Here is a 125,281-nt window from a genome sequence, read left to right on the forward strand (position 1 = left end):
TTAATTTATGTTTATAGATTCAACTTTTATGTTGTTGTATAGTTTAATTTTTTATTTTCTTCATTTTAAAAAAAATAAATTAAACTAAACATTTTTAATTTATTACTTTTTTATTTTTATTTTGTAAAAACTCATTTATTTATTCATTAATTATATTTATAATTATTTTAAACATTAAAAATATTTATTTTTAATGCATTCAAAATTAAAATTATTAAAAAAATAATAATTTATTATTTATTTATTTATTTTTAAAATAGTGCTAGATAGGGAAATAAAAAATAAAAGAGTGCTAGATAGGGAAATAAAAACAAAAGGGTGCTAGATAGGGAAATAAAAACAAAAGGGTGCTAGATAGGGAAATAAAAACAAAAGGGTGCTAGATAGATAAATAAAGATATAAATGGTGGTAGATAGGAAGCATTAATAATTTATATATCATGACATTTTTATATAATTATATAAATAAAATTGAATAATTTTATAAATTTGTATACCTGAAATGCAAAATGATACAATTGTTTTTAAGTCTTTAAAAAGATATACATAAATTAATTATTTTGTTGGTCCTTTCTTTATTAAATCTGGCTAAGAGAATATAACTTGTGTTGTGCACTTCTTATTCACGTAACCCATTTTATTTTGGGTTAATTTTTTTCCCGTAAAATTAATTTTTGTCTTTGCTTGATAAAAATTATTAAAATAAATTCTTATTAATTATATTATTTTTAACATAAATTATATTATAACATTATATTATTCATGTCGTTGAATCAGCATAAATATTTTAACTTTTTAATTCACAGTGGGATTTAAACTTTTATTTATATTTTTAGAGAAATGAAATCTACTGTGCTCACGCAATCTAGCAATCAGGAACATGTTTTTCACACTCCACTTCTAGTCATTTTCTCGTCAGAAGTAAAAATTTAGTAAGAATCTACAAAAAAAATAACATTAAAAGATAAGTATCTTATTTTAAATTACAAATTATAAAAAAACTAAATATAATCATATCAAAACGAATAACTAAAAATGTATATTTGGTATGTGTAAACTAATCAAACCATACACAATTACACACACTGCATACAAGAGTCTCTATTCCAAACTTAATTTGGGATGTCCACTCTGATAATAAATAATAAAAAATACATTACATTTTGTATTGGAATGAAAAATAGGTCTTGTTCTCTTGCAAAGCTTTTGACTATTTACCTTTATTGTTAAGCTCAATGTTGACACTTGTTTTTCATTGCATTTTCTTGGTTTGCAGGTGTCGAAAGTAGGGTTGATATTTGTATTGGAGGTGGAACTAGAATCTTCCACTTCTATGTCTACAATGCTTGTTGTCATAATGTTAGAGACGAAGTGGATGATAAAGTGTCAACCAAAGCATAAAACAATCATTTAGTCTATAGTTTATTCCTTATTTGCAACACCATTTTTTTTTAAACTTTTTTACTATAAAGAGATAAATAAATAAATAAATAAAATAGTAATGTAATAAATTTTAAATTTTTTATAAAAATGTCTTAGAATTGTAGTAAAAATAGCATTGTTCAATTTTTTTTTATATCTAATAAAGTTCATAACAATAACTAATCAATAAATTAAAATAAGCATAAAAGAATAAAATATGATAGTTTAAAATAATACGTTCAATTTGGAGAACGAGTGTAAATTTGACTACCATATTCTTATTTTTAAGTAAAAATTCATCTTCATTTTCATATATAATGGATATAATTTTTTTTCATTGAACAACAAATATATTTGTATTTCCATTATATCCACTTCTTTATTTCTTTACTGTTTTAAATATTAATTAAATAATTACTTATAAAAAAAATAGAGTTTATCTAATATTCAATATTAGTAGGATACATATATTGTTTTCTCCAATATCAAATATAAAAAAATTTATAATTATATAAATATAAAATAAAAATATCAAATAACAATTAAATAATTATAGAAAAAAGTAAAAATAATTAAATATACTACATAAATATAAGTTTCAAAATTAAGAAAATAATATTGGGATAAGTATGAGTATGAGGATGAGAATTTGCAAATATATATACATAGTCATTCCCATCTCAATATACCTAATTTATGAATTCGAGTACTATTCATACTATACCATATTTAATAAATACATATTTTTCGTTAAAATTAAGATAATTGAGACAATATCAATGAAGATGTTATTGCTAGGCTCAATTTCATCACATGTTCATGGTTATAGAAGGCTCTTCTCAAAATAACTCTTGTATAATATTAGTGAATAAAAATATAGAAATATTAACACAGTAACTGATTAAAAAAATAACAGTATATCTACAATGAAAAATATATTTAAAAAGACTAAAGTTTTAAAATTACAAAATTAAACACTACCAAAGGAAGAAGTATACTTTAAAATCAAACACTAACAGTACTCTTATAAAATAATTAAAACGTATAGGCTGATGAATTCAATCTTATAATTAGCAAAGTGTTTATCACTTAATTTATATTATAAGTGTTTGTTTGACCCAACTTTCCTTTTTCTGTTTCAGTAGGTCTTAATCTTTTTCTTATATATACACCATGTATTTTACTCTCTAATATACAAGTGAATAAAAGTTTCTTTTATATTTATTTTTCTCTACAATTAGGGTTCATCAAAACCTTTCTTTCTTCATTACAATTATGTGCGATTACGTACGCTACATTAAAGCATCACATCAGATAAGGAATATTCATCTTCATTTACTGTAATATGGTATCAGAGCTCTTCGAATGAAGAGTTCTGCTGCGCTTCTCTCTGATTTTTATTTCCCTCTTTGCTGTTCTTGGTTTTTTTTTTTTCTGTTCTCTTTCAAAATCTTGATTGGTTTTAAAAATCTTTTAGGCAATGTTTAATGAAAACCCTAGTCTTCATAGTCTTAATAGTAGTCACACTATTACATGCAATTTTTGTGGTAAATATGGTCATACTGAGGCTGTTTGTTTTCGCAAAGTGGGTTTTCCTTCTGGTAATGTTAAAACCTCAAAGTTTTCTTTTACTAGAAAAGTCTGCACTTTTTGTAATCGTCTTGGCCACACTGTTGACACCTGTTATAAAAAGCATGGGTTCCCTCCTGGCTACAAATTCACCAATTGGACATCCCAAGCCAATAATATGATTACTACTGACACTTTTTCTGAGCTTTTTCCTAAAGAAGAAGATGTAAAGGGGATTCAACTTACATCACAACAGTGCCAATTCCTTACCAACATTTTGTGTCAGCAAAACCTTGAGGATCCTGCCCCTCACACTCAAATTAATCAAGTCGGCACCATCTCTACGGATGAAATCCCCAATACTGAGCATTCTTCAACAGGTAAGTTTCTCTCTTCACTATCTTCTATAAAAGAATCTTGGATTATTGATTCTGGTGCCACTGATCATGTTTGTCACAATTTGAACATTTTTACTACTTATACTAAAATTAAACATGTCTTAATTAGTCTTCCAAATGGCCAAACTGTTTATGCCACATATTTTGATTTAGTACGTTTTTCTGATCAGTTTTATTTGTCTGATGTGTTATACGTGCCCCATTTTCAATTAAACTTAATATTTGTTTCTAAACTCACACATCAACTTAAATGCACTTTAACTTTCACTTCAACCCACTGCATTATACAAGACAATCTCACTCAAGAGAGGATTGGTACAGTTAAAGCCACCGCTGGCTTGTACCTTGTCACTACCTTGCCTGCTTCTAGTAATTCTAAACCGCATTGTTTTGCTCCTTTTATTAATTGTAATATCACAGACAAAACACTATGGCATTATAGACTAGGACACCCTTCACATGAAAGATTACATGTCTTAAGCAAACAATACTCTTTTATTACTGTTGATACTCATCATGTATGTGACACTTGTAGTCGTGCAAAACAGAGAAAACTTCCTTTCACTTTAAGTAATACTGTTACCTCTGCTATTTTTGATCTTGTACACTTTGATATTTGGGGACCATGTTCCATAACAAATCTAAAGTGCGTCAACACATCATTAACTTCACTGTTTTCGTTCAAAATCATTTCAAAACTAATATCAAAACGATTCGTACTGACAATGGTGTTGAGTTTGCTATGTCAAATTTTTATGCTTCAAAGGGAATTATACATCAAAAATCTTGTGTTGAAACACCACAACAAAATGGCATTGTAGAACGTAAACATCAACACATACTAAATGTAACCCGAGCTTTACTTTTTCAAGCAAATTTTCCTCCTATTTTTTGGGAATTTGTAAATCATGCTGTTTTTTTAATAAATGTTATTCCTACTCCATTACTTGATAACATCACTCCTCATGAAAAGTTGTTTGGAAAACCATATGACATTTCATTTCTAAAAGTGTTTGGTTGTCTCTGTTATGCTAGTACCATTACTGCACATAGGGAAAAATTAGATGATAGATCTATCAAAGGTATTTTTCTTGGCTTCCCGCAAAATACAAAAGGTTATATTATCTTAAATTTAAAGTTTCATAGCATAGAGATATCAAGACATGTAATCTTTCATGAAAACCACTTTCCATATAAATTGGACAGTGGCTTGCCTAAGGACCCTAACACTTTATCTCTCCCTATTTCTAATGCATATAATTCTGCTTTTGATTTTTTTTCTGATACTGCACCTCCTGTCGAGCCATGTGCCTCTACTCCTGCACCCAATACTGTTCCTCCACCAACCTCATTATCCTATGATCTTCCAACAAATAGTGCCTTTGCTCCTGCATCCAACATTGCACCTCCATCAGAATTATCACCGCCTGCATCTCCAGGAAGCATCTCACCCCAATTTCCAAGAAGATCAGCTCGTCCTCACCGACAACCTGCCTATCTTGCAGATTTCCACACTGCAACCAACACTGTAAGTAGTAGATATCCTATTCATAATTACTTGTCTTACAATTCCTTATCTTCCAATTTTAGAAATGTTATTTTCTCTATCAATTCGCATCCTGAACCTCAGACATATAACGAAGCCTCCAAACATGCTTCTTGGCAATCTGCCATGCAAGATGAGCTTCAAGCTCTTGCTGCTAACAATACTTGGCAACTTACCCCTCTCCCTCCAGGAAAGAAAACTATTGGTTGTAAATGGGTATATAAAATCAAATACCATTCTGATGGCACTGTTGAGCGCCACAAAGCTAGAGTTGTTGCCAAAGGGTTTACCCAACTTGAAGGACTTGATTTCTTAGACACTTTTGCACCTGTTGCTAAACTCACTACCCTCCGCCTTCTGCTTGCTATTGTCACTACCAAAAATTGGATTTTAAAACAACTTGATGTCAATAATGCATTTCTTCATGGTGATCTCCATGAAGAGATATACATGACCCCCCCACCTGGCCTCTCTCTTCCTTCTCCCCAGCATGTTTGCAAGCTTCAACGGTCTTTGTATGGCCTTCGTCAAGCTGGTCGCCAATGGTACGCCAAACTTTCTACTTTTCTTTTATCAAATAATTACTCTATTTCTGTTGCTGATCACTCTCTTTTTCTTAAATATAATAATGATAAACTCATTGTTATTCTTGTTTATGTTGATGACTTACTCTTAACTGGTGATGACACTGAGGAAATCAATACAATTACTGCATCCCTTCACCATCACTTCAAGATAAAAAATTTAGGTAATCTCACTTACTTTTTGGGACTGGAAATTGCTCGCAACAGTACTGGTCTTCATTTAAGTCAACGCAAGTATACTCTTGATCTCCTTCAAGAAACTGGCATGCTTGACTCTGCACCTGTGACCACTCCTATGACTCACACCTCCCGTCTCTCTCCCGACCAAGGCTCACCTCTCGATGCTGATGCCACTTCTCAATACAAAAGACTCCTTGGACGTCTAATTTACTTAACCAACACACGACCAGACATCGCCTTCGCTGTCCACAATTTAAGCCAATTCATATCTGCACCCACAACTCATCATCAGCAACTAGTGAAGGACTATATTTTTCTCACACTAGTTCACTTCACCTTTGTGGTTTTAGTGACTCTGACTGGGCAACGTGTCCTACCACATGCAAATCTGTCACTGGATATTCCATCTACTTAGGAGACTCCCTAATATCATGGAAATCAAAGAAGCAGTCAACTATCTCCCGCAGTTCCTCTGAAGCCGCCCTTGCCACCACCACATGTGAGTTACAATGGTTGTCTTACCTCCTTCAGGATTTACATCTTCCTCTCTCCCAGCCTGCAACCCTGTACTGTGACAACAAATATGCCCTTCAAATAGCTTCTAATCAAGTTTTTCATGAACGAACCAAGCATATCGAAATTGATTGCCACCTAGTTCGTGAAAAACTTAACTCTGGTCTCCTCAAACTACTACCCATTACTTCTGCAATGCAAGTTGCTGACATATTCACCAAGCCCCTTGCTTCCGCACGATTCTCTACTCTCAAATCCAAGCTGGGCCTGACAAATATCTACTCCCTAGCTTGAGGGGTGTTAATATATTTAATTTTCTATTTTAAATTATTGGGCTTTGTTTGTTTGACCCAACTTTCCTTTTTCTGTTTCAGCTAGGTCTTAATCTTTTTCTTATATATACACCATGTGTTTTACTCTCTAATATACAAGTGAATAAAAGTTTCTTTTATATTTATTTTTCTCTACAATTAGGGTTCATCAAAACCTCTCTTTCTTCATTACAATTATGTGCGATTACGTACGCTACATTAAAGCATCACATCAGACAAGGAATATTCATCTTCATTTACTGTAATAGTACTGAGTATAAAATAATTTTAAACAAGTCATTTAGGTACATAATTATCGTTCATATAACTCTTAAGATAATTATAATTATATATGTTAATAAAACTTATCATACTCATCTTTTGCATTTGAATGATAATGTAAAACTAGTTTTTGAGGCTCTAGTTTTTTTGCTGTCTATTAGTTTATTTAATATTTAAGCAAATATTAGTTTAAAATGTTAATAATTAGTAAACACGTAACTAAATCCAATAGCTATATTTTAAGTATTGAATATTTTTTTAACATAGCTTTAAATAATAATTATTTGGGTACAAGTGTTAATGAAGATAAAAAACTATAAGAAATTAAAATTTTAAATAACATTAAATGATATTTTTTATTTTGAATTCTTTAATAAGTGGTGTTGAATCACTATAAAGAAAATCCTTATTTGTAAAAAAAGAAAACACAACGTGAGAGTGAACGTTTTATTTTGTAATTTGCTGAAGCTTATAGTGGAGAAAAAGGTGGTAATTAAGGGCATCAAAGAATGAGTTAAAAATTAATCGAGAGATAAAGGTATATTGACACGTGGTTTTTGGTATGGCGGCAGATGCACTAAGTATGGTTGAGAATTTTTGTGCAATTAGAGGTACGACGCGTGGCCTTCAACTATATTCATAAAGGTAAGTAGAAATTAGTGGGAGTAGCCACATCATTAACATCTTATTCCAAACTCATGCTATAAATACACTCAAACTAACCCATTCATCTACAAGCTTTAATCAAACTGCATATTTTCTTTTCTCCCAACATACACAATCACTCGTATTTTCACCGTACAATGATGGCCATATTTTCACGTAAAGTTATAATGCATATTATTTTACTCGTTATGATAATCATTGGGAAAGTGCATGGGCGAAAACTTCAAAATTCCGGTGGGGAAGGAAATGGTGGAGTGGCAGATGGAGGTTTTGGAAGTGTAGCAGATGGGAAAGGTAGGATAGGTGGTGGTAAATGTGGAAGTGGTAATGTTGGTGGAAGTGGTAATATAGGTGCGACAAGTAACATAAGTGGTGGTGCAGGAGGTGAAAATGTTGGTGGAAAAGGTAACCTAGGTGGTGGTGTAGGAGGAGGTGGGAATGTTGGTACAGGTGGGAGAGGTAACATAGGTGGTGGTGCAAGTGGGGGAGGTAACATAGGTGGTGGTGGAGGTGTGGGTAGTAACATAGGTGGTGGTGCACGTGGGGGAGGTAACATAGGTGGTGGTGCAGGTGGGGGAGGAAACATAGGTGGTGGTGAAGGTGGCGGAGGTAACATAGGTGGTGGTGGAGGTGTGGGTAGTAACATAGGTGGTGGTGCAAGTGGAGAAGGTAACATAGGTGGTGGTGGAGGTGGGGGAGGAAACATAGGTGGTGGTGAAGGTGGCGGAAGTAACATAGGTGGTGGTGCAGGTGGGGGAGGTAACATAGGTGGTGGTGTAGGTGGCAAAGGTAACATAGGTGGTGGTGGTGGTGCAAGTGGGGGAGGTAACGTAGGTGGTGGTGGTGGTGCAGGTGAGGGAGGTAACATAGGTGGTGGTGCACGTGGGGGAGGTAACATAGGTGGTGGTGGGGGAGGTAACATTGGTGGTGGAGGTGGAAGAGGTAACATAGGTGGTGGTGCAGGTGGAAGAGGTGACATAGGTGGTGGTGGTGCAGGTGGCGGAGGTAACATAGGTGGTGGTATAGGTGGGGGAGGTAACATAGGTGGTGGTGGTGGTGTAGGTGGGGGAGGAAACGTAGGTGGTAATGGTGGTGCAAGTGGGGGAGGTAACATAGGTGGTGGTGCAAGTGCGGGAGGTAACATAGGTGGTAGTGTTGGGGGAGGAAACATAGGAGGTGATGGTGGTGCAAGTGGAGGAGGTAACATAGGTGGTGGTGGTGGTGCAAGTGGGGAAGGTAACATAGGTGGTGGTAGTGGTGCAAGTGGGAGAGGTGACATAGGTGGTAATGTTGGTGCAGGTGGGGGAGGTAACATAGGTGGTGCACGTGGAAGAGGTAACATAGGTGGTGGTGGTGGTGCAAGTGGGGGAGGAAACATAGGTGGTGGTGCACATGGGGGAGGTAACATAGGTGGTGGTGGTGGTGTAGGTGGGGGAGGAAACGTAGGTGGTAATGGTGGTGCAAGTGGGGGAGGAAACATAGGTGGTGATGGTGGTGCAAGTGGGGGAGGTAACATAGGTGGTGGTGCACATGGGGAAGGTAACATAGGTGGTGGTGCACGTGGTGGAGGTAACATAAGTGCTGGTGGTTGTGCAAGTGGGGGAGGAAACATAGGTGATGGTGCAAGTGGGAAAGGTGTCATAGGTGGTACTGCAGGTGGGGGAGGTAACATAGGTGGTGGTGCACGTGGGGAAGGTCACATAGGTGGTGGTGGTGGTGCAAATGTGGGAGGTCACATAGGTGGTGATGCAGGTGGGGGAGGTAGCATAGGTGGTGGTGCAGGAAGTGGGGGAGGTAACATAGGTGGTGGTGTAGAAGGAGGTGAAAATGTTGGTGGAGGTGGGAAAAGTAACATAGGTAATGGTGCAGGAAGAGGTTGAAATGTTGATGTGGTTGGAATGAAAATATATGTGGAGGTATCGGTGGTAGAAAAGGTAATGTAAGTGATGGTGTTGGTCTTAGCGGAGTAGGAGGTGTAGAAATAAATGTTAAGGTGGAAGAAATAGCATAAAGAAAAAAGTTATAACAAGAATAAGTTGTACTAGTATTATAATTCTAGTAATTAAAAGTAGAATATACTTTCTATGACTATTAGATGTAATAATAATGAAGCTTTCATGATTAAATTTTAATAGTTATGTAGAAAAATATTAAGATCATATTATTGTAGTAGAAATGTTATGTATTTTGTATCTATACGAATAATAAAAAATAAATTGAGTGTGATTTTATATACATGAGATATTATATATATATATATATATATATATATATTAGTTCGTTGATTGTATAATGTAGAAGTTCTTTCTTTCATGAATAAAAATTAAACTATATAACAAGATAAATATGTATGCATTGCTTGGTAAAATTAGCTTAATTTGATAAGTAATAAACTAGTTTTTAATTAATGAACTCTTAAATTATAGGTTTTAGGACGATAAGTTAGTTGATTGGATTAAAAATATTTTGATAAATCGATAAATGGAATATTAAGAATATAACTACATTAATTTTAGGATAAATATTAGTACAGTAATTACTAACACATTGTTTTTAATATTATAAGAAAAAGAAACTAAAGTCTAGTACAATAATTTTAATTTAATTTATTTTGTTTTGTTTGAACATTGTTTACGATTAAGTTAATTGAACTTGTGTTTAGGTTTTGGTCTTTAATAATTATTACATATATTTATTAAAGATAAAAATAATATTAATATACAATTAGATTTAACGGAACAAGAAACACTAATTTTTTTACCTATTTTACTAAAAATAAAATACGTCAAATACTTGTTATACTAACCTACTATTTAAGCTAAATTTTACTATATAAATAAAATTTGTATTTTTAAGGAAAATATATTATTATACAATTATAATTTTATATTTTTTTAAATAAGTAAATTCTTGTTAAATTGTTTAGTACTTTTTTATTTGCGTAAAATTAACTAAAGAAATCATCAAATACTGAGATAGTGCAATAAATAATTATTTCCTTAAGATTGAAATAGGTAAAATAAGTAAAAATGAATTAGAAATAATAAGAAAATATATTACAATATATGAAATAATATTAGAAAAAATTAAACAAGTTACAAGTTATAAACTATAAGCTATCTGACGTAACCTCTAATTGATAAATTAAAAGTTTCTAATACAAGTTCTTTTTATATATTTTAAAAATATATGTTAAATAGACTAATAGTTAACTTATTAGACTTATCAAACATATTTATAATATATTTATAAAATTAATAATAATAATAATAATAATAATAAACCAATTCTCTGAGGCAATTTAATTTGGAATTTAACACTCTTTTTTTTAGATAAAAGTTTTATGACATTAAATCGGTACATTACGACTCATAATTTTAAGATTTGAATCATTATTTTTGTTAATATTATTTAAATCATAAATACTTATTCGAATAATTTTATTATTATTAGGAAATATTTTTGGTTTTAAAATAATTTTAGGAATATCACACTGGGACAACTTAAGTCCTAAAAATTGGTAATGTAAACATGTATTGTCTAATTGACCCTCTTTAATAAAGAAGACTTTAAATTTGTTCTCATTATTTTGTAAATTTGTTCTCATTATTTTAAGTCATGGGTAAAGAGTTATACATTGGATGATTTTTTGTGTATTTATTGTACAATATATTGAAGTCCATGGGTTAGTCTTAGCCCATTAAACTTTATGGGTGTTTATGGTCCTATCACATTTTTTTCTCAACTGTTATGGGTCACCACAATTATTTTGGTTAAACGTTCATAATTATTAAAAGCTAACTACTAGTAAAAAAGCTAATTTATTGAAAGTATTTGATAAATCATCTTTGAAATAATTGATAAATTTAAAATAATAGAAATATATATATATGATATTTTTGAACAAAATTTATTTTTATTTTATTAATAAAATATATTTAAAATTATTTATATTATTATAAAATTATTAAATAAAAAATAATTTTAAAAAAATAATTAGTTATTATATTGATTAAATTAGATATATTTTATAGACTAAAAAATTATTGATTTATTAATAAAAAATTATAAATTAATTTTAAAATTTGTATCTAATTAGATATTAATTAATTTAATTTTAAAGTTGATAGTTAATTAAATACCAATTTAAAATATATATATATATATATATATAATTTTTTTTAATAATAAAGAATATTTTATATATCAATAATTTTTTAGTAGATAAAATAATTGTAACATCTCTATATTTTCTCACATCTAATAACCAAAATTATACAATGTTTCAAATTATATAACCCTCTTCATAGGGATTTTAAATATTTACATAAGATTAAAACAAAATATTCAAATTAAAATAAACATTTTCATCCTCCAACTTCTCATTTAGAAGTTCTATCACTTGTAACATCATATGCTCTCGTATAAATACATGATCATCACAAATTAAAGAAAACAAAGCAAAGGGTAAGCTAATTATTTTTAAAAACTTCTAATATAAATATAATTTTAAATATTCCCATAAAGCCATAAATTCTCATGCATTTCCACATAACCATCAAGTGTCTAAAATTTCACAATTCATCTTTCTCTTGTCATACTTCTACTGACTCACAACACATAGACATTTGACTCTACTTCCGGAAGACTCGTGTATTGAAATTAAAATCTTGAGACTTGCACCTACCATAATACTCGTTGTGAATCCACGTAGCCATGCACATAAACATCTCAATATCTCATCATCTAGTATGACATGGTAAATTCAAATGTTCTGAAAAACTAGATTATATTTCAAACCGTAGATAAATTCATATTAACCTTCATCGACTTTCACCAACTAAATAACTTCATCTATGTGATTCTATTATATCTTATATCAGTAGAGTAAGGATTGTCTCATTGGATCGGGACCTGACAGATCTATACATCCTAATAACCATCTCAACACGGTATTTCCTTTCCTGAAAATGTTATTGTTTGATCACACTTTCATATCATTCCATACCTCATGTAGCACATCAATACACCATTCAATCACATCATATAATAATTTAAATTTTCAAAACAAACCAAATATATCTAAAAATTTATTTAAACACATAACTAAGTTCCTTTAATTATATTTCTAAATAAAATTTAGAAGTTTCATTGAAAACAATAAGCAATAATAAACTAGGCTTTCAAAATCCAAAATAAAAATTTGAAGTTTTTTTTAAAGTCTAGCTAGAGCGAGAACTTGCTCACTTGAGCGAGATTAGGTCTCGCCCAAGAAAAATCTCTCGCTTGAGCGAGATTCAACCTGAGAGCACCTAGAATTTCACCCTAGACTTCGCCCGAACGAGATTCATTCTCGCTTGAGCGAGAAGGGACCCGAGAACACCTCATTTTTCCATTCTATTCTCACTTGAGTGAGAATTTGCTCACCTGAACGAGATATGCAGAGAAATTTGCATAAACTTGTCATATTGCTCATGTTATACTACTAAACCAAGAATGTATTCCACTCATAATAAAAACTGTCTTCACTACCAAGAGTCCAATGGCATACTCCGATCGTTAGACTGATGAGCGAGGATGTCAGAATCTTAGAAAGAAAACAAAAAAAAAAAAAAATTTTAAAGACACGATGATTCTTTTAAAATAAAACCTAAATAACTAAATTTATATTTATATACTCTTTTAAATTTAATAATAAAATATTTAAATATCATTTTAATTATATCAATTTTACTATAAAGTATTTTTCTGGTTCGGTCCTTAAGGTTGTTAAATGAAAATACAAAAGAGTGATATCTTCGAGAAAATAAATGGCCCCATGTCTAAGTGGAAAAGGATAAGGGAGAAAAATAAAGAAAACCGATAATCCACACATTCCAGTATTATTGAGTTTGAGACACTGCAAAATATATTCCCTGCAAAAGAAAAGTGCTACTAAAATATATTCCATGACTTCATCAGAACTATCTGCAACTCTACTAAAAAATCCTGTTATCAGGTAAGATACATGTTTTATCTGAAACTTTTCTCTTTTTTATAGCGGTGAACATAAATAATGCTATGAATGAAAGAGAGATAAGCACTTTGAACTCAAACTCAAACCACTCCACTTACACCTATTATTCTCTGCATCTACCTTTTATTGCTTAATTCATTCCCATTTTTGGCCTATATAATCATAACCCTCTTTCGGTGCCACACTTCAAATCAAACGTTTCTTACTGCACTGTGTACAAATCATATGTGTGTGACACTCTACATTCACCAACTTTCCATAATTACTCTCATCTTCTTCATATCTTATTCAATCTCTGAGCTTTATATACTTCTTCCACAGTTTAATCTAAACGCTAAAACTATCTTTCTCTTCTTTTCAAATCTTCCACACTTATGTTCTTCTTTCTGTCGTGCCATAAATATAACCGATCAAATGAATGAATGCTTGTAATCTCCCAACCATCATTTATTATTGAAGTACTGAGAATTTTTCTCTTTTTCATTCCTTTGAGAGTAGAATCATTTAACCAGATTGGTATATATATCCCACTAGTTAGCTAGCTTTCGTCACTAATTCTCAAAGTAAGGTTTGTTGTCTTTGTCTTTGTAGTTTTGAATCTTTTTGTCCTCTGTTGTTCTTTGTTCTTGTTGTTCGTTCTTCATTCTCCATGGCTGCTCCGAACGATCCAGAGAATGCCACGTTACGACCGGAGTCACTGGAAAAGGTTTTCGACTTATCTGACGGGAAATTCGCCGTGAGAGGTGTGCCGTTACTCTCTCACGTACCCGAGAACGTCACTTTCAGCTCCTTCTCCTCAATCTGTGAACCTCGTGACGCCCCACCTTCCATCCTTCAACGTGTCATTGCCGAGTCACGCAAAGGTGGCTTCCTCGGATTCTCCCATGTTTCACCCTCCGACAGATTGATAAACTCCTTGGGAAGTTTCAGTGGCAGAAACTTCGTTAGCATCTTCAGGTTCAAAACATGGTGGTCTACCCAGTGGGTCGGAAATTCCGGTTTAGACATACAAATGGAAACTCAGTGGGTTCTAATGGAAGTCCCCGAAACAGAATCCTATGTCGTGATCATTCCCATTATAGAAAAAAGTTTCAGGTCTGCTCTTCACCCTGGCTCTGATGACCATGTCATGATTTGCGCGGAGAGTGGTTCTACTCAGGTGAGAGCATCGAGTTTCGGTGCAATTGCATATGTCCACGTGGCTGAAAACCCTTACAACTTGATGAGAGAGGCCTATAGTGCTCTCAGGGTTCACCTTAACTCGTTTAGGTTGTTGGAGGAGAAAACGGTGCCAAGAATTGTTGATAAATTCGGGTGGTGCACTTGGGATGCCTTTTACTTAACCGTGAACCCTGTTGGGGTTTGGCATGGACTAAAGGATTTTAGTGAGGGTGGCGTGGCTCCGAGGTTTGTTGTCATCGATGATGGTTGGCAAAGTGTGAATTTTGATGATGGTGACCCCAACGAGGATGCTAAGAATCTTGTTCTTGGTGGGGAACAGATGACTACCAGGCTTCATAGGTTTGAAGAAGGCGACAAGTTTAGAAAATACCAAAAGGGACTTCTCTTGGGTCCTGATGCTCCTTCTTTCAACCCGGAGACGATTAAGGAGTTGATTTCGAAGGGGATTGAAGCTGAGCATTTGGGGAAGCAACGTGATGCGGCTGTTTCAGCTGGGGGTTCGGATTTGGCCGAGATAGAGTTGATGATTGTGAAGGTGAGAAAGGAAATTGATGATCTTTTTGGGGGGAAGGGAAAGCAGAGCAACGAAAGTGGAGGGTGTTGTTGCAAAGCACCGGAGTGTGGTGGGATGAAGGATTTCACAAGGGACTTGAGGACTGAATTCAAAGGTTTGGATGATGTTTATGTGTGGCATGCGCTCTGTGGCGGATGGGGTGGTGTGAGGCCAGGAGCTACACATCTGGATTCGAAAATAACACCATGCAAACTCTCTCCTTCCCTTGATGGAACCATGCAAGATCTAGCAGTACTTAAAATAGTGGAAGGTTCCATAGGGCTTGTTCATCCTCACCAAGCTAATGACCTCTACGATTCCATGCACTCTTATCTTGCCCAAGCCGGTGTTACTGGAGTCAAAATTGACGTCATTCATGTGATCTTTATTTTGCTTTGTTTTTTTTTCTATTTTTAGTATATTTTAGCTTTGGTGTCTATTTTAAGTTTCACTCTTTAGCTTTGGCTTATTAAGCAGTTACTCATTAACTTTGACTCAACATGCAGAGTCTTGAATACGTATGCGAGGAATATGGGGGCAGAGTGGAGATTGCCAAGGCTTATTACGATGGGTTGTCAAACTCCATTTACAAGAATTTCAATGGAAGTGGAATCATCGCTAGCATGCAGCAGTGCAACGATTTCTTCTTCCTTGGAACCAAGCAAATTGCCTTGGGAAGAGTTGGTAAGTACTATTCTATTCACTTCTGAGGAATTTTATTGTGCTATTCAAAAGATATGCAAGGAAAATGAAATTAACCAAGTTTTAAAAAAAATGATTACAGGGGATGATTTTTGGTTCCAAGATCCCAATGGGGACCCAATGGGAGTGTTCTGGCTACAGGGGGTGCACATGATTCACTGTTCCTACAACAGCTTGTGGATGGGACAGATAATTCAACCCGATTGGGACATGTTTCAATCGGATCATGAGTGTGCCAAATTTCATGCTGGTTCAAGGGCTATTTGTGGTGGTCCTGTCTATGTGAGTGATAGTGTTGGCTCTCATGATTTTGATCTCATTAAGAAGCTTGTCTTCCCTGATGGTACCGTGCCCAAATGTATATATTTTCCCCTTCCAACAAGAGACTGCCTTTTTAGGAACCCTCTCTTTGACCAAAAAACCGTTCTCAAAATTTGGAACTTCAATAAGGTATTAATGTCATTATACGTTTTTTACATAAATTTAAACACCACACAATTGGTATCAATCTAACAAGAATTTTGTTCATTTAATAGTATGGAGGAGTAATTGGTGCTTTCAACTGTCAAGGGGCTGGTTGGGACCCAAAGGAGAAGAAATTCAGGGGCTTCCCAGAGTGCTACAAACCAATATCATGCACTGTTCATGTAACTGAGGTTGAATGGGACCAAAAGAAAGAAGCAGCCCATATGGGTAAGGCAGAGGAGTATGTTGTGTACCTCAATCAGGCGGAGGTACTGCATTTCATGACCCCCAACTCTGAACCACTGCAATTAACTATTCAACCTTCCACTTTTGAAATCTGCAACTTTGCCCCAGTCCAAAAGCTAGATGGCAACATAAAATTTGTACCCATTGGGCTCACAAACATGTTCAACAGTGGAGGGACAATTCAAGAATTGAAGTATTTTGAGAAGGGTGTTAAGATTAAGGTTAAGGGTGGTGGGAGACTCCTTGCTTACTCAACTCAATCTCCAAAGAAGTTCCAACTCAATGGTTCTGATGCTGCTTTTGAGTGGCTGCCTGATGGCAAACTCACTCTCAACCTTCCTTGGATTGAAGAGAATGGCGGGGTTTCTGATCTGGCAATTTTCTTCTAGCTTTTATCTTGTAGTTCTTAGTTCATAGGCTTCAATGCTGTGTAACATAAACCGGTTGCTCTTAATATGTTGGAAACTTAGCTCGTTTTGTTTACCAAGAATGAACAAGTTTGTCTTAATGTAATAATAATTCTGTTGTTCATATCATTATAAACTACAAACTTGAATTGAAATCTCTTCACTGTGTACATTAATAATGTTACCTACCAAGAAAATAAACTTGTGATTTATATTTGTAGGAAACAAAATCGATTGATATAGCAAAGAAGAGTAGCAGCACATATGAGACAGTTTCATTGATTTTGTTGCCAAGTGTCGTGGTGATTGGTAACACGTGTTGCCCTGAGATACACTTAGAAGTGGCCCGCAAGTTAGAGAGAGGAAATTTCTTCTAACTGTGTAGTTTCTTGTAGTTCACGCAATTTGATATTTGAAGCAAGCAACAGCTGTGACTTAAGTAGTGATGAGGACACAAGTTTTATATTTGTCGGTGCATGTGTCTCAAATGCTGCTAATACAACCAAAGTGATATCAGAGGTGTTCAAAAGTTGCAAAATTATGTTATAAAAATATCTGTTTCCTTGTCGGTGTTATGTTACTATGATTTCCATTCCCAACTCCTACCACCAACTACTGAATATAAAAATAACCAATTGATTTGATCAAATACAATAGACTAATCCCAAACTAAATTTTTCTTTCTGTGTTTGTAAATGGAACAAGAACATGTAGTATTATCAGTGCCTTCAGACATATGTCTATCCGTTAATTTATATCCTTTAAACGTTATTTTATTAACATATTATGCCTATAAATAATTTAAATTTTGTATGCACATTTATTTGGATTTATGTATTTTTAATAATTTTACATTTTAAAATTGTGACAAATCACTTTTTTATGGGAGAAAAAAGTAAGTGGGTTTTCAAATTTTTATTTAGAAAACATGCCAAAATAATTTAAAATAGTTAACATGTTTGTTTAATAAAATAAAATTATAAATTTAATTTATTGTATTTAATAAAGTAACAAATTAAATGATAAATATAAAATAATATATCTACGTAAATTTTATTTTTATTGATTTGTGTCATGATTTTTTTAATGTTTATAATGATTATTTTTATTCTTGATATGGATGTTATTCTTGGTCATCAGTTTGTTTCGATTTTTTAAAATATTTGGTATGACATCTAAATAATTTTCAAATCGATTTTTTAAAATATTAACGGAAAAAATTCTACGTAAATTTTGCTATACGCCACCACCTCTACCAGGTGTCTCGTAAAGTATTCTACAAACATAAATACATAAAATGTGTCATCTGGTTGAGGAATTCCAAGTTTCCACAACTACATTTCTTCATATTCATTATGTTTAAACAAATTTGTTACTCTATTTTTTTACAATACTAAACAATGGTAAAGAATGTTGAGCTCTAATACGTGATTATTTGAATAGGGAATTTCAGTGGTAATGCATTGAATATGGTCAAATATTTAACATTTAACAAATAATTATTTAATTAAATATTTGTTTGTTTGTTGACAATAAGAAAATTATAATAAGCAAATTATAATAAGTAGGTGATCATTCAAACATGAGTTACGTTTCTCATACTTATTATAGTGTCATGTTGGTTCATTTATCAAAAGTACAAAAGCTTTACATAGTTTTCTTTTGGGGGTTGAGTACCATCTTTTTTCATGTTATTAATTTATTGTTATTGAACTTAGTAATAATATTATATTGGGTTCTTACATTGATTTTTTTTTTTGTCTTCATCTTCGATTCTTCTGCTATTTGATCTTTCGATTCTTCGATCTCTGTTAAGTGTTGGTGGAATAGCTACAAATATGTTCTGATACTTAAATTAGTTTGAATACAATTTCTAAAAAATATTAGATTAGATTATACTTATCGTTTGACTTTGGAGTGTTTCTCTATTTATACAATTATTTTAAACCCTTAAAGATATAAACATGCATGTTAGACCCAAGAGGAACCCAACTGCATTTTAATGATATTTTATGGATAATTTGTTGCAGTACTAGTTGATGACATTTTTAGATTGTTTGCAGTATCTAGTATGGAATGTGTTGAGTTGTCAAAATGTCGATATACGCTGAACTCGATAATCCAATAGTAAATATGTTATTATAAGTTGAATTCTTCTATTACAATTTTTTTTTTATAACAAATTGTTCAGTATTTTTATTTAAATAATGATATTTCTTTACTTCCTATTATACACAACAATAGATTAGATACTACATACAAAATTATACACTAAACAATAGATTATATGTCTTTGTTGTAATAATGTGTGTTGTATCACAACACATATTATAAAAAATATTTTTGTTTTTATTAGAAACGTGTTTTAATTGAGTAATACGAAAAAACTTAAAATTATGATTCTGTTGTGTATCGTAAACAACAAAAATCTATTTCTATTAAGGTATATTTTTTATATGTACTGTATATAGGCGTGAGCTTCGATAAAAAAAGGAGGTGGAACAACAAAAAAACTTGAGCCTGTCGAATACGGATTGGGCCTGATATAAGAGGCCTGGACCTTGATTTTCAGGTGACAAAAAGTTGGGGAATTTGGGCTTTACTCGTGTTGAAAGTCTTACCTCTCCCAGATAAAATAGATACACACTATAATATTTTCAGGAACCTATGCTATTCTTAGATTTTAATTTTAAAAATAATTTATATCACAATTTAATAATTTATTATAAACTAAGATGTAACGACATGAATATAATTTTATAAAAGAAATAACTAAAATTTACATGTTGAATGGGAGAAAGGAAGCAGGATACTACAAGTGCACGTGCATGCTTGTTAAAACCTGGAAAAAGATGGAAACAAAGACCATTCGCCTCAACTAATGTCAGAAGATATTAAGTTCGATGAGTTTCTTGTTGGAAAAGTTTTTGCTGACACTGTACGTACATTACAATGAAATGTTGATTTAAATTTAATATTATATAAAAATTACGTTTAAGTATATGTCGGACCATTATGTTTAGAATAATGTTATATGTTTCCACGAATTCTCCTACTTTTTTTTATAAAAAAACTATTAAACAAATGTAAAATATATTAATATCTTACAAGTATAAAATATACTCCATATTTGCCACTGTACAAAGAAAATAGAAAATAAATAAAATGTTACGAAAAAATTAATTAAAACTTTCTCACTGTCCCCTATATGACTGCATAAAACTGGTGTGTGGTCAAAGTTTGAAAAAGTTGTAAAACATGTTATTCTTTTTATTTCTTTTTCCGTGTGTTGTTTTGGTTGTTACCCCTTGTTACGCCTTTTAGATTGCACAAAATAAGCCAAAGTGATAGTGGGGCTGAAAAAATAAAGGTCATTCTGTGCAATTTTTTGTATTCGTGTATTCCTTTTTTTATTCATAGATTGTGTTCGATTCTATGGCACATCAAAAGAAAGAAGAAGAAGAAGAAGAAGAAGAAAAAATGGGACTCGCATCAAAAGAAAGAAGAAGAAGTGGGACCGAATCAATAGATGATTAAATTATCTACTTAAATATTTCAATTGTCAAAAATATTGGTTGGATATTTAAATCGACTTAAAAAAAAATAAATGAGGTACAAATTTTAATTAAAAGTGTATAAGATTGACTTAAATTTAAAATTTTATTTTTTATTTTAAAAATTAAATCAAATTTAAAAAATCATTTTTTAATAATATGTATTTTTTTTTTCAAAATTTAAGGTTATACATACACGAAGATACGTATAATCTTTAAAATGTAAAAACACGGAAATAAGGATCTATATATTATATTATGAGTTATATAAATTGACAATAAATATTTATGTGTACAAATATGTTTCAGATTTTGTTTGGAGCAGAAAGATGTTTTTCATGACTAGTTCAAAAGAATTTACTCTTTATTTTTATAATTATAATAAAAATTTATACAATAAATTTAAGTTTTTAGAAAATTATTATATTTATCCTTTTTAAAATTATGTTAAAATTTTTAAAAAAATTTAAAAATTTAATAAATATTTTTAGAACTAAACACTTGATTGATAAATGTTCTATGACTCGACACAATATATATGTTCGGACACATTATTTAAGAAAAGTATCCAACAACTTAAAAAAAAAAAATGTTTTTGCGGACCCTAATATTTTTATCTTTACCTCGGTGACCAATACTACTATTATTTAAGAAACATTTTTTTTTTAAAAAACATTCCACACAAAATGTAAAAATGAACATTTATCGATGGAATAAAATATTAATTCATTTCTGCGAATACTATTTTAGTTGTGTTTCTCTTTGAGATATGAATATTGTATTATCTATGGCATTTCTTATTACATATACTTTATTTATTTATGTTCAAATCTTTTTGAAACCAAATCAAGTTCATCATTAAAAACTATTTTATTTTCTCATGCATAACATGTGTCTTTAAGTTTCTTTTTATCGAATTCACATTGTTTACGTGGACACTTTATATTAGTAATTTTTTAATTCATATCGGACATGTTTTATTTTGTTGACATATGCTGTAATTGCTTTATACTAAAGTTCATAATATTCATATATGAGTAATACAATAGTGTTTGGTTTTCACTAAACATTTAAACTATTTTTCATTTTTATTAACATTATTAATAAATTTGACACTTTTTTTACATATAGAGTTCAAAACTTTAAACTCCAATTTACTTAAAACTTATCACTCTTTTTTTTAAACAATTGAATTCTTCTAAACTTAAATATCTAACTATAATATATATATAGAGAGAGAGGTATCAATGGTCAAATATCATCGCATGATATAACATGACAACATGGTTGAATGTTTTATAAGTTAAAAGATTGAATACCGCGTAAATAATATGATCGAATTTGATTGTTAAGAAATAACTAATATTTTATACGATATAATTAACTTCATCAAAAATATAAAATTTTATTTTAATATTAAAATTAGCTTCGTAACCTATCCACCTATAGTTATAGAATCGTTAATTCATTAAAATCCTATAACAATTTACACTTTATTAAACGATATTTATTACTTTCATCTATCATAAAATATAATTAAACAATAAATATTATTTTCTTTCAAAATAAGTGTAATAAAAAAAATAAGTATTATTTTTTTAATAAAATAAATAAATGAAAGCAAGAGAGAGAGGGGGTGACAATGTCACATGAATTTGTGTCGATCTCCATGATGAGTGTTAGACTGTTAGAATTGTCTAATCTGTCACTAAAAGCCATAGATACGGAACATTTCCAACGCCATTTCATATGTACCGCATGATTCAATCACAAGTCAAACCAATCACCTGAATCAAGTAACCATCTATAAATTACATTTTTTTTTTATCAAATAACAAATAACAACATTACATATAATTATACAGTTTTGGGGTTCGCATATTCATTCAGAAGTTAGTCAATAATTAAAAGATTAGTTAAGAGAGAAAAACTATTAAAAACTAAAAATTTAATTAATTGGTACATAATATAATGTTATTTGGTTGTACTGGCATATTGATAGCAAATAAAAATTATATAAAATTACTATATTTAGAAAAATAAAAAATGTTAAGTACATACCTATAGTTTATTAAAATCGAGGATGATAATTAAGAAATGATAAAAACGTTGTCGTCTTTTTATATTCACTAAGACAAATTTGGTAAAAATATGTGTATTTCCTAATAGGTTTTATATTGCTCTTTTTTTCATTCTATAGTCTATATGAGCTTGCAGCCTCTTTTTTAGAAAAGAAAACCAATGAAATACCAATTGTACCTTCCTATTATTAGTCAAATAGTGTGTGGTCTATATCATTTCTCTTGAAAATTATATTATAACTAATATTCAATATAAAAGTTTCGAATAAAAAATACTTATTTTAATTTCAAAGTTCCTTTTGGACTAGAGAATTTATAATACATAGTATTTAAAAAAAAAAATGTTTTCGTCTATTTAAATTGCTTCCTTTGTCTTCTTCTAACTTTTTATCTTTAATATTTTTTTACTTTTACAAAATGTCACCTTTATTTTTAGGATTTGATAATGTCATTAAAAATTGATGATATTATAAAAATGTATATCTAATATTTGTCACATAAATTTAATTGAGTCTTTGTATATATTCCGCAATACTAGAAACTATGGTGTTTCTTTATTTTCACACTACAATTACCCATATTATCCTGAAAAAAAAGTGGTTCCTTTAAAATGTGTGATATTATTAAATGAAATTTTTTTATTTATATATTGTTATCTATGAAGATAGAAATTAAATAAATAAAAATATTAAAAAAATAATTATTATTAAATTATACGTAATTATATACAATTAATTTAATAATAATAAGATTTTATTAGATATATTATATTTTTTATACATGATGAATAAAATAAAAAATTTCAATTTTTCTTAACATATTCTTATATATAATTTTCTTATAGAATGAGTTTGGTTTTCCACTAGAAGGTTGGTATAGGAGAGTGGATATGATGATGTTGTGGCTTATTCGAATTTGGTTTTAGTAAGATTTTGGAAGCCACGCGGAAGATAGGAATGGTGGTGGTGGCGTGTGATGATTCCATTTCAAATATTTAATAGGAAATTAAAAAATGATTATTAGGGAGAAATGATATATAATGTTGGGATGTTTGTTTTATTGTATTTGACTCTCACAAAGGACTCACCGTTTACAAAAAGAAATATATAGTATTTTTGAGGTATGTGTTTGTAGGTAGAAATTTGAACACGTACACACACCAAACAAATTCAACCAAAAATGCTTTTCTATGTATGTTTTTGCTGTCATCTCCATGTGCAGTTAGCGTCCTCATTTCAACTTTATAATTAACTTTTGAATATTAATTAATTCAATGGCCAATGGGGTGACCTAATCATTATTCACAAGAAACCCTAAAAAAAAAGAAAAAATTTCAAAATTCCAGCTTTCTCTCACTCTACACAACCACGACTTTGATTTACGCTAAGTGCCGTGGTTTTTGGTCCCTTAATTTGTGCCAATCTTCTAGAATGTCTTCCCACAGAGAACACCACGGAAGAGAGGATTCAAAATATTTGCTTATTCATGTTAATATTTTATTAATGAACACAAATCTAATCTTATAAATTATATTTACATCATAATTATTTTTAATCTGTTCTAACGATAATTTGTTGAATTTATTAGAATACTTTACACTTATTAGTTTTTTTCAGATTTAAATATATTTTTTATTATAACAAAAAATATTTTTTAATTCAAATTATAAATATTTAAGTTTATTATAATGAAAAAACTATTAAAATAAATAGTTGTATTTTAATTTTTAATGTAAGAAACAAATTTTTAACTTACACTATATTATAATATTTATTTAATTAATATGAAATATTTTAATATTATAATTTATACTAAAAATTATTTATCGTCTAAAATAAATTGTCAAGAACTCATCAAGAAGAATTATTAAGAACTCATCTAGAAGAATTATTAAAAACTTATTTTTATAGTTTTCTTCCAACAAATATTATTTAGAATAAGACAAAATTATCACTTAAAAACTATATTTAACCTTCTTAATTACTGAATACCAATACATGTGATGCTTTGTTTCATGATTAAGTAGGTCTTTAAAAAGAATAAATAGAAGCACAATTAAGTAGAAGAAAGGAAATATATTTTAAACCCTCCATGCTATAGTGTTTTAATATACGGGTATGCCATCGAACAATACTATTAAGAGAGACAATGAATAAATAAATGGAGCAAGAATTTTTTTTCCTAAATAAATATATTTTTTAAAATTACACAAAAACATATTTTCTTTAACTTTATTTATATAAATAGATTCATTTGTTATTTATAAGTCAAGATTTAGTTTCTGGAAAGCCGATATTTTAACTTGTAATAGTGACAATCTATATCGAAAAAATTAAAGTGACTATTATTCATATATCAATGTTCAGTTCTTCAAAACCTAATTTATAGTAAACAGGTCTATTTATATAAATGAAATTTTAAAAAGTTTATTTGTGTACTTTTTCTAAATATAAATTATTTATAAAAAAATTCAAAAGAGAGGAAGTGTGGGATAAAATAAAGCAACTCATATTTTTTAAATATTAGTTTTGTATTTACTTTACACTTTTTCTTCCTTTTTCATATTATTACTTGATCACAAACGATGCTTCTTTAAAAATAAATAAAAATAAATAAAAATTGACCTATCGTAAGAGGCAGAATAACGGATAAGGAGAGTGGACTCGAGGCAGGTCAATTCTTGGGGCGCGGGATTTGAATAGACATGACGACGACGTTTCATAGCAAGACAAAACAAACACAACTTTTCCATTTTTTAAGGGAGAAGCCTTGCCTGAAACTGTTATATTTTTAAGTGAGCACTTTTATTACACAATTTTAACAATTAAAACGAAAATATTTTTATTTAAAAACGTATTGTATTCAAATGTAAAGGCATAACAAACATTTATTTTTTAATAGAATTTAAAAATTTAATATTTAGCACCAACAGTAAAGATGAATACTAATGCAAAAAAATAAAAACTGATGCATTACCCGTGTAAAATTAATTATACTAGTAATTTATTTTAAATCATCAATGAAACTTTCAGCGTATGCTTTAAGAAATAGAGCAAAATTAAAGTTCCAACTATTCAAAAAGTTATGATCGTGTACAGGTCAAGTTTGAAAAACTCATCACCATATTCAATAAAAAAAATCTTATATTGAATTGAGTTTATTCCTATACTACTTTTATTAGATTTAATCTAACGCAACTGAAATTCAAGTGGAATTAAGTTAAATGAACTAGTCACAAGATTTTAAAACAATTGTTAATTGTAGTTTTAAGAAAATTATTAGATCTTTTATATATATAATTGTAGTTTGATTGGACCAGTTAGTCCCAAAACCCAAATAAAGTTGGGAAGATCTCACTGCTTTTAGTTTTGTCAAAAAGTTGCTACATGATGTGCATAATTAATGCCCAGGCTTATCTCATTCATGTTAAATAAACTAATAAAACAACGAGAATAACTCTTGTTTAACAGATTTAATTACGATTACAGCATGCAAGATTCTTAATTTCAAACTCAAAGAAAGTATTTATAACTGACATATATAAGTAAAGAATTTTAAAATCTGAGTTCAAATCATAATTAAGGAGATTTTCATTTGGTATGAATTGAAGTTTAACTAGATAAGTCAACCCTAATTAATATAATGAAGGCAAGTTAATTACAGTAATTTTAATGTTCTCATACTTAATTATCAAGTTCAGTCATTTTACTCTTTCAATGTTTTTTTTACCATGTCGTACACTTCTAGAACAAGTTGACCAGTTGGAATTATTTACTCCATAAATATTAATTGCGTTAGATGAAACAAGACACTTGGCATTCCTTTCATCTGACAGGATTTGTCCAACTTTTTTTTATGAAAAATAATAAGTAGTTAGTTTTTTCGAAGGAAAAAAAAAGAACACATTAACTTATTGGAGCTATATATTATATATAATTATAATAATATTGGTATTTGATTGTTCTTCCAATAAAATGAAAAGAGTAATTAATATGATTTAAAAGAAGTTAGGCAACCAAATCCTATTTACTACAGTTGAGGAAATTTCTTGTAAATTATAATAAATAAATATGATATCCTAAATGTGATATTTATGGTGGGTTAAAATATGCAATAAATTTTGATGCAGGATGATGAAGGCACCTTTAATAGCATAATTGTTTTTCCTTTTTCTTTTTCTTTTCTCTTTCAGCTGTCAATATCATTTTCAAATATTTTTAAAAAATGTTTGTAGGTGTGAACGTGCATGACCAGAGGGGGACCCATGAGGTTAATGAATTCGAAACACGGAAGCAGAGGGTGTGCCTATTTTTCCGGGCTTCTACAAAGCCCAGGTACCACTCTTGGTGCTATGTGAGATTACTTTCTTATTATATCAACCAATATTATTATTTTTAAATTATATATAAGTTAATTTTAACTATTTCAACTATTATAATAACATAAAAAAATTATTAAATAAAAACTAATTTTATAAAATAAAAATAATTAATTATTATATTAACTAAATTAAAGATCGTTTTAAAAATTAAAAAAAAAATTTAGTTTATACTGTTAAATAGTTTTTTAAATTTGTTATTTAGTTAACTATCAAGATTTTTTTACCAAATTTAAAATCTAAATAACTGATAGTTAAAGTAGTTAATTAAATATTATTTTAAAAATTATTTAATAATAATAAAAATTAATTTAGAAACCAATTTAGTTGTTATATAAGAATTAATTATTTTTAATCTTTAAAATCTTTTATTTCATGATTTTCCTGTAATGTAATATGACTAGAAAATAATAAAATTTGAATGTTTATTATTATTTAAATTTATTTTTAATTTATTGTTATTGATAAAAATTTTAAAAATATTCGAATCCGATTATAATACCACAATTTATAACATACGTAATTTTATATCGTAATTCAACACTTATTTATAAGTGAATAATTCTATGAAATGTTAAAATTAATTTGTTAAAACTCTCACATTCACTATACGTAACAGTTTTTCATTATATATAAATGTACAAAACTTATTTTAAAACCAATTTTATAATATTAGATTAAATTTAAAGTGAATTCCTTTTGTAACATAACCTAATTGAATTTGTATGACTTATTGAACCACCATAATCATATTTCAAACTACATGAAACTTCCACCGACTGCTAAAAAAAAAAGTGTTTGATGGAAAAGAGAAGTTAGATAGCCTAAAAAGTACAATAAAGAGAGAGAAAATAAAATACTCCTCGGGTTTTGAGATTCTTTTTTATTTTTTTTCATTTTGCATGTACATATGAGAAATGAAATATAGTATTCCATCATGATTTTTTTTGTTACGAAATTAGATACGTATTACTTGTGTATTTATACATGTATCCTGAAAGGGTATAGTGAGCAGTGCAGAATAATAAATTAGAAAGTAAATTATTGTAGGGTAGTAGCCAGTAGCAAAGTACCAGATCAAGTTTTGCACGGAACTACATATGTCAGCATGCATCACGTGGCTCGCTAAAAGCCACACGTGCATGAATGTGTCATTTCTTTTCCATCAAATTGCGGAAAGAGTAGCAGAGAACAGAACACTAACATTGTATGTTGTTTTCTCTCTTTTATTGTTGTGTTTTTTTGCAGTGTTAAAGGTTTTAATTACATAGTGATTTCACTGTTGTGATGTTTTGTTTGGTGGGTGGAATTGGCGAAGAAACGTACGTATCTAGGAATGTAATCTGACAGAGAAGTGATTAGAAAAGCAGACTCATTCACCGACTCAGATTGTGTTAGATTTGGTGTGTAATTCACGGTTTATAAAATAACTTTTTATACTGCTATTACTGTTGTTTCAAATTTATAAATTATTATATGTTTTAATAAAATAAATTATATTATATTTTATATAAATATTATACTAAATATTTTAAACTGATAAATTTATTTACAAACTTATATTTAGAAAAACACTGATCAAAATGTATTAAACAAATCCTTCTCACATTGTGGCCCTGTTTATTTGAAAGCTATGATTGATTAAAATAATAACATGAAATGAAAGCATGTTGAATGAATGATTAACTAAATTTGGAATTGGAATTACACAGTATTCGGTGTGAATTTAACATGTGAAATGAAAGAAGAAATAAGAAAAATGTGTTAGTAAAAATGCATCCCTGAGCAATGAATCTAAGATGTGGATGACGTAACTTTTCAATAATAACAATACTGGCTGCTTCAATACAATTTTTTTGTCCAACTGTCACTTCTAAAGCCCCTTTTTAGTAAAACCCATTTTCATCTATAGTGTGTATAATTTTAAGAATAGTTTTTACTTTAATAGCAAAAATCAATTTAACAGATCTCACACTCAATTTAATTTATACATTTTATGTTTTTATTGTAAAGTTTATATATATATATATATAAATTAATTCAAATATATATTAAAATTGAAACAATAAATAAATTATAATAATTTTAAAACTATTGAACAATAATAAAAACTAATTTAAAAATTAAAAAAAATTATCTCTAAAATAATTTTTAATTTAGTTATTATAACAATTAATTATTTTATCTTTAAAATTGATTTTTATTTTATGATTTTTTGTAGTGAGTTATTTATCTATTACATATAAGGATTAAAAAAAACTCTTAAATAATAAAAAAATAATTTAAAAAGTTGAGGATTATAATCTAAATTAATTCATCATTTTAAATTAGTATATCTATTTTAAAACTTTTGATTTGTAACTGTTTACCTTGACTATACTTATATAAAAGTTCTAGTTCATTTATTTCATTCAAAATTCAATTTTTTTTTTAAAAAAAATATAATCTAAAAGTCATACTTTTAAAAAAAAAAAATTAGATATATTGAATATTACATATCGATTAACATCTCACAATATATAACTCAATACAAACTAATGAGTTTGAGATATCAAAACACCCATAAATAAATATTTTAAAAAATTACACTTCCTTAATTAAACTTCACTTAAACAATCATGAAAACCGAAACCCGTTTCTTCCAATTTTTCTTTTTCAAAAGAATTGAAGGATTATCCTCAAAACCAGAACACTGTATGTGGCAAAACTTCCAAAAACAAATTCACATGATTTTATTCAGCAAGAATATTACTCCTTTTACCATTCATTATATATTAGCTTCATAAAAACATTACAAAAACAAAGGTTTGATATCACATTGGAATTTGGTTTTCAGTTTATGAAAGTTTACCATTAAGTATTGGATCCATTTTCTTTTATCAGCACAAAGCAAACACTGTATATATTGTGATAAAGAAGAAAGTATTAGCAAACCATTATTTCTTAAGCCTTAATTGGGTAAATTTGATTCAAAACAATCTTCATCTCTTCACTGAATTAGGATCTGTTAAGAAAGCCAAACTAAGTGTATGTTTTATTCTATCCTTCACTACTCTCATAGCATGTAATTCTAGAATTTATCTTACTTTCAACATTCCAACACACTTTAAGAGATTGATTGATTCCTTATTTATCTGAGTGGGAAAACTTTTCCAAACCGAAAAAACTTCCAAAACATTGTAACCTACCTCGGATTTGGTCGGTTTCAAAATAACAGAGGACCCCTTATTCAAAATTAACATCTCAAATAAGTGTGTGTTTGATTACCAATTATATTAATCATAAAAAATGTACTTCTCAAAATTCTAAATTTGAAGTTTAAAAACGTGAATCCCTGTTACGATAATAGAAACATATTTGCAGACACATTAAAAAGCAGAAAACCAGAAAACCAAAGACTTTCAATTTATTCTCTTGCTTCTAGATCGGTAAAAAGGTATAATCTCATTTACGTGTGAACCCTCGCTTTGGTATAAATTCTCGGTTTAACCAAAAACGAATCACTAAGTTTTATGTGATTGTCGTATTCCTTCTATGCATATCGTTCCAAGACTTGGTTTAAATTCTTCTTTTTCACAATTTTTTTCAAAATTATTTTTAAAATGTTTACGTGTAAATATGCATTTTATTCATTTTTAAATTTGAAATTTCGATTTTTCAAGAGCATGATAGGGTTGAGATCACCCATTTAGATATTGTGTTTTCGTTATTATTTTCAAGATGTATACACTAACCACAAATCATGAATTTGTAAGTGTTTTTTTTGTCACGTCATTGCAATATTTTAACTATCATAACGCACGTGCACCTTTCTTTTTCCCGTCCATTAATTTTGTACACTCATTTCTTCCTTTAAAGATCGTAAAGCTCAAAAGGAAAAAAGAATTCTAAAGAAATAGGAACTAGTTCACTTTATATACACACTAGGCCATAACATGGAAATTTTTTGTTTCACACCCACTGTTTACGTAAATTCATTTACTTTTCACAATAAAATATTTATTAAAATAACAATTATTATTATAATAGTAACTATTTAAAAAATATTATAATAAAATAATAATTTAGGAGTTGTAATTTGAATACAAGAAGGATGGTGTGAAAGCATCATCACCGTCAGATACGTGTGCGTGTGTACATTCTTTACTATACTTCGTATTATCCAATTTAATTAACTTCATCTCAACACTAATATCTTAATCTCACCATATAACCCAAATATAAAATAATGTTCTTTATATACATGTAAATGGTATTTTTATAGTTTAAAAGACAAAAGAAGAATACTTTCTCTATAACTTGCAAAAATTATCTAAGGCTCATATACTCTATTTTTGGCAAGGGGAGGCGTGAGGGAATACAAGAGTAACAACAAGCATTTTCGGAAAAAAAGTTGTGTGAATTTTTTAGTGTTATTGAATTAGAATTAAAATTTATCTTAACTAACGTAATAAAATTCGATATTAATTAGTATAAACATTATGCAAAAACATACTTTTGTTATTCTCGAAGAGCAAAACCAAAAAAATAAATTTTTTTGAGTATTTTGCACCGAAATTTTGAGTTACGTCCTTTCCCGTAAAATGGATTAGAATCCATAACGTGTTTTCTTCCGTAAGGGAAGGCCATAGCGTAACCCCGTTCACACAGAGAAACATAAACACGCCCACAATGAATCAATGAAAGGCTACGTATGAAAGCGTCGACCATGCATTGAATGCCACCGGCTGCCACGTTGTCCGTACCACCCACTAACCTACAATTGCCGGTGGCCTCTTTTGTGTCACTGTTTTTGGCTTTAACCATGTAACATATGTATGTTTGTATTCATTCATTCATTACTATACTTGCTTCTTTCACTTCCAACTCATTTCCACAATCACCTTTCACTTTCTTGCAACCCACAGAGCCGCGCTATCTATCTATCTATCTATCTTTCTTTCTTCTTTCATCCACCTAACCAGATCGATCAACCCCATCGTATATTCATCAAATCTATCTCACTACTCTCGCAGCTGTTTGAATGAAGGATTTGGAATTGGGCATTTGAGAGATAAATATATATGGATAATAATAAGGAGACGATGATGATGACGATGATGATGGGTGTGAAGAAGAAGGAGGATCATGCCATAGGGTCTTCGTCCTTCCATTGTAATTATCCATTCCTTGATTTCTCTGAGGAAAAGAGCTCTTTAGGGTTTATGGAGTTGTTGGGTGTGCAAGAATATAGTCCTCTGCTTGATTTGCCTTTAGGGTCCAACATGGCAGTGCCTCAAACCTCCGATCTTAAGGAACCACCTCAGACTAAGAAAGATTGGTCCGAGGTAACCAACCAGCAACCTGCGACTCCGAACTCTTCATCCATTTCCTCCTTGTCCAGTGAGGCTCTCAACGATGAGCAACAGAATAGAACTGTAGACCAAACACATGATGAACACCAAAAGACAAAGGAACAGTAGGTTTCTTTCTCTAATTTTCTCTCACTTTTTAAATTTTGTTTTTTACTCCATTTGGTGTAGTTATTTGGTTATTTAAGCCTGGGATTGATGTTTTTATTTTTTCATCTTTGGTGTTTGAATGGCTGATGGGACATCGGAGGAACAAAAACCTTGGGGCGGTTGAGTGTAAAATACGTATTTGATAATCCAATTAGGGGTAGGGAATGAATAAGACGGGGTGATGAGTATTTGTTTTTTATAATATTTTGTGATCGTTTGTTAAGCGAGAAATAGTGGTACGTTTGATTTATTTAATGTTTGGAAGATTCTAAGAAGATTTGATGGTGTTTTTCTGGGATGGGTTTAGGTTGAAGGCTAAGAAGACAAATCAGAAGAGACAGAGAGAACCGAGATTCGCGTTCATGACGAAAAGCGAGGTGGATCATCTGGAAGATGGGTACAGATGGAGAAAGTACGGTCAAAAAGCTGTGAAAAACAGCCCCTTTCCCAGGTAACAACACTTTAACTCATTCTGCAATACACGCTTTGCTTCCTTCCTTCCTTCACCTTTTCACTTTCGGTTCAATTTTAAAAGTGAATTAAACGCTCTTAACATTGGAACAGGAGCTACTATCGTTGCACCAGTGTTTCGTGCAATGTGAAGAAACGCGTGGAGCGATCTTTTACCGACCCAAGCATTGTGGTGACAACCTACGAAGGCCAACACACTCATCCAAGCCCAGTTTTGGGTCGCTCTAACAACTTTGGTTCGCTAATGTCTGGATCTGAGAACTACATGTCCCAGTATTATCAGCAGCACCATCAACAGCAACTCCATGTCGATGCATTGTCTTCTTTGGGTTTCCTCTCTCCAAAGAATGTCACTTTTCCTCAAGAGACTGCGTTGTTGAGTGACTATGGGCGTCTTCAAGATGCTGTTCCTTCACATATGTTTAAACAAGACTAGATGACAATTCCATGCTGTTACTATGTGATTTCTTGTATTACTTTTTGTAGGAGAATATAGATGAGGACTCCATTGCTACACTGGAATATATATTATATATATTTATTTAAGTTTTAGTTTTCCTTGATGGCTGGGATCAATCATGCTTGTAAAACCCACTATATCTTTATTCACGTATATGATATATAGATAGGGCCTTGGCATGATATATGAGCGTAACATGATGGATTTTGATCCGGTGCAGGGACTGCTATCTCGTTGACGTGTCTTGGGATATAGTTTCCTGTTTCCATCCAATATCTTATATTTAATAGATAGAAAATAAATACAAGGACAAATAAGAGGATCCGTTGGTGGATTGGACTGTGGGTGAAAATGATAACAAAACAAAATAAAAAGAAGGCAAATAGGTCTCTATCCTCCTTTTAATCGTGAGATTCTGACCCATCGTTTGTCTTGTGTTTTTGTTTCTTTTTGTTGAGGGAATGTGCGTTCGTATCACTGGCACCACATTGTAGATTTATTAGGCTTAGGTTTTCGATAGGGAATAATTGGGGTGCAAGTTTGCTTGCCATGTTTGGCCCTGTAGTCCACGGAAAAGGAAATTGTAGGGAAATTTTCTTGTATCTTGAAGGATACAGTGGTGAGAGGTCTGACCCAATATGTGACGAGGTAATAAATAGGAAGAGTAGTTCAACCATTGAGAATTCGATTTAACCTCATTGAGTAAGTTCTGCTTGCCATGTAATCCATTCATGGATTTGATTCCTTGCAGATGTAAAAGAGGGTGAAATTAAAAGCACGAGAAGTAAAGCAAAGAAAAAAATTGAACAAGGATTACATTAAAAGCGGGATCTGCTTTCTACGATGGAATAGATTTTCATAATGACTAGTTTTAGCTTAATCTGTGAGGGCACCATAATAACTGGTGTCGTATTCTTTCATAAGTTTGGTTGAGTAGAGCAGGTGAGGCACTGGTCTAAGAGAATAATTGTAAGTTAATATAGGCATAGACCAACGCGCACTAAGAGGATGCATATGATACGCCACCATCAAAGAGCCACTGGGCCCCCGCTATTCCTTCCCATTATACGCTCCCTCTCCATTATCTGACCAATACATTGCATCGAATTAGAACTCTTCAATTCAGAAAGAACAGGGAATAATTTACCAACCCACATTGAATTGCTCAGCCACTTATTGTGCCAAGATGGCCTTTTAATTTACCTATCTTCTATTACTTTACTCCCAGACAAATAAATTACTGGAAAACGATCCTGCCGGCTTCAGAACCATATCAAACTTTGATAAAAACACAATTTCAAGAGTTATCCATTTGACTTAAATGTCATTATTTCTGGGACTCCACGGGAACCTCTACAGTCACCAGAATCCAGGACAACGATGAAAGGTAACACGAAGTGAATGAGACGGGCAATTGGGTACACCATTTAGCACATGGCACCACTGCAGCAGAAAAGGCCATCATATTCATGTTCAATTACAATATCCAACAATAATTATTAGGACGCGTTGAAAACTTACAAGTAAACTATGTGGTACCCGTTCTGAATTTTGCAGTCCATACAGTGGCTGTGGAGCCACATTTCTTATCAAGCTCCCTACTAGGCTTTAATCAATCTCCCGTTCCTCTCACTCACAGGAAATATAGGGACATAAAACTCCGAAAATGAGACTCCATGGCATCCCCAAATCACAAAAGTCTGGCGGGTATCATTAACATTTCAAACTGTGGATTTCTCGTTCTGGTAGCGCGTTTTACAGTCATGAGATTTTCCTAGCTCCCAAAAGTTAAAATTTCAACCTACTTTGCCTCTCAACAAAACCAAAGACATTCTATAATCTAGATATATACTTAGAAGTACTTACCTAGATTGTATACCTTTCAGACTCACTCTATAATGAGCGGTTAGGAAATTAGCAAATTTCCCATTTACAGACTAGCAATAGCCATTGAAATAAATAAATGAGGCAATACGAATACGTAACCTCATGATTAAACGTTAGGCTGCTTTTAAAGCAATTTGAAGGTCATTATATAATAATTGTGAACAATATGTGATTTCAGTTGCCTAAGAACAATAAGATGAAATTTATGCAACAACAGGACTTGTATCTGACTGTCTGTGGTCATGATTTGTTTCCTGCAAAACTACAGAATGTTAGATTACTTTACAAACAATTAGGGGTTGAAATTTAACCATGTTTATTGGTCAGGATTTTATTTTATTTTGCTGAACTTGTTATAGGATAAATACATCTGAGAATGCACCTTTTGTTTTTCAGCAACTTGTTGAGAGGAACATGACGATAATTGTGAGAGACTGCAGCAATTATCTTCCTGCTCCGGAAGCTTCTGAGATTCTTTCTCGTCCAAGACATACTCTTCAGGCTTCTCCCACTGCTTCAAGAGTAACCATCACACACCAAAGTAACAGAAATCCAAAACAGATTGTATGAACAAAGATCAAACAGTTGAAACATTACTCTGCTTTCACAAGTGACACAGTTGTAGTAGTACTTAACACCATCGGGGCAGTAGTGCTCACTCCAGTCATACTCGGGAAAATCTTCATCTTGGGGACTTGAAGGCATATCAGGTGGGGTATTGCCAGCAGCTGTACTAGGGTTGCTTCCAGTCTGACTAGCCAGCTGGGAGAACAATAAAGTGAGAAAACTATTGCAGTCTTCCAATAAAGGTGCTTCAACAGTAATTTGCCACATTAAATAATGTATTTAATGGTCAGAGGTTCATAAAAATGCCGTACATAAAAAAATGAATGGCATGATCTGTATTTTGCCATTACTTATAACAAAGAAACAGACTCTCCTAATACCATTCTTCTAATATATAAATAACAACATAATTCTTATATGGGGATCCCAAATTTACTAGAAATATGATCAAATTATAATATAGAAGTGGATGCAAATCCACCTTACAAGCCTGTTTAATGAATTTGAATTAGACTTAAAGTTCCTTTTCAAAGATAGTATCAAAGTCTAATCTAACAAGATTGGTCATTGGTTGGACCAATCATGCCACCTGCTAAGTCCTCAGTGTGAAGGGTTGTGTAGGAGATCTCAAATATACTGAAGATATTAATCAAATTATAATATATAAGTGAATGTAATCTTCACCTAACAAGCCGATTTTGTAATGTTGAATTAGGATTAAAATTTACTTTCTAAGACTTATCTTCCTAGGTGAGGTTGGTAACATAGATTGCACGACATAATTGGGTTCAACTACAGATAAAATTTTCAGAGATATTATTGATCATGTGATCCCTCTTGAAAATTTTCTCTTATATCCTTAGTTTCCCTCTTGACCTTTTTACAAGACTAGAATCATCCTAAATTATAACAATGCATAATTCAATTGAAAGACACAAACAAAAAAGTTAATAATTTAAATACTTCAAATAGGAGGACAGAGAGGTACCCAAGAAATTCATGACTTCTCAAAGTATTAAATTTATAACAGAAAAAGATTGCAAATGTTTCTGGAAGAACTAAAAATACAATTTGAAGATGAAAGGCAGTTATGGTTAAGTACAAACATACACCCAAGAGTAAAATTTTCTCTTATATCCTTAGTTTCCCTCTTGACCTTTTTACAAGACTAAAACCATCCTAAATTATAACAATGCATAATTCAATTGAAAGACACAAACAAAAAAGTTAACAATTTAAATACTTCAAATAGGAGGACAGAGAAGCACCCAAGAAATTCATGACTTCTCAAAGTATTAAATTTATAACAGAAAAAGATTGCAAATGTTTCTGGGAGAACTAAAAATACAATTTGAAGATGAAAGGCAGTTATGGTTAAGTACAAACATACACCCAAGAGTAAAATTTTCTCTTATATCCTTAGTTTCCCTCTTGACCTTTTTACAAGACTAAAATCATCCTAAATTATAACAATGCATAATTCAATTGAAAGACACAAACAAAAAAGTTAACAATTTAAATACTTCAAATAGGAGGACAGAGAAGCACCCAAGAAATTCATGACTTCTCAAAGTATTAAATTTATAACAGCAAAAGATTGCAAATGTTTCTGGGAGAACTAAAAATATAATTTGAAGATGAAAGGTAGTTATGGTTAAGTACAAACATATACCCAAGAGTACAATAGATAATAATATCAATTCAACAACACCAATCCACCTCTACAATAACAGAAATTTACTTACGTCACAACCAAAATTTCCCTAAAAAAGAGACTTATAATGATCAATGCATTATTACCTGCTAGTAACTAACCTGTGAACTAAGGTGCTGCTCTATATTTTGAACTGATGAATCTGCGGGATGTGATTGTCTCTGCCCCTCAGTAATAAATGGCTGAGAAGGCAATTTTGGAGCTTGAATTGACCCGAAAGGCAACTGTGAATGCAATTGTTGGGGGGGGAATGCATGTTGTACCACAGCACCAGCTTCCCAGTTTTGCATATGAGTAGTAACTTGTGGGTGTGCAATTGAGGAATGATGCGGGGCAATAGGCAAAATATTTCCTCCGTAATTGGAATCACCAAAATTTGGTAGTGGCCTGTGAAAATACAATAATTTGCAATTTATTTAGCATGTCATGTGTTTGTAATTAATATAGATGAAGAGGGCAAATGAAGCGAAACAAACCATACTGCTGGTTCTTGAGAACAGGGTCCAAAATTCGCATTCACAGATGAAAAGTTGCTCCTGAAGAAATATGCACAGGAAAGGACATGAATACAATTCCTAAAATTTTCTCCTGGTTGAACAACAAAGGGAAACCAATTCATAGTTGAATGATCTGACTTGGGTTGAACAACAATAGAGTTCAAAACCACTTTTATAAAAGAACTTCTTTTCATAAATATGAATAATATATTAAAAGCATAACACTTCAATACCACTTAGTAAGGTTTGCACATAAGAACACTGTTAGAATCCAATTGCAAGGTATGTGGTTGAAATTTGAATCCCACGTTCTATGTATTATGGGATTCTAGATAGTGTCCAAAAAACCCTCGAGACCAGTTTCAAACCAGTTAAGAATTGATTAAGCCATCAAACATGTTTTAATTTGACCAGTTTAGACAAAACCAACCAATTCAGATTGTTATTGACTTGTTATAAGATATTAACCAGTTTACAGTTCATCTTGGCCACTTTACCAGTCTAATCTAGCCTGGCTTGCACAAGACAATATGCATCCTTAAACAGTTAGGACAACGCATGAATGCAACATTTTATTTTCAATTCAAATACTAAGTAAAGACTCATTGCCACTTAGCCAAGAAAATAAATTTGCTGAACTGAAAAGTCCCCTTCCCTCTAGAAAAAAAAATATATAAATAAAAATGAAAAATCGTACCATGTCAATCTACTTGCTAACTTGAGATGCATTATTAATTTATTAATAATAAATATTGTAATAAACATACTTATATAAAAGATAAATGGGTGAGAAAGTAAAACCTTGACTCTCCTGTCCTAGGTTTCTTAGGATCCGCAAAACGAACAATTAATGGATGATCACAACCCTAGGTGATTAAAAAATAAGACTTTAGTTAACAATTGAAAGTGGACAGAGTATGTATAAATTAAATAAATAAATTAGCTTTACTCTCATCGTGAAGGTTCTATTCAGTCCTTTGATTGCAGCTAATGCCATTTCTCTATTAGAAAACTTGACAAAAGCATATCCTAGAAAAATGCAACCACAAGACAAGTTAGGTGAAAATGAAAACCATGAATAATAAATTGGTGACATAAATTAAATACAAGACTGGGTGCTAAAAGCAATCATAGCTAAAAATCCAAATGGTCCATTGGGGATTGACATGGTCCTCTCTCTATATGTATAGATATCCAAATATTGAGTAATTTTATGATAGAACTGGTCTAGAAATATGAATAAAAAATATTTATGGCAACAGATAGTCTCTGCTCAGTATCAAGGACATACAAAACAAAGACCAAGAAAGACACAATGGTATTCTCCGCATCCCCAGTCTTCATATAGTTGAGACACCTGGACTCTACCCCCCCCCCCCCCCCCCCCAAAAAAAAAATTGCACTCCAAAATCCAAGGATTGCTCTTTTCTTTCCCTCCTATTATTAACATTTTTCTATTCCTCTCTAACTAATTTTCTCTTACGAAGCAATTAACTCGTATCTCCTAACATTTAAGATTTTAATTGTACGCTTCTTGAAGCAAATCCTGGTTCGGTGAGATTTGACAAAGATAGGAAGAGTTCAATTTCACCCACTGCCTCTCACTCTCTCTTAGTTTTTATTCTAGGTCAGTCTACAACTTCTTTTGTTGGCTAAGAAATAAAAGACAATCAAATACATGTCATTCCTCAAAATATATTGTAAGAAATACACTCCATGACAAGAGCATGGACCAACCACGACTGGTCGCAATGAAGATATCTTCTACATATCCATAAGGGGAAAATATCTGCACAGAATAAAATATGCAAGACTCAGAAACACAACATGAATATAATAGCCTGCAGATTATAAAGAATATTCCACAATACTATACCATAGCAAAATGCAAGGCTACCATAATAAATAAATAAAAATTATCATACCAACCCATTTAAACTAAATTAGGCTGCAAACAGTTACATAATGTACCTGTTGGTAACTAACAGTTTTTGCTAGCCATTTGCCACATACCAGCATCATGAGAAGTGTCCACATGATAACCAATATTTTTTTGTATCTAATATCTAGATCTGTTCAAATTTAATAGGAGCCACTAGGGCAATATTTCCATCCAGCCAACCTAGGGAGTGGATCTAGATACATTTCTACAAACAAACTACAATTAGCTTATCCTTCAGCAAAATACAAACCCATGGATGCAATCATTGGCATGAAAAAATGTAAAAAGTAATTTTCGGCAGATGCTAAAATATATATGGATGAAAAGAATATGAATGGCGAAACATACTTCTTCAATATCCTTTTTTGTAGCCTCTTTGTTGAAGCAACTAACAAAAACTTTATCTGCCACAACTGAAAACATAGAAACGAAACAAAAAATACAACAGGAAGTAGTCAGTTGGGCACTAAAGAATAAAATATTATATTAGACAATCATATATTGAAGTAGTAGGCCATGGATATCCTGTAAAAAAGCTCAGAGGTTTGCCTTCTAAAGGATCTTTCTTTTCCACGTTACGGGAGAACCCTCGAACCCCTAGAAAAAGAAAATAAAAAGGTTCACATAAATTAAACACAAAAGAGTGTAATTCTTTAAACTACTCATTACTTGCTGGAGAAAGCAAACCATGTTCTGTGCCACGTTCTCACCAACCAAACTTAAAATATTAACATAATAGAATGAACTCTTAGAAATATTAAATTAAAAATCACATACTAATAAGAAGGGCTTATCTAAAGCATCCAAATTAATTTCTGCATAATATTTAAACCTCATCTTTAAAGCTGCTCACACCACAAATACAAAAAATGGCAAAGTAGTTTATTCTCTCAAATAACCCCAGCAAAGAATTTTTCTTCTTAAACTAAAGATATGATTGGAAGAGATAGAGTACACTGCTCCCAACTTCCTTGAATTTTTTGTCATTATTTCTCAAAACTTCCCTCTATTTTGAAAAGCTGCAGAAACTTCGCCAAACATAGCACACGTCAGGGAAACTTGTGGGAAAATCAAGAAATTCAAAGAAGGTGAGAGCATTGCATAGTATACATAGTATATATGTGTAGTGTAGGTAGGAAAGATACAGGAAGATACAAACCGAGAAGAAATAAAGTATAAATATGCATTGTTTGAAAGGGCAGAAATACAAAGAAAAGAAACACACAAAAATCTATCCACTTGTTTGGATGGGTGGAAATAAATAAAATATATAAAAAATATATTATACAATAAAAAGAACAAACTTCTACCCAATTAATTTTTCTTGAAACAAAATTGCGTATTACTACACACACACACACACACACATATGTATATTAAAATAGAGCAGGATGTACCATAAATCATCTCCAAATCATGGCAAATAGGGAAAGAATCAAGGTTATCAAATTGAGATTTCAGTTGCTAATTGTTTGAGCAACTTTGCAACAAGAATCATAATTATGTATCAAATATTTAGGTACAATGAAAAATTACTTTGAAAATATCATGTGCTCAATGAAAACCATTTAATTTACAAATAGTTAAAATAACTTAAGCAGAAGTCCTACAAAACATAACCATTAGTTATATTATATCTAAGTCTGTGAAGTCTTTATTTTAGAATAATGGAAATGAAACAATTAAATAGCCAAATAAAGTATATTCATTGAATGAGTATCCCACAGGCTCTTTCTTTCAAATTCCTTTTCTTATAAAAAATTAAACTCACTAACTTCTTAATTTTTTTCATGAAAATTGGTGAAAAAAAAAGCATATGAATTGTTGAATCGATTTGAAATTACATAAATTTATTAATGTATCATAGCATGCAAAGTCATTTAAGATTCATTTTGTGATACAAATCGATAGATAGTCAAAACATATTGAATTGTAAGATTTGAATGTTGAATAGTAAGATTCTAATAACTAGAAAGATTTCTTAAATGGTGGGGTCCATAGAATTTAGTAACTTCTCTTCCCTATTTCTCCTCTAACCAAACAAGTTAAAGCTACACAGTCTCTCTCATTTCTCAACCTCATCCTAAATTAATCAATCCAAAAGACAGTGTTCAACTTCGAGAGTAAGAATACTATGTATTCTAGTATTCAAAATTTCGCCTTTCAAACTTACTCTTTGAAAGGAAACTGGCAGGAACAACCAAGAAAACAATACACACTTCCACATCAATCAGCACGTATTGGCAGGCAGCAATAAGTATAGCAGCTTAATATCACTTTTTATTGGTCACTGAGGATTTAGCAGCTTTAATTTAGATAATTTTATCATGATTTTAATAATCTTTTCAAGACCGGGAGTTGACAACTACATCATGGCGCACATACAGAATCCATAACATAATAAACTGTCAAACTGTCCTGATTACTAATTTTCAAAATTTCAAAAATTTAATTAGGATTTAGGGTATGCAAACAGCTAGATTCATAATCAGCTAAGGAACCTGACTAAGACATAGCAGTACAGAACTTAATAAACAGGTTCAAAAGGACAAAAATTACCAAGTCGTTCAAGTTCTCGATCAGCAAATTTGACAACAACGGGATATGATTCCTAGGAAATGTAAATATGTTAAATAATAAAGACAAGTTTAGATTGATGAAATGAATAGCAAAGAGGAGGTTTAACCCAACCATCATAGGTTGTTCTTACCCCAACAAATGTATATTGATTGTTTAAAGCCTTGATAGCCCTGTCAGCATCATCAAATGTTGAATATTTCACAAAACAACTTCCTGCATAGGTTTAACATATTTAGACTAGTGTTAATACTTGTAGATATAATATCGAACATATTATATATACGAATGCAAGACTCAAATTAAATTCACTACTCTTCACAGTCCTTGGAAGGCCAAACCGCACAAACTGTGTATGATACAAATAACAGTTACTACAGATACCTTGGCGTACACCTGTTCTCTTGTCTTTTAAAAGAACAACCTCAACAATAGTTCCATGTTCTTCAAATACAGGACGGATCTGGAATGGGATTACAAAAATGAGAAGTGATAGAAGAGTAAGAGCTACAATAAAAACAAAAAGAAAAAGAAGAAAAAATATTAAACAAATATAACATCACACATTCTGCTAAAATATGCATGATAAAAATGTCTAAAGATAACTCAATAAATAAAACCATCTCTTTTGATGAGGAGATGGAATACAAGGAGAACCACCTTAAACATCACAATATCTCTTACCAACTGACATCCTAATTACCCACCAAGAGTATCACTGTTGCTTACTCTTGGAACGTGGATTACACTAACAATTACAGCAAATTTGGTGTAGAAAATGGATTTTCAATGACATTTGTTATAATTTCAAATTACTATTATGCTTAGAGCATGAAATGGATTACAACTGTAACAAGCTGAAGATAAATAAGGTGATGAAACAAAATCAGTTTATTCACCGATTTCAGAAAATAGATACAGGGATAAAATGACCATTTCCATTACTAAGTAGTGTGAATTAACTACTAATGTACTACATGCATACTCTTCTATTATATCCACAAATTAAAACCCAACACGAGGGTGAGAGGATTAACGTTTCATGTGAAATAGACTTACCTCAGCCTCCGTGGCAGTTCTCGGAACAGGAGCAACATAAAGTTTTACATTACTCGGACTGTCCACTCGATCTGCGAGAACGAAATAGCGTAACTAAGGAAGCTAACGCCTAATAAACTAAAATGGAAACGCTATTGAGCGTGTAATTAAAGGAGTTGTGAGAAAAATCGTAGTACCTGGAGAAGTTCCTTGGTTGGAGTGGTGCCAGGGGCGTTTGCGGAGAGGGCGAGGAACGGGATGGTTGAGAGCGTATCCAGAATCGAGGGGTTGGGAGTGGTTGAAGCCGTTGCCATTGTCGTGAGAATGAGGGTTTGGAGGGTCTCCGTTGAAATTGAGCCTCTGCTCCATCTGCTCCTTCGGAATCTCCATCTTCGCACAATTAACTCCAGATTGAAGAAGAAGTAGCAGGCCTTCTATGCCCTTTTTCTTTGCTTCCTCTTCTTCTGCTTAACGTTATGTGCTTTGTTCTCCTTTCCAAGCAATTCTCAGATAATCAATGATCAGGGTTTAGCATTTTTTTTAATAAAGAAAATTTAAATTACTTTTATTTTGTTCAGGATTACTCTTGTTTTGTATTTATTTAAAAATAAATAAATTATTAATTTAAAAATTTGTATTTGTTAGTAACTAAAAATGTTTTGTCACAAGAAACTAATTTTCTTCAAAATTTGAAGGAACCACCCTAAATTAACCTCCAATTTCAAAATAAAAATATAATTAAACCATAAAATAATACCAAGATTAATAATTAATAATAATAATTTGTCCCTTTTTCCCAATACCTTATCTGCAATAAATTAATATATGTATTTATAGAATAAATAAAGATACTTATTTTAGGGTTTAGGGTTAATTGGAATAATAATTTATTGTAGATAAGGTATTGGAAAAAAAGGACAAATTATTATTATTAATTATTAATGTTAGTATTATTTTATGGTTTAATTATATTTTATTGTGAAATTCGAGGTTAATTTAGGGTTTTTCCTTCAAATCTTGAAGAAAAATAGTTTCTTATGACAAAACATTTTTAGTTACTAACAAATACAATATATAAATATATAAATAAATACATATATATATATATATGTATGTGTGAGAGAGAGTATAATACTTTACTTTTCTATTATTGAGAATACTTTAATTTTCATAATCTCTTGTTCTTGTAGTTATATATCTAAAAATAGGGAAGATCGATCCGGTAATTTCAGGATCAATTTTCATAACATTAAAAAAATAATTTTGTCAGAAATCGCATTTCACAAGATTATTCTTATTTTCAATATTTTATAATCCAGTTCCATGGAAAAAAAAAATAGCATATTGTGGTGTGTTTTTTGTTCTAGGTTTGTTATACATGACAAGTAAAATTAACATATAAGGTGAAAGTTTATATTGTTGAAAAACGTTTGTGGTTTAAGTTCAAAAAGTTAATTTTGCACACGAATGAAGTATATTAGGTACTGTGAGACTTTATGCTAAAAAAATCATCACATGTACTTTGGAATGTTACAAAAATAATAAGGCACGTTCCTTATTTAAAAAAATCTTAAAACAAACTAAAATAGTTGTTAGAAATTATTATATACATTTTTGTGTGTGGATATATACATATTTTTTTTGTCATTATTGATACTGTATAATAGGAACTTTCTCCTGCACCATATATTTTTTATATACACCCTACATAAATTTTTAATTCCAACATTGTTTTTTTGTTTTGTTTGTTTTGAAAAAAAAGTTGTAAAGAGTGTTTGTGCGTTTTGAACGAAGTTGGTGGTGGTGGAGTGGGTTGCTCCGGTGATAGAGGAAGTTTTCACTTTTAATTGCGGTACAAATTGTTTTCAGATTAAAAAACAGTCACCATGTTTGTGTTTTTTACATTTTTTTTAGCTTAGATGTCACTCGAATCCAATATTTGAAAACCTGCATCTATAGCTACAAATGCAAAAATTTGGAAGTCAATATCACGGCTTCCGAATATAAAAAGAAAGTGGTTTTTATTTTTCATTTAAGCTTCCAAGTGTACATATCCAAAAGTGAGTTTATGAGTTATTCAAAAGTGGATATTCATATCTGGAAGTGTTTTTTTAGTTCTGAATTTTCATATCCATAAATTAGTTATGAGTTTCATATTTTCATATCCGAATTTGTTTGATTAAGCTTACGGATATTAATATCCAAAAGATAAAGGTTCCTCGTTAAGAGTACAAAAGACTTTTCACATGGTGTTGTTGGGTGCATGTTAAAAATAGTATGGTGCATACAATAAAGAGTGTGAGAATTGATCATGTTGTGTGACAATAGGTTAATTATCCATTACGCGATAATGTTCGACTGTTAACAAAATCGAGAGTAAAACATGTTAAGTTTGGGATTCCCATCTTTTCCAAGTTAAAGCTAGCACCTCAAAGTCTCTCATGTAGCAATGTGTTTGACTTTCTTTATGCAACTCATCTTATACATGACACGAATTATCAATCTTAGACGTATAGGTTTTTTCTTGTCTTTTATGTAAATACAGGACTTGACACATACTACCTTCTAAAGACTATCATTCCACCTTTTTAATAAAAGTTATTTGCATGAAAAAACTTTAGACAAGATATATAAACATATACGCTTATTTGTGAGATATTCATGCAATACACTAAAGGATCTTTATAAACATATAATAGACATTTATAAGTCTTTGATGTGTAGGATAGATGATCAAACTACACATTAACTTTATTTGTTCAAACAAAAGTTTATCAGGCAACATATACTTATTGTCAGTCTGGAAAAAAAAACACACTAAAAAAAAGTATATAAATAAAATATTTATATTTATTTAACTAAACAAAATAATTACATTTGTCATTAGTCAATGTCAAAATCATGTTTTATACTTTTATGATTAACCATAATCATTGAACTTTAATCTAATATTTATTGCATTGGACAAGTTAACTTAAAAGTATAAAAATAATTAGTAAAAAATTGAAAATTTCACATATGATAAAAAAAATACAATAACTTATTCAAGAGTTTAAGGTTAATATACTGATGCAAGAAACATATATGGTGTGATAATGGACATCAAAATAATGTTAATATATCGTTTGGTAGTTCAATTTATAATCTGTTCGGGAATTATTATATATTATACATTGGATTTTTAAAGCTAGATAATATATCATTCTTTTAATATTTCAATTGCATTCCAAATGTTTGGTTTTGAAAAAATATTATAGTGTTAGAAAACAACTTCAAATTTGTATTTAGTTAGAGTACTAGTTGAGTTTTTTTATTCTTCATACAACTAGTTAAGTTGATTTGAAAAATGTTAGATTTTTAGGAGGAAATTTCAACATATAGTTAGGATAGTTTGTTTGGTATAAATGGTAATTTAAGCCTTTTTAAAATTTGTGGCAGTTTTTTACAATAAGATATAAATTGGACTTTATTAAAAACATAGATAATATGAGAGAATTTCTTAAGATAATTAATGTATTAAAGTTATCGACATAAAATTGATATTACTTTATTGATCTAAAGTGTTAGTATGTTAGAAACATCTTAAAACAATGATTTAAAATTTGTTTATTGATATTACTTTATTTTTTCCAAAAGTAATATATTTATCATTTTATTATTAATCCATATAGTTCAATCATTCAAATATTTACCTAAAAAATATAATACTGTTATATGATATTAAGTATTCTTAATTTAAATTTTTCAGTTGAAGCTCAGATTGCCCAATACTTTGTAATTAAGTTGAAAAATACACCAAAAATATTTATAATTTTTTATAGTACTGAAATTTTTTGAAAAATGCTCCAATAAAATTTGGATACATATCGACATATTATTAACAAATTTGTAAGAAATTCAAAAAGAAAAATTATGCTACTAAATTTTAACATATATCGAGAAAAAGGTTGAAGAACAATATACCCCTATACTATATTGATGATAATAAAAACGTATGTTTTATTTTTAATCATGTAAAAAATAATCATAAATGTTATTTTTTAATATTTAATTAATATCATTATTGATATGTTTTCAACTGATAAATATTCTTCTAATCAAATATCACATTATTTATAGTAATTTAATAAATACGTATAGCTAGTTAAGTCATATATGTGTATGTAATGGAAAACTACTAACTAGTTTATAAATAATAATAAAACTTATTTTTAAAAGAAAATTTATACCAGTGGGAATAAAATAATTCTGTAGGATCATTTAATAAAAAATTATTATATATGCTAAATTAATTGGTCTATATTATATATTTATTTTTTAAAATTTGTTGTGTTTGATCCGGAGTTTTTATTTTTTACAGTGTATTTTTTGAGTTACATTTTCTGTTTATAATTATTATACATTTTTTTTTAAATTCCAAATATTTTATTTATAGTTGTAGAAATGAAATCGGGTCGGGTTTGGGTATGCAACCCTAGGTAGAAAAAGAAAATGTAGATATGTGGTCATTTCAGTGATTTGTGGAAACGTAATCAACATTTTGCAGCGTGGAGGATCGTCTTCTTCATCCCACACCGTAAGTCTTCTTCTCTCCTCAAATCAAATATCTCAACAATATCACTTCATCTTATTAACTTCATAGCTTTTCTCCTTTTGTGCATTTTATTTCAATGCTCGCTTCTCAATCTCATTCGTTGTTGCTGTTTAAACGCTTATTATTTCCCCCCTCAATTTTGTTTTTCATATTCTGCGATTGAGCGTGTATTCGAATCAATAGTTCATCGAGGGACTGCTAATACTGGTTTACGCACTTCTTCATGAATTTATGTTTGTCGCGGCTTGTTTATCGAACTCATTCCTTTACCATAATCCGTGTTGATTTGTTATGCTCTAATAGTTAGTTTCATGTGTGCTAATTTATGGATAGAGTTTGTTAAAACCTATCTGTTCTATTACAGTCGCACTTAGTTGAAATTGATCCACAACGGTGCATAATTCATTGAAATTTACGGTAAAATTTATTCATGTTACGAGGACCTTTTTCTTTTAGTTTTCTTGTTTGCTTTTCTCTTTATTTTAGTGGATTTGAGTGTTTCTGCTTCATTTTTTGAAATGCAGGAGTTCAATTCAGCTAGCATTTATATTTTTTAATGGCAAATAGACCGGATCCAGATATTGATGATGACTTTCGTGAGCTTTATAAGGAGTACACTGGCCCCCCAGGTTCTGGTACTACGAACACGCAAGAGAGGGCAAAACCAAATAAGAGGTCTAATGCAGGGTCTGATGAGGAGGATGAAGCTCGGGACCCTAATGCTGTTCCGACCGATTTCACCAGCCGAGAAGCCAAGGTTTGGGAGGCTAAGTCGAAGGCTACTGAAAGGAATTGGAAGAAAAGGAAAGAGGAGGAAATGATATGCAAGCTTTGTGGAGAATCAGGGCATTTCACTCAGGTATGACAAGTTCCTCTACATCTTCATTATCGATTCTACCCTCTGCTGCCAACCATTTCTATTTTTATAAGTACTTAAATGTATATTACACTTCAGAACCTGCCCAGTGCTAACGTGGTTACTTTTTAGATATTTATATATTGTTACAATTACAAGTTCCAAGAGTATTTCAGTAGAGTGGAGGGGATAAGAGATATTAGTTGTCCCTATTTTTTCTTTTCTTTTCAATATCCCACTTCCACCTCCCGGGAAAGAAATTGTCTATGATTTTTAGTGGGGACTAGTATTCGCATTCACGGTTTCTTTTATTTCCTGTTGATGCTGTAGAAACTAAATCACATGCTAACTATTTATTGTTTTGAAGAGAATGGGGAGGCCATCTCTTCCTATTTTTGCATGATTGACTTTATTTATCATTTTTTTAGGGCCTCGCGGTATTTGAACATGATTCATGATTCGTATATAGAATTTTTAGTTAATTTGAAAAAACTATTATCACAACTTTCATTATTTGGTTAAATGATATTGTACTTCACAATGTAGGGCTGCCCGTCTACCCTTGGAGCAAATCGCAAGTCTCAAGATTTCTTTGAAAGGATACCTGCCAGAGACAAAAATGTACGGGCACTTTTCACAGAGAAAGTTTTAAGCAAGATTGAAAGGGATATTGGTTGCAAAATTAAGATGGATGAAAAGTTTATTATTGTCAGTGGTAAGGATAGATTAGTTATGGCAAAAGGTGTTGATGCGGTACACAAGATTCGAGAGGAGGGTGATCAAAGGGGATCATCTAGTTCTCAAATGACCCGATCAAGATCACCTGAGAGAAGTCCAGTTAATGCAAGGTTTCAACGCTCTGAGCCCCAAAGGTCTCATTCTGGACCACGAAATACATCTCAGTTTCAACAAAGGTTTGGTAGGCAGGAGAGGGCTGTTGAAGACCGAATCCGGGAGGATGTTCAAAAGTTTGCTAGAGGTTCTCCACAAGGTAGGGACAGCATAGGATATGTTTACAGCATCCTTAGAAAGCTGGTAATCTCATGTTCAGAGCTTGATAGAATTCTGTATAGTACTACTTTTATAGTATAATTTATCCTGGAAGGGCCCGCATTGTATTCATTTTGCTCTTGGTTGTCATTTACTTGCAGCAAGAGGTAAGTTCTTAGCCTTCAAGCATTATCTCCGTCCTGAAGCGTTTCCTCCATTACGAACATATTTACTGAAAGGATTGGCTCCCATGGTTTCAGTATGAGAATATAGAGATTGTTTTTGAATTAAAGCTATGTTAGCATCTTGAATCAAGTGCAATTTGTTGAATTAAAGCAAATCATCTATGTTGGCATCTTGACTCAAGTGCTTAACATACTCTTCATTTCATGAAGCTTATGGAAATAGTGGAGCTAGAGGTCGATCAAGCCAGTCAAGATCTCCAAGACATGCCCCTTTTACAGGAAACTCATATAGTTCTTTTGATGGTCGCAATCAAAACATGGGTGCTTATAGGAATGATGGGTGGGATTCTCATAGAAGAGAATCTGGTATCCAGCCTGGTCATCAGTTTGATTTCAATGCCTCTCCACAGACTTTGGAAGAATTAGAGTTGGAGTATAAGAATGAGGCAGCAGAGCTAATGAAAATTCGAGACAGAGAAGAAGATGAAGAAAATTTCAAGCATCGTGAGGTATGGTTACTTGATGCGTGTAATTTGGACATCTTAATAATAATTAACAATCCTTCATTCTTGCACGTGCCATGTTACTGAAAACGATTGAAACCGTTGGTATTATTGGGAATTAGGTTAACCAACTGCGTATTTTGTGTGATGATATTTTTATTTCAGTTATGTTAGTGGAGTCATAAATAATCATCTTCAGTGCTTTTGCTAGTATTTGTGCTTTGATTATGAGACTAATATTTGGTAAAAGGCTACTGGTTGTAACTAAGTTGAACTTGGGTTCTGTGATTTCTTGCCAATTAGCTTGTATAGCAAATTTTTATTATCTTTATACGTTGGTTTTGCAAGTGAGGAAAGGTAAAATTGGAAGATATGCTATTTCCTTAGTTCAGTGATTTTAATTTTCACTAAATATTATTCTTTTGCTCGTTTAATACTACCAATTCATGATTTTTAATGTTGATTTTATCGCTGGAAGGCTATTAGAGATTTGAGGGAGAAGTACATGAGCAAAGTTGGCTTGGTAAGGGCAACACATGCAAAACAGTGGGAAGATTTTCTTCAGCATGATGCGCAGAGGCGTCAACAACAGGCAGTTCAACAGATGTCATCTGGTTATCGAGGTTTTAAACAGCAGAGCTTTCCTGAATATGATGGGTCCTCTGTCAATCCTCCTCCCTATGCTGGGGCCAATTTACCATTGGATTCAAGGAACAGGTTCTCAGACAATATGGAAACTTATACTACTAGGCCTCATGATAATTTTGGTGAATTTCATAGGCGTGGAGATTTTGGAAAAGCTTACAACAGATATTAAAATTCTCTAGATATCAATCAAGTGGTGAGTTATTCTACTTAGTCTGTCAAACCTACCTAAAAATAGAATTTAATATTTTAGTCTAGATCTTTTGGTTTCTCTCAACTGTACAGTAAAATTTATTCTCATTTTAGTAAACACCACTAATCAGATTTGGTCATATGGATCTTGGCTCAGGGTTGCACTGCTATTCTGTTTAATTCATTTAGTAGTGAGTTATTCTACTTAGTCTGTCAAACCTACCTAAAAATAGAATCTAATATTTTAGTCTAGATCATTTGGTCCCTCTCAACTGTACAGTAAAACTTGTTGTCTAAACACCACTAATCAGATTTGGTCATATGGATCTTGGCTCAGGGTTGGATTGCTATTCTGTTTAATTTCATTTAGTAGTATATGGTTGTGTTAAGGACCCGCTGTGTGATATTGTCACACAGAAGGGGCTAATTTTGTAAAGACCATAGATTTTAGTTGGCAAAGATGTCATTGCAGTTTGTTAAAGTGGAAATTGCAGATTTTTTTTTGTTTTTCCGTCATAAGCTTTAATTTTACTTGAAAAAAATTTCAGGGTCCAGATTGCTCGAGTAGGCAGTTTAATGCACTGGAGGACATAAGGTAGGTAAGCATGTTGGTTAATCTTAGGACATTCGTTTCGGTTACGAATCCAGTTTTCGTTTGAAATATAGTTGCTCAGTCTTGTTAAGAACTTTGCTGTTAGCTGTGATGCGTTGGGTTATTATCCTTAACTGGTTACGTGCTACTGCAGCTTGGATTGTGTTACGAAAGATCCTTTGAAAGATTGATTGATTGATTTTAGTAGAATGGAATTTACGTTTTGTTACCACGCAGGTATTTGGTGTACCCTATAGGGTACTTATGGTGTGCTGGGATATTGAACTCTAGGTTTGTTTGTTCATAAATTTCTTAGTATCGAATGATTTTACCCACAACAAAATGGTTTTCTATAATAATTGGTATCGAGACGTGCTTATTTTTAGTCGCAAGCTTGGCATTAAAGTCGTGAATTTTGTAATTACAATTTAAGGCAAGTATTTTCGAAGAACGTGAATGAATAGAAAAAAAAATGGTGTAGAACGTTCAATTGCCTCAGGGGTCGTTGCCGACTTAATATTCAAATTCTGGCCATAAATGATTACTTCACGAGTATGAGGTGATTTAGATTTGAGTTTATTATAGTTCATTTGGAAAAACAAAAGTGTTGTAACTGCGATTAAATCTTGAAGTTAGATCATTGCCATCTGCAAATAGTCTTGCATGATTGGGATTTAGTTAATTGTTCATGCAGTGGTAAATTCTCCGAGATTTTATATTGTAAAGATTTCTAAAATCACGCTGCATTTTTTTTTCCTTTGAAAATCAGTTTCAAACATTAGTCTTTATTTTATTGCGTCTTCTTTTGTTCAAGTTTAGTATATTCTGAAAAGAATATATTAAAGCTGATTCTTATCAAATTTAACTGCTAAACAAAGGATAAATTTGGACTAAGGATTGAGCTACATTTATAAGGACTATAGATACCTTTAAACATTTCAAAATAAAGTTCGTTTTAGCAATTTTTACTAGGATTTTTCGTATTTTTTCTATCGTCTATTTGCACGATGCATGTGTTATCCACATTAATCTATCCAATTTCGGTTCTTATGCAAAGATATTGATTTTTGAAGTATTTTTTAAATTGTGAGGGAAAAGAAGTTAATAAAGAGGTTGCTTGTTCAAGCACCTCTATACATTATTGCGGGATTCCATAGGTTTTTATTCCAAAAATTTCTTTTGTAAAAATTTTAAAATGTATGAAATGTGGGTATCTTTCTGAAAATCCTTTTTGGATCCAGAATTAATTTTTAGATCGAATTTGGAAAAAACGTATGGATTATATAATTTAAAATATTATTTAAAAAAAAATATTTCATATTATATAATAAGAAAGTTATTTTTAGATTTATGAGAATGATAAATTTTTGGATTAAATAATGTAAACTATATTTTTTAAATTGTTTTTGAATTTTTCAAATCATGAAAACACTTATGGATCTCGAAATATTTTATGGATTATATAATTTCAAATGTTCTTAAAAAATAAAAAAAATTGGGACGTTCGAATCAATGACAAATTAATGGACTATTGTAGAATCACAAATGGACTATTAAACACTCCCAAATTGTGTAAAGAAAAAAAAAACCTCTCAATGAACATAATACTTGATACATAACTTTATGGGATTTATATATTATATAAAAAAAAATCCTTTAACAGATAATAATAAGTTATTTGTTTTATTTTCATTATAGTTTGAAGTTTAAATGGTCCATAAGTTGAGTCACATGTTAATAAAAAGTTATTCTATTATTTTTTTATTTTTCGAGTCTTAATTAATATTATCTATTTTTAAAACTTTGTATTTCAATAATTTTAATAAAATTCAACCAATTGGATTGATCAACAAAAAATTAAACCAATTGACCTAGGGTGCGGGTCATCAACAAAACAAAAAAATCATCTAGTCGATATGCGGTGTGATTGACCAGCAAAATCCAACCAACCAAGTTAGGAGTGTGATTGGTCAACAAAATTTCAATCAAGCGATAATAATGACAATCAAAGAATAACGACAAGTTTTACTGAAACAGTCATTCTCCAAAATTAAAGTTGATGTAAACAAAAAATAAAAAGTTCTACACCATTTCAATATTTGAACTGAAATAAAAGTCCAGATTTGTGACATTCCATGTCTATGGAATCAACCCTTAGTCCAACATTTTAAACTGGTAGGCACAATTGTCGAGCACTTGGTGAATCTTATAATGTTCAATCCATTCGGGTGATAACTTATTCTCCATTTGATCTAGTTGTACTTTTCGTAGAAATAACGTTGTATCTTGTGAAAGTAAAACAAGTTTTACCTAATTCCAATGTGAACATTATTGTTCTAGTTCAAAGTTTAAATAATATCAAACCTAATGACAATCAAAGAATAACAACAAGTTTTACTGAAACAGTCATTCTTTAAAATTAAAGTCATTCTCCAAAATTAAAATTGATGTAAACAAAAAATAAAAAGTTCCACACCATTTCAATATTTGAACTGAAATAAAAGTCCAGATTTGTGACATTCCATGTCTATGGAATCAACCCTTAGTTCAACATTTTAAACTGGTAGGCATAGTTGTCGAGCATTTGGTGAATCTTATAATGTCCAATCCATTTGGGTGATAACTTATTCTCCATTTGATCTAGTTGTACTTTTCGTAGAAATAACGTTTTATCTTGTGAAAGTAAAACAAGTTTTACCTAATTCCAATGTGAACATTATTTTTCTAGTTCAAAGTTTAAATAATATCAAATCAATAACTATACTCATTCCGAGATATATATTTTACAAGTCTTAATTAGTTGTCTGTAATCTTCTAAATTTTAACTAATATTATCTAATTTTTAAAGTTTGTATATTTCTAATTTAAAACACAACAAGTAGATATCTATTTACTATTGAATAAGATTAGATGATTTATTGAATCGTTCTCTTAATAATTAATAGAATTTACAACCAACTTTATATAAATTACATTATACTAGCTACCAATATAATTTTTATATTTATATCCATGTTTTTTACAAAAATAAGTGCGGTTAATGGAGATTTTTTAATATATTAGATGGAATTCGCTTTGAATTTTGCATTAAGTTTGTACTTTTCAAATGCAAAAGACAACAATCCCATTTTGTTTGGTCTGCTATTTGTTATGTAGAGTCTCATAAGGTAGAGAGGTAATTTTTTTCCGCATCACTTTCCAAAGCACTCTTTGTCAGTTTCATCCCCTAATTTAGAAGAAACTTTTAAATTACACAATTTTCAGAAATAACTTTCAAATTATACAGTCCAAAAGATTCTTGAATTACATAATTTGATTTTTTTCATGAAAAAAAAACTTTAAATTGCACAATCTGATAATAAAAAAGATTTCAGAGGATGGTACTATCTAAATATAAAAATTACGGTAAAAAAAGCTTTCAAAGTATATATCTAGAAGTAAAAGTGACTTTTGGAATATACGATACATAAAAAAATTTATAAAAAAAATTAACTTGCAAATTATAAAATCTAAAAGTCATTTTTTCATAAGGTAAAATTGAAATTTTATATATATGGAGATGCATAAAGAAATTACGGGAGTGCGAAAAGATATATCTGCTAAAGAGGACTATTTGATCCAAAAATGGTTGGGCCTGTGTAGGAAAGAATTAGACGTCTATTGGGCCGAGTGATAATAAAATAATGAAAAACCTTGGGCTGAATTGTAATTACAGAGATTTCATCTTCCTCGCTAGCCATTACCATTAGGTCTGATCGTTTTATAATTGCACACAAAAGCTAAGCCCTAGCAATCGCACCTTCGTTCCAACTCCATTTTGGACGGATCGAGGTTGGGAAATTAGGGTTTTCAATTTCATGGGTATGGAAAGAAAGAGGAAGGTGAGCTTGTTTGACGTTGTAGACGATTCAGTGGCGAAGATTGCGAAATACAATGGCGGCGCTAATAACAGCGTCGCCAATGCTCTCATCAATCACTGGAACGCGAGGCCTTACACGCAAAGGTACTTCGAGATTTTGGAGAAGAGAAAAACCCTTCCCGTTTGGCACCAGAAAGAAGAGTTCTTAAAGGTTCTCAAAGATAACCAGACTTTGATTCTTGTCGGTGAAACTGGTAGTGGAAAAACCACACAGGTTTGTTTCGTTCAACTTATATATTTTTGAAGATTGGTTATACATGGTGTCATAATGTTTTGTAGTGTGTTTTAGGGCATTTTTTAATGTAAGTTTTTGATAGACAAATGTTAGGACGATAATTGTCTTATCTAGGTTTTCCTATGTGTGTATGTCGTTAATTTGTGGAAGTTTTATTTTTTTGTTTCTTGGGGTTGCAGATTCCTCAGTTTGTTTTGGAGGCTGTCCAGTTAGAGACACCAGATAAGCGTAGGAAGATGATGATTGCGTGCACTCAGCCTCGGAGAGTGGCTGCGATGTCAGTTTCGCGTCGTGTGGCTGAAGAGATGGATGTAACCATTGGGGAAGAGGTTGGTTACAGCATCAGATTTGAAGACTGCAGTAGTGCGAGGACAGTTTTGAAGTATGTTTAGCTTGCTATTATATTGTTTTTTATTATTCTATTATTAACACGCCCCGTGGTCAAGGATCCTAGCTCTTTAGCTTGCTATTATATTGTTTTCTATTATTAACTCGCCCCCGTGAACAAGAACACACTAGCTCCTTGTGTCTGAAAAACATATTAGCCACTTAAAAGATATCCATGTCTTAAGGGTCTGTTTGGTTCGACACTGAGGACGCGAGGGATTTTAATTGGATATTATGTTTGATTGAGAGGAGGGAGAGGAAAGGTTTTAATTTTGAAGGGTGGGATATTTTAAAAATGAATTTACTTTAATACTTTTCCCCTTCCATATCCCCCACAAGAATATTGTGGGGGGGGCAGCCCTTCCCCATCATTTTCCTCCTACCAAAACTATGTATTGGATTGGTCTTTTGCTCTTGTTCTGGAAATATGAAGGGCACAATATTTTTTATTAATTCTATATGCCTTGTCTATATTTTTGTTTTCTTTCTGCATTGTTTCATCTAGTCTCACAAGTGGAGGTGTTTTGTTTTGCAGGTATCTAACCGATGGTATGCTCTTAAGGGAAGCAATGACTGATCCGCTTTTGGAGCGGTACAAGGTTATTATTCTTGACGAAGCTCACGAGAGGACATTGGCCACTGATGTGTTATTTGGCCTTCTGAAAGAAGTGCTTAAAAATAGACCTGACTTGAAGTTGGTTGTTATGAGTGCTACTCTTGAAGCTGAAAAGTTTCAGGGCTATTTTTTTGGTGCCCCTCTCATGAAAGTTCCTGGAAGGCTACATCCTGTTGAAATTTTCTATACTCAGGATCCTGAAAGGGATTACTTGGAGGCTGGCATTAGGACAGTGGTACAGATACACATGTGTGAACCACCTGGAGATATACTTGTATTTCTGACTGGAGAGGAAGAGATAGAAGATGCTTGCCGCAAAATAACAAAAGAAATTTCTAATCTGGGAGATCAGGTGGGCCCTGTCAAAGTGGTACCCCTGTATTCTACCCTTCCTCCAGCTATGCAGCAGAGGATTTTTGAGCCACCACCACCTCCACTGAAGGAGGGTGGACCTCCTGGAAGGAAGATTGTGGTCTCAACAAACATAGCAGAAACTTCCTTGACAATTGATGGTATTGTTTATGTCATTGACCCTGGTTTTGCTAAGCAGAAGGTTTATAACCCCCGAGTTCGTGTGGAGTCTTTATTAGTATCACCAATATCGAAAGCCAGTGCACATCAGAGATCTGGGCGTGCTGGAAGAACTCAACCAGGGAAATGCTTTAGACTTTACACAGAGAGAAGTTTCAATAACGATCTTCAGCCACAGACCTATCCAGAAATTTTAAGATCAAATCTTGCCAATACAGTTCTTACTTTGAAAAAACTGGGCATAGATGATTTAGTGCATTTTGATTTCATGGACCCGCCTGCTCCTGAGACCTTAATGCGTGCATTGGAGGTGTTGAATTACTTGGGTGCACTGGATGATGATGGTAACTTAACTAAGCTAGGTGAAATTATGAGTGAATTTCCTTTGGATCCACAGATGTCAAAGATGCTCGTTGTCAGTCCTGAATTCAACTGTTCAAATGAGATTCTGTCAGTTTCTGCCATGCTTTCAGGTATTCTTTTATTTAATTACTTTTTTAGTCTGTCCAGTATCCCCCATAATGCTAAGGCAATGTAGTTATGCTGGGATCCATTTTGAAATGGACTCCCTACTGTTGTGCTTGTGCAAGAGGATAATCTTGTGAATATGTTGGGGGATGTTTGACTGCTTACACACGTGCTTAGTTGCACTTGTATGTGGTCAGTTTAGTGTCCTTTTTAGGTTGTCATCAGCAACTGTCTTCTCTGGGTTCCATGCCCCCGGTTGGCATGCACCATAGGATTCTAAGTAAGTGCTGATGCATTAGTTGCAGTTTCTCAGTATTCTCATGAAGCAAATGGTGTGGTCTCGCCTCTATGCATCTGCTGACCTACCTTGGACCTCCTTCTGTGATAATCAATTTCTTTCTTTAGTACCCAATTGCTTTGTCCGGCCTAGGGAGGCACAAAAAGCTGCGGATGAAGCTAAAGCTAGGTTCGGGCACATTGATGGAGATCACCTCACGCTGTTGAATGTCTATCACGCATACAAGCAAAATAGTAAGTAGTTATTTTTGGTAACTCTTATTTTTATTCAAGAGGTTAAATTATAGATTTTTTTGTACTAACTCTGTTAATTGTAAATGTTTTCTCAGATGAGGATCCCTCTTGGTGCTATGATAACTTTGTAAATCATAGGGCATTAAAATCAGCTGATAATGTTAGACAACAATTAGTTCGTATCATGGCCCGGTTTAATCTGAAGCAATGCAGCACTGACTTTAATAGCCGCGACTACTATGTCAACATAAGAAAAGCTATGCTGGCTGGGTATTTCATGCAGGTAGCTCATTTGGAGCGTACAGGTCACTACTTGACGGTGAAAGACAACCAGGTTTGTTAAGATGAACTGCTTTTTGTCTTCGTCATATGTCTTTTCATTTATTATCATTGGAGCTAGACTGTCAGCTGTAGTATTGTACTTTTATGGTTTCTAATGTTTATGTTCTGTTCGTAGGTGGTGCATTTGCATCCATCAAATTGCCTGGACCACAAGCCTGAATGGGTAATTTATAATGAATATGTTCTTACCAGTCGGAACTTTATTCGGACTGTTACAGACATACGAGGGGAATGGTAAGATTCTTTGTTTATGGGTTGTTGATCGTTGTACCATCATAGATGCAAATTCTTTAATGCTTGTGGTGTTTTGTGATGTTAAGTGAAATTCTGATGAAAATGGGAAATTGTGTTCAATTAAAATGGAAACTGCACGATGTGAACATTTAAATATAGTATTCAGACAGATGCAATTTGTGACTCAAGTACATCATCAGAATTTATAGGGGAGGCAGTTGGATTTGTATAGCGTAGTGTTTTTTCTTAAAATGATTTTGGGTTGTGTAGTTTTTTCCCATTCCTGACATGCAACTCTCATTTAAACAGGTTGGTTGATATAGCACCACATTACTATGATTTGTCTAATTTCCCCCAATGTGAGGCAAAGCGTGTTCTAGAGAAACTTTACAAGAGCCGAGAAAAGGAGAAGGAGCAAACCAGGAGCCGCAGATAAAAGTCGTAGCCATCCACACTATTTTTGGATTTGGATTGGATATTATTTCCTCGTCTGTCTCTGAGTCTGAGATCATGATTCCTCGTAGCTCTTGCCTTTTACCACCCACCCTTTATTATTAATTCTGAAAGGAATACTGATTGTCAGTAGTAGTTTAGTTAAAAATGAGCTATAAGTTTCTTGTACCATTGCTAGAGTAATAGTGAACATTTTTTTGATCACCGTCCGTCTTCTGTTGTACCGTAAGTCCATATTTGTTTCTGGATTTTAGTGTCGTTAAAGGATAGATGCCCATCATAAATGCTTGGATCCTGCGTTCATTATTTCACTGATAGTATCATATAATACTTAGCCGGGAGTGTTTATTATCACTCTAATTTATCTTTTTGGCTGTTGTTCTTTATTATTTCTTATATTGTTACTTAGAGCATATACAATGGGATTCTTATAAGCAACTACACAAGATTCTTAATTTCTTTATGCTCCACAAGTTACTTGTCATTTTTCTATAAGTTTTGTTCTATCGCAAGGATTTTATGAATAGACAACATTTCAATATTTTTTGTTTGAACTTTACTTTTTGACAACTTAAAATAGCAATTTAGTTATTATATCGTTTTTTTTACTAGTTAAGAGCTTGGTCTTGTATAAGTGTTGGTTTTTAATTTTAAGAATTATTGAATGCCAAAGCGAACTCCAATGACATTAGAACAGGTTCTTTTCAGAGCTTGGTCTTTTAAGAACCTGTTTAGGAAAGCTATTGCAGCTGCTTTTAGCAGTTTGGTTGAAGAGTTTTCTTCTTCTTACGATTAGAAGGTAAAATGTGATTTACTAAACAGTTACTTTCAAAATAATGTTAGATTGACACTTCACGGACACAACGATGAACCTGACTGCCCTTCATCTTGGCATTTTTTTCGTGTGGCATGCATATTTGAATTTATAAACAGGATGTTATTAGGAAGTAAAGATTATAAACCCCTAAACTCATTCAGATCATTCAAAATGCAGAATCTAAAAGTTTTTTGAATCATTGCTCGACTATGTTGTATGGTGAAGAGAATTGTAGGTAGAAAAAGTTTTGTTAACACTGCATGCATACAGTAAATAATACTATTCAACAATCCTATTATAATAATATTATAATATTTTTAATTAAAAATTAAAATGAAAATAGGTAAAATATTATTTTATTTGTATGTTAAGAGTGCGTTTTTTACTGTGTGCAGTAAAGTATCAGGGTCCGTTGTAGGTTCAGTGGCTGGAAATGAAGAGTTCCGTTCAATGGGAATCATGACACCATATCCACATATTGATTACTTTGTATTGGATTGAATTATTATTCAGCAATGGACCACAATGGCATGCTTTCTCTATATTATAGGTGATAAATTTATATATTAAGAGAGGTGATTAATTTAAAGAGACATGTTTTCTCTATATTCTAGGTGATAAATTTATAGTGGCTCAGGGGTATTTTTGTCTTTCACTGTGAGACCAATCTCAATGGGCTTTTAGTATATGGGAGCAGGCCGGTTGGAAGGAGCCCGAAAGACCAAAAGCCCAAACCCAAACTCAGTTGGGCTAATAGGGGGGCACTTCTATCTTTCCTGTGATTGTTTCTCATTCTGCATTTATGGCTATGGCAGCTCCAACTCTAACTCCAATTCGTTCAACAACAACAACCTTGAATCATCAAATCCATGGCCTTCAACTAAAATTCTCAGTTTCCACTTTCAACCCTCCAAACCAAAATAGAAGAAGGAGCGTTCCAATCCGATTAACATCTTCCCCCAATCACAACCAGAATCAGTCCTCTCCCGGATTATACTCCGCAAAGAAATTCGAGCTCACCGTATCCAACGTCGACCTCGTTCTCGAAGATGTTCGCCCTTACCTCATCGCAGACGGTGGAAACGTCGACGTCGTCTCCGTGGAAGACGGCGTCGTATCTCTCCGTCTTCAAGGAGCGTGCGAGAGCTGCCCCAGCTCCACCACAACCATGACGATGGGGATCGAGCGCGTTCTTAAGGAAAAATTCGGAGATGCCGTTAAGGACATTCGCCAAGTCTACGATCAGCCACCCGAGTATACAACCGTTGAGGTCCGTTTTATTCATTTGCACCGTGAAACGAAGCATATAATAGAAAAATTAAGATTCATAATCTGATTTTCAAAAGCCTTATACGACATAATTTCTACCAATTAACTTATGTGGATTATTTTAGTTTACGAGTTTACTTCAGCGTAGTGTGTATCAGAATTTATTCAAACATGTGGTAGTCAGAATTGCATTTTTAAGCTATGAAGTGTGCCTATTCCTAAAATCATACAGTATTCGTGGGATTTTTTTTTTGGATACTCGAGTAAGTCTAGTACTATTTTATTACGTATTGCCCTCCAACCCAAATCAAATAAGTAAAAAATTTCTTGTAATGGAGAAGACTTGCTAAACTTGATTACTGGATCTTGAAACCAAAGTGACAGTGGGTTATGAATGGGATTGCAATTCCTGTATTTCAGTCAATTACATTACAACTCTTTTCACAATTATCATGGCTGAAAAAAATTAGAATACGTATTTTTGTTTATTTTATTAAAATAAATATACTTAATCCTAAAATCTCTAGATTTGAGTTATACCAACTGGGTGTTCATAGCAACTGGACAACTTTAGTCCTTGGAAATGAAAGCACTTTGACATGGCATTGAGTAAACTTTACACAATTATAATATACTTGATACTCAGGTGGGTTGTACTGTTGAAACTTGGAAATTTACTTAACATCTTTGCATTGTATGAGACCAAATTGACATAATTGACTGAAATACACAATTGCAATCATGAGGAACCAAAGTGTGTTTGCATTAAATTAAGTTGAAATGAGTTTGAAGGTTGTTGCCTTTGTGGTTTGCATTGCGTTTGAATAGGCTGTGAATAGTCATCTTGATATATTGAGACCGGCCATAAAGAATTATGGAGGCAGCGTAGAAGTGTTATCCGTTGAAGGTGAGGAGTGCCACGTTAAGTATGTTGGACCTGACTCCATTGGATCCGGAATCAAAGCAGCCATCAAGGAGAGGTTTCCAGACATTCTCAATGTTACCTTCTCTGCCTAGCTACCAATCTCATTCATTACCTTCTCTTCAACCATGCCTTAATCTGTCTTCCACTTATAAACGATCCTCCTCAAAAAAAATGTAGAGTTACCAATAATGGAGGGAATGTAGCAGTTCTTTTTATTGTTTGTATCTTAAAGTTTAGGGTGGAAACTTCTTCTGTGGTTAATGTACTAGACTTCTAATGTATGCCATTGTCTCTTCTTTTCTTTGGAATACTAAATTTTAATTGAATTGTGATTAGTTTTTATTTTTGTATGAATATAGTTGGATGAGGATCAGCTGCTTATTGCAGCTGGGTCTTGGGTAAAGCAATTAATTTGATAGATGTTAATTTTTAAGGGATAAATTATGTGATAAAAATAATTGAAAGACTAAAGAATTCCATGTTTATAATCTTCAGAGTTTCTTAAGTGATTTATGTCCTTTAAGAACTAAATTGGGCCTTAAATCTTATTATTTTTCTAAAATCTATCTTATAAAATTACAGATAAAAAGAGGTCCTGTTTTAAATCAAAATATATTGAATTATTAAAAAAATGGCCTTTTTTTATGTATTTCTTCTTTCTCACTCCGGTACTGTGAAGCACAGTGCCCACTCTTCAAGAATCACTAACGAGGTTTGATGTTTATTTTGTTCCCAATAAACAATTGTTACACACTTTAGTAGATCCCATATTTTTTTTTAAATATTAAATAAGTAAATATTCATTATAAAAACAATTGTCTCCGCTTTCCTTATTTTACTTCCTGACATTCTAGCATTAGTACTAATTCCCTCGAATCCGGGTATGCGAACTCAAAAAAATTAACTTACATTCAGAAAGCGATTATTTAAAATGCAGTTTCGTTTGCAATTGCATAATAAAAATTCAAATTACACAACCTGGAAGCCATTTTTTACTTCTAAAATATACAATTAAAAAAAAAAATCATGCAAAAAATTACTTTCATATTGTACATTCTGAAAATTATTTTTCCATAAACCAGAAGAGGAAATGAGAATTTTTATATTTATGGAAAAGTGCAGAAAAAATTTATGAAGGTATAAAAAGAAATCTTCCAGCTCAATGATGCAAGCAAACGAAACATTACTACACTGGTTAAGTTGTTAACCCACCAACAGGCTTGCAGGAAATACCTACGGAATAATCTTTTCCTAAACTGAAGAATACCCACCAATTATGAGGCAATCACTTATTTATTTGTCTGCGTATTTTAATTATCGCTTGTCATAAAATTTGTATTTCTCTTCATATTTTGGCAGCTTCGATAAGAGTTGTCTGCGGAGAAAAGGCGTCGAGCATATATATAGAACTAAGAAAATCATTAAAGAGAAAAATTCATCAATAAGTTACTCCTGGCCTTAGTTCCTGTGCTATTCCACGAATTTTCCAAGACAACAATAAATTTGAATAAACTATTTTCATTTAGTTTGAATTATCACAACAGCTTTTTCATTTGGTGTGCAAACGATTAGAAACATTTATGAAGCGAAGCAGTCGTTACATTCGCTCCCAATTTCAGCATTCAGAAGCCTTCAAGAACATCCGGAATTCCCATTCCTAAACTTATATACATGCATATCTAAATAAGAAGCCACTTTTGTACCTGGTATCCCTACAAAGCATTATCAGCATGAGAAATAAAGTCCAGCTTCTGAGAACATGCAAAAGATGGGAGATCTCACTCATCCAGGGATCTCACTTTTCTCTTTACATTGAAGACCAAGAGTGGCATTAGTCTAAAATTGCAGGCCGAAGTAAACAGAGCTTCAGTTAGACTAAATATACCACAATCAGAATTTCCAGGTGTTGAGTTAATAGCCAGTTTCCACATTCATAATTTTGTTTGAAACAATTCTCGGAATTTAAACACCTTTTTTTCTCGGTTGCCACCTGGTGAATAACATACAAAACATTTTTCAGTAAATACAATGCATCAACAAGCTTTGTTGTGCTAGTCAATTGTAGAAGAGAAAATTGAAGAAACAAGTACCATAAGATTGAAGCAAAAATATTAATTACAGAAGCACACAATGGTTAAGATGAATACTAAATTATAAAAGAACGATGCCAAACTACCAGTGTGAATCATCTGTGAAAAATATAAGCTCTCACCAGAGGAACTAGAGATCTGTGGCCTTTAGTTTTCTAGGTCTTTTATGAGCCGATGGAGCTCCAGGTGCCTGCAAAAATTATAATTTTCAAGATCAATAATAATACGCTAGGAAAATAGTCCACAGGTAAGTGAGAATCAAGCACTGAAGAAGAAAATAAATAGACAAATTTTGTAGTGTACCTTGCGCTTTTGGTCCTTTTTGCCAACCCTTTCCACTGAAGCCACAGTTATAAGCACAGTTTTAATAATAAATAAACAAAAATGCCATCAATTACAGGAAATTAGGTAGAGCAGGTGCAGACAAAATATATTACCTCCGAAATTCATTGCATCTGGAACGAACGTCCGATCCTGATCCCCAGCACGATGTAAATGCTGTCAGTAGTTTCCAAATCACAGATTCATGGTTAATGCTAGGACAGGCCAAAAATAAGGAAAGAAATAGAGGGGGAAATAGAAAAATAAAAAGCCAGATTTCTAACCTTAGGTGTGCCAGGTGTTTCACCATATGACCCATCACGAAAAGAGGAACCTTCTGCCTCTTTATATTGAACCTGAAACAAATATTTTAGCAAGTAATTAAATTAAACAATTTGGGGAAAAGCAAGCCAATATTGATGTTGCAACTCCGATAGAAAAATAAAGCTAAGAAAGGCATACAAGCATATGGACATTCTAACTAGTGTAATCCCCAAAACCACAGTAGCAAGTATACCTGTTTCTGGAGATTAAGCCAAGTTAGTATTTCTTTTCTTAATTCAAGATGCTCCGCACAAACAGCTTTTGTTGGAACTCTTGGTTTCAAATTGACCTGCAATCAAAGTAGAACTAACTAATTAAAAAGGAAGTGAGCATGTGTGTATGTGTGCTGTGCACAGCTCACTTCACAACAATTAAGAAATTTATTTCATTTAGTTAGTCATTAAATTCGTCGACAATTTGCATTATTTTTCAGAATACCCTTAAAATTATTGGGATCACATTCTCTTAGTCTCTAAATTCCACTTAAGTAATGAATATTTGCATCCTATACAAAGGTAAAGGGAATGAAAGAGGCAGCTCTGACTAGTGATATACTCTTTCGTGATGAGTGTAAGAAATTAATTTACTGCATTTATTATCTATTGACTAGATAAAATTGCTGAGTAATAGGGCATTTTTTGAAAAAAAAACCGTTAATTCAGTAAAATAGTTTGGAAGGGGCCTTTAGCATCCTAAACGGTTCACTTGAGAGAGAAAATATGGAAAAAGTGCTAAGAGGTTATTTCATCTCTTAGCTAATTCATTCATTTATAGGAACCCTTACATCAAAGATATATGAAAAGTAATGATCAACCTACACATAGGTAATACAATGCATATGTGAACCTATACCTATTCTAACAAGTTAACCCATTCAATTATGTTAATCAATTCTGATAGATTCCTAGAGAAAAACAAAGGGAGAACTAATTAGTGCCCAAAGGGTACTTGTTAAGGAATAAAAAAGTATTTAATGAAAAGTACAACAATTAATACAAAGGACTTAAAAGCGATTATTTTCATTAAATAATTTTCATTTTTTAATCCTTAACAGGTGTCTCGCTCATTCACATTTGCCTTTATATATTGTTACAAATACATATCAGTGAATACTATATGAATATCAGGGACAAACAAACAAATGAAATATCTTAACTGTATTAAAAGTTCAAGTGAGTAAAGACAAACCCCAAGGTCTTGCAAGGTTTGCTCAACACGTTTGATAGTCCGAAGTCCAGCAGATGAGTTTGCAGCTTGCACCATTTGCTCAAGTGCATATGTTCTCAAATATACACGTAGCTGAAATATTTCTAGTTATTAGACTGTGTTTAATATATTAGCATTAAAAATTTATGAAAATGGTCTCTACAAAATAGTCATTTGAAATAGTACGATCAGCTAAGATCAAATTTTTTAATTATTATATCAGTCTTAACATTCCCGATGAGCATGGCAGAGAATGAGCTTTGGGAAATGGGAGGTGTTTAGAGCAGAAGTGTCAATGAAGAGAAGGTATAGGCTGCATCACCGGGAACCTACTATAGAACTTACCATACGAAGAGAAGCTACTGTAGATGCATTATCTGATAATATGGAAGGCGCAACCATTGATGGAAGTTGCACATTCGATGGAGATACAGTTTCACCAGGGACAGCCCTCTCTGTAGCTTCTGCACCAGCATTAGAAGCAGCCAACTGAGACTCTTCAGCAACCTAAAACACAAGATAAAACGCATGTCATCTGAATACACAATCCAAACTTGGCCTCAGTTAAAGTCTATTTCTAGAGTATTCCATGAGTAAACAAAGAGTGAAGTGTATCCTACACTGGCGTGGGGACATGCTCGTATCTACAAAGGCATCATTCAGTACATGGTTCAATATAGGGCAATGTGGGTTATGGTGGTTTTGGTCCCATTTCATTAATAGCACCAAAAGAAATCCCTTATAAATGAATTGGGTCACAACCAGAGGTGGAGCTTGGTGCACAATAAATATTCTCGGCTGGAGCTAGCAACTAGATTGATTCATAATGACATACACACACAGGTGCTTGTGCATCTTAAAGTGAAAACGTTTTATAAATTCCATGAATATTGCTGTCTCAAATTGGTAATTGTGAACTGGGAACAAGCAATTCAAGGACAGCCTTTCAACATGTATATTAATGTCAGTAAAACTAAAAACTAATGAGGTTATGAGTACACAGCTCTAGTTACCTCCAAGCGCAAAAGAAATGATAAACAGCAGGAAAATTTTGTGTGAAACAAAAATAAATAAGAACACCATACTAGTCAAAAGGTTGTATCACAAGTAACCAAGAAATAAGAATTAGATCATCTGAAATTGATTCTTGATAACAATTCCCCCCTCCACAAGTAATTAATGACATTATAGAAAAGCATTCTTTAAAAAAAATTACCTTGGGAGGAATGCGAGATTCAGCTATTCTTTTTGCTTCAACAAGAACCTGCATAAAACAGAAGTAGGTAATATACCTTATTTTCTATGAAGGTACACAGATTGCAGAAACTGATGACTATAATCTAAAAAACAATTCAAAACCTCTTCATCTCTTCGTTCTTGTTGCCTTGTTTGGGAGAGGACCATGGACAGTGCTCTCTTTCGCTCCATTTCTTGTGAAACATTATACAATTCCTACAATGGGGAAGGACAAGTTACTACTATGATAAGGTGCAATGTCCCAAGGCAGATTCATGTTTTTAAAATGCACCTTAACAAGAGGATGTGCTGCAACATCCCCAGAAGATGGAGCTCTAGCAACCAATATAGCCCGCGAAACTATATGACAAGAGGCATGAGATGAAAAATCACGTTAAACATATTACCCTAAAATCAAAATAAAGTATAATAAAAAGAAACATGAAAAATATAATAATTTGTTGAACAAATACATACCACTATAATATCTATCCTTTAATTCCTCTACAGTCCGGGATGATGGAAACCTATCAGCTATTACAACAAATCGGAGATCAAATCTCTCGCACAAGTCAAATAGTTGATCCGTCTCCTCTTTGGTCCACATCTACATATGTAAAGTACAATGGAATAGAGCAATGCACTTAAGATATGATCAAGATTGATCTAAAAAACATTAACATGAAATATTACATGTGTTGACTTTAAATTATGAAAAGCACACAGCACAGGTGCAGTTAAGGGTAAGCAATCTTACAGATGAAAAGCACAATTTAGTGTGTACTAACAAAGCATATGTGAAGTTAAACTAGGCTCATAGATACAGATCCTTCCAAATTGATCACAAATATGTCCCTTGGAACCAATAATCATTTTATGTTCTTGGAACCAACCATCGTGATAAAGTGTAAGGAAAAATATATGAACCCAAATACCCATCCGTATAGTTAGCTATCAAATTCAAAAGACAGGTTCTTTTGATTGAAAAAACCTAAGGGTAACAATGATTCAAATTCTGACCCTACTCTTACTAGCATTATCCAATTCAAAGGCTTCAAAAAATATCCAACATTTTACTGTATCATTCTACCAAAACCACCAACTCCATCGCGAACTATTGATGTGGAAATAAATCTTCCTAAATCCTCTTACATTAATGTATAGATAAGCTCAGGCAAGACCAAGAGTCAAACAAATTTTGTCACATCAAACCAAAAGGTATTTCTCACAAGAGACACCCTCAGAAAAAGTAAATGAGAAATTTGGCCAAGACTCAGTTGCCAAAACTAAACAAAGTACCGTTATGTATGGTTCAGAATTCTGATGATCAAATTAATATAATCTTACTGTTGTTATCCATAGAAAAAAAAAAGGCACACTAATTCATCCAATTTCACACTAAACTTGAGGTTCAAGGATTTGAAATGGAAACCCGGGAACAGATATGTGTAGTTGCATAATTGAATACAGATAAATAAGATAACTATGACCTCCGCCAACAGCGTAAGTGCTCCACTAGAAAAATCATCCCTGCCCAAGCTAGAATCCCAGAGTAATTACAGAAAAAGAAATCCATGAATACATGCAGCTCACTCCTTCCCTATCTCCCACTATTGGTGGTCTCACAAGCCAAAACAGAAAACATAACAAACCAAACTAAATATTGCTGTTTTTCTTTTATGTTTCTCCTACCATAAATCCTCCAGGTCCTAGGCACGCTTGCTTATCTCACCATTAAAAGTTGTCTACCAATCCATCAATATTGTAAGACAAAATTTTGTTAAACTAATGACTGAAGAAACCACAGAGAAATAACATGATATCCTTCTCTTCCAGGAAAAAAAAATATGCAATACTATGATTTATAAATACCAACATATGTAAAAAGCAAGTAACACCTAATGGTGTTAACCAAGGTAGTTGAATTGGGATACAAAGTGTGAATTGGAAAGCCTATTTTTTGAATATTATCTAGGGGATCGTAAGATTCATGATCAATAACAAAACCATGTGTTTATGTATGGGTATAAAGAAACAAATGAGAAATAAAAACAAATATCATAACTCTAACCTATCTATTGCGCTTTTCCGTTTAAAATGTCAACCCAGATATAGAATAGTGGAGAGGGATGACATCAAGTGATACTTGAAGGTTGTATAACATTGATATAAAAGGATAATGTGGACTTATTTTAAAAGTAAGAAAATCAAGTCAGTCAGTGAAAAGTGAAAATCTAGATAGAATAAAAATATATAACGAGACAGCACATATACTCTTAAGTCTTCTATTTAAATAGTCCCGTAAGAATTTTTAACGACAACAGTGAGATTTTAAGGGTTAGGATATTTTAACATCTCCGGGTAATAATGGCCCACCACCAGCAAACTTACCTTCCTTGTCATTTTTTTTTTGGTTCATATGTGAACCCTAAACCCCCACCCAACCAACTAAACAATTTGCATCACCAGACTTCCAAATCATATCAAAGTGGTAGTATTGCATTATGTCCTGTGTGATACTACCATGGTGTTAACACAAATAAATTTAAAGGGTAAAACATTATAGTTTGAGAAAATCATTCATAAATTTCTATAAAAATATATATTTAGACATGATACCTACAGGATTTGTCAAAAACTTGTCATACTCCTCATCTGTGTATTTGATCACATCAACTGCCTGTACCACAGCATGTAAACTAACATTCAATTATACAAATATTGACCAAAACCAAATTCAAAAGCAAAGCAGCGCAAAGCATTTACCTTATTATACTTGGCAAAAGAATAGTCGCCCGTAGGAGGAACACCATTGACAACTCGTACCTGATTTATAAGACAAATTGCAATTACTCGTATGCTCATAATCACGAATAGGGTTGAGTTTTTTGTTTGGCCCGTGTACTTGTCTCAATTTTATGTGTTAATCCATATACAAGATAACTAGATGCCTAGTTCCTAGACAAACTTTTGTAGCAGATTATCACCACCACGAAAGATTTTTTGTAACAGTATTATACCACCTAAAAGATTTCTCCAGTGTTAACACCAGTAACATAGCTCAACTTTTATGCATGTGTGCCATTCAGGAACTAAAACTTAAAATGGAAACAACTATAGGAAATAATTCAACATTTTAACCCACAGAATATATAAAATTATACTAAGACTATTTCTGACCCAGTGGTAAAGTTGGAGATTATCTTTACGAGCAGAGTTGGTGAAAGGAAGCCACTGCCAGGTGATCTGAAGAAGCAAGAAAAATATGAAAATACTCAATAAATTAAATCACTGAAGTAATTGAGCATTGCCAAAACAAAATAAAAAGAAGAAACAACCTTTTCGAGAGGAGGAGTCTTTTTCTTCAATTGAGAAGCTTCAATTGCAGGCATAAGAGGGGCCAATCCACCAGTAAGCGCGTACACCTACAGATAAAAATCAATTGAATTGAATGCAGTGACCATAAACAAAATCTTTAACATAACATTTTTATTGTTGAAATTGAGAAAGATAGGTACCTCGCGCGAAATGCCATCTGGTTTTCTTTGAGACTCTTTGGGAGGCCGAGACTTCTTCTCGAGAGGGGGAAATGAATTTTTGGGCAATCCCAGAATATCTTTGGCATCCATAATTCACAATTATACACACAGTTATGGACTAGTTAGGGTTTCAGGATCAAGTATGGAATTTGGGGGAATTAAACAGCTTTGTTCTTCCCGTTTCAGTTTTCCCTCTCACTTTCTTCACTGTCATATTAAAATTTTAGAATGGACATGGCAACGACGTCGTATTACTTTCCTTGTCCTTACTAGGTTTCTCCATTTTCCAATGAAAAATACTATGCCATTTTTTCTTCACCAAGCATGTTATGTTATATTACTATAATTCCTGGGAGTAAAAAATATACATCTATTAATTATTAATTCAACAACTTTGAAATAATTTATGTGATAAAAAATTTGAAAAGTAAAGCATATATATGAGACTTAAGACACTTTTCTGAAATGGAGTATCCATGTCTCGAACATACGTATTAGTGTCAACATTTATACGACACTCGTAAGACACTTATCAGTGAAGTGTTCAATTCAAAAAATATTTGTTGGATTTTTGAAAATTCTAACATGGTTCTAACACAATTTTAAAATATATAAATACAATAATATTTTAAAAACTCGAATTTATTGTATAAATTTTTATTATAATTATAAAAATAATGAACAAATTTTTTTGAACTAGTCATGATATCTTTCTGCTCCCAACAGAATCTGAAACATACTTTTGCACATAAATATTTATTTTCAATTTATATAATTTAAAATTATATAATATATAGATTTGTGTCCACATATACTACATTTTAAAGATTATACGTATCTTTGTGTCCGTATCCGTGTTCGCGTCAGTGTCCATATCCGTATCTATGTTATATAGAGTATAAGTATCGTAAATTATTGAACATATAAATAAAACAATGATATACCTACTATGAAATTATGAAAAATAAAATGGTTTTTATCTACTCGTCACAAATTCTGAGAAGAAATTATTGAACTCAACATTTAGTTATTGTTATTCACTGTTTCATAATCATGAATCGGTTTTTTCTTGTCTTTACGACACAATTATTCTTTATATGTTTTAATAAAAAATATTAAATTTACAATTTCATCATCTTTAAGTGGATATATTTCATTTATTAATAAATTTTGTTAAAATGTTATATTATCTCCTACGCCTACCTCCTTCACACTAGGTAGCTTTTAATAAACGAACCAAAATTGTTTTGTTTGCTATTATTAATCCGCGAGTGTTAGTTAAAATAATATAAGATTAAATTTTATGTCTTATCATCTTTAAATTTGTCTTTAACAATATCATAACAAGATTGTACTACAATGGTAAAAAAATCAAAGACGTGTATATTTAAGACTAAAATGCATACTACATTGTCATCAATTAGTTTTTAATGCTTATCTATCTTTTCTGACAGCATGTTATTTAAACCTTTTCATCTTAAGATTCAATATTGGTTGATTGTATAATATTGGAAATTTACCAGTTGAATATCAAAGTATTTTTATATTATAATTCATTATTGGGAATTTTCATATGGTTAACAATCTACCGACATGATATTTAAGTATTTTTATCTTATAATTCAAGGCTAAGAAAATGTTTACCACTTAGAAAATTGTAGATGAGATTATTATTCTACTATAAAAGTTTGAATGAATTGAATTTAGAGCATTAAAGTTGAGCTTTTTTTTTTCACCACGAGATATGTATTTTATAAGTGGTTAGTGTCTCTTATCATTTGAATCTTAACTAATATTATTTAATTTTTAAAGTTTGTATCTTCTCAACTAATTTTAATTATCACTAGTAGATATTAGGAATACATACATTTTTTGTAATGTTCAATTTATTATAGTGGTTTTTTTAAAAAAAAAAAATTGGTCCCAAAGTATTTTAAAGGTATAATTTGGTCATTTATGTTAAACTCGCATGAACGACATTAATTGATGATAATATGACAAGTGTGCGTGACACTCTTGTGCACACATGTTTTAACGTCAGAGTCTCGTCATCACTCGCAATCAAACCTTATCTCTCATTTCTATCTCAATCCTAATCATCTTCCTCCACAAATGTGACATTTCAAAGGTCTCACACCATCTTAGGTTTTTTGTCAATCACCTTAATACGTTTCAACTTTTCCTAAAACAAAATTTATCACTAACCATAATGGTAGCTAAGTTTGGTTGTCGGAGGCTTGGGAGTGGAGCACATGATTGCGAGAAGGTGACCATTGACATAAATGGTTGAGAAGACAAATAGAGGAGGAGTTGTCGACACTCTTTATGTACATTACAGATAGTACAAGAGTATCCCTAAGTTGGGTAACATAAATCATGATAGTTTGAGAAAGTTTAGTACTATGATTGATTAATCCCTAAGTTGGGTAGCATAAATCATGATAATTTGAGGAAGTTTAGAATTAGAATTGATTAAATGTTGAAATTTATAAAACTTTAATAACATGGATGTTGAGATATTAAAGGAAAGTCCTGTTCACATTTTTGTTGTAATTGATTGAATTTGATACTATTGGTGTAGAGTGCTTAACTTATAGCTTAATAGTATCCAACAAGTAACAATAATAAAATCGATCAACTCACAACAACAGTTTTTAAAATCTTAGTAACTTTACTTTTATAATGAAGAGTGTTTAATAAGAAAAATAAGAGAAAGTGTTAATAAAAGTTCATAAAAATGTAGATGCTTATGAAAACTATTAATTAGAATAAAGCTTCAAAACTTTTAGCATGACTTATTTAAAAACGATAAAAAAATAAAAACTCCAATGTATCGTGAAATGTAATTACTAGATTCCCCCCCTAAAATCAATGAAAAAATAATTTAGAATTTAAATTTTTTGAAAGTTGAATTTGAATAATTTTCCACCACAAGATACGAGAGTTTTTGATGTTGAGAAATTAGTTTTCATTGAAATTTCCAACATGTTATATCTTAAACCCTATATGAATTTAATTTAAAAAAAAAATAAAAATTCGTTAGCCCTCCCCATCAAGATATGGGTATTGCATACTAAAAAAGTAAACCAAAAATATGGGTCCTTATATTTATTTATTTCTTTTTCAGTGAATGTTTGAATCTAAGAAGGTCCACAATATCTGCAACTTTTTTTTACCTGTGTTTGATGAGGACGATGGAAGCGAAGGCAATGGATCGTGTTCAATGTTTCCAGTTCACTCACTCCATTATTTCAGTTTCCCTCCCAACTATTTTCAACAACTCATTCTTCATAAATTATCAACGTCCTTTCCCTCTGGGTCGACAGTGACACAAACAACAGAACAAATCAATTTCAAATATAATAAACACAACGCTCATCTCATAAAAAAAAAATAAAAAAATGTTAAATATAAGAATGTTAATATTTTTCTCTTCCCTCATATGTCAAATCACCTATCATCATCCACTTTTCTCATGTTTCAAGATTTCGACAACCAAAGGCTGTCCAAAAGCATCGTCCACCGCTACGAATGCTGTGGTACGTTATCAACCAAAAGTGTCGCAAAAATATGAAAAAGAAAAATGTTTTATTATTCCCGTAAAAAGTGAATCAGCTTTTATTATTCCGATTCATTTTCAAAACCATACACACAAACACAAAATAAAAGATAAATAAAATAAATAATAATATATAATGTCAATTATATCATAATTAAAAAACTTATAAGATGAGACTTAAAGAACTATTGAAGTCTTTTTCTACTTCCTTCAGTCGGTTAAGTGAGCAGGGATATCGTTCATTGGGATGCGTATTATTTATATTATTCTAATGTGTCTATCTTGTTGGACCCGTTTATCGAGGTAGATACCGCTTATGGTTGCATTATCTAATTCTTAATGATGAATTAACTTCGATGACCTTGATTTGAGTATTAATGATAATCAGGGTTGGCCGTCAGCCAGATCCTCAAGTATGAGTCGACCATCGACTAGATTTCCCTGATTTCGGTCATCTCGGGCGGATTTTCTGATTTCAGCCGGTTCTCTTTTGATCTGAGTCAGTTTGACCAGGTCTCACTCAGATTGTCTAGGTCTCGGCTTTGCCCCTACAATTAATTTTAACATTATGATTTCTGTTAGTAGAGTTATCAGTTATAAAAAAACAATGGTAGAATCCAAAAGGCATGATATATATATATATATATATATATATATATATATATATATATAAAACATATGACGCTGAGTTATGTTCTTCCTTGGGTATTTAGAAAAGAAAATGAAGAGAAAATCCATAAAAGAGTTGAAGAAGGTTGGTTTATTCACATAAATGTGACGTATCTTAATTATTTGACATAAATGTGTTCCGTACGCGTAATTTAGTTATTGAAATTAGAATTGATTTAATTAAAGTTTGATGATGAGTGTGGTTGGATAAAATATATATAGAGACACATAAGAGGAGGTTTTGTGTAAACAAGAGGTACACTATAGTCTATACCCTGCAAAGATAGGTGTTGTGCATCGATCAAATAAAAGGAGATATTTTCTCTTATATAGAGTGAGAGGAATGGTTGTTCCTTCTTCTCCAACAGCCACAAAGGCAATGAGAATCCCTACCATTGACCTATCCATGGAAAGGTCACAGTTATCGCAAAGTGTGGTGAAAGCCTGCGAGGAATACGGTTTCTTCAGAGTGGTTAACCACAGTGTGCCGAAGGAGGTTATTGCAAGATTGGAAGAAGAAGGTGGAGAGTTTTTCTCAAAACCCAGCCACCAGAAGCGTCGGGCTGGGCCCGCAAGCCCTTTCGGTTACGGCTTCACCAACATTGGGCCCAATGGAGATATGGGTGACCTCGAGTATCTTCTACTTCATGCTAACCCTCTCTCCATAGCCCAGAGATCCAAAACCATCGCTAACGACTCCACCAAGTTCAGGTTCCTTCCACTTCATTCACCTTTCTTTCTCATTCCTTCATTAATTATTTTTTTTCATATAACAACTCAAATCTCATCAAATAGTTATAATAGAGGATAGTAAAAAAATGTTAATTACACCTGTTTTTCAATTGGTATGTATGACGTTTTTCTTATATATTAGCTATTAATCGCTATCACTATTTTTAACAACTCTACTTACCAATAGTTTAACAAAAAAAAAAAAACTTGATTCTATCTACAGTGGATTAAACAAACAACTTAATTAAAAAAATATAACTTTTAAGTTTTGTGTCTTTTTTAATATACCTTTCGTTAAATGGCAGTCAACTTAGTTCAATTCCCTTATCGCTAAGTTTAGAAAGTTCATTCACTTAAACCAACTAACTAACTTAATTTAAAAAAAAAAAAAACTTTTAGTTTTATGTTTTTTTCCTAACTGAAATTAAATTTAAAATTATTGTATTAATATGTGTATAATATATTAATATATATATATATATATAAAATAATACTTATAAATTATAATTATAGATATTATATTAATATGTATATCATACACAAATAGTTATAAAGTGGTGTGTGTGGCGGCTGAGGGTAAAAAATCGAAAACAGTATAGTAGGAAAAAAGAGCGTGAATTAATAGATTTTCATTTTCAAAAAAAGTAAATAAGAAAAAAGAAGAGTGGAAAAGAAGAAGAAGAAGCGTGAACAATGTAGTTTATTATTATTATTATTATTATTATTATTGTATTAGAGTTTGTTTTTGTTTCTTTATCATAGGTTGGTTAGCTAATCCAATTTACTACAAGTTAAACTTAAATGCATATAGTTTTTAGTAAGTGAGATTAATTTTAGTCTATACCAGAATTTGCAATCTTTGCTTAATAAACAAAATTCATTCTTGGATAAGGAAACAATCATATTAGCTCTTTAAATTAATTTATTTATTAAAACTTTTATATTACTAACAGATAATTTGTTATATTAACCAATGTAGACCAAATAGAAATATAAGCAAAGGATTGTACATTGTATATGTAATTAGTCTAACATGTGACAGAGATAACTGGCAGTAGGCAAAATAAAAATTGAAAATGATTTTGATTGAATAGGGCTAACTTGGAGAGTAAGGATGGGCCCAATGGCCCATCACATTAAAGAAAAGTAAATTGTACGACAACCATGTTACTCGTTCACAGTTCATGAACCTTCCGTAGAAAGGACAACAAATTCAAGTTATTTGTGCTACCATAACTTGCATCGGTTTCTCTTCGTACAATCTTGCGAGCGTGACCATGTTGTCCTTTTGTTTCCCCATAATAGACCAAATCTTAGATCACTAACAAGTTAGTAACTGACAAAACCCAAACAAATATATCATTTTCAAAACCATTTTTCTTGTATACCAAATAAGATGTTGTTATTGTTAGTCCTAAACCATGTTACTCTGTTTGTGTGTTTGGTAGTGTTGTTGTGAAGGAATATGTGGAAGTAGTGAAAGAAGTAACGTGCGATATTCTAGATCTGGTGGTTGAGGGGTTGGGGGTCCCAGACAAGTTAGCTCTTAGCAGTCTCATCAGAGATTTTCACAGCGATTCTGTTCTGAGGATTAATCACTACCCTCCATTGAAGGTGAAGACGAAGGGTAACAAGAACAGCATTGGTTTCGGGGCGCATTCTGACCCTCAGATGTTGACCATCATGCGGTCCAACGATGTGGGTGGCCTCCAGATTTACACCCGTGAGGGGCTGTGGCTTCCTGTTCCTCCTGACCCCACAAATTTCTTTGTCATGGTTGGCGATGTCTTGCAGGTTCCTCCCTTTCTCACTTTCACTTTTACTAGTAACTTGTTATCTAACACAATCTACACCACTTTAACATTCCAAAGTGCATCAAACACTGATAAATTTTGTTTGACATGAATGAAGGTTATGACAAATGGAAAGTTCATGAGCGTGAGGCACAGGGCATTGACCAACACGTTGGAGGCAAGGATGTCAATGATGTACTTTGCAGCACCACCACTTGATTGGTGGATTGCTCCTCTACCCGAGATGCTGTCACCGCCACAGAATCGAAGTTTATATAAGCCCTTCACATGGGCCCAGTACAAGCAAGCAGCATATTCTTCACGCCTTGGAGATTCCCGACTTGATCTCTTCAAGGCCCAGCTAGATACCCATCTTCTCTCTTCCTCTCCATCACACTTTCAATGTTGATATCACTGAAGAATATGGCTATGGCTAGTTTTTTTGGTTTGGAGCATTTTTATATTCTTTAAAAAGCTCAAGATAGGGATTTCTTCATTGACATAATTTAGAAATGTCCGTTGAAGTGGTACTGCTGTGAAGAATATGACACCACTGAATCCAATTTTTAATTCACGCTATTTCTGATATGATGCTAATCATCATACTTTCTGAATTTTCAGTGTAAAATGTTATACTGTTGTTACAAGGAAGGACTTTATTAGTGATTAAAGAAGCCTATTTGAGTTAAACATTTATCTAATTCTGCTATTAAGCCTTAATAATATTTTGTTTAAACCAGATATGGAGAAAGTACTAGAGAGATTGTTGTTGGACAAAGTATGAATGTGTTTCTGGTACTCGGTGCTGGATAGTATACATGGTACTCGGCTGTACACATGTTTATATATATATATATATATATATATTATTTTTTTAAAATTAAAACTTTATTTGCTAAATGTAGAATAAAGATGAACCTATGCTAGCATTTTCTGGCATAACAGTAAAAATAGGCTCTTTTGGTTGGAAGAATCACTAGCTTTTCTCTAACTTTTTTAAAAGACTATTTTTATTATGCACAAACTGTGCCTTACATAGATTATTTATTAAAATTAATTAAATATTGAATCTCAATTTAAATTATTCCCAAACCGATTTCAAATTATATTATTGATCAAACACAATTTCACTCGCGTAAAAATCTGTATCAGATACTCTGAATTTCTTAGTTGTTCAAAGGTTGGTAAGAAAATACTTATTTTCATATCAGTCACGTGAGTGCTTCAGATGGAACTCTCATATTCCTCCACTAATTTAATCTCACAATGTACAGCTTTTACCATTTTTTGGTTCCTCCTCTGTGTTTTATCATGCTCTATATTTTTTGGCTTATAAATACCGTAGTATTTGAGTTTCAGCTATTAGCTTTTTGCATGAAATGTATTTTTTTCTTCTTCTCTCTCTTGCTTTGTTATGTTTCTTGTATAATTTTTGTTAAATATTTCTAGATGTTATTAGATATTTTTATTTTCTGTATCTCCTTAGAGACTTGCGTGCTCAACACATCAAACCAACATTTTTTTTTCTGCGATAATGAGTCTGTGACACAAATTACATTGTATAAGATTTTTCATAAGAGAAGAAAATACATCTAAATTAATTACCACGTCATATGTGATAAGTTTAATAGTGAGATGATCAAACTTCTTCGAATCTCTTTGTCTCTTCAAACAACACATATATTAACCAAGCATTTTTCTCTCATTGTTTTCAAAGGTATTCCCATTGATGACTTTTACCTTTTCTTAGTTGTGTCTGCGATAAGCCCCTTTGTTTTATGCTTAAGCCCCTTTGTTTTACGCTTAAGCACTTGTAAGAGTCATGTTCTGTTTTCCATTTACAAGGACTATAGTACTTGTGTTTCAGCTGTTCACTTTTTTGCATGCAATGAACCGCTTCTTTTTCTTCTGTCTCGGACTTCGTTATACTTCTTATATAGTTTTTCTTCCTTCATATGCTTTTCATTCACGTTAATAATAAAAAATAATCATGCATATATTCTTTTCACTAAAAACAGAGCAGTGTATATCATATACCATTCTATTACAATATTCAACCGTACATTACTCACGCATAAAATAAAATATCAATATATATTTATAGATAATTGAACAATGATCAACAAATCTCGTTAAACCACTAAACTTTAAATTTAACTTAATCTTATAAAAAAAATATTATATAAAACAAAAATATATATATTTTATAATTTAATCTTTATTTTTCGTCTAATTTTAAGATCTGCAACAATGAATAAAATAGTAATAAGTAAAAAAATTATAGGAACAGAAATCAGGATTTTGGCTGAGCTGTGGTGTGACCACGCATGGGACAAGAATAAAAGAAAAGCGAAGAGAGTTGACGAGTGGAGTTAAGTGTGAAGAACTCAAAAAAAGGAAAGAATTTAGAAGTTAGTTTCAAAGGTTGCGGCCGTGAGTGCCACAGCACCAACGACAAAGTCATCGAATTTAAATCATATTATAATCAACATCCTAAAATCATTTAATGTCAAACAAACCTCACTTCTTCTAGATAACACGTGTACAACACCGTAACTTCAAAGTTACTCTTAGTTTCCAGATTAATTTTCCATTCCTTTCCCTAATAATCAAAACCAACTTTTACTCTCAAAATTATAACAACTTATATCTTCTACTACCATCCATTTATCATTAGTTCTAGAAACTAAAATACAAGGAAATAAACATAGAAAACTATTCAGAAGCTTGGTTATCCATCTTCTTAAAGTGCGATCGATTTGTGCTTCAGCTTCTACTTCCATACTTTCTGGAACTCCTTTGAGTCAAGGTTACTCAATCACTTGGTCTTTTGAGGAATATCGAATGAGGTATATGTAGAAGGCATTCCGACGCTTAAGTCAGTAAAGAAGCACGACATTCAGATGTAAGAGTGCTGTCATTAATGATGTATCTACTTTTTGGAATGTGTACTATTTATATTATTTTAATCGACTTACCTTGTTGAGCTGGATTAATGAAGTGAATTGTACTTAGAGATGTATTACTTAATTAGATGAGAGTGGACACACGGATTGGCACGAGTATGGAACCGGGACTCGTATTGGCCTAGTACATATATTGTACCGTAAAAATTGTGATAAAAATTAACAAAATGCTAAACTACACGAACATGAACTGCACCAAACGGAGATACATTCATTATGATTGATCAACTTTTTATATTTATTATCTCCTTTTTTTTCAGTATTTCAGTTAAAAATTTACATCTTCATTCATTACCACTTGTTCACGCCTGGGAATACCGATGAGAGACATATGAAGGTTTCCCACAACTCAAATGTTTTGTGTACTTTATTCCAATTACACCAAACCACAAACCTGAGAAAAAGCTATAAATTACAATCCCTTGTGTACATTCCTTAAATAAATTGTTTTGAAACCTCTTTCAATAATTAATATATATATATATATATATATATATATATATATATATATATATATATATATATATATATGACAGATTAAAACTAATGTAAGGCAACTTTAAAAAAACATGTTTCACGGTTATTACAGTTGATGAATTATGAGGAGCTTTGCAATTTCAACTTAGGAACAAGGTGACGTGAGTTATGGAATAACACGTTAAACTGTAAACTGTTAATGCGTCAGAAATCATCAGCGAGCTGCTGTTGCAAGAACCAAATATTCTCGTCCGTCCACAAGTCAACACCGCCATAACCTTCTTCTGCACCATATGATGACCAACTTCCACAACCCATTAAACTGTACGACGCGCCGGAATCAGAGAGAGACGCCTCGTGGACATCCACCGCCGATGAAGCCTCTGACAGCAAACCCGGGTTACTGGCGGTGGCGGTGGCTCCTCCGCAAGGGTCGCTTTGGGCTTGAACCTTGGAGGTTAAGGTGGTTTGGGCTTGGCCTGATGACGAAGCCTGAGCCTGAATCCGCTCAAGCATGCGTGGCATCCACACAAAACGCAGCGTGTCTCTGAATTGTTTGCTGTTCACATCACATTTCAGTTGCTTAGCCTGCTTTACCACTCTCGTTCTCCAGTAGTTCTTAATCTCGTTGTCTGTTCTCCCCGGCAAATGTTCAGCTATTTTCGACCACCTAAACAAATACCACAACACCCCTTTAACGTGTTCTATCCCAAGCACATGAAAACTTGGTTTAATTATCTACTTTATCATGTTTAAATAAACACAAGTGATGATATATAGTACCTGTTGCCCCATCGGGAATGGAGGTCGAGAATCATGAGCTGTTCTTGGAGGGTTATGTTCCCACGTCGAACGTTAGGACGCAAGTAGTTCAACCATCGTAGTCTGCAGCCTTTGCCCGTTCGTTTTAGACCTGAAGTTGAAAACGTGGGTGTGAGATTAAGATTAAGATATGTAATCATGAGTGGTTATACATATAAAAGACATGAATGTTTGCATGCCTGTGTAGCGAGCAACAGAGTTCCAGTGACCTTCTCCGTGGAGTGTGATGTAATCGGAGAGAACTGAATCCTCTTCCTCTGTCCATGGACCTTTCGTTATTGACATCTCCTCTTCACTGCTTCCATATGTTCCCGAGGACCCATTTTCTGATAAACTCCTCTCCATCTCACAAACTAGAAGCTTAATTGTGGTGTGATCTTTGTTTTCTGTGTTAGTGTTATGGTGAGAGATAGAGAGAGAGAAAGAGTAGTTTTGTGTTGAAAATATGGTTTGGGTAATTCAGTTAAGAATGGAAGTGAGGGTGATTATATAAAGAGATTTGAGAGGAAAGTTTGGTTGAATTTAGGAGGATCTGCACTTTTGGGATGAAGTAATTTTCTATAGCAAAACCCTTTCAGTGGGCTGCTAAATAGTAAGCAACTAGGAATTGTTAATTGATGAATAGATATGAAAGTAGTTTTTATAAAATTTGACTTGGAATATAGCGTTGACTCTTTGACTCATGGACACGTTTATAGGAGAAGTGGACCTTAAAATATGAGATTTTGAAGATAGCGAGTCAAATAGAGAGTGGGTTTTGGTCAGCATTCTGAGTCCCAGATGGAGAAAAATGGAGGGGACTTGTATCTAGCCAACTTTCTTGCTCAACAAATTTTATACATCTGTTTCACTAAATTCGAGTTGACACGTTCTACGCGATTTTGTAAAAACGTTGCCTATGTCAAAAGAGAAAAATTTTGTTGACACTGTAAACATTAAATTAACACTGTTTATATTAATAATAATATTATTAAATTAAAAAATAAAATAAAAATTAATTTATTAAGATGTTATTAAAAAAAATCATCAAATAAAAACAAATTTATAATGACAAAAAATAATTATTTACTATAATATCTTAAAAATCATTTTAAAAATTAAAAAAAATTTGGTTTCTCAATTAGTTTCTATTATTGTTAAATGTTTCTAAATTAATATTTAATTAAAAAAAAGTTTTTTCTTATTGATAGTTAAAATCTTATTACAAATTAGATACTAATTTAAAAACTATTTAATATTAATAGAAACTAATTTAGTAATTAATTTTTGTTGGTTTCTATTTTTTTTTCTTCTAGTGTATTTTTACTGTTAAGAATATTAATATATCAACACCCATGTCAAAATTCGTTTTCTCGACCAAAATATCAGGGTTTACTAACACATGCATGCATCAGTATCAGTGTGAAATGTTTTATTAAAGATTTTTTTTTTTTACAACAAATACTTTATTTTCTCCTTAATCAGTGTCAATAAAGTCATTATAATAATAAGTGATTATTTATAGCTTGAATTTTAGCATATAATTAACAACTGTACTAAATAAGAAAAAGATTTGCTGTTAATAATAAATTTATTTGACTTAACGTGTTTATGTAAAGGTTGGTTTTTTAGAAAGAAAAAAAGTTGGAGCTTAAGAGATTGTGATTCTGATAGTATTAGAGTACGTTTAACCAACAAATATAAAGTATTTAACCTTAAATTTTTATAAAGCTAATAAAATAATTTTTAAATGATTTAATTAAGGATAATTAACTATTTATTTAAACCGTTGTAAAGTCCTTTCTGTTTTTACTCATTTTAAGTTCCTCATTCCTATCATAAACAGTTTCGCTCTTTCCGGTTGTCGTTCTTCCAAATTCTCCCATTTGAGCAAACATTAATAGTTAATGTTGTCGGTATAATGACCGAGGCTTGTTGTCATCTAACTTAGTAGATATTCTGTTACTATATGATACTTTTACACTAGTTGGGTCAAAAATTATAATTTTTAAAGAAACAAAATTATGAAGTTGTATTTAATGTTGAATTGAATATTTCTTTACTTTTATCTATATTTATTCAAGATTTAATTATTTTAATTTTTTTAATATTTACTAGAATTTACATTTTTCATTTCAATGTAATATTTTTAAGAGCAACCTTAGCCAAAAAAAATATACAGAGATTATTCTGTATTTTCTTTCTACATTTATAAATTGATAATAATTAATAAACTTTGACATATTATTTAAATTATAATCTAAATTATAATACATTGAAACGTGAAATAAAACTAACCTAAAAAAATCAAATCTTACAGAAAATTGAGATTTCAATTAAGTTTGAAACTGAAAAAAACATGAAGGAGGTCTCAGATGTTAGGAAACATCACATCCGATAACAAACCAGATAATCATCCAATGTAGGCAAAATAAAATCATCATTGACCTCATTGTGATTCAAAAATTGTGTTTAGACAATATAATTAAATTAAATAAAATAAAATTTGGGATTACATAGAACCCGAAATACACAAAATATTATAGGGGAAAGACATCACTCAGTGATGGCTAAGATATTATGGTTCGATTCTGCCAGCAATTTTCCTCAATTCCAAATCTCAGAAGAGGGAGCTTTAGCATCTTCATTGCGATGACACTTTCCCCACACAAATAAACAAAGTTCACAATAATAGCAGTATTGTTGAACGAAAACAAACGAATAAAAACTTTCAACAGAAAATAGGAATATGAAAAACTGTGATAATAATCCAAAACAAAAACAGAAGATCACTCAGTTCAGCGGGGTTGTCGACACGCAACGCTATCTCTCGGAAGAGAGAATGCTCTGCATTCCGGTCTGTTGAGCTTGAATTTTATAGAGTCATCACGGTGATCTTATACGATTCATGTCAAAAATCATCGCAAAATAAAACGTAAACCGAGAATTGTATGATGAACATAAATGCAAAAAATATGCGAATTAAAAATAGAATCAAATGAACAATTACTCCGATAAGGCGTCGCCGAATTCAAAGATGCACGAGTGTTGGAAGCTCTGGGTGTTGGATAGCGCGTTCTGAATTTATAGGAAGCATATTAGGGTTTCTGGACAACAGACCATACGCCGTCGTTTCAACCATTAAAACCTTGTTTCGAAGATGAGTGGGCCGGGCTCGAATCCGCGGTTATTTGTTGGCAAATTATTCCTACACCTTATCAATTATCATCTATCTGCACCCAATTCTCTTTCAATTCTTTTTTTTAACTTAACAAACACTTTTTAAGATGAAAACTATATGAGATCACTTAAATATGTTCAATAGACACGAGAGACGTAAATATGAACGTAAAATTATTTTAATACAATAGAAATAAAAAATATGTGAAATGTATATTAAAAACTATTGTTAAAATAAAAGAAAAGGTAACACATCCAAAAAGTAGGTCAAAAATCCAAAAAAATCCTTACCAGAAAGTCCAAAACCTTATAATGTGACTTACTTTGTGGCACCAAAGGATCGCTAAAACATATAATGGACCTTCACCAACAATATTCTACACAGTAAAAATGTTAATGAAAACAATGGTAGTATTGTTGGAACAAAAATATTAAGTAAGACGTTTAAAGAATAAGTGAAAAATCCAAAAACCTTACCATGAAATCCAAAATCCTATAATGGGACTCACATTGTCCCTCGAACGATGGGCTAAAACACGCTAATGGATCTTTCCCAACCCTATTGTGGGTGATTCTTCCTGCACCCCAACAAATTTCTCCCTGCACTCCATCCTTTTTGAAAAGATTATTTTACCATTTTAAAAAAAAATCGAATTAATTTTTCTATAATATTTTTAGAACATATTTTTCGGAACATATTTTATGAATTTTGGATTTACCATTATGTAAGTAAAAAAAAATGTGTTTCAAAATGAAAGTTTTTTGTCTTCTAAATTTACTATTCTGAAAATACCTTTTGCTTACAGAATACTTTTTATTTTGGAATCATCCAAAACTATCAAGAAGAATACTTTAGGTATTTCAAAGAATATAGGGGTGTAGGAAGAAAAATGTAGGATACAGGAAAAAACAAGCCCCTATTATACATGGTTAAAATGCTAACATAAACAACGAGACCTTTGTCGGAACCAACAAAATTAAGCAACACGTCCCAAGAAAGGGTTAAAACAAAAAAAATCTTACCAACAAGCTGAAAACGATATCACGAGACTCACTTTGTGACCCAAAGGATGGGCTAAAACACACTAAAGGGCTTCTTCCTGCACCACCATATGATGGATGGAATCCCATAATAAATATGAAAATACGATTTTGCCCTTCAATAAAATCATTGTTTTTGTTTATTAATATGAATAAATGAATAAATAAATATGAATTATTTCAGGGTGATCCAACCTTTTTACAAACTTCTTCAATATAAACTTATCAAAAGCTGCCAACACAAACCAACATGGATAACTAAAATAGAATCATCAAAAAACCAACTTACTCAAACTAATAAAAACTAAATAAATAAGTCACGAACAAGACATCAATCACAGAAAAAAAAAACGAGCATAAACAAATTTAGATGTAAAGACAAAAAAAAAACATTGTATGCATTCACCTTCTATCACCACGCATCATCAAGAAAACGACTCAACAACAACACTAGGAACAACTCAACAACAACACTAGGAGTGTCTTCATCAATTTCTTCACGCACCAACATTTCTACAAACACAAACCCCATGACCATAACTTCAAACATTTTAATAGAAGAATATTTTTGAATTTTTAAAAGTTAGTGTAGGATGTGAGATTGAGTGCACATTCAAAGAAAAGAAAGGAAAATACTATTATTGAAAAAGAAAAAAAAAATTACAAAAAGAAGATAAAACAATATATATAACAGACCCACTAAAACAGACTAATATATTTATTACTTAATAGTTAGGGGTGCTACAAGCACGTACCAAGGTGCACGAAGAAAGAAACAGAAAACAATGATATCATTGTTCGAACAAAAAATTAAACATTAAAAAAAAATGGCCTAAAAACACCATTAAACTAATTTCCTTGTTCACAAAGATAACAATTTGAAGTATTATTCCCAACAACACTACAAGATTTATAAACACACATTCCTTACAACGAAACTTAAAACATGCATAAGACGTACTAGTACAAACATGTTTCAAAATTAGTAATTGCAACAATAATTAAATACTAAGGAATAACTCATTCCCACTGTTATCATGCTCATTAATCAATGTCTTCTCACTCCACCTTTTATCAAATCTACATAAAGTGAGTTTGGGAATTGGAAATATCACCTAATAACAAAAACGAATTCTTAGATATTTCTAGAGAAAACTATAAAATTGTACACACATTTACAAAATCTCTACTTATAAAAAAGGCATATAATATATTTAAGACCCAACACAAACAAATAAAAAAATAATTAGAAAAAAAAACATATTCAGTATTAAAATTCAATTATCAGAAAATCGAATTTTAAAATGCGTTTTGTAATTTATTTTTGCTTTCTTGTTTAAAAAATGAATGGAGGAAAAAATATGAAAAAATATTAATGATTTGAAATTAATTAAATTGAGAATGTTTTTCTAATAAAATTGTACAACATGCTGGTTATTTTAAAAAAAGAGGAATGTAATAACATAAAGTTATAATTTAATTCGAAAAAAACGTAAAGAGTAAAAACTAATAAAAGTTAATTTAGTAAGATAAATAAGTTTAGAAAAAAGGTAAAAAAGAGTAATTCTGAAAAGTAGTTAATTTAATAAGTAATTAATTATAAGAATAAAAAAGTTGAAGTACTTTTTTGATATTCTATTTTCATTTTCATATTTTTTTCTTCTACTTTTATAATTGATAAAATGAGAACAAAAATAAGTGATAAATATTAAGCATTTGCACTTGTCTATTTGAATTATTTCGCAGCATTTGCACAAATAAATGAATAATGGATTTGACACATTCTAGGCAAAAGATATGCTCCCACTGACGCAGTAAAAATAAGTGAAGTATGTTTTTGTATCTACATCCATTGAATCAAAATTATGCTACCACCACTTTAATGTATAGTCATTTCCATAAATCTTTTCATTTTTACCATACATATATTCATAAAATATTTACAAACTCAATAATTTTCCTCATACTCTAGTTCTTGTACCTTTAATGTTTCTGAGGGGGGAAATTATTGGTTCTTTCTTCTTTTTGGTACGAAAAAACGTAAGATGTTACTCCAAGACAGAAGGAAAAAGGTGTTCATATTTGCTAATTTTAGTAAGGTCTTTCTTTTTAATTCTATTTTTTCCTCTAGTTTTGAACTAAAACATTAAGTATTTCTTTACGAACTCAATATTACCTATATTAACATGGTACATAGTATGATAAACGCAGATAAAATAAAATAAATCAAAATATTTTAGATATCGCTTTAAAAAATAAACATAATAATGAAATAAAATATAATAAATATTTTTTAATGACCAAATATAAAATTTTAAAATATTTCATGGATAAAAGTGAAGAAAAAATTGACTGAAGACTAATTATAAAGTCTCTAAATTTGTCAAATACTACAAATATACATTGTCAAAATAAATATAAAAAATTTAATAAATTATTTGATAGTAAATATGCTTTTTAAAAAATAACATTAAATTATAAAAGCAAAAAAATATTAAAAATAATCAATTCTAAAATATTTTATCTACCATAAAAAGATAATTGTATTAAAAAAAATATATAAAAATTAAATATTTTTATCAAGATTATAGAAATAATTTTTAAATATATTTAACTTCATCCAAGCTGTGCCTTACTGAGTCAAAGTTAAACAGGATCCAACTATACCAGAAACAAAAAAGCGATGGACCGGAGGAGGTGGGAGAGGGAAGACCATCGGAGAAGAGAGGCAGAATATAAGGCAGGTACATTGTCAAAGTACTCATCAACTAGAAACTCATCTACGTTCTTCTTCTCTAATTTCCCAGTCAGCTATGGGGAGCAAGACATGTTTAGAATTTTTCAAAAATGGGCTAGAGTGAAAGAAGTGTTCATATCTAAGCGCCCAAATAGATGGGGAAGAAGATTTGGGTTAGTGCGTTTTTCCCTGTACCAAATGAGGTGAGGTTGGAAAAGCAGCTGGATCAAATCTATATTGGCAACCTCAAACTATATGTAAATCTCCCAAAGTATAGGAGAGCAGAGGTTGTATATAGAAAGGACAAGCCAAACGTGTATGGAAGAAATAAAAGCCAAGTCAATGTCTCAGGTGGTAGGATGAAGGAGAAGGAGATCTGGCGTGAGAGAACAGTGAAAACAGGTAAAGTAGATCGAAGAGGTCTCTCCCCAAAACAGTCTTATGCTGATGTTGTTCGCAAAACTTCGCGAGGTGACTGGAAAGGCCCTACTTTTGAAACAAAATCAAACACCCCAGCATGGCTGGCTCGTAGTGCGGTTGGATGGATGTCCCCTGACCTTGCTTTTGACTCTTTGAATGAAGAGTTCGTCAAAGGGGGTATGAGCAGGGTAAAACTGAGGTTTATGGGTGATAATCTAGTTCTCTTAACTCTTAAAGAAGGAGAACGGATGGAGGAAATTATTAAGCTTAACAAAGAATGGTTCGTCTCTCTGTTTGTTAATATTGAACCTTGGTCCGTGAAATTTGAAGCTGGCCATAAAATAGCCTGGGTGAGGTGTTACGGTATACCGGTAACCTTGTGGAATAAAAATTGTTTCTTTAAGGTGGTCGGTGAAGTAGCATCGTTGGTAGATATTGATGAAAATACTCTGTCTTAGGAAAATATGGAGTATGCACTGCTGCAGGTTCGGCTACCTAGGTCCTGGAAACTAGAAATGACGAAGGGTTTTAGGATTAATGGCCAAGTTTACAACATCTCCCTTGTTGAGGAGGTCTTCAGTCAAGGGAGAGGAGAGTGTTCCTGTCTTGAATATCACCTTGCCTCATCGGACAGTATTTTATTGTCGGAAACTGTAGTGGAGGAAACTTTTCTTGATGAAAACTCCGGCGAAGAAGGCGCCGACCATGGCATTATGCGATGGGGTGTGGTCCCCGAGGAGGCAGGGCAATCCCAATCGAAGCTGGAGACAAATTGGAAGCGGTTTGAGAATAAGGCGCAGAGTGATATGGGATGTCAGAATAAAAGTGGTTTTTCGCTTCTAAATGAAGGAAAACGTGTGCGAGGGGAGTCTGAGGGAGGGACAGCTTTATCTGCTACTAGCCTAGTCAACGTAGCCTGCGCAGAAATTAAACACTCCCTGGTTAACCTAATTGAAGGGGTTCGGACGTTTAGAGCACTCTCTCTCGGGCCTAAACAAGGTGAGGCCCATATAGAGAACAAAGGTGTGCTTAGTAAAGCTGAAGGTATGGGTGGCCCTGAATGCGAAGAGGAAATTGAAGGAAAAGATGGTGACGCGGAAGGGGTTGGAACTGCGACTATGTCTCCATTTCCATCTCCACACCCTTGCTTTTCTTCGAGGGCGTGCGGTAGGGCTGCTCAATCAGCAGTGGTGCAACAGCAGGAAAAGGATTCGGGCATCCTCCCTTGCCACGCAACTCAACAATACAGCGAGGGACAAAACTCATCGACGGGAAGTTCCGACCCAATATTGATGACTTTTTACGGCAAGTGCACCGCGTTTGTCAGAAGTAATAATTGTCCCTAAGGACGGATATCGATCCCACAAAGAACAGTGAATTATCGAGTACAATATTCGCTAAATATAACAACAGAACAATAAAAAAGAGTTTGAAGTGATTATGTTGGCACTGATCAATAAGAAAACAAACAAAGAATTAGTTGCTTCAATTGGAAAAATTGGGATTAAGTTTCATCTCTCTCACTCTCATGTATTTTGATTAGCATGTTAATATTAAGTTCTTTAATTGAAATTGATGCCCGTATAAAAATCATTTATATCGATTCCTCGCATATAAAATCCTTAAGAATGTCCCCTAACTATCGATCCCTCGCATAATTATAAGAACAACTTAGAACGAAGCTCAGACGTTTAATAGCAATTAACATTTCAAGTCTATTCCTAGCACTCAAATATGTTAAGTATTGTTGTTTAGGTCCGAACCCTAAAAATACCTCCCGGTCAGATTTAAGATTCTCAATTTGTCACGGAAAATTAAAAGTAAAACAACAATACCAATAATCAATCAAGAACTGAATATTAATATATAAAATATCACCTCAATACATAAGAGTTTGAGCAGATTACTCCCAATCCCAAATGGTAGAATTAGCCACGCATACTTCTATCACCTTCCATTCTCCCAATTGGGTTACAATTCACTCTATGGTGTTTTCCTCTCAATCTGGCACCTAAGGTTGAGCCTCTAGCCCTCTATTTATCCTAGTTTTCTAGGGTTAAGTTGTTTATTGTGTCGCGCTAATGGGCTAAATGATAAAACATAAAAAAAGGCCCAATCTTTCTTTGCATCTTTTCCATTATGGGACCTTCTATCTTTATCTTTTAAGCTCAAATCATTCATCTTTAATCCAAATCTCCAATCTTCCTTAGAAATCTGCAATTAACACCAAATTTGGGAATAAAATACTCTTATTCAAATAAAGATCATAAAAAATGTAAAAAGGTATAAATTCATAAATTAGGGATTATTTTATATGTAAATTAGCAATAAATCCTCATAAGTGCCTATATTTTAATATGAAATATTACTGAAATTAGACACTTATCACTCTCCCCAACTTAGAATCTTGCTTGTCCTCAAGCAAAGTAAATGAATATATTTGAATTTAAATATCAAACAGCTTAATTCACTAAACAACAGATCAAATTAGAAACTTATGATGCTTTCAAATTCAAATATAGAAAATTATAGACACAATCAATTTCCAGGATCAAATCAAAACAAATAAATGACAATTCATCAAGGAATATCTTCTCATATGCTCACGGGTAAGTGTTTCTCTATATTTTCACTGAATCATAACAAATCACAGTTGCTTTTCATTTCATCTTCAAATCACAAACATATTAGAAACATGAATCTTGAGGTCTTTTCCAGGGTTGTAATGAGGCTGGGCTTCCAAAAAATATTGGTTTTTCTTAGATAACAAAATGCACATCTTAAAGAAGAACATATCTACAATTCAATTATAGAGAACATATATGTTATCTAATTACCACTTTCTTTCGATGTCACATTTTTCCTCATTTTCTTTCTTTTCATGATAAAAAAAATTCTATCTTTCTTTTTTTATTATTTCTTTTTCTTCTTCTGTTTCTTTTTTTTTTTCAATAATAGGAAAAGATTATTCCTATTTTCAACTTTTTGAACTTTCAAAATCAGAACCAACCATTCCCTTTTCTATATGTATTGCATTTATATTCTCCTTCCTTAGACATGCTAAAGGGTAGAAAATTATATCAATAAAGGTTAAGGTACAATATTAACAAAAAATTTCTTAGCCCAAAGGGGATATAAAAAAAAATGGAATTCTAATATAAAGGTTGGCTTTTTGGCCCTGGCTCCTAATTAACACAAACAATTGCCTCAATCATCTTCATGCTCTTTTATGATGCAACAAAAATAAAAATTAAGCAACCACAACTGTCAATTCATCAGTAAAACTCTCAAAAACTGTTTCAGGTTCACACACTCACTTGGTTTAAATGGTCTCATTCTTTTTTGTCTTGTCATTATCTGTCATAATCAATCATCCTGTTAACTTTTCATGTATTATATTTTAACTACATTTGAATAGGGATTCAATCATATTTTCTTTTCTAACCTGTGTCTAATTCATCTCACTATTTAATATTTAAACACAAATTCTTTTTTCCACAATTCAAAATTAATATTCTAGTTCTTTTTTTATTTGAAAAAAAAAACTAGAAAACAAACAAATTAAAACTGAAATTTAGTCAAGAAAGATAATTCAAGACTTAAAATTACCAAACTAATAAGAAATTTATTCAAAATAAGCAATATAAACAAACTAAACAAATAAGAAAATAAACAGAAAACAAAATAACCGAAAAATAAAATAGATAAAATAAGACAAAATTCAAATAACTGAAAAGAAAAGAGAATTAGAAAAATAAAACCATATTTTTGCTCAATCCTCTCTTCTTAAGAAATCATCCAGCTTTTTGTTAAGATCTTTATCTACGATCTTTGCTTCATTTGCTGGATCTGCCCCCTAAATAATAAAACCTGTCCCCAGGTCAAAATACATAACATAGGTTGGGTTTCCCTTGAAATTCTCCATGGTTTACCAGTTGGGCTTATTTGATAGAAGTGATTGGCTAGACAGAATTTCCTAGCCACTTCATTATTAAAACCATATGTTCTCCCTCAACTGGTGATAGGTACCGTCATCATCATCTCTCAGTCTTTTCTAACTTCTCTCCTTGCTTCTTTTTTCTTTATTTTTAACTTCTATTCTTCTGGGTTGTCTTCTCAATTGTATAAAAACTTGTTTTCTTAATATCATAAGACAACTCAAGCAAAGATTAGTATAACAAGTAAATAGTTTTTTTTTTTTTAAAAAAAATGAAATAAAGAAAACAGAAAATTTAAAATAACAAGAGAAAGAGAAATAAATAGTAAATAAAAAACAGAACAAAAAAAAAAACAAAAACTTACTTAAATAAAAACTAAAAAATAAATAATATAATAAAACTATAATTTTTAACAAAAAAAAAATAAAAAATAAAAACAAGAATAATATATAAAAACTAAAAATATACAAAATAAACAAAATTAAATAACTAACTAAGAAAACTAAAACAAAATATATAGATAGAAAAACAACTTGCGTGAAATAAAAACTAAGAATGAAATCAAAGAAAATAATAAAACTAAAAATAAAAATAAAATAAATAACTATTAAAAAAAATAAACAAAAATAAAACAGAAACTAATAGTAATAAATAATAAATAAATAAAAACTACGTAAACTCTAAATAAATAACTTAAGCTAAACGTAAAAATAAAATATGATCAAACAAAATCCAAATCAAAATAAAATAAAAATATAATAAAAACAAAAATCAAAACAAAATAAAATAATTACAGTAAAAAAACTTTTACTACGTAAACAATATAAAAACAAAAAAAGTAAAGAATAAAATAAAATATAACAAAACAAAATACAAATAAAATAAATAAAGTAAACAAATAAAAAAAACTTAAAAGAAAAAATATTAACATAAAAATAACAGTTTTAAAAAAAAACAAACATATTCATATTAAAAAAAACTTTGTACGTATTCAAAACTAGAGAAAAAAACAAAATCTTTACAAAATAATAAAAAAATCTAGAAAACAAAAAAACAAAATTATTCACATCTAAAAAGAAAAACAAAATATTTACAAAAATATTCAAATTAAAAAAAATAAAAACTAAAAAAAATTATTCACATAAAAAAAATAAAATAGTTAGTATATTCACAATATTTAGGAAATTATACTCAACAAATCAAACCTGTCCCCGGCAATTTTTACGGCAAGTGCACCGCGTTTGTCAGAAGTAATAATTGTCCCTAAGGACGGATATCGATCCCACAAAGAACAGTGAATTATCGAGTACAATATTCGCTAAATATAACAACAGAACAATAAAAAAGAGTTTGAAGTGATTATGTTGGCACTGATCAATAAGAAAACAAACAAAGAATTAGTTGCTTCAATTGGAAAAATTGGGATTAAGTTTCATCTCTCTCACTCTCATGTATTTTGATTAGCATGTTAATATTAAGTTCTTTAATTGAAATTGATGCCCGTATAAAAATCATTTATATCGATTCCTCGCATATAAAATCCTTAAGAATGTCCCCTAACTATCGATCCCTCGCATAATTATAAGAACAACTTAGAACGAAGCTCAGACGTTTAATAACAATTAACATTTCAAGTCTATTCCTAGCACTCAAATATGTTAAGTATTGTTGTTTAGGTCCGAACCCTAAAAATACCTCCCGGTCAGATTTAAGATTCTCAATTTGTCACGGAAAATTAAAAGTAAAACAACAATACCAATAATCAATCAAGAACTGAATATTAATATATAAAATATCACCTCAATACATAAGAGTTTGAGCAGATTACTCCCAATCCCAAATGGTAGAATTAGCCACGCATACTTCTATCACCTTCCATTCTCCCAATTGGGTTACAATTCACTCTATGGTGTTTTCCTCTCAATCTGGCACCTAAGGTTGAGCCTCTAGCCCTCTATTTATCCTAGTTTTCTAGGGTTAAGTTGTTTATTGTGTCGCGCTAATGGGCTAAATGATAAAACATAAAAAAAGGCCCAATCTTTCTTTGCATCTTTTCCATTATGGGACCTTCTATCTTTATCTTTTAAGCTCAAATCATTCATCTTTAATCCAAATCTCCAATCTTCCTTAGAAATCTGCAATTAACACCAAATTTGGGAATAAAATACTCTTATTCAAATAAAGATCATAAAAAATGTAAAAAGGTATAAATTCATAAATTAGGGATTATTTTATATGTAAATTAGCAATAAATCCTCATAAGTGCCTATATTTTAATATGAAATATTACTGAAATTAGACACTTATCAACAATCAAGCGGAAGTACGAATCGACGACAGGAGGAGTGTGAAGCCGGGAAGATTAATGGGAGTGAGGCACTAACCCACACAGTAGCGGAAAGCAAAACCTCGCCGGAATTTCGTAGACTTCGTCACCCGAGGGAGCACGGTGAGCGAATTGCCCAACCGAAATGGAGATCCAATGGTGGTATCGGGTCCCTCCATAACGGGGTAAGTTCTTCATCTAGGTTAAGTCGCTGCTCCTTTGCGGAATCGACTAATGACATCAATCAGTGTAATAATCGTTTTAAGTCAGAAGAGAAAGTTGTTGAATATACTAGAATTTGGAATTTGGGCCAAAACTTGGGAATTCAATGCTCTGGGGAGGAGGGGGGAGTGGTCGGAGAACTGGACCGTTTGGAGGAAAGGGACAATGAAGTTAAGAACAAGTCCCAGGCGGGTAAAACGAAAGTGGGTCCATGATTATTGTTAATCTCAATATAAGAGGGTTGGGAGGGGGGACGAAAGCACGGTATTTGAGACACATTGTGGCAAAGGAGGGAGCTGAGTTCTTATGTCTGCAGGAAGCTAAAATTTCTTCTTTTTCAGACTCTAAGTGCTTTTCTTTATGGGGCGTTAGCAATATCGGGTGGGTCCACTATGAAGGGGTTAATGGGGGCAGGGAGTATTGTAACAATGTGGCACAAAGAAGCTTTCTCCTATGGTAGTCATGTGGTTGGAAATGGTTTTATCGCCATTGTGGGCCAACATCTCAAAACCAAAAGTCAGTGTGTAGTGGTGAATGTCTACGCAACATGTAACCTAAAGGATAAGGTTGTTCTGTGGGAAGCCTTGACGACTCTCAAACAATCATATGTTAACTTGGCTTGGTGTTTCTGTGGAGATTTCAATGCTGTTAGGAGTGAAGACGAAAGGAAAGGGATCAGAGGTTGCTCAAGCCCAAGGAAGGAGATTGATGGTTTTAATTGCTTTATTGAAGATAATGGTTTGGTGGATTTACCCTTTGTCGGTAAAAAGTACACTTGGTTCAAATCTAATGGCACGGCTAAGAGTAGACTAGATAGAATCTTAGTGTCCGAAGAGTGGCTTCATCTATGGCCCGCATCTAAGCAGTATGCACAACCGAGAGTGGTATCGGATCACTGTGCTCTTGTGATGAAGTCGTGTGTTAAAGATTGGGGGCCTAAACCGTTCAGGTCTATGGATGTGTGGCTTGTGGAACCGGGTTTTAAGGTGTGGGTAATGGAAAAATGGGGGTCGTATCTTGTACAAGGTAATAGTATGTCCATACTCAAAGATAAATTGAAGCTCCTGAAGGCTGATATAAGAGTGTGGAATAAAGAAGTGTTTGGTTGTATGGAATCTAACAAGAAAAATATAGTGGCGAAAATAGAGGAGCTAGATGACAAAGATGGTAATGATGCTCTGGAGGAGAATGGTAAGTTGAGAAGAATGGAACTTTTCAGTCAGTTGGGGTTGGTTGAAAAAAAGCTAGAATCCATATACAGACAAAATGCAAGGGTGAACTGGATCAAATATGGGGACATCAACTCAAAGTTCTTCCACAATGCAATTAAATGGAGAAGACTTAAGAATGAGGTTAAAGGGGTTGAGATTGGCACTCAGTGGTGTGAGGAACCGGAAGCTGTTCGTAGGGAAGCAAAGTCACTGTTTGAAAAGAGGTTCACGGCTACACAGGACTATGGAGTTAACTTGGGTTCGGTGGAGTTTAAATCCTTATCTTCTGAGGCTAGCAGGAATATGATAGCTAGCTTCTCTGAGGAAGAAGTGAAGGATGTTGTGTGGCAGTGTGGAGGGTCTAAGAGTCCGGGTCCATATGGGTTTAATTTCAATTTTATCAAATTTTGTTGGGATGTCATTAAATCTGATATTATGGCAGCTGTGCACTTTTTTCACGCTACGGGATCCTTTTCGAAAGGTTGCAATGCGTCCTTTATTGCCCTTGTCCCTAAGGTTAGGGATCCCTCCTCGCTTGATCAGTTCCAACCGATATCCCTTGTAGGTGCTATCTACAAGATCATTACCAAGATTTTGTCACGCCGTATGAAGAAAGTTATGTCATTGATCATTGATGATTGCCAATCTGCCTTCCTAAGCGACAGAGGTCTAACGGATAGTGTTGTCATGGCTAATGAGATTCTAGAAGAGATCAGGATAAATAAGAGGAGTGTGGTCTATTTTAAGGTGGATTTTGAAAAGGCGTATGACTCCGTCAGGTGGTCTTTCCTATTTGATATGCTTCGGAGATTGGGGTTCCATGACAAATGGATCTCGTGGGTTAAAGGATGTATGGTGTCGTCGACTGTGTCTGTTTTGATCAACGAGAGTCCTACAGAGGAATTCAAACCATCTAGGGGGTTGAGACAAGGGGATCCCCTAGCCCCCTTCTTGTTCTTAGTGGTTGCTGAAGGATTAGCAGGATTGGTGAGACAAGCGTTGAGAACGAACGTTCTCAGGGGTATAAAGGTGGGAAGGAACAATATTGAGTGTTGTCTACTTCAGTTTGCAGATGATACACTTTTTATGTGTGAAGACTCTTTCTCGAATATCTTTGCTATCAAGGCAATCCTTCGTTGCTATGAAATCCTGTCTGGCTTGAAAGTCAACTTTCACAAATCGAAGTTGGTAGGCATTAGTGTTGATAGATATGCCCTGAGCACCTATGCGAAGACCCTAAACTGCAACACCATGCGATTACCCTTCCAATATTTGGGTGTTGAAGTGGGGAGAAATACAAGGAAGAAACAGTTTTGGGAGCCGGTAATTAAAAAAATAGAAACCAGGCTAAGCTCATGGAAAGGGAGATTTTTATCTATGGCGGGTCGGATTTGTCTGCTCAAGTCAGTCTTCACAACCATACCTTTGTTTTGTAAGAAATTATGTAAATTAATTTCTATAAAGTGACTCACATGACTTAGAGTTTGGGCTTTGGCCCAAATATGATTTAATAATAATAATAGAATTAAAGGCCCATTGGTTAATGTGAGAAATATATATCTGATGATATACCTAATGAAAACCTACATCTGATGGAGATTGGGATAAAGGAGATAAAGTAACTGCTCAATTAGGATCACTCATGGATCAAGGTAAGTGCCTACTTCTTCACTTTATGTTTTGTGTGAGAATCATGATATGATAAGATCTATATGTGAACACATTATTGTATGTGTTCAATTTACGTTTATTCATGTTTTAACTTACATGTTTTACTTATCTGTTTTTAAGGCCCCTGCTGCAGTACATGACAGAATCAGTAGCTTACAAAGGAAATTCCTCTGGGCATGGGAGAAGGAAAATAAAACAATCTCCTGGGTGAGTTGGGAAAATGTTTGTAGGCCTCAGGAGGAAGGAGGGTTGGGGATCAAAGAGATTAGGAGTTTTAATACGACTCTCTTGGCGAAATGGAAATGGCGGATTATGAGTGACGAGGGAGGGAAATGGAAAGATATTCTCCTATCTAAATATGGTACAGAAACAGAGGGTGGTAAGGTGAGACAGAGATACCAATCATGTTGGTGGAAGGACTTAGCCAAGGTCTGTGGTGAAGGGACAGAAGAAGAAGAATGGTTTCACAAGACTATTTTGTGGAAAGTAGGCGATGGAGGCTTAGTCAGATTTTGGGAGGATACGTGGGTACAAAATAACAGCCTTAAAGTCTTGTACCCCAGACTCTACTCTTTGTCCCTCAATCAGGGCAAGAAGGTGGGGGAGGTAGGAGGATGGGAGGACGGTAGGTGGCGGTGGCGGCTAAACTGGAGAAGAGACAGGCATGTATGGGAGTCAAATCTGGAGGAAAATATGCTCTCAAGCTTGAATACGGGAGTTACATGTCAGGATTCTCATGACCACCTCGTTTGGAGGAAGGATCCAGCTGGTATTTTTTCAGTGAAATCAGCTTACTCTATCCTGGCTAACCATCAAGACATTGGTGAAATGAAAGGAGTTTTTAGTACATTATGGCAAGCAAAGGCCCCGTCCAAAGTACTTTTAACAGCGTGGAGAGTCCTTCACGACAGACTCCCTACCAGAGATAACCTATCTAGGAGAGGAGTGCCCGTGATATCTCCTCTATGCCCTTTCTGCAGCCTATCAGAAGAATCATCCCAACACCTTTTCCTTGATTGTGCTTTTGCACAACAAGTTTGGTCCTGTTGCTACTGCTGGATTGGAGTTTTGGGGGTCCATAACAACGACATTGGGAACCATATGCTAAACTCTCACTTAATTCATCTCTCTAGCAAGCAAAATCAAGTGTGGATAGGAGTATGGACGACAATTGTCAGGTGCATTTGGGAGCAGAGGAATCTGATAGTATTCAAGGATGGGGTACCGGATACGGATGAAATCCTCCAAAATGCCCAAGTGCAATCTTGGTTGTGGATAAAACACAAGGCAGCGAATTTCTCATATGGGCTATCTGACTGGATCTTGAATCCAAATCAGGGCCTCCATGTTATTCGTTGATAACACCATTCCCACAAATGCTTGAGAAGCGTTACTATTGCTGGTTCAGGTCAACGCTGAGATGTACTATAAGTTGTCGTGTGGGGTGCTCTAGGCAGGTAACCCCCAGTTTGGAGTTTTGTGACGAGTTTTGTAGCAGTGTGTAGAAGCAGGTACTGATAATAATCCTGGACGGTAGTATTTGGCTTGTTCTGTCTGTGGTGTTTGTGTTTCTGGTGCTTATATAGGTGGTACCGGTTCGTTGTTGTATGGACTAACGAGCATGCCCTGTGCGGCTCGAGATGATTTCAAGAAGGATCTTCAGTAATCGATTGTGTGAGAGGTTGGTAGTGCTTAAGGTGGATGAGGACACGTGGAAGGCCAATATGATCGCCGGTCGATAAAGCGGCGCTCTCCAGGCGTGAGTAGTCGGTGGTCGCTGAAGGTATGCATCATCGCCGTTTTTTAAGAAGGCCAACATGATCGCCGCGATAAAAGAGGCGTTCTCCATGCGCGCATAGTCGGTTGTCGCCGAAGTTTCGATGAAGCGGCAATCTCCGTGCGTACGTAGTCGGTGGTCGCCTAAGTTGTGCATCATCGCCGTCCTTGAAGAACAGAAGGTCATTGGAAGTGAGGGGCGATGTGGATGAGGACACGTGGAAGGCCAATATGATCGCCAGTCGATAAAGCGGCGATCTCTATGTGTACGTAGTCGGTTGTCGCCGAAGTTTCGATGAAGCGGCGATCTCCGTTCGTACGTAGTCGGTGGTCGCCAAAGTTGTGCATCATCGCCGTCCTTGAAGAACAGAAGGTCATTGGAAGTGAGGGGCGATGTGGATGAGGACACGTGGAAGACCAATATGATCGCCAGTCGATAAAGCGGCGATCTCTGTGCGTACATAGTCGGTGGTCGCCGAAGTTGTGCATCATCGCCGTCCTTGAAGAACAGAAGGTCATTGGAAGTGAGGGGCGATGTGGATGAGGACACGTGGAAGACCAATTTGATCGCCAGTCGATAAAGCGGCGGCCTCCATGCGTGCGTAGTCGGTGGTCGCCGAAGGTATGCATCATCACCGTGACCAACATGATCGCCGAAGAGGCGGTCTCCGTGCGTGTGTAGTCGGGGATCGCCGAAGTTGTGCATCATTGTCGTCTTAGAAATGAAGTGGTGATCTCTGAGCGTGCGTAAAAAATAGGGTTTGGGTTTTGTAAAGGGTTGGGATACCCCTCTTGTATCCCCTTAATTTAAATTAATTCTTTGCTTATAAAAAAAAAATTTAACTTCATATACATAATCATGACACAAATAATTAATTGATATATACGTATTACTTTTGCTAGTATCTATACCATTATATAAAAGAATACCTTTTTTTAATCATTTTTAATGTTTTTTATCCTTTAATAAAAGGAAATATTTTTTTATCTTACCATTTTAATAATTTTTTAATTAGATAATTTTATCTTTTAATAAATAAAATTATTATTTTTATTTAAAAACTGCATATTTACTTTTTCTAAATATAATTGTTTAATTTTCTCACTTAAAATAATCAAGCCATATTTTTTATTTTTTAATTATTTTTTTAGAATTATATTATTTTTAAACTGTATTACTTAAATTAAAAAAATTGGATATAAAACCGCTAGAAGGCTCGTGTGTCCGCTCAAGTATATAGAAAGGAGATGGAAATAAAAACCAGGTTAAAAATCATTTTTCTTGCAGTGGTGAAGGTATAAGATTCTCTAAAAATTCCTTAAAAAAAGAATAAGATTCTTCTTGATCATCTAATCCATTTTTATTATTTTAGTATTTTAATATTATTCATCAATTATAGAAAAAGTTATCATAAAAAATTATTAATATTTTTTTTATAAATTTCATGGTTAACTAACCTACAAATAGAACTTTATAATTTAAAAAAAAATATTTGATAATTACGTCGTTATATCTATGTATAGATAGATATATTAAAATTTTATTTACTTTTTACCTAAAGCTTAAAATAAAATAGTTATTATCAAATTGTTTTGTTAAAGACAAAAAAATATCTGTTATTGACTTGAACAATCGTTGATCATTTTTCAGTTGTTCCTTCTTCATTTTTTTCTCGTACTCACTTTCTTATATTCGATCGTTCTTCCTTTGTCTACCTTCTCATACTCGTTTTCGGTCATGAATAAATCTACAAAAGGATATCTGACAATTTAGTAAGTGTTTTGTATTAGAATTAATGATATATTGAAAAAAGTGTATCTTAATCTTGTATGACAATGCTTATTTATAGTACTCATAATGAACTATTTCGTTTATAAACCGTATTTAATACATATCTTTACTAAAACAACATTATTTGATTTATTGCGTGTTATCGAATTTATAACATATTACTTATATTACTTGATTTATTACGTATCTCTCTATTTTGTTTTAATGTATTGAATCTATTCAATCTGTCGATTTTTAATACCAACTAACTTGGTACATTTGACAATCTATAAAAAAAATTATTCAATGATACAGTACATGAATGAAATGATTTGGTCCAGTCGATCAATAATACAGTAGAATGAAATGACTTGGTCCAGTCGATCAATAATACAATAGATAAGTCAATATGAAATCTTATTATTAAATGTAAAATACATAATCTATATACTTCATAATTATAATCCATTTAGTATTTTACCAAAGAGAATTGAAGAAAGTTCTTGTTGTTATCTACCATATCCAAAAGAGGAAATTTAGAATGCAATGAGTATATAATCAATGTCATTAGAATATATCCCCAATAGTCTTAAATGGATATAGTTAATCTAAATACACTACATATTATGTGCCTGTGCAGAATTTCCCATCATTTTCTTTCTTTGATTTCAGTTTCAAAAGAGAGCGCTAACTTGGCCTGTGTTTTATTTAGCATCATCTTCATTATCTGTTCTCTAATTTCTAACTCCTACTTTTCTTCCACTATGTACGGAAAAGCAAGTCTGTTAAGGTAAATATAATTAAATAAGACAGGTATAATAATATAACTTAGGTCTTCCATATATAATATTAAATAACACTCATTTTTCATATGATTGGTTGAGTATATGGATGGATTGTAATATGCCCTACCTAGTGTTTGTGTTTGTGCCGAGCAGAGAAATGTGTGACAAAAAGTAAGATCAGCTTGAGAATCGCAGTGATTTGAATGTTCAATGCAAGTGAATGTACACATCACTTCTATATGCAATGCATGTATAGAAAACAGTTGAGTGTTGAGAAAATGTGTGTGTAATGAAAAGGTGAAGCACGCGCAGGTGCTGGAGACAGGGTGATCCATTGTAGGGACATTTGGTCGCCAAAACATCAAAACACTATTCCAATTCATTGCTTTCACACCTCTCAATCAATGCGCCCAAACACAAGAATGCTACTCTATATTTTAAATCTCATTTTGCTAAATTATACCCTAATACATATTTATTTAATTTCACATTTCATATATTTAAAATATATTAATACTAGTATGAAAAATAATAATTATCCAAACATAACATTAACTTTTAAATTGTAAAAATATTGAGTCAAACTAAAAATTAACGTTTATATATGTAGAAAAAAACATATTGTTATCCAAAAACACAAATTTCATTGATATAATATATTTTAAATAAATATATTTTTTACGAATTAGTTAATCACTTAATTTATCAAATATTTCCAATAATTTAGTTTTTCATCTTAAAATTTAAAGGTTCAAAACATATCAATTAATAACTCACACTATAATAAAATCATTAGATAAAAAATAATTTTAGAAAAAAAAATTAGAATTGGTAGCTAATTAGCTTATAAATTTTATTAATAATAAAAATTATTTTACATACTAATAAATTTTTTTAATATCTAAAATAAGATCTAATTTTTTAATTATTTTTTTATCTCTAAAATTGATTTATATTTAATTATTTTCTTGTAGTGTAATTTATGAAATAAAACTAGTTTATCAATTACTATTTAATTTATTAACTGATTTTGTCAATATATATTCATATCCTTTTTGTGTTTATTAATACTCTCTTCATTTTATTTTATTTTTCAAAAATCTGTACCCTTATGAAACATTAAATTACATTCAAATGTAGCTAAAAGTACTTCTATAATTTTTTCAACCATACTCTCCTTCCAATGTAGGTTATATTATATTGTGTTTATTACTTTTACTTATGCATATAAGAATAGTTAAAACATTTTTTTAATTCTAATTAATAATATGGAAGGACTCTACTACTAAAAATCTAGAATGTTATTTTTACAGAAAAAAAATATAGTTGCTACTAATAAGAAAAGGGTGGGATTTGGTAAACTTCTTGAACAGTGTCTCATCGGCATGGTCAAGACGAGAAATGATGCAATATTGAAACATTAATCAATATTTTATGTCCTCTACACCACCTTTGTGCCTCACAATGGACTTGAAAATGACAAGAGCTCAAGTTAGTGAATTAAAATTGCAGAAGACTAAAATTAATGCTTTTTATGCGAGTGTGTCACCATGAAATTTGTTGGTGAGATGATTAAACTTCATATCCATGGCACCGTGAAAAGAGAACGTTATATATCTATGTATGCTCAGAAAGCCATCATCCACCTTCAACCAAAAACACAAGGAAATGTTACTTTTGATAATGGTACAAATGATGCAACACAATAAAACTTTTATATTATTTTATTTTCTAAGTTGAATTCTTATTTATTTTATTTATAATTTAGTGCGGGATTCACAATATATCATCACATTAAGATATATCCTTAGAATTTAAGCAGAATGAATAACTCTACAAAGATTTAAGAAAAACAAAGAAAGTAAATGAGAAAGACGATTGTTTCGTGGAGAAGAGAAATAATAATAAAATGTTTTTTATTGAACTATTTATTTTATTATTATCATTATTTTATTCTTTTATAATATAAAAAAGATTTGAGAAGTTAAAAATAAACAATTAAACCCTCTATCGTGATGTGTCTCACTCTCATTTTCCATTTCTTTAACTCATTTGTGTGAAAAAAACGTTTGAATCATTCTTTCTAGTTTTTACCTCTCTTTTTTTTCTCATTTCCCTTTTTTTTTTCCATTCTCTCCGCTCTTCATTAATATCATCAAACGAATAAATAGTTTTACTAAAACCAACGGAAAGACTTGTGCCGGTCTTTTCCGTGTTTATTTTTTTATTTTTTTCAACTTTCACAATAATATAAATTTAATATATATATATATATATATATGGATAAGTTAAAATTGAAAAACAAAAATTAACATGTAAAAGAAAAATGATGAATTGATTAAACAACTTTTTTTTTTCTTTTCTGGTTTGAGTCTCTTCTTTTTCTTTAAGTTTTTCTCTTCTTCCATTGATAGTTTTGACAAAGAGAGTAATTGGAAATGGAGTGAAGACAAAAAGATGTTATTTTATTTGATATGTGAGATTTGGTGTGCGAAGAAGGAGAGTGAGAAGTTAGTTTACTTATAGAAATTGTACATTAATATTAATTTAAAAAATTAAAAAATAATTTTATTTTTAAGTAATTAATATGAAATGAGTAATAAAATGAAATATATTAATTAGAGGTATAGATATTATGTTATTTATTTATTTATTATTTGTTTACTATAATTACTTTATTCATTTATCATATTTAAAATAAAAAAGTCTCATAATAAATTATGTAACCCCTTTAATTAATTATGGAGTTATTTTTAGAGTGAGTTGTGATAAAAAAAAGCTCAACATAATCACTTATGTCAAATAATTATTACGTTAGGCTATATTTTCACTTTTTAAGTTTTTCATTCACATTTGAACGAGAAAATCTTTCAGCATTTTTTCAACTTTGAACTACCTTCTATCAAACCAAACTCAACCTCTCCCTCTCTTTATTTTTGCTTTTTTTCTTCACAACATCCATTTCATGGAATTCAAACGGACAGTAAAAAAAATGTTTATTGATTGAGTGAAGCAAATGTGAAGCACAAGCACTGTGTCCATGCATTAAAGCAAAGTAAAAACAGAAATGTAAAAGCAATTCCAGCTCCCTTCTCTTTCACGACCTCTCTAACTACAAAAGAGCAGAGACCGAATAACAATGAGAAAGAAGCTTACTTTTATCAGCGAAAAGTAAATGAAAAGGCAAAGTGCATGCATTTTTCAACTCTAGGACAAACTCATGGAACTGACCCTTACGCAGTTTCACCTGCGATATTTGTACATAAAAGTCACCAAATTAGCACACACACTTGTCTGCTTTTTCTGTCTTTAACTTCCGTCACGCAAGGAAATTGTCTTGAATTTCCAGATCATCACAAAGTTGATGCATAAGCCACAGATTCTGATCATCCCACAAACTCTCCATTGAGTCCCCACCACCTAAAGGTAGCGTGATATTCCCCTGTTCCAACTCTCGCTCACATACGCCCGAAACTGAAACATTATGGCCCAAACCTTCACACTCTAAAGGACTCTCCAACTTGGCACTTGATGAGTCCAAGCCATTACTGGAACCTGAACACGAACCGTGCAACCCGTTTTGGTGATGGAGCAGAGGAGTTGGGTTCGGGTAAAGTTTGGAAGGGGATGACACATGGAGCGGGTCGTGAGTTTCCGATGACGGTTGAATTCGCTCAATCAAACGGGGCATCCACACGTAACGCAAGGCATCTTTGAACTGTTTACTGTCCACGTCACACTTCAGATTTCTTGCTTGCTTAATCACACGAGTCCTCCAATAATTCTTTATTTCGTTGTCCGTTCTACCGGGAAGATGCCGAGCAATTTTCGACCACCTGCGGAATATTATTTAGCGCACTAATTAACGTGTTCAAGTGGATTTCTCAGTTTTTTTATTCCATGTTATCCACTACCTTGCAAATAAAAAAAAAGAAGAAGAACGAACAAGAATATATTAACAGGGAACATGTTTTACCTATTGCCCCACCGAGAATGAAGATCCAGAATGGTTATCTGTTCCTGGAGTGTTATATTTCCACGACGAACATCGGGGCACAAGTAGTTTAACCATCTTAGCCTGCAACTTTTGCCCGATCTCTTGAGGCCTGCACACGTTTAATTTTACATCATTAAAATTGTAGAAAAAAGGTAACAACAAGATAAGTTTATCATTTTTAGAATCGACAATGCTGAGAGTGTTTAGTTTGATAGCGTATGAAGAGAGTATAATAAGTGCCTGCACAGCGTGCGACGGAGTTCCAGCGACCGTCGCCGTGGGTGGCAACGTAGTTTTGGAGAAGAGTGTCCTCTTCAACGCTCCATGGACCTTTTCTAGTGTCCTCACTATTCTGCACCTCTTCTGTGGACCGTGATTTCTTCATGTTAACATCCATTATGTCTCTTATTTATAGGAACGAAAATTCTTAACACAGTGAGAGCAGAGTGTTTGGGAATGAGACATTCATATACTTTGGGAGATGAGTGTAAGTGAGCGATATAGTGTGGGGATGAGACAAGACAAAATAGGAATGAAGGAGATGGGTTTTTGGTCTTGTTCTTCCAGCGTCAACAGCTATAAATAGCTACCAGTGTCTGGTTTTTCACATTTTTTTAATCTGTTATTTAACATAAAATTAACTTTATTTTTTCCACTCACGTGTTCTCTAGTCTGACCAAGTATACGTAATAATAAATTTAATATTAATTTCAATATTTTGAGAGATTAAGACTCTAATAATATGATACGATAGTATAAGAAAAGAGGATACGAAAAAAAAGAATAAGATGATAGATTAATATCACCGTAAGCTATAGGTTTATTTAGTGATTGATATACATCAAATAATACGATAAATAATAATATTATATTTAAATGTTAGTTTTTATTAAAATTATTTATAAGTTATATTTTTTTAATAAATCGTGGAAACTTTATTTATTTAACTACTTTTTATATTATAAAAATTTATATAAGATTTTAAAATTATAATTAATATGAAATTCTAAAATCCTTAAACGAAACAGATACTGAAGAGGGAGAAAATCATGGTTACTCGTACTAAAATAGTAGATAAATAAATTGTTCGTAATACAAATTTATTATTGATAAACCCTAAATTCTAAACTATAGTTTTTTTTTCATCTTTATTTAATGAGGTCTGTATGATATTATTTTAACTGTGGGAAAAGTCTCTTTTGTTTTTGTTTTTGTATTATATGAAATCTTCATTTTGGTATGACTCAGATAAGTATGACAAAAAATAAAGATTACAGTTTATTTTTTACAATATAAAATGACGAAAATATCAAATGTGACTAAATTGAAATAAAATAATAAAATTATTTTAGAATAATATCGACCAATCTCATCTCAATCACGACTCGCCCCAACAATAATCCAACTCAACTTTTATATTACCCAAAATTATCACAATATGACCTTAAAATTAACAAATAGTAATTTCAACATATCAAATCATTTTATTATTAACAACTAATTAAAGCAATTTGGTTATATATATTTTCGTAAACGTCTTTTCCTCTCAATTATTTATATTTTTACTTATTTGTGTTTCAATTATATAAATTCTGCAAGCTACTCTCATCAAGTTAAGGTTCACATTTTGAAAAAAAATAATTATTTTCCCATTCTACTGTTTTTTTTAATGATTTAAGTGTCATAATCTCTTTAGTAACATCTCCTGCAAAAGGAGAGTATACCAAACCTTTTGAAGATGACAAATAAAAGAGTGATGATTTTATACCCCTAAAAAATAAAATACATTCATTTGATATTAATAAAAGATAATATAACATGATATGACATTAAAAGTTTCAATTTTATTTGTCATTGGTGAAAACAAATGCAATTTGATATAAAAAAAAAATATAGTATACTAATACTTAAAGATATTTTATTTTTAATTCATGATTATATTGTTAAATACATATTTTCAAAATAATAATTAAGATACTTTTGGTAGTCATATGTACTTTCAAAGTGATAATTGAGATTATTTTTAATTAAAACAATTATATTATTTAAAATTAATTAGAATAATTAGGACCAACATTTTATTTTAACTTTTTTGTCTACATATTAGAAATTATATATTTTGGTTTTGTTCAAGGGTCTAGAAACAAACTTCTTATTCTTTGATTGACTTCTCAATCTTCCTTCTCGGTGTGAGCTCTCGGTCTAGACTTTCGGCTTTAGGTTTGATACTCTTCTATTTTGGATTTGGATTTGGATATGACTTGAGGACTCTCGCTTCTTCTGGACTAGGTCAACGAGATCTCTCGATTCTTAGTCTTGATCTCCTCTCACGGGTGTGTACCTGCAAGGTGGTCCAATGCCAAAGTCAGAATTGATTTTAGTTAATTATTAGATAAATTTAGTCTACTTACCTCTTGGGTTGGTCATATATTTATAATACTTTCTTATTGGGCTCAAAACCTGTTTGAGTTTTATTTTGTACATAATATTTATTAAACACACATCTACACATTTAGGCCTATTTTGTGGACTTTGCTACTGTAGTTAATTTGATATTATTTACTTGTTTTTTTACCTTTCACTCAGTCTTTCAGTCCAACCTTTCGGTCTAGACAATACATAAAAGAATTAAGATAACCGTGATAATTATGTATATGTTTCAAATATGCTAATTAATTAATATTATTTAAAATTAAAATAACTTAGAAATTTAAATTAAGTACACTAATTATGACTTGTATATATTATTTTTATTTTTGTATCGTGTTATAATTTTGTTCATTAAAATAAGATAAAATAATACAAAAACAGTATTCAACGTATACTAATTAGTTAGTATAAAAGTATACCATAAGTAATTTATGTATGTTATAAGTATCAAAGTTGAATATTATAAAATTAGTATTTTAACGTGAAAATTATATCTGTTATTGACTTGATCAAAATATTAACACATATTGTTCTCTTTTTGTGTAATTAGTCGGAGGTGACTTGGTAACAAAAGAGAAATGAATTCAAATCTAAATCTTGCTCAAAATTCAATAAGTTGTACACGTGAATTCTGTAAATATTTTAAAACAATAATATTAATTCAACAAATTTTCATCCAATAGATATTTTTTTATGAATCTTTTTATAAATTAAATATTTATAAATAATTTTAAAATAAAGATACTATTTAAAATAAAATTTATTTAAAATTCACTACAAGAAAATCATGAAATAGAAACTAATTTAAAAAAAAAATTAGTTGCTACAATGACTAAATTATAGATCATTTTAGAAACTTTTTTTTTATTTCTAAATTAGTTTATATTATTGTTAAATAGTTTCTAAATTGGTATCTAATTAGCTACAAAAGTTTTAACTATTTTGTAGCAAAAACCTTGGTTGTTAATTACATACCAATTTAGAAACCATTTAACAATAATAAAAAATAATTTAGAAACAATTTTTTTTCATGATTTCTAATTTAGTCACTATAGCATATAAATATTTTGGTTTTTGTATTGTCCCGGGTAGGCATTTGGCCGAGCTCACTAAGGGTCCATCTAGAGAAGGCAACAACGTGAGAGCTTAGCATAGGCCCAATAACACGACCTGTTTTGGCCTTGGTCCAGTATCACGCAACGCCAACAAGGGCAAATTCCACTGAAGGAAGTATAACGTTTTTTCCTGCACACATATATTCCCGATAGCTTAATAAATATTATCCTCAGTATCCTGATTACGCGATTTAACTATTCAAATTATATTCTTTATATCCAGATTTTACAGGAAGTTACGATAAAAATCACACATTAATGCCTGGAAAGACCTCCATGATTAGAAATCCAAGCCCATGGATGCTTATAAATAGAAAACCATCCATAGGAAGTATCTCAACTTGCATCTTTGCAACATATTTTTACCTTACTCATTATATTTATATTTTGTGCTCTCGTTGACTTGAGAGTGTAATCTCAGGTGAGCCCCCTCATCCACAGAAGATCGGTTTGGAGGCCCTTGCTAAGCACCTCATCCACCGGCCGACCGACCACCAAAAGGGAATTTGAGTAGAGTTCATCCATATTCCGATCGACTTTGAACCGGTGAGAACAGTTTCTAAAATTGGTTTTTATTTCATAATTTTCTTGTAGTGATTGTATAAAAAGTGTGAAAAAGTAGAAAAAAAATTAACAAAATAATTTTAGGACTGAGTTTTATTTAGTTAAAAAATTTAAGTATCAAAAGTAAAAAAACGATTATTCATATTTTTCAGGAAAATGATTATTGATTTTAAACAATTGCTCCTTTGAATAGGAAACGACACTATTCTTCGGTTGGTAATTTCTAATGACAAAACCATTCCTCTCTTATATGCCATAACAAGTTTTTCATTGAAAATAGTAATAAAAAAATAATCTTCTTTGCAACCATTTTGATTTCAATCTTTCGGTAAGCACACTTTCTTTTAAGTAGGTGTTTTTTCATTGACTTTTAATGACTTTAAGCCACAGTCAAAAGTAGTACTGTAGATTCTAACTTCGACCAATTTACAATTTTGATTCGGATTTTCTTTCTTAACAAAATCATACAAGACAATTTTTTTTTTAAATCATCGCATGCCATCGATCAATTTTTTTAATTGATATTTTTAATAGACCCATGCCATGGATTATTTTTCAAATCAATACATATATCATTCATCAATTTTTACATTACAATGTACTGTTTATATAATACATGAAAAGATAAAAAAATAGAACCGTTACAACTGATAATTATAACTGATTAAGTTATATAACAGATAGATTAGTTATAAACGTTATAATTAATATCTATTAAAATTAATAGCTATTATAACTGATATCTGTTATAACTGAAAGAGTAATGAAGCCCTTTTGTGCTTCTTAGCTTAAGATTGGAGAGCTGTGAACTTTGAACTGTAACATGAGGGAATACACTATTTATAAATTAGTGGTCTAAAGTTCTAAAATACTCAAACAAGATCAATTGGGCACCTTGGGGTCTGTAGAATTTTTTTCACTTCCACGAGAGTAGCTAAAAAGTGTTTAGTGGATTTCACCTTACAACAATAAGATGAGAAACACTAGACAAACAACAAAGCAGAGAGAGGAAGAGGACGTTCAGAATCCCACAATGCAACATATATTACATACTATTCAGCAATTGCAAGAGGAAGTAAGGAGAAGTGCAGAGGAAGCAAGAGAGGAGCAAGAGCGACTAAGGGAAGAAGTGAAGATGTCAATGGAGGAAGCCTTAAAGGCACACAAGGAGCTACATAAGATTAACCATGAATTGCAATTACAAACAATTCAACAATTGCAAGAGGAAGCAAAGAGAAGGTCAGAGAAAGCAAGAGAGAAGCAAGACCTACTAAAGGTATACAGGGAGCTTCAAAGGATTACCGAGGAATTCCGAACCTCAAAACCAAAAAATATGGTGCAACAAGGAAACCATGGATCTCTCCAAATGCATCCACAAGACGAACCGCAACCATTCACGCAAAACATTATTGATGAACAAGTTCCACCTAGTTTCATGGTGCCAAAAATTACTCCATTTTCAGGAACAGGTGATCCGGAGCTTCATCTCATGGCTTTTCGTGTACAAATGCTTATCTCAGGTGGTTCAGACGCAGTGCGATGCAAGATGTTCGCCGGAACCTTCACCGGAATTGCCCTACGGTGGTTCAACAATATACCAGATCATTCAATCCCCTCATTCCATGTCCTTTCTAAAAAATTTATAGAAAAATTCGCGGTGAATAAGGTAGAATTCCCTACAATAGCCGACCTAGTTGACATTAGACAGGGAGAAGGTGAGTCCCTGAAAAGTTATCTTAGTCGCTTCTGCGGAGTTTCGATTAAGATATTTTCACATGAAAATCTATTTGTTGACGCCTTTGTGAAAGGCCTTCAGGCTAGTTCCTTCTTTGAATCACTGATTCGAGATAAGCCTGATTCTATGGTCGACGTCCAAATTAGAGCAACTTCGTATATTAAAGAGGAAGAACTCATGCGACTTGAAAGGAAGCGACATCAACCCCCAAAAATTAGAAAAAATATAACCAAGAAGTCTTTACGACGTTACGAACCTTATTGAGCAGATCGAGATCAAGATCAAGATCAAATTTCTACATTGAAATTTCGTTACTGAATTGAAACACTTTTGTATTTCAAATAATATTCGTTCAATCACCAGCCATAATTTCATACAAACATTTAAAGCGCATTCATATGTTCGTTTTTTTTTCTTCAACTTCCTATAGCATGACATTATATATATATATATATATATATATATATATATATATAATGTGTATATATAATATAATGTATGTATATGTATATTCAGTTTGATAATTGAAAAATCTCTTCATGTTTTAAGTTAAATAAATTTTGATAAATTAAATATTGGCAATTACTTTTACAAATAAAGATATTCCTTAAAATACAAATATTTTTAAATGGTATCAAAAGAAAATGGGTAAAATATGTAATTGAAAATGGACTGGTTGAAGTAGATCAATTAATGTCAAAAGCAAATTATTGACGCAAATGAGGTATAAAAAAAAGTAAAATACTTTAACGTAAACTATTGAAATGAAATGATTATAAATATTGTGATAATTTATCCATTTGAAAGTCTATAGGTGATTCAGGATTTAAGAATGTTTTTACAAATTACCCATTTATTATAAAATATAAATATAATATTTATAAAATAAAAATCTTAATTACCCATAACTTTTTAATCATATTTTAGATCTTCTATCTCCACCATTAATGATCGTTTCAACCTAACTCTTTAAAACATTTGACACTATCTTAACATTAAAAAGATTATTTTAGTCATCAAATAAAAAATATATTATTTCTTATTTGTAATTAACTTGGAAAATATGCTCTACAAAGAGTAATATATATAGCCGTTATATATTTTATGCTATACGTATGTACACACCAAAATGCAAATGACGCTAAGAATATCTCTAATGATAATTTTTAAGGAGTTATTTAAGTTAAAAAAATAAATTCTTAAAAAAAAATCTTATTAAAAAGATTATATGTGACACACCCAATGTTTTTATCTTACATACTTTTCTTATAAGAAACGTAGAAACTAAAAAGAATGTTTTAAAAAGTTCTTAGTAAAAAATCTCTATTTAGAAATACCTCGATGGAGTACATTCATATATATGAATAGCCATGTGTCATGCTACTCCAAAACCTTAGACATGCATTTCCAGTTTTTTACTCAAAGTAATTGCGTACATAAAACGGTAATTAGCAGTTACACAGTGGTTAGTTAAGGGAGGACAATTTATTATTTAATTTATTTTTCAAAAGAAGAAAGAAATTAAAGAATAACAAAATCTCTCATCATTTTTGTCTTTTTCATGTTCTTGAAGAATGAATTATCACACTTACTACCTCTTTTAATACACTTTTTATTTTATTACTATGCTATTTACACTATTTTTTATTTTTGATGAAAAAATCCTTAAAGTTAAAATGATATAATTTCAAAATCAATTAATAAAATGCAAACTATATTTAATCGTATAAGCATATACTTTTATCTATAAATAAATCAGGGTTTATATAAAAATGCTAATTTATATAATGTAATATTTACTAGTTACTTTAGTAGTTAATTTGACTAAATATTACAAATTTAATAAAGTAGTTGAAAATTTTGAATTAAAAATAAATTTGCGTTTTAGCTTTTTTAGCCTCAGTGATATTACTCCTCATATTTGTTGTATATTATATACTCCCTGTATTTTAAAATAATAGTAGTATATAAAAAACTGGGATCTAGAAATAATGGTCAAAAGTTTGAGAAGAAAGTAAAATAAAACAATTAATTAACCTGTGAACGAATGAGCTACAAGTTCATTGAGAATAAATGGCAATACCATACAACTTAATACATAATGGTGGGTTAATTGTAGTTTAGAGCAGTTATAGTCTTGCACTTTTTTCTCCTAATCCCTTCTAAAAAATAATAGTAGGTAACACATGCGTTCTCGCCATCTGCATTTTTTTATATTTAATATTTAAATTCATATTTTTTAAAAATAAAATAAAATCAAAATTATAAGAAAGGATAACCACTAAATCAAATGATAAAAAATAATAACAACTAAATCAAAAGATAAGAAAAAATAAAAATTATAATTTTTATGAGAGGTGAAGATATATAGAAAGAATTGGTTCGCCTTATAAAAACTCTTCCACCTTTAATAAACTACTTTTTTTACGAAATGAATATAATTAAAAAATCAACACCAATATATATATTTTTATTTATATCTCTATATAAATGAAGATTTCCTATTACAACTGTTATTTCAGTCATTTTTTACCTTTTAGTATTTACTAAATAGCTAATTATTTTTATAACTAATAAATAACTACTTTTTTAAAAATAATATGAAAAGTAATTATCAATTTTAAATTTTAAATATGGAGTAGTTTATCAAATGTAAAACAAATAGACAGTTTATTAAAGGTGAAAACAGTTTATTAGTCATGAAAAAAATTTAGTTTTTTTTTCACTAGTTGTTATCCCTTCTTATCATTTGATTTTTTATTTTTAAAGTGAATTTTAAATTATAATACTTAAATAATAAAATATTGTAATTAATATAATTGTAAGCATGTTTCCAAAAGAAAGATAAAAAAAATTAAAAATTACTTTAACAAAAATAATCTTATAATTATTTATTTAACTTTAAAAATAATAATTTATATTTAATATATATATATATATATATATATATATATATAAACATTAAAAATCTGGAAAAGTGTACCTTAAATATTGTAAATAATTTCGAATAACCAATTTGTTTTTAAAATAAATATTTTCTTTTATTCAACTCTTTCCATTAGGTTTATCATAAAATTAAATACGAAATTAGTGTTATGCTGAGTTTGAGTAACAAGATTTTATGTAAAAAATAACTATAATTTGTAATTCATGTTTATTTATATATTTTTATTTTTATCATAAATTTATATATTTACTATTTAGTATATAATAATAATAAAAATATAAAATACTAAGATAATATAAATTATAAAAAATATTATTTAAATGTTATAAATATATGTAAGATAAATTTATTATTTAATACATGATAATAATAAAAAAAAAACGAATACATAGACATTTGAGTATTTGTGTGTCTATATTCTCACTAGTAATTATAATTATAATATATATATATATATATATATATATATATATTTTTTTTTTTTTTTTCTTTTGTTAAAAAATCCAAAAAAATTTAAACCATTAGATAGAATGTTGAATAAGACCATACAAGGTAAGGTATGTGTGCATTCTCTTTTAGTTGTAGGTAAACAATAATAGCAAATCAAAATTATATTTGAGAAACGGAGTTAAGCAATTAATTATAATGATTTTAATAATATTAAATTTTGTGTTTAATTATAACAAAAATTATATCCACAATTAATATCAATATCAATATCGAAATACACAAATAATTTTTGTTGACAAATTGGACATTGAATTATTGCAGTCCAGGGTTAGAACACTAAAAAAATTGAATTATTGGATATCTCACTTTCAGATCGTTTGGTAAAGTTTAAGCATGTTTCCTTTGGCAAAAGACAAGCATTAATTAAGTAGAAAGCGAGAAAAAAAGAATAGATCCATTGACTGCTTTTGGCATGATTACATTGTTTAATTAATACATATAGTGAGATGGTCATCAAATTTTCAAACTTCCACCTTCATGCAAGACTCCTCTATTCCTGGTAAAGTACTCAAATAACTCTTTATTCTTATCATTAATTTGTTTCCTCTCAAAAGAAATTTGTTTATAACACTTTTTATTATTTAAACATATTATCTTTATTTTGTCTCAACCATTTCATACTTTTATGTATAACTGTTTCTTGCAAATGTTTTATATATTATTAGAAACTGGAATTTGGGAGCTGAGGATAATGGTCAAAAAGTCTGAGTTAATTTTTTTTTGCAAATCCAGCAGCAGAAGGATAAGCATTGAGGACCAAGTTGAGTGAGAATAAATGCCATGACCAAAACAAAACAAGAATTAACACAAATGGTGGATATTGTGGTAGTCCAATTATTCTGTTCTGGTCAAAAAACTTTTGTGTGGATCTTATATTTATTCAGCTACTCATTCGGCATTGACTAGACATACTTGCACAGTGAAACGGAGATACTCATTTTTGAGTAGGGTAAATGACCCCAAAATACATACCGTTATATGTATGGAGGTATTTTTATACAACAATTTAGACCCAACATATATATTAAGCTCTCAATTTTAGGAATGAAATAACTCCTAATTGTCGTCTTATTCTTTTCTATTATTTCATGTATTCTCTTATCAAATATAATTTTTATAACTATAATAAAAACAAACTATATCTGATTGGTAATTAATATTACAAAACTTAGGTTATTTGAAGGATCAGAAAAATATTTTCCACATAAATCACAAACAAATACATATAAAAAAAATTATAATATCATCTTCAATACCAAAATTTAATAAATTTTTAGTTTTTTTTATATATATTTTGTCACTGTTATCCCTTTTTATTTAACATGATACTTAGTTGACTCATCAAAATTTTTATCGATAATTCAATCTTCGTTTTCTATGTCGGAATGATTTTCTTGGATCATTATCCCTAACCAAATTAGTGATAGGAGACACCACTTCATGAGTCAGACAATAATTAAGCATTAAATAATACATTCTTAATTATGATCCAAAAAGTTAATCTGAACCAATAATAATGTGACTATGATAATCATATAAATAGTCACGAATTTTGAAAAAAAATGTATCGAGATCTTCCTTGAATATTAGAGTGCCTTTTATACGTAATAAAATTAAATTGTTACAGTATTCCAATTCTCTGGCAAAACAGGTGTGGAGATTAATTGTGTATTTTTATTCCATTCCTTCCGTAGACAACAAAGGTACGAAACCGTACTATTTGGAAAATCCGTATGAAAGAAAGGAGAGCAGTACTATTAATTCATTGGTGTGTGTTGCCAAATTTGATGTGGTGTGGTGTCCCTAATTAATACACGAGTATATATTCTCCTTCCTTATTGTGATCTCCCATTATGGTTTCACTGTGTTTCGTGCAAATGGCAATGGTCTTAGGATTCTTTCAAAAGCAGCATCGAAAACAAGTGAACGATAATGGATTTGATACATTATACATGATAAAAACAAGTGAAGTAGGTGTTTGGATCTACATGCGTTGAACCAAAAATTGTTTATGTATAGCTTTTGATTACCCTATGTACTATGATTGGTTAATATTCCGTAGTGTTGTGTTTGTGGTGATGAAAGAGGTGCGTGACGATGGAAAAAAGGACGTAGTAATATCAGTTGAGAATCTTGGTGATTTGAATGCTGAATGCGTACACTTCTCCCTTCAACAAAATTGAGACGTGTGTATGAAGGTGTTGTAGAGAAACAGTTCACAAAATTGTAGATGAAAAGGTGAAGCACGCGTCAAAATTTTGAGCTCCCCAATTCGTGACACAGTTAACTATGGTAGGGACATTTGGTCGCATTTGTTCCTATAAACACTGTATAATACTATTCGTCAATACAAAAAAATATTACTTTGAAAGTTATATATTAAAAAATATTAGTTTATAATTTTTTTAAAAGATTTCATATCTTTACATGAACTCACATTTCACTATAATATATATATATATATATATATATATATATATATATATATTTACTTTTGACTGTGGTAAACCCTAAACAATTTACTGTTGGATAATAAAGCAATACTATTTGTTTCATTCCTTCATGGGACAAATCTATTCCTTAATATATAGGAGCAAACTTTATGTGTTTTTTTCCCCTAAACTCATAAAGTTCTAATATAGTTGATAAGAGACTTAACATAACTAAAGAAAACTTAAATTGTGATGAGTTTTGTCTTGTTATTAGATTTCAAGTTTCTCACATCTTTTTTTACGCATTGAGTTTGATATATGTATGATGTGTTTGTTTGTTAGGTTTGATTACTTTAGAATTTTTTAGCATTGATCTTTTATCTTTTATGTCTATAGTTAGATAACTTAGAAAACAATATATTTTAAGGTAAAGAAAGTTAATTTAGATTTATAATTTGGTTGGGAAAACAATATATTGTAAAACTTGAAGTTATTTTTGGATATGGAAATATTTTTTCGGATTCTACAATTCAACTTTAAAAAAAATATATTTTAAATTATAAAATTTAAAAGATATTTTTGGATTTAGAATCTGAAATATAATTTTTTAAATAAACATTTATAAAATCTATGAAAATATCTTTCAGATTCCATAATTGAAATTTTTTATCACTTATTTTGAAATAAAAAATATGAATAAAATAAACGGTATTTTTGATATTTTAGAAAGTATGAAGAGGTGTTAGAAGAAACTACGGAGGTGTAAGAAGAAGGAACCATAGGATGGACTTGCAGAAACCTTTGGACAAAATACACATTATAGAGTAAATCAAGCATTGTTGAAAACTAATAAAATCTATATGGTTGTTTCTTACTGCACCTCCATAGGTTTTACTGGAATCCCATACAAAACGTGAAAAATATATTTTTATCCTTCTTGTGCCACTCCCATAGAGTAACTTTCGGATTATGTAATCCAGATACGTATTTGAAAAAAGACTTCCGGATTTTATAATCTGAAAACCAATCATGTATATAAAAAAAGGCTTTCAAATTATGTAATCTGAAAGCTAATTACGAATTTTAAAAAAGACTTATGAATTACATAATCCAAAATATTACAGAGAGATATTTTTAGAAATACAAAAATTTATGAAGGTGCAGGAAGAAACAGTCAATCTATATTTGTATATCAACCTGGCTTTTAGGGCTATTCTAATTCCACCGAGAGGCCCAGCTTCTGGCTACCTGCCCCAATACAGCATAATTCTAAGCCAAATTTTTGGGCTCAGATAACCAAGATATTATGCTGGGCCAAGTACCCATACACTGCGAGATTTGATATTCACACACAAGTCCATATCCTATTATTATTTTTGGAAAAGTACTCAAGCAAAACACAGTGCCGTTATAGCTAGTACTAATGAAAACTTGCTTCTTTACAATACACAATGAAATTCATTGTGTATTATACACTTTAGAAATATGTTTTTCTTTTTAATTACTGTTTTTAGAAGTTTAAAATAGATCTGTAGTTAATTCTATGTACACATTATTTTTAAGGAATTATCGTTTAATAGTAATCAGTTTAATTATAAAATAAACTAGTATTGCTATAAAAATAAAATTAAACAAAATATGATTTTCCTTTGAATATTAGTTTATATAATTATGATATAAACAGTATTTTAAATTGAAAAGGTAATTAAATACGTATAAACTATTACCATTCTAATCATAATTGGGTAACTTTTGATAGAAATTGTTGTTAATTAATATGAAATTAATAACAATTTTTTTTATCGATAATAAAAAATAAATAAATATGAACCACTTTAAGCGTAGTTTAACCCTTATACATAGTGACAACCTTAATCATACCCAATAAACATATTTTCATGTATAGCTATACAAGACACTTCTAACTTAACTTTGAGAAAGTCACCTGACATACAAAGTAAATATTTCATAACGATGCAAATTACTCTTCTTTAAAACAATAATCAAATTAATCATGATACTTATTTTTAATAAAAATAATTTATATATTGACTAATTTAGTTATTATTAAAAGGGATCATCTTTATCTCATCAAGTTTATCAAAATTATAATAAATATAACATTTTGCGTGTAATAAGAATAATAAAAAAAACCTTTGTAGAGTGAAGATTGTGGTTGAAGGGCAAGCACTACTTGAGTTCATATGCAACACAAAAAATTTGCATTGATAAGGAAAGGAAGAGATTCTGAAAGTTTAAAACCTGACGTTGACACTGTGTGACGGTGGCTCTAAACACATGCGTTGCATGTATACCATGAATTAGATACCATAGAATGGTCCCCCTATTTATTTAAATTTATTAAAAACGATAAAATCACAAGTTATTTTATTTATAATAAATATTGATACAACATTAAAATTTTAGCTAAAAATTTGGTTAAAAGGACAAGAGGCACACATCTCAAACATAGTGACTGACATTTATGGTAATAAAAGGAATACAATAAAACAACGTGTGCTGACGAATTTTGTTGTAGCAGAGTGTTCTTGTTTCATTGCGACATGCTTATACCACGTGGATTATTGAGTTGCTTGGTCTCTTACGCGTGGACTCTCATCGTATTATATTGCATTGCATCTTGTTTTCTGGTTTATGTGACAGAAACAAACAACTCTTCTGATGAATATGTATACCACTGTGTTTTCGAATTCAATCTCTGTATATAGTACAACTCTAAAAGTGTCTAGATCATAATTTCCAAATAATGTATTAAATAGATTTAGATAACAGAACTTTTTTTTTACAAATTAATTACGTCAAAACAACTTTCTGTCTAATTAGAATTTGAAAAATTACTGTCAAATTGAAGATTGTTATTATATGGTATAATAACAGGAAACTATTAAACGGTATAATAGTGATTAAAACGTTTATTCAGTTTTCCAAAATAGTGTGTTATTTCCTAATGACACTAGTTTATTGCGGAGGTGATGAACTCGTCTTATTCTAGGGTGAAAGTCCTTACAATAATATTATTAAAGTGAATTATTATATTTGAGATATTATCTCTCTTGAATTTTGGTGGTTCGGTTATAAATTTATCTTTAAAAGGAATCTTAATTGATTATGAGAAGAGAATAAGTATAAATTACTCTTAATGATATGTGATGATTTTAGGTGAATTAGACCAAATTTCATTTAGGGGATGTTGAAGTAAGTTAATTAGTTGACTTATTATGGGTTGAGTTATAAATGGAGGTAAATTCAAATTGGTTTATTTTTTAGTGATTAAGATTTTTTTTGAAATTGAATAGAGTTAGTGAGTTAAATGGGTTGATTCATTTATATTTATTTTGCTTTTTAATTTATTTTGTATATTAATTATAGTAATTAAAGTGGATTAACTTAATCAATATATCAATTTATAGTAGGAGGGTGTTCACCTATCTTACTAAACATTAATCATAATAAAGGAATAATAAATGAAGTATAAATATAATAAATAAAAATCAAAGTATTACCTTTTATACTTGAGCAAACAAATAAACTAATCATTTAAATAATATTGAACAATATTTAGTTTTAAAATAATCAAATTGTAAATCTACGTAACTAAAAGTAGTAAATACTTATAGTAAAAAAAATGAGAAAAATTATAAAGTGTTGTTGTTGGTGGATTATGGATCAACTCATCTTCAATCCGCTTAAACTCGTAGATTAAGTGGACTTTGTTCAATTTGATTCATATTTAAAAAAAATTATTTTTCCAATCCAACCTGGTTTGAACCTATGGGGAGCTAAGTTAGCTTAAATATTTCAACTCATTTTGACATTCCTAGTTGATGGCTTTGGGATAAAAATGTTCCTTTTAGAATTTTCCGTTTGTTTTCACAAAATGATATCAATGTCTCAAGCTTAAGTCCACTACAAAAATATTATTATGTAATCATTGCAACTTATGTATTGTTCGCTTTGGGATTTGGTAGTTATATCATGATTTTTTTGTTAAAAAAATTCAAATAGGTTAAGAGAAGGAAGTTCTATAAACAACTACCTTTGGCCTGGTATCTTAAGCAATCTAATTTTTTTTGAACATTTTAGAATAAGGAAAATTCTCTCTAGTCCCTTTGACTTAGTTATAAGTTATGCTGACATGCGTAAGTGAGTTTACATTAAGAGAATTTGGAGGATTTGATTGGCGCCAAGTTCAAAATTGTGTTGAACTCCACATATGGTTTAAGTTGAGGAGTGGGGTTGATCAACCTAATGTCCTCAACCATGAGATGCTCAATTACATAGTGAAAGTTGTTCTTCTTCAATGACATGTAAAAATTGACCAAAAACATCTTTCTCTAAAGTTGGCACTCTTAGCTCCACATTTACTTGTAGTCAAAATATGTCCTTATGATCTCACAAAGGATTAATAGTTAAGCCTTAAAGTAATACAAATAAACATGAACAAACAAAAGATATTCTTACCTAGGAATCAGGCTATGAGGTCTTCAACCAAGGATGTAGTGAAAATTTTTTTATTATTATTTTTTTATAATCTTTATATATATATCCTCTCGTCATCAAAAAGAAAATACTTAACCTAGACCTGGATTTGTTAGATTTTTCAAGTAAAAGGAAAACAAAAAAAGTTTGATAAAAGTATAAAAACATGCTTTATTGGTATATTTTTTGAGTACTTAACTTTGAAAAACTTGCTCTTGAAATTACAATTTGAAAGACTTTTAAGAAAGTCCAAATATATCCTACTTTCAAAAGAAAACAAAGAAAATAAAATATGTAACTATTTAAAATAACTATTTATGTATATAGTTGAAATATTCACTATTGCCTTTATTTTTTTAATATACCCTATATGTTAGAACACCAATTGGAATTAAGAAGTTCAACTCTTTTTTTCATAACAAATGAGACTTGAACAAAAAAATTCAATAGATTTTTTAGAGGTGTACTAAGAAGGACGACATTTAACCTCAATGAACCCCCATTATTTACTAGTTATATTTGTTTGCAAAGGCCTATATATACATGCTTTCATTCAAGAAAGTGTCATTTATCTTTTGGTTATTTCTATCGTTTATTATTATCACTTAAACTTACTAAGCATAAAATAATTTTCTACAAGTAGAACTTTATTCAATGTCCGAATATAATCTATCAAACTTCATCCTCAAAGTTTATTACTCGGTATAAATGTTCATCACACTCTAAAGACCCATCCATCAATCCTCTACATCTCAATAGAAACATGTTTATATATTATTATGTTAAAAAATAAAAATTGATTAATTGTAATATTGTTACGATAAAATTTGAGTATATGACATGCATGGATGCATTATGTGGGACTAGTTTACTAAAGTAGATGATGTTTTTAGGGATGAAATAATCACGGGGACATAATATATATGGACAAAGATTGGTTATAAAAAAAACATAACATAATTTTTGTTTAGATAGAGAAATTTACAATTTATAAGATATTTAAATATATTTAATTTGAGTTAATCTGGATTTAAGTTGTTACTTCAAATGTTTTCTTTCAATAAAGAAACTCTAGTCAATATCAACAAAAAAAATAGTCCTTCCAATATTAACCAAGAAAATCCTAAATAATGTTTATCAAGAAACAACTCTAACATACCTTATTCAGTAAATAATTTTAATTATTATTTGTTGAAAAAAACCTTTATTTACATCAATTGAAAACAACATTTGTTAATATAAATTGAAAAAATATGTTTGACATCAG

At 31.4% G+C, this 125,281-nt stretch overlaps 11 protein-coding genes and 2 non-coding genes across 27 annotated transcripts; 7 read left to right on the top strand and 6 right to left on the bottom strand.

The window, feature by feature from the left end:
• Window positions 1-7,544: 7,544 nt before the first annotated feature.
• LOC137816097 (uncharacterized) lies at window positions 7,545-9,697 on the top strand. The gene has a single exon (XM_068619191.2). It carries the CDS (start codon window positions 7,609-7,611, stop codon window positions 9,349-9,351), a length of 1,743 nt encoding a protein of 580 aa, XP_068475292.2. The 5' UTR covers window positions 7,545-7,608; the 3' UTR covers window positions 9,352-9,697.
• A 3,574-nt stretch (window positions 9,698-13,271) lies between these two features.
• On the top strand, window positions 13,272-17,197 carry STS (stachyose synthase). Of its 2 annotated transcripts, none has more exons than XM_090293381.1 (5): window positions 13,272-13,469; window positions 14,159-15,600; window positions 15,729-15,906; window positions 16,007-16,374; window positions 16,461-17,197. In XM_090293381.1, exons 2-5 carry the CDS (start codon window positions 14,500-14,502, stop codon window positions 17,022-17,024), a joined length of 2,211 nt encoding a protein of 736 aa, XP_090149507.1. In that variant the 5' UTR covers window positions 13,272-13,469; window positions 14,159-14,499; the 3' UTR covers window positions 17,025-17,197. The 2 variants fall into 2 exon arrangements, with proteins under 2 accessions (XP_090149507.1, XP_068473809.1); XM_068617708.2 differs by having other exon boundaries at window positions 13,284-13,469; window positions 14,079-15,600.
• A 14,646-nt stretch (window positions 17,198-31,843) lies between these two features.
• On the top strand, window positions 31,844-33,603 carry LOC137814801 (WRKY transcription factor 23). Its single transcript, XM_068617711.1, has 3 exons — window positions 31,844-32,513; window positions 32,864-33,007; window positions 33,121-33,603. Exons 1-3 carry the CDS (start codon window positions 32,119-32,121, stop codon window positions 33,461-33,463), a joined length of 882 nt encoding a protein of 293 aa, XP_068473812.1. The 5' UTR covers window positions 31,844-32,118; the 3' UTR covers window positions 33,464-33,603.
• Window positions 33,604-35,171: 1,568 nt separating this feature from the next.
• On the bottom strand, window positions 35,172-44,244 carry LOC137814800 (flowering time control protein-related / FCA gamma-like protein). Of its 4 annotated transcripts, none has more exons than XR_016514501.1 (15): window positions 43,907-44,244; window positions 43,731-43,801; window positions 43,056-43,134; window positions 42,805-42,887; window positions 42,654-42,705; window positions 40,644-40,691; window positions 40,443-40,507; window positions 39,890-39,941; window positions 39,102-39,181; window positions 38,954-39,018; window positions 38,137-38,191; window positions 37,757-38,042; window positions 35,972-36,136; window positions 35,757-35,885; window positions 35,172-35,628 (listed from the first exon to the last, which is right to left on the bottom strand). XR_016514501.1 is itself a non-coding variant. In XM_068617710.2 (15 exons), the coding sequence occupies exons 1-15, from the start codon at window positions 44,097-44,099 to the stop codon at window positions 35,578-35,580; spliced, it is 1,479 nt and encodes a 492-aa protein (XP_068473811.1). In that variant the 5' UTR covers window positions 44,100-44,244; the 3' UTR covers window positions 35,172-35,577. The 4 variants fall into 4 exon arrangements, 1 of the variants encoding a protein (XP_068473811.1); XR_016514502.1 differs by having other exon boundaries at window positions 37,742-38,042; XR_016514500.1 differs by having other exon boundaries at window positions 37,742-38,042; window positions 38,132-38,191.
• Window positions 44,245-48,173: 3,929 nt separating this feature from the next.
• On the top strand, window positions 48,174-52,498 carry LOC137814803 (Zinc knuckle (CCHC-type) family protein). 8 transcript variants are annotated; one of them, XR_016514514.1, is made up of 7 exons: window positions 48,202-48,285; window positions 48,668-48,720; window positions 48,828-49,162; window positions 49,706-50,194; window positions 50,311-50,843; window positions 51,316-51,678; window positions 52,223-52,498. XR_016514514.1 is itself a non-coding variant. In XM_068617713.1 (7 exons), exons 3-6 carry the CDS (start codon window positions 48,860-48,862, stop codon window positions 51,652-51,654), a joined length of 1,386 nt encoding a protein of 461 aa, XP_068473814.1. In that variant the 5' UTR covers window positions 48,202-48,285; window positions 48,668-48,720; window positions 48,828-48,859; the 3' UTR covers window positions 51,655-51,678; window positions 52,223-52,498. The 8 variants fall into 8 exon arrangements, 2 of the variants coding, with proteins under 2 accessions (XP_068473813.1, XP_068473814.1); XR_016514510.1 differs by having other exon boundaries at window positions 50,545-50,843; XR_016514512.1 differs by having other exon boundaries at window positions 49,706-50,150.
• A 3,473-nt stretch (window positions 52,499-55,971) lies between these two features.
• Window positions 55,972-60,346, top strand: LOC137814804 (RNA helicase family protein). Of its 3 annotated transcripts, none has more exons than XR_011081681.1 (7): window positions 55,972-56,399; window positions 56,600-56,802; window positions 57,343-58,427; window positions 58,722-58,953; window positions 59,049-59,287; window positions 59,411-59,529; window positions 59,839-60,346. XR_011081681.1 is itself a non-coding variant. In XM_068617714.1 (7 exons), exons 1-7 carry the CDS (start codon window positions 56,124-56,126, stop codon window positions 59,963-59,965), a joined length of 2,175 nt encoding a protein of 724 aa, XP_068473815.1. In that variant the 5' UTR covers window positions 55,972-56,123; the 3' UTR covers window positions 59,966-60,346. The 3 variants fall into 3 exon arrangements, 1 of the variants encoding a protein (XP_068473815.1); XR_011081682.1 differs by having other exon boundaries at window positions 58,728-58,953; XM_068617714.1 differs by having other exon boundaries at window positions 58,828-58,953.
• Window positions 60,347-61,371: 1,025 nt separating this feature from the next.
• Window positions 61,372-63,333, top strand: NFU1 (NFU domain protein 1). The gene is made up of 2 exons (XM_068617721.2): window positions 61,372-62,069; window positions 62,897-63,333. Exons 1-2 carry the CDS (start codon window positions 61,602-61,604, stop codon window positions 63,083-63,085), a joined length of 657 nt encoding a protein of 218 aa, XP_068473822.1. The 5' UTR covers window positions 61,372-61,601; the 3' UTR covers window positions 63,086-63,333.
• A 1,162-nt stretch (window positions 63,334-64,495) lies between these two features.
• LOC137814805 (myb-like transcription factor family protein) lies at window positions 64,496-72,017 on the bottom strand. Of its 2 annotated transcripts, none has more exons than XM_090293406.1 (17): window positions 71,689-72,017; window positions 71,509-71,595; window positions 71,351-71,416; window positions 70,937-70,996; window positions 70,794-70,850; window positions 68,648-68,777; window positions 68,463-68,530; window positions 68,294-68,386; window positions 68,151-68,198; window positions 67,280-67,441; window positions 66,917-67,027; window positions 65,922-66,017; window positions 65,689-65,760; window positions 65,521-65,581; window positions 65,387-65,421; window positions 65,206-65,273; window positions 64,496-64,983 (listed from the first exon to the last, which is right to left on the bottom strand). In XM_090293406.1, exons 1-16 carry the CDS (start codon window positions 71,797-71,799, stop codon window positions 65,214-65,216), a joined length of 1,317 nt encoding a protein of 438 aa, XP_090149532.1. In that variant the 5' UTR covers window positions 71,800-72,017; the 3' UTR covers window positions 64,496-64,983; window positions 65,206-65,213. The 2 variants fall into 2 exon arrangements, with proteins under 2 accessions (XP_090149532.1, XP_090149534.1); XM_090293408.1 differs by having other exon boundaries at window positions 70,790-70,850; window positions 71,689-71,902.
• Window positions 72,018-76,188: 4,171 nt separating this feature from the next.
• LOC137816244 (gibberellin 2-beta-dioxygenase 2) lies at window positions 76,189-79,152 on the top strand. Its single transcript, XM_068619319.2, has 3 exons — window positions 76,189-76,648; window positions 78,118-78,463; window positions 78,581-79,152. Exons 1-3 carry the CDS (start codon window positions 76,281-76,283, stop codon window positions 78,869-78,871), a joined length of 1,005 nt encoding a protein of 334 aa, XP_068475420.1. The 5' UTR covers window positions 76,189-76,280; the 3' UTR covers window positions 78,872-79,152.
• Window positions 79,153-82,017: 2,865 nt separating this feature from the next.
• On the bottom strand, window positions 82,018-83,289 carry LOC137814806 (transcription factor MYB78). The gene is made up of 3 exons (XM_068617717.2): window positions 82,907-83,289; window positions 82,689-82,818; window positions 82,018-82,575 (listed from the first exon to the last, which is right to left on the bottom strand). The coding sequence occupies exons 1-3, from the start codon at window positions 83,070-83,072 to the stop codon at window positions 82,110-82,112; spliced, it is 762 nt and encodes a 253-aa protein (XP_068473818.1). The 5' UTR covers window positions 83,073-83,289; the 3' UTR covers window positions 82,018-82,109.
• Window positions 83,290-85,262: 1,973 nt separating this feature from the next.
• Window positions 85,263-85,364, bottom strand: LOC137816782 (small nucleolar RNA R30/Z108). The gene has a single exon (XR_011081891.1). It is a non-coding gene; the product is annotated as a small nucleolar RNA R30/Z108 (small nucleolar RNA).
• Window positions 85,365-85,493: 129 nt separating this feature from the next.
• LOC137816754 (small nucleolar RNA Z107/R87) lies at window positions 85,494-85,603 on the bottom strand. Its single transcript, XR_011081868.1, has one exon. It is a non-coding gene; the product is annotated as a small nucleolar RNA Z107/R87 (small nucleolar RNA).
• Window positions 85,604-106,745: 21,142 nt separating this feature from the next.
• On the bottom strand, window positions 106,746-108,178 carry LOC137816245 (transcription factor MYB2). Its single transcript, XM_090293412.1, has 3 exons — window positions 108,030-108,178; window positions 107,761-107,898; window positions 106,746-107,620 (listed from the first exon to the last, which is right to left on the bottom strand). The coding sequence occupies exons 1-3, from the start codon at window positions 108,176-108,178 to the stop codon at window positions 107,104-107,106; spliced, it is 804 nt and encodes a 267-aa protein (XP_090149538.1). The 3' UTR covers window positions 106,746-107,103.
• Between the last annotated feature and the right edge of the window lie 17,103 nt (window positions 108,179-125,281).

The sequence above is a fragment of the Phaseolus vulgaris genome, chromosome 1 (genome assembly GCF_051622355.1).
Source record: "Phaseolus vulgaris cultivar YP4 chromosome 1, ASM5162235v1, whole genome shotgun sequence".
Lineage (NCBI taxonomy): Eukaryota > Viridiplantae > Streptophyta > Magnoliopsida > Fabales > Fabaceae > Phaseolus > Phaseolus vulgaris.

Bases quoted from the DNA above. Each gene is read 5' to 3' on its own strand.
- LOC137816097 (XM_068619191.2), top strand. From the start codon at position 7,609: ATGATGGCCATATTTTCACGTAAAGTTATAATGCATATTATTTTACTC.
- STS (XM_068617708.2), top strand. From the start codon at position 13,420: ATGACTTCATCAGAACTATCTGCAACTCTACTAAAAAATCCTGTTATC. The intron at 15,907-16,006 runs GTAAGTACTATT...AAATGATTACAG, and splicing joins AATTGCCTTGGGAAGAGTTG to GGGATGATTTTTGGTTCCAA. The intron at 16,375-16,460 runs GTATTAATGTCA...TTCATTTAATAG, and splicing joins AAATTTGGAACTTCAATAAG to TATGGAGGAGTAATTGGTGC.
- LOC137814801 (XM_068617711.1), top strand. From the start codon at position 32,119: ATGGATAATAATAAGGAGACGATGATGATGACGATGATGATGGGTGTG. The intron at 32,514-32,863 runs GTAGGTTTCTTT...GGATGGGTTTAG, and splicing joins CACCAAAAGACAAAGGAACA to GTTGAAGGCTAAGAAGACAA. The intron at 33,008-33,120 runs GTAACAACACTT...ACATTGGAACAG, and splicing joins AAAAACAGCCCCTTTCCCAG to GAGCTACTATCGTTGCACCA.
- LOC137814800 (XM_068617710.2), bottom strand. From the start codon at position 44,099: ATGGAGATTCCGAAGGAGCAGATGGAGCAGAGGCTCAATTTCAACGGA. The intron at 39,182-39,889 runs GTTGGTCCATGC...GCATTTTTCTAG, and splicing joins CTTCATTGCGACCAGTCGTG to GATATGCTTTTGTCAAGTTT. The intron at 38,192-38,953 runs GTTTTACTTTCT...ATATTTCTTCAG, and splicing joins CCTAGGACAGGAGAGTCAAG to GAGCAACTTTTCATCTGTGA.
- LOC137814803 (XM_068617712.2), top strand. From the start codon at position 48,860: ATGGCAAATAGACCGGATCCAGATATTGATGATGACTTTCGTGAGCTT. The intron at 49,163-49,705 runs GTATGACAAGTT...TTCACAATGTAG, and splicing joins AATCAGGGCATTTCACTCAG to GGCTGCCCGTCTACCCTTGG. The intron at 50,844-51,315 runs GTATGGTTACTT...TATCGCTGGAAG, and splicing joins AAAATTTCAAGCATCGTGAG to GCTATTAGAGATTTGAGGGA.
- LOC137814804 (XM_068617714.1), top strand. From the start codon at position 56,124: ATGGGTATGGAAAGAAAGAGGAAGGTGAGCTTGTTTGACGTTGTAGAC. The intron at 56,803-57,342 runs GTATGTTTAGCT...TTTGTTTTGCAG, and splicing joins AGTGCGAGGACAGTTTTGAA to GTATCTAACCGATGGTATGC. The intron at 58,428-58,827 runs GTATTCTTTTAT...TTCTTTCTTTAG, and splicing joins AGTTTCTGCCATGCTTTCAG to TACCCAATTGCTTTGTCCGG.
- NFU1 (XM_068617721.2), top strand. From the start codon at position 61,602: ATGGCTATGGCAGCTCCAACTCTAACTCCAATTCGTTCAACAACAACA. The intron at 62,070-62,896 runs GTCCGTTTTATT...GCGTTTGAATAG, and splicing joins CCGAGTATACAACCGTTGAG to GCTGTGAATAGTCATCTTGA.
- LOC137814805 (XM_090293406.1), bottom strand. From the start codon at position 71,799: ATGGATGCCAAAGATATTCTGGGATTGCCCAAAAATTCATTTCCCCCT. The intron at 71,417-71,508 runs GTTGTTTCTTCT...TTGCTTCTTCAG, and splicing joins AGACTCCTCCTCTCGAAAAG to ATCACCTGGCAGTGGCTTCC. The intron at 68,199-68,293 runs GTTTTGAATTGT...TGTTTTATGCAG, and splicing joins AAGAACGAAGAGATGAAGAG to GTTCTTGTTGAAGCAAAAAG.
- LOC137816244 (XM_068619319.2), top strand. From the start codon at position 76,281: ATGGTTGTTCCTTCTTCTCCAACAGCCACAAAGGCAATGAGAATCCCT. The intron at 76,649-78,117 runs GTTCCTTCCACT...TGTGTTTGGTAG, and splicing joins AACGACTCCACCAAGTTCAG to TGTTGTTGTGAAGGAATATG. The intron at 78,464-78,580 runs GTTCCTCCCTTT...ACATGAATGAAG, and splicing joins TGGTTGGCGATGTCTTGCAG to GTTATGACAAATGGAAAGTT.
- LOC137814806 (XM_068617717.2), bottom strand. From the start codon at position 83,072: ATGGAGAGGAGTTTATCAGAAAATGGGTCCTCGGGAACATATGGAAGC. The intron at 82,819-82,906 runs GCATGCAAACAT...TTTCAACTTCAG, and splicing joins CTCTGTTGCTCGCTACACAG to GTCTAAAACGAACGGGCAAA. The intron at 82,576-82,688 runs GTACTATATATC...GTATTTGTTTAG, and splicing joins CATTCCCGATGGGGCAACAG to GTGGTCGAAAATAGCTGAAC.
- LOC137816245 (XM_090293412.1), bottom strand. From the start codon at position 108,178: ATGGATGTTAACATGAAGAAATCACGGTCCACAGAAGAGGTGCAGAAT. The intron at 107,899-108,029 runs CTGTGCAGGCAC...GTAAAATTAAAC, and splicing joins CGCTGGAACTCCGTCGCACG to GTGTGCAGGCCTCAAGAGAT. The intron at 107,621-107,760 runs GTAAAACATGTT...AATATTCCGCAG, and splicing joins CATTCTCGGTGGGGCAATAG to GTGGTCGAAAATTGCTCGGC.